The 121,662-nt window shown below is 31.6% G+C and overlaps 4 protein-coding genes across 5 annotated transcripts; 1 reads left to right on the forward strand and 3 right to left on the reverse strand.

Moving 5' to 3' along the window:
* Positions 1–6,696: 6,696 nt before the first annotated feature.
* Positions 6,697–7,197, reverse strand: LOC124360302 (solute carrier family 35 member E2B-like). The gene is made up of 2 exons (XM_046813807.1): positions 7,000–7,197; positions 6,697–6,763 (listed from the first exon to the last, which is right to left on the reverse strand). Exons 1-2 carry the CDS (start codon positions 7,180–7,182, stop codon positions 6,716–6,718), a joined length of 231 nt encoding a protein of 76 aa, XP_046669763.1. The 5' UTR covers positions 7,183–7,197; the 3' UTR covers positions 6,697–6,715.
* Positions 7,198–18,877: 11,680 nt separating this feature from the next.
* LOC124360303 (zinc finger MYND domain-containing protein 11-like) lies at positions 18,878–80,456 on the reverse strand. Of its 2 annotated transcripts, XM_046813808.1 has the most exons (16): positions 80,175–80,456; positions 71,508–71,571; positions 50,163–50,314; positions 49,602–49,726; positions 49,260–49,421; positions 46,837–46,926; positions 45,594–45,760; positions 43,092–43,207; positions 42,804–43,000; positions 39,841–39,957; positions 36,429–36,575; positions 32,961–33,201; positions 31,518–31,879; positions 25,364–25,501; positions 23,893–24,021; positions 18,878–19,266 (listed from the first exon to the last, which is right to left on the reverse strand). In XM_046813808.1, the coding sequence occupies exons 2-16, from the start codon at positions 71,516–71,518 to the stop codon at positions 19,144–19,146; spliced, it is 2,277 nt and encodes a 758-aa protein (XP_046669764.1). In that variant the 5' UTR covers positions 71,519–71,571; positions 80,175–80,456; the 3' UTR covers positions 18,878–19,143. The 2 variants fall into 2 exon arrangements, with proteins under 2 accessions (XP_046669764.1, XP_046669765.1); XM_046813809.1 differs by lacking the exon at positions 71,508–71,571 and having other exon boundaries at positions 80,175–80,455.
* Positions 80,457–89,773: 9,317 nt separating this feature from the next.
* Positions 89,774–113,952, reverse strand: LOC124360304 (protein DDI1 homolog 2-like). The gene is given in 8 exon segments (XM_046813810.1): positions 89,774–89,989; positions 90,943–91,049; positions 100,938–101,127; positions 101,774–102,006; positions 103,055–103,130; positions 103,132–103,310; positions 105,614–105,823; positions 113,535–113,952. Coding segments are annotated over 8 exon segments (1,347 nt in total). The 5' UTR covers positions 113,806–113,952; the 3' UTR covers positions 89,774–89,908.
* Positions 113,953–116,149: 2,197 nt separating this feature from the next.
* LOC124360305 (phosphate carrier protein, mitochondrial-like) lies at positions 116,150–117,793 on the forward strand. Its single transcript, XM_046813811.1, has one exon. It carries the CDS (start codon positions 116,242–116,244, stop codon positions 117,307–117,309), a length of 1,068 nt encoding a protein of 355 aa, XP_046669767.1. The 5' UTR covers positions 116,150–116,241; the 3' UTR covers positions 117,310–117,793.
* Positions 117,794–121,662: the final 3,869 nt, after the last annotated feature.

The raw sequence follows: 121,662 nt of genomic DNA on the forward strand, positions 1-121,662 counted from the left end.
AGTATTTTTATCTACCATCTGGAGATGGACGCCTCTCATCATTCAATTAATCTTTTATTATTTAATTGTATAGGAATTATTGTACTGCAACATTATGATGAATCAAAAAATTGAACAAGCCTCTTCTGAAGACACCTTATATACTCTAGATGGTGATCAGTTACCATTTAGTATATTGGAAATGACTCAATGCGTTTTAAATCACTAAAGCATTATTTCTCTGTTTATTTGTAAGATATCAGAATAAATATAGAACCATTGTGTTTATCACAAAATAGCCTATAATATGATTGACTTATTGCAACAGAAAATAGAATTTTTCGGACATTTTCCATTGTTCAGTTAAACTAGAAATCAGTAACACTAACGATCCAAGATCTGCAATCTGATCTCTTCCTCAGGGGGATAACCAACCTAACACAAAAACTACAATCTACATTAAAATAAACTAATTATAACAGAATGTTGTGAACACGCTTGTCAGGCATTACAGCAAACAGTGTCAACTCCATTAACACTCTATAAAACTTGCACTTAATATAAACCAAAAACTAATTATTGAAACCAAAACTGCAGAATACAGGTCACAATAGGTCTGCACTGACCAATCAACAACTGAAAACTAACCAGATGCCAATAGCATAAATAAAAACTTACTCCTATTAGGAATAAAACAAAACAAAATTAATTAAGAGTGGAAGGTCAATGTCAAAAGTCAGTGACAAGACAATTCCAGAGCACTCTTGCATTGCAGTACCCGCCTAGCTCACTAGAATTTGTATTATTTCCACACTGCTATGAAACCTAAATTAATAAAAAAAAGTGTGAACGTATCATGTGGCTAAATATTTTTAGTAAAAAACATTCTCACTCTATAAAAAATAAGTAAATGTTCTTTGGAACGAAACTTCTACTTTGGAGAGTGATTTAAAAAATCAGCATAGGAATAACATTTTAATTGTTAGTAATCATTCTGTAAAAGTGTGGGTTTAATATTTTTTATATGCTGTTTTGTGATTAGTTAACACCGTAAATATAGTTTGTAAACAATATATTTTTTTTAAATGTGAAAACTGAAAATGTTGAGATATGTTAGGTAATTTATAATGGATTGAATAAAATAAAACTAAATAATCTTAACAGTTATTTTTATCTTATAGCTAGTTAATGTAAGACAGCAACACCGCTTGCTTCTTGAACCATTTATTAAAATCAACTAACTCCTCTAGGTACATTTTTAAGCAATCCATAAAGACAGTGCCATTCTATGTTTTTCTATTTATGAACATGTACTGTAAGTCTAGAATAAGATTGATTAGTCAGTAACATTAGTAGTCTATAAAGATCTCTCCATTACTTTTTTGGCTAAATTTAATAAGGAAAATGGCATTTCATGTCTTTCTATGTATTTGCACTTTCTGTAAACATTAGTCAGTAAAATCAATAATATATAAATATAACTATAAAGATAGGAACTTAACCCTCTTGGTGGCAAAATCTGTAACTATGAAATACACTTATGACATTTATAATCTATGTCTTCTTATAAAACGTACAAGGTGTGTTCAAAAGGAACGTGAATTTTTAAGATTTGCAAGTTTGGAGAGTCCGATTCACAAAATATTTTTATTATGTTGGTACTCATGTGCCTGAAGCATAATAAAATTTCTAGCTGTATTCATTGTTTACTTTATCAGTGGCTGCCAAGGTTAGACATGTTTTATGAACTTGGCAATTTTTGTTTATTAAAAAATGGATTAATTTGTATGAAAAATGAAATAAAGTATAACAAAGTGTGGGAAATGTTAACAAAGACCTATGGTGAGTCTCCTATGAGTAAAACAGGGGTTTATGAGTAGTATAAACTCTGGCTTCAAGACCATCCATTCTACACAATAAATGAATTTTTAAACAGAACTTTCTAACCTGCTGTAACAAAATAAAATCTGACGATTGTACTGTTCTCTAAGAATATATTCAATAAAGAATATTTATTTATTTATAAACATTTCAAAGATGGCTGTGAAGACATTGAAGAAGATGAATGCCATGGACGCCCCAGCACATCAACAACTGATGAAAACGTGAAAAAAGTGGAAGGAATGGTTATTAACAATCGCCGTATTATAAACAGAGAAGTCGCTGATGATGTTGGCGTATCAATAATTAGCTCATGCCATTAAAATTGTTCGACTGTTTTTGTTATGAAACGTATGGCTGCAAAATTGTTGAATTTTGAACAAAAACAACGGCAAATGGAAGTTGCTCAGTATTCACTAAATCAAGACAATGATGATATAGAATTACTGAAATGTGTTATAACAGGTGACGAAACATGGGCTTACAGATGATGTCAAAACTAGGCTTAATGATCCCATTGGAGGCATTCTGGATTGCGAAGACAGAAAGGCTCGACAAGTGCAATAGAACGTGAAGGTTATGTTCACTGTGTTCTTTGATTTTATTAGTATAGTGCATTGTGAATTCTTGCCACGGGGCCAAATGGTCAATATGGAGTACTATTCTGCAAGTTTAATGCCGTTTGCGTGAAGCAATCTGAAAAGATCCGGGTTTGTGGCAAAACAATTTATAGCTTTTTCACTATGACAATGAACCTGCTCACATTGTTTTATTTATTTGTAAATGTTTTCCAAAAAATAGTACTGTAACGAAGCCCCAGCCAGCCTGCATAATCTCCAGACATGGCTCCATGTGACTTTATTATTTCCAAAATTACAGAAAACCTTTAAGGGCTGCTGTTTTAACAAGTATAGATGACATTAAAAGTGCATCACTGAAATAGCTAAAGGCTATCTCAAAGATCGAGTTTGAGAAGCCTTTTGCGGATTGGAAGAAGTGCTGGCACAAGTCCATAATATCTAATGGGGACTATTTTGAAGGTGACAACATTAATATAGATGAATAAAGGAATGTTTTTTGGAACAATTAAAATTCACGTTACTTTTTGAACATAACTTGTGTATGTCAAAAACTAATAGTTGTAAATATAGTAACACAAAGAACTGTTTTTTTGTTGTTTTCATTTACTACATGGAAAACATGAAACTTAGCATACATTTTACTATAATAGATTTTACAATTAAATATTTTTTAAATGTTGAATAACTTAGAGAGTTTTACAGCATAGTGAACTTTCAATATTTAAATACTAGATTACTGGACAAGAAGCTTCCCTCATTCTACTAAACTACAGTGATATATTGTTGATCAACACATTAACTGCAACACAAGTGTTGATTTTATAATAAATTACCTCATTATTTAAAGTCAGAAAATGTTTTATCAACTTTCAAATCAAAATTAAAATATTTTCTCATTGACAAGGCTCTTTATAGTTTTAACGAATTTTAAATACAGAACATGTCAAATTATATAGTTAATAATAATACTTTAGATGTATAAATGTATAAGTGCTATTGATGACACCATTCAGTGTACAATGTTTTTGATTTGATTAGATTTGAAGTCTTAGGGGATGATGTATGATGAGAATACTCAAGATCACACAAGATACAACTGAATGCACAAACTGTAATATCTATACTTGTTTTTAGTAATTTCCACTAGAAAAAAAATATTTGAAATAATCTTTAAGTTACTGAATCTAAATCTAAATCTCCACTATTTGTGATTTTAATGCATATTAAAATGCATAAGTTTTTAATACAAAAATTTGTTTTTTTTTCTTACTCCTAGGGACCATTTTTATGTTAAACTTGTAGAGCAACAGTTCATGATGTTCCAAGACCTCATTGCTCATTGAAAGGCTGATTGTTCCTAATTTGTTAATCAAATTGTAATTACTAATTTATTTACATCTCTGTTTCTGATGAAGAAGTTTTTATCTAACTTCAAGAAAATACTTTTAGAATTAAAACATTAACATGAACAATGATATACAAACAGAGTTGAAACAGCTTCAATATTCTATTTGAAGATATGAGAGAGCTTGAGAAATATTCTCAGAGAAACAGAAACAGATGGACATGGCAATTGTGATTATGAGAAGAAGATATTTGGGAAAAAACAGAGGTGTGGCTACTACATTTATCAAAGAAGTTATATGGGTTAAGTTGATCATTGAGAAAGCAGAGTTTTAGATTGACTGGGGCATATGTGGAAAAAAGCAAGAGTTTGGGGTAAATATTGTTGCCTGGAAAGAGAGCCTGGATCAAGCAGCTGAAAAGAATATAAGAGGTTCACAAATAGTGGTACAAACCAAATTGTACCATAAAATAAGTTATTGTTCGTCTGTAGTACGGGCCATTATAATTAATCTGAGAAGTATAATTATTTTGGCAGTTGTAAGATATATAGAGTAATATTCACCAGATTTTGGGCAAACCAGGAAAAGTTTTTAATTTTAAGGAATAATGACATTCTTTTTAGGTTACCACAGTAGCGTAATTTGGAACTTATTTAATTTTTTAACTAATTCATGTTCACAACCAAAACATTGTGACATAACCTCAGATAACTTCTGATGTGGTTAGTGATGAAGGGCATCAATCCACCAAGAGCATATGCAGACTAAACACAAGTGATAATTATTACTAACAAACATTAAATGTCAATGAAATCCAACTGCTGATGACTGCCATGATATTAGTGTACAGTCGAGTAACTCGCTTAAAAAATAGAATTTTATTATGATATTACATTTAATCACAAATTGATAAGTTAAACTATGGTAATAATAGTAGTACATTGTAATACAAATGCAATTTCTAAGTTTCTAATCTAATCTTGTACTAAACAATGTAATGGATTATTTACTGTAATCTTACTGTGGCATATTACGTTATTTAAAGTTGATTTAGTGATACCATTAAAGTAGTTTTTCTTAACCCTTCCCACACCGTAGACGGATATATTAGAATGGTAGACTTTGACCAAAGTGCCAAATACAGTTATATCCAATATTATAGATTATGTCTCTTGGAATGTTTTTTAGTTCACAAAAGGCATTTGCAATGCATGGTGCATGCTCCATGCTTATCCTGGTTGCTAAGGAAGTATTTATAAACGACCTTCACTCTACAGCAGGGGAAGGGGAGCGCTCTTTGTCTAACTTCGACCATCTGCTTTTCAGTTGTGCGTCTCCTACAGAGCCATAACCAAACATATCCATGGCTTGTATAACTGCTTTCTCGGTTGTCATGAGTGCGCATATACTACATATATCGTTATTATTCTTCATTATGCGGTAGTGTTGTGATTAGTTTGAAATATTTATCTTGTTTTATAGTAAAATGCAATTAAACTTTTCAGTTTAATTACATTTCACAATGAAATTAAAATTGATTTGAAATAAAGTTTTGCAAATAATACTTTTGTGTTTTAAAATGTTACAATTACTGATGTAATAAGATATTTTATACATTTCCATATATATTTTCCTTAAGTTGAATTATATTTGGGCCCTAGTAAAACTTTTATTGTAAAACAAATGCATCCAAAATGAACACCTAGTATATTAGAATCTATTAATACACAATCAAATAAATAACTTAATGCTGAACTAACTGGAAAGAACAAACATCTGTAATTTATATTATGCTATTCCACAATTGATTAACAATTTGAGATTCTAATGAGTGTTATATTATTATCTGGGTGCACTTAACAACAAAAGCCCGAGCTAACTGTTGATATGTTAACAAACTTTATTTCCTTGTAAACAAGTTAATTATGGAGATGGACATTGCCATGTTACTAAGTGGTGACCACATTCCTGCTAGGAGTAGCTCACCTGGCTTAAACAACCTACATTATCGTGTTTTCTGTATATTGTAATCACTCCTCAGCTAAACATATAATTTAACTAACAAAAAAGTATACATATTTATATTATAATAGCACTTAATAAATACAGATGCAAATATTTGTGTATAGCTAAAAGCAAATAGATGTTTTATATAACACATTTTATTATTTTTATGTCTTTTATTTTTGTGTTTAATCCTTGGTACTTTTAAAATTAACTACATGGATAGCACGGAGTATTCTTCAGAGAAGAGTATTGTTAATTAGTGCTATAAGGAGGTTGATATTAACATCACCTGTTCTGTCTAATACTATAGTGTTAACATTTATTTTGAGACACCATTTTATATATTGATTGATTGAACCTTTGAAAACTTGATTTATGCTATATTTTTGAGATCATGTCTGTGTGTAAAAAACAAACTTTTATGTATCTACCTAAACACTTCTGAAGCAATTAATTGTAAAAAAACAAAACAATAAGATAGTAATGTACATCATTCAACTACATAAATATACTACACAAGTACATTATCTAGTATGTAATGGTTTTTCTAATTTTACTGTACTCTATTAGTTTTCTTTATACAGAGATATAAATTTTCATTACAATCTATTAGTATCTTGAAAAATCTTTGACACACTAATATTTTAAGCCCTTAAAAGGATGAATAAATACAGTTAATCTTCTTAAAACATCTGTATATATAATTAACTGAATTTGGAACAGAATAAAAATTAAAATATTTACATTTTACGAATATATCAAAATATTTTCCCTTATAAACATAGAAGAAAAACATATAACTTCCATGTGATTGAAAGTTAGGTACTGTATTGGTGTAAGGTAAACATGACAATTGACGGAACTGGTTGGCAATGGGTTCACAGCCTCTTGTATGGTCGATGGCAAAAACTCAAGGCAGGGTTAAATGGAACGGGTTTTCATTGTGCTTGGAAGACCACTGTGCTCTTTCTATAAAAAACAAAATTTAGTTAAAAGACACTATGATGAAACTCTTAGTGAATATGTACATAAACTACATGATAACTAGATAACTGTTAATGTTGTTTTAAAATAAATTGCACAAAAGAGTCACCTCTCAGTACTAAATACTTAGATGCTAGATACCTAGCTCTAAGTATTCTATTGAAATAATTTTCAATTTGTTCAATTACCATACTTAAAACAGAAAACCAAAAGGAACATACTTTGATCAGTTTGCTGTACATCTGCAAGTCAATTTGCTGAGCCTTGTTGTAGAGCAAAACACCCACAATGACGACACAAGTGCCGAGTCCACTCAGTACCGTCACATCATTGCCAAACATCAGCACCGATAGCCAGATCAGGAATGCTCTTTTAGTTGTGTTGGCAACACTGTAATCAATCATTAATAATCACACATAACAGAAGAATTTCTTTACACATATTATGTGTTTTAAAAAGATAGTGAGTAATTTTTGTGTTATTTATCTTATTCGAGTAAGTGTTAGCATACTAACTCAGGGTTTAAAAATTAAACTTTTATAGATCATTAACCTTATTATCATTACAGTATGGATAATCATAATACATGTTCATAATTGGGTAAACATTTAATTTACTGAAACCACCCCAATTACATAATGGATTAAATATATTTAATTTATCTCTACACTCGAAAGCATAAAACATTTTCCAAACTACTTGATGATATTAGAGTTGAGAGTGCAGTAGTTCAGTAATGGAATACATAGTTATGAGTATGACTAATACACGAGATGGTAGTTGATGCTGTACTGACTACAGAACACTTGGCTTGGATAAGCTATTGGGTGTAGATAGCACTGAACAACATATCATAGGAAGCACAGTACATAAATGTAACAACAAAATTAAATGTACAACATTAAAAAGCACTGTTGTTTGTGATTTCTAACCTCATAAAATATGTAGTTTTATTGAGAAGGACAAGCAGGTTAAAGAGGACAATCCATTGGCCTACTTCGCCAAACTTGAAAATTGAAACTTAAAAAGAGTTGAAACATTGAAATGAATAACCATTTTCCCATATTTGGATGTCATTCTATATTGTGTTATACTATAATAATAAAGACTGCATAATTCGAGTCTTGGCTAATTAGAATGTTATTGGTCCCTTAAACTTTGATTTATGTAAGTTCCGTAGTATTTTATATGGATTCAAAAAAATTTAATTTTCTTTTAAGAGTTTATAAAAATAAGAAACAAAGCTAATAAGAGTTATTAAATTACAATTATAAGGTTGGAACATCTGCCATTTTTGTACTGGATCAACCTTCTTAAGTGCTGTTTGTGGTATTAATCTCTGCTAGAAAAACCCGTTTAAAATGATAACATGTACATCTTGACCTATGCTTATGTTTGATATTTTTATCAAACTCCTTGTGGACCATCCTCAATTGAAGTGAAGAGTCACTAACTACACTAAAAATTTCTTATGTCTAGTATGCGATTCCAAAGTTTAATTTTTCCCAACTTGAGCCAATAAAAGAACACAAAGCCATTTGCAACAGAACCTACATTGTAACTTTTTTAAACTTTTTAAAAAACCAGTTCATATCTGAAAGGATGAACATTTTGAGGTAGAATTTGCAGTATTGTGTCCTCTTAATAGAGGCTTTTATTTCATGTATTACTTGACCTATGCCCTCATTTAAGATTTCATTGTGACTCCTTTGGCCCATCACCGTAAACTGAAAAACTGATATTACTTCAAAAGGTAGATTTGTATGTGTAGTAATAATGTACCAAGTGTTTTTGTTTTATCTGTAATGGTTCAGAAAATATTAAGCTGGTGCGGGAGTTAATTAACACCCCTTTATAGGAGTTCAAGCTATGAGGAAAAATATTTAAAAAAAACACAACTCCTTGTGTGAGATCAGTTCGTAGCTTTAACCAGCTAGTTGGACTCCTGTAATGCTGATGGAACAGACGTTCACTGACCTCACTATCCCCACCTTTCCTATCATAATATTTCCCACTTGCCTGAGATGGTAATAATACTTGTTGTTTACCAGTCAAATTTACAATATCCTAGTATCTCAGTTACGATTTCATTTACTAGACTTTTTCTTTACCTGTAACAAATGCTTTGAAAGATCTGTGATTACGAAACTTTGATTTTCCCTAATCTAACGATTGATTTCATTGATGAGGCCATCAGTAACCACAAACGGTTGGCAATTTGCTGTTCGTTGTCGATATTAATTCATTTTTCACAATGCACATTTATATTTCTTTGCATACAAAGAATTTGAGTTTGGAACTGATTGAAATAAAACAACCATGAATTTGGACACTCAAAATGTAAGAACTACTTGTAACTGTGTGTGCTCGAGCTAGCTTTGTTTTGGTTTTGATATGTTAAATCATAAACAACCAATATACTTGTTTTAAACAAAAATATTCATATCACTATACTAGATACAGGCTCACATTAAGCTTCTTTTATAAGATTTAACTTCACACCATACAGAATTGGTTAACTCTAAAAGGGCTACAAGTCGCTATCTTGATGCATTAGGGCGCTGCCAATGCAATAATTGAGTAAGCTATGTGCACACCCAAGACATTGTCAGGATGGTTGTGTAGTCAATTTAAAATATAAATTCTAACAATCTAATTTTACATTATTTTCATGGTAACAAAAATTAATTATTCATTCAAAATTTTAATGTTAATATGCCACAAAACTTAGCTCAATTTAAAGAGGTTTTTATACTGTCTGTCACCCCAATTTACTTTAATTAGCAGTGCCCAAATTCTACGAAGATAAATGTGCCGTGTTTGAATGCTGTGGCCCAAGCTGACCAGATACCAGCTGAGTCCAAATTCTACATAGATAAATCTGCCCATTTTTGACTGCTGTGCCCAAGCTGAACAGATACCAGCAGAGTCCAAATTCTACGTAGATAAATCTGGAGTGTTTGACTACTGTGCCCAAGCTGACCGGATACCAGCAGAGTCCAAAGTCTACGTAGATAAATGTGCTGTGTTTGACTGCTGTGCCCAAGCTGACCAGATACCAGCTGAGTCCAAATTCTACATAGATAAATCTGCCCATGTTTGACTGCTGTGCCCAAGCTGAACAGATACCAGCAGAGTCCAAATTCTACGTAGATAAATCTGGAGTGTTTCACTACTATGCCCAAGCTGACTGGATACCAGCAGAGTCCAAATTCTACGTAGATAAATCTGCCCATGTTTGACTGCTGTGCCCAAGCTGAACAGATACCAGCTGAGTCCAAATTCTACATAGATAAATCTACCCATGTTTGACTGCTGTGCCCAAGCTGAACAGATACCAGCAGAGTCCAAATTCTACGTAGATAAATCTGGAGTGTTTGACTACTGTTGCCCAAGCTGACTGGATACCAGCAGAGTCCAAATTCTACGTAGATAAATCTGCCCATGTTTGACTGCTGTGCCCAAGCTGAACAGATACCAGCAGAGTCCAAATTCTACTAAGAAAAATATACAGTATTACCTGCTGTGCCCAAGCTGAACAGATACCAGCAGAGTCCAAATTCTACGTAGATAAATCTGGAGTGTTTGACTACTGTGCCCAAGCTGACCAGATACCAGTAGAGTCCAAATTCTACATAGATAAATCTGCCCATGTTTGACTGCAGTGCCAAGCTGACCAGATACCAGTACTGTCGAAATTCCCCGTAAATAAATGTCTCAGTTTTGTCTCCTAAACTCAAGCTAAGTGATAATCTACTGCCTATTGTGCCTCCAGTTATTACATATTCTTTATGGTTAGACTCTTTAAATTGTACGTGGAGTAGTCTTAGTCTTATAAGGAACATAAGATTAAGGGGTGGCGGGGAGTTGACATCAAAGAACTATGTCCAATTGTTATTTATTTTATATTTTAATAAAGGACTTCTGTACTTTACATAATTACGCTTACTTTTTAATAAATGAATTTATTGCCTAAAGAGGAAATTCTGTGATAGTCTAAGAACACTAAGTCTTCTTGACACTCAAAAAAGCTGATAATTAAATATTTCATGTCTAAGGCCTAGCAATTTTTTAATCCACAGGAAGATTAATGGTTCTAATTATAAATTACTGTGTTAAGAAATTGTAGAATAAATCAATAACACATTTAATAACCATTTTTAAACATATTATCGTGTAAACATGCAAATACATCTAAATAGGATAGAATATTCGGTCGTGTGTCGATCTCTAAATTAAGCATAAAACAGGAGAGATGGATTTAAAAATTATAATAATTTGATATTTGAGTTTTTGAAACACATGGATTTGATATAATGGCCAGTAATAGATTATTGGTAACAATTTTACACCACAACTAAAATAGTCCTACAATTTTCTTAGTTTTTATTTTGATAAAGAGCTCTAAATACTTTCATAGTAAACTGAAAAATTTAATTGGTGACAGAATTTTCATATCTTGCTTTTAACCATTTATGAAGTTGTTTTTATTAGTTAATGGTTGAATGTAATAAAACATACCAGTTAACTGTATCAAAGCTGGTAAATATTTATTGCCATTGATCCACTATGACAATAAAACTTATAAAACACCTTATATAAAGTAAATGTGTAACAGTAACAAAATTTAAACATACAAAAACTGTTCAAATCAAGCAATTAAAAATTTATATTATATTTTTTATAAATTTAGGAGAAAAGCACTAGATAGCACAGGATATAAGCCAATGAATACTTAAAAAAAGGCTTTTTCTGTTGTATTAATGGCTCAGGGAAAGGGTGCTCCTGAGCGTCTCCAGTATTTGAAACAGCCGGTTGTGGGATCTCTCACATGTGACAAAATGTACTTCTATAGCATTATAGTATCCATGTTAGCTCTTTTAATATAGACCACCGATAATTGGACAAAATTAAATTTTTTGTAATAAAACTATTTTTTAAATGTTCCTGAGGTGTTAAGAAACCGAGCAAGAAGAATGTAGTATTGTAATAGTAATTCAAACAGTCTGAAGTATATTAGCTTTAGAAAAGACGTGAGGTGAGACGATGAAGGTAGGGATGCACATACAGTACATAGCTAATATGAGACGCCCTAAATCAATTATTGTTACACACTTCCAGATAATAGCCAGTGTAATTATATTGAAGATCAACAAATTTAACTTTTTTTTATTATGGACATTTCCATTGACATCCTTGGTTGGTAATAACATTAAAAATTAACCACTTATGAACCATTAATAGATCCTGAAACACATAGTAAAGAATTTGTAATAATTTTTTTTTTTTTTTTTTAGCTTGTAAGAAATGTGTTAAATAAAATAATGCCTACTTTCAGATAGTTATTTATGGCTTGGCTAATAACAAGTATAATGTTAAATATGAAGGAAACAAGGATTTTTTCTGGACCATTTGCCATCCGTTTCAGTTTTGGAAAACAAATGAAAATCAGTAACACTACGTTTCGAGATCTGCGCAATCATGGAATCTCTTCTTCAGGTAATATAACGCTAAGCCCCAATTACATAAATTACAAAACTAGGTTCTAAAATAAACACAAATCATTACCAAAGACGCTTGTGGGCAACACATTAAAGTCAGGAATTCACAACACACCATGTTTGGTTTGTAAATTCACTAACTCTCAAAAATCATGCACTTAATAATAAATCTAATAACATAACCTACTAATCATTAAAACTGAACTACAGAAATACAGGTCACAATACGTCTGTAATTCATCTAACCAACCTCCTGACCGACTGTGCACACATGAGAGCACTAGCCACATGGCCTAATATGTCCACGGCAGACAAAAACAAGACTGGCGGAAATAAAACAAGGAGAAGGGCGGACAGGAATGGGCCCTTTTTTTCGAAGTTTCAACAGTAAAATAACTTTTTTTAACCCAAAATAATATTACTAATTGGCATCCATAATAATTTAGGCACTTTAAGTAGAAGTAGAGACTGTGAATTAGGTTTACAAGGAATGGACATTTTTTTATGAAAGTTAATAACTTACAAGAAGCCGAGTTTGTATCTAAGTTTTGTAATACGTAAAGTTTTAATTGGCGTGTGTTGAAATTATAGGTTGCGTTTTATTTACTAAAACTGCTTCTTCGATGTGGCACTAAACCTGAAATAACAGCCAGTGGTAAATCTTTTTTAATATTCTTATCCTTTTAACATTTTGTTGTTGAAAATAAATATGTACCTAAAACAACTCGGTTGTTTATAATTCATATTTACATTATAACTGATTTTCAGGTATATCAGAGTTAAATTACATTATACTCTCGGACAGCATCTCAGGTGCTAGCCTTGGAGTAGCGGTGTTCTTTACTATAAAAAAAAATACTAGTAGCTTTTAAGAAGATTAAAATCATTTTTTAAAACCATACCTAGTGCGTTAAGAAGAAAGTTACCCAGTAGTAGACGGGTTGGTTTAAAATCATTTCAAACAATTCTGTGATTACTTTAAGAAACAAACCCTTATATACACATTGTTTACCATTTCAATCATTTAAATAAAATATAAATCAACTGATGTCAAAAATTAATTTACATCCTATGAACGTAACACAGGACTATATGTGAGTCCATAAGAACATAAGCCTGTGATACTCTGGAAAGTGGAAAGAAGACTCCGTTCATAATATATAAAGTGCTAGTTCGAGTGAGTGGTGGTAGAGTCGGCGACATCTGCTAGATCTACTAGCAGGACAGAAGCAGGTGATACAGTAACAACCACTGACGCCATGCGTGGTGTAGAACTGGGAGCTGTGCTTGGCCTACAAAATTTTTCATCTGAGTATTGAATAATGGAATATAAATTATTGGTGATCACATAAGTCTCCAGTTTGAAGAATCTGATGTGTGCTTAGTAAGTGAACCAGCACTTGTTTATCTTATTAAACCAATAACAAAGTTTAATCTTGTAAAAAAATGAAGGTTTATACTAGTGATATTTTCCCGTAAGGATGAACCACTAACTAAAAAAAGTTGTGTTTCTATGTATACATATTAGGCTTATGAGTGCTGCAAATACAAGAATTGAGCATATTCGCATTTTCTAGCCAATACCATTTAATCAAAGTGTTAAGTAAAAACTGACATTACCCTATAAATGATATACAATCCTTCATCTCCCGTAAACTCTTTTCTAATAATATAATTCTAAAGACCGGTTTATATTGGATTGTATTTAAATACTAAAGTGGGGAGTGAACCATCAATCCTTCATAACTAACACCAACATTTTTTTAAACCGAATGCACATAAGTTTGGATAATTCCAAAATTTTTAGCTATTATTACACACTGAAAAAAAAACAAAAACATAAATATTTTGAGTGATGATAAGAATTTCCAGAGTACATTTTAAGCATTGCTCGTCACTCCAATGTACACATCCAAAGAAAAAACGCAAAATGCTGATATTTAAGGTGTTTCCAATTGACATGAGTGCTCGCAGTGGAATCAGACGAGGGTAGAGGATCATGATTCTTAAAAAAATAAGAAATTCAAGAACAGGCCATTCATGGAGAAAATTTTAGGGACAAAGAAAATTGTGTGCCATAGTAAGTAAATCGAAAGATTGGGTTCCTCTGGAACTAGAGTCTACCAGATTGTAAAATCAGTGGCCTAATGGACTTGGAATTCTGAGAAACTAAAGGATCTGAGACTGAAAACATTTGATGAAGCTGATACCACCCCCCCCCCCCCCCACCCCCCCCCCCCCCCACCCCCCCCCCCCCCCACCCCCCCCCCCCCCCACCCCCCCCCCCCCCCACCCCCCCCCCCCCCCACCAACTGAAAGAAATAATGTCAATATGTCATACAGACTATAACATTTTATGTGGTGATTTCATAATTTCATAATGATGTGAAATAAAATATAAATAGAGTTACACCTTATACACAAATAAAACATTTTCACTAAAACTCTGATGGCAAACCCTTTGAGTTCCCTAGCAACGAATATGACAACAGTATAAGTGCCAGTGTGTAACATGTTAACAATTTGTAATTTGATAATATTAAATATTATACTAAATTATTTTGGTAATCTAACCATATCACATATTCAATAGGTTGCAAACTATCAATATATACCAGGAGCTAGGTATTTCTTTTTCTTTGGTCTATGAATCGTTAACAATACTTTTTCTAATAGATAGTGTAATGTGAATAGTATAAACTATTTTCAATGGAGTGAGAAAAATTAATTGTAAGGTTATTTTATGATACCATTTTTCAAAACCCTTGCATTTTGGTTGCAGTAGAATATTACTTTTTATTTTGCTTTAGAAAACCTTATGATATATGCAGTTGGGTTAATTTTGTATGGCCTTCTATATTTATGATATTATAGAGGAATCTTTTATAATTATTTTAATTACACCAAATATTGGTTCACACTTCATTTTTATAAGTAAAAAAAATTATTACTAAACACATTTTTTCGAATAATAATAGAATATTTACAAAAAACAAAAAGAATTACGAAAATTTGTTTGATAGTTGTTGAACATTAGCTTTTTTCAATTACTTGTAAGTTTACAGAATAAGGTCCAGCACTGTATGGGAAATATTCTTTAAAAATGGCTGAAGCGCTCAAAGGGTTCATTAAAATAACAAAGGTATTTAAGAGGCTTAGCTTTGTATTATGAAAATATACAAAATAACAGTATGAAAGTTTATACAAAACCTGATAAAACTAACATTTAACTTAAGATTAAATTGTATATAATTTAAAACTTCTTTATTGAGAACCTAAAGTAAATAATATTAATATCTTCTCAAAATTAGCAATAGCTTTTTAAGCACCATCTTTAAATTTCACATTGGTAGTTTCTAAATTAAAATAAACTCTATGATTCTTAATAACAGTACAGAATAAATTTTAATACAATAAATTAAATGTGAAAAATATATATAACTAAAAAATAAACTATATTTACCCAATCCAAATAAATGACGAATTTAATAAAAAATATTCCTAAGAGTCAGTTCAGTTTTATTCATTATATTGCTACTCATCCGATTACTACTTTCAGTCTTTGTTTTCATTTTTACTTATTCCAAAAGTTATAAGACAATACATTTTAAATTTAAAATACGAATAAAATCTCTCTTCTATAAAGTCACATATTCAAAGGTATGTGGTCACTAAATGTATTTTTGTCCTCCTAACACTGAATCCTGCTTATGACTACAAAAACATGTTTTTAGGATTCTAGAAATACTTGACTTTATGCTCATCGTTAAGTAGCTAAACTAAAAACATTTTCAATTATTTATGTGACATTTTTAGGAAATGTTCACCTAAGTATCACAGTGGAGAAATAAATTTAACATTTAATAATGAGAAAAACAATTTTCATTACTTATTAAAATATCTCTTTCTATTCAATCAAAAGAAATGTAGATTTCATGTTAGGCTGGCCTTTGTAAATATAAAACTAAAAATGCATTAATAGTTGTGAAGGTTAACAATTTAAAAGAACAGGAATTTTCTACAGTAAAGTTAGTATTGCCATTTCAGAATGTTCCTTTATAGTTAGCTTAAAAATATGTTCCTTTATAGTTAGCTTAAAAATTGTAGTGATCTTCAGAATTATTGTCACAATATTTCTATAAACAACTGTTTTATATATATATATATATATATATATATATATATATATATATATATTTTTTTAGTTTATTTTAATGTGTAATGTTATCAAAATATCAAACAATATATGATTTTGCATTTAGATTAACTTTCTGAGTGGCTAGGTCGGGAATATTTTATGATTAGTTAATTATTTCACAAACAACATACAATTGTATTTAGACAACTATAAAATACTGAGTGGATGTTAGTATGTGTTTAGAAAAGAAAAAAGCATTGATGATGTGTTGTTCGATATTAACAGGGATTTGAACGTTATTAAAAATAAAATAACAGAGCAATGCTTAAAAAAGCTTTTGACTCTGTGGACTGTAATATTTTATTGAAAAATTAGAAACCATAGGAACACGTGGCATTGCACTAGTGTGGTTCCACAGCTGTTTGAGTTAAAGGCTTTAGTGTATATGGAGAGAATAGTGATCCTTAAACTTTCGATTATGGTGTAATTAAAGGGAGCACATTAGACCATATTTTATTTTAAATTTATATTAATAATATATCAACAGTAAAGTAACATTACAAATTTTTTTTACACTGATAACATCTTTTTGAGGGGAAAATGGTTGGAGGTTAGATATACATACAAAAACAACAAATGACATCATGATAGTAAAAAGTGGCCAAATCAAAACCAAAACGTCCTTTCTTTAAACAACAAAAAATCAAAATTTCCATCCATTTCTACAAATATTAATAATGATAAAAAATCAAATGAAAATACAAAACACTATTTTGGTCATAATAACAATTCCACTTGGAGATGCAAACAAATAGAGCAAATAAAATGTTATTTATATCTTGGTGTTCTTTTTAATACAACTTAAAATGGACTGATCACATAGCTTGGATACAAATTTGAAAATATTTACATCAATTCATAAGATTTAGTAATGCTTTAGACGAAAGGGAATTTAAAATAGCTTATTTTGCTTATGCCTAGTGTGTTGTTCTTTCCTTTGGAAATATTGCGAAGTAGGTACTCTCAAATCAATTCTGGAACTTTTATTAACGCCGGTTGTACATAAGGTGTCTTTAAGTCCATATAATAAACTTTTCCTGAGATATTACATTCATCACCTATCAGCTTCTCTCAATAACAATAGATAGAACTGTCAATAATTCATTAAAAAATTGTCTGTAAATGTTTTTCATTAACTATAAATACTTAATATATTATTCATTACATCCTCTTTACTTTTTTATATACTTTTTGCATTTATTATAGACAATTAAGTTGAATTACTGTATAATGATAACATATATATTATTTATTATAAATTATGACACCTTGCCTTACTAAAAAATTAAATGTATAAATTTTTATATAGTTAGTAAGAAACCAGATTTTATTGTTATAATTTTTTAAATTAAACTTGTCTTTGTTTCATATCCATTCAAAAATATTTAAGCATTGCATTTGTTTAATTTATATGATTTTTTTTATTCAATTACTTAACAATCAGACCAATGAGTTGAATTATCTAAAATCAATCTCTTAACCTGGTGTTACACCTGAGGAATAACGTAGATTTCAATACTCAAAATGTAGTGTTATGTTTTGTAACATATACTCGTAATAATGAAATGTCTAAAATCCTATTATCCTTTCATAACTAATAGAGTATCAAGCAGGCTAATTTATTGTTTTTAAAATACTTATTGACAGTATTCCACAGCTGTTAAATGGCATCACATGCTATTTTAAAAAGTCTTTAGATCTGAAATTTAATATTGCTTTTTGGTTAAATATGCATACACAAGGAGCTATTGTGTAAGAGCACTCAGACCTCATACTCTAGACAGCATTTTCCTAGTGCCTTCAAAACTAGGATATGATTTGGAAAAATTACTTGATTCTCTTATTGGTTGATACAGGCACATGCAGCTGGCTCTGCCTTCAACGGACTTTCATGGTGCTGCCGTTCAAGTAATGAGATTACTTTAGTTATGAACATAATCTATTTATATGTTTATTTCAACTGTTTATATTATATTTCGGGGAGTTGGGAGATTTACAACAGTTTTGAAGTGTTAAACTAAATATAGATTATTTGTACATGTTACCTAATAAATAAAGTCATGCTATCTACCATATATTATTTGAAGTAGTACAAGGCAAAACAGTACATTTTAACGAGCTGCCCTCGTTAGCTCCAGTTACAATGTGATGATCTATCTTGTTAGCGATGTGTTAATAATGAAAAGGAAACATTTCTGTCACGTGTGTTCAATTTTTGCACTCTGTAAATACTCGGAAGAAAATTTCCAGAACATTTCACTGAAATAATTAAAATTATATTTGAGCTAGCTATTTAAAAGAGTGTTAAGTTGATGAGATACTCTACAAACAATACATTCAACTTATTTTTTGAATTTTTTAAAGGTTAATTTTCAGTTTTAGTAGGACAAAATATAGAGATCTTGGTAAAAAATCTATTTAATAACAAAATATCCCTAAATAGTTTCCTATGATGTGGGATAATTATCAAAGCAATATGAATAAAAGTAAACTGTAAAAGAATTATATAAGGTTGGTTAAATTTTCAGATAGGAATTTTAAACTCACTGGAAATGTAATCCCCATAATTTCCTTTCTAAAAACCAAAGTCTTATTTATAGAGGGACGGCAAAACTTAAAAAGACAAACTTATCCAATCAATCTTGTTTAAGGAAAAGGCATTAATGTTAACGCTTGCGGCGACAAACTCTCTTGTGCTCTTTCTGCCAGTGAAGCTGTTGACAGTCTATGCTGCAGTACGCTGTGTTCCAGCAACAGTGGTAGATAGCCTCAGTCTCGCAGTTGTAACACTGCAATAGAAACAACAATTTAAATGGGAAAACTCAGTCAATAGCACCAAATAATCATAACAAACCTGAAGAACGATTACATCTTTAGATTGATCTAATGTATCAAATTGAGTTTGTATCAAATGTATCAGGAAAAAATGTTATTGACGTGACTGTATGTTGCAGTAAGCTTGTATCGAGTAGACTTGATGCTGGAGGCTTAAGTATTTGTTCAGGCTAGATTGAGTTTTTAGTGTGCCTCTATCAAATTATTCAGAATGCACTAAAAATGCAGAACACTATTTAACAGAGGTTCACCATAATATATATTTTTGTTCGACTGGGGTAATCGAGATCAGAGACAAAGAGCTTGATTCGTCAAGAGTTCAAAGATAAAATCATGATACAAATTGCAAGATTTAAAATGGCTATGAGAGAGTTCAGTCCTGTGCTGAACAAGTGTCAACATCGGAACTGACAATGTACAATGACTACCAGACAGTATTATTACAATTTCCCAACGCCCAAAGATAAAATCATGATACAAATTGCAAGATTTAAAATGGCCATGAGAGTGTAGTGTTCAGTCCTGTGCTGAACAAGTGTCAACATCGGAACTGACAATGTACAATGACTACCAGACAGTATTATTACAATTTCCCAACGCCCAAAGATAAAATCATGATACAAATTGCAAGATTTAAAATGGCTATGAGAGTGTAGTGTTCAGTCCTGTGCTGAACAAGTGTCAACATCGGAACTGACAATGTACAATGACTACCAGTAGTACGGTGTAATTAGACCTAAACCTCAACATCCAAAGTAAAAGTTTTCCTCCAACACCAAATTGCTCTACATAGTCCCCTTATTCTATGGTAAAAAGTTACACCATTTTGAGCGTCGGGTTTGAGGGTGAGGGGGGGGAATTTGAAAAATCACTAGTTTTTTTAGTTTTTCGTAAATATTTCAAAAACTAAGCGGTTTATCCTAAACATTGTTATATACAAAAATGTTCTACGTTAAATTTTAAATAAGAATGGTCCTTTTCATAATCACTCTAAATTGTATGGTTCAAGAGTTACAGACGGTGTAAATGTTAACTTTTTCGTAATTTTGATAATTTAAAAAAAAATTAAGCTTCGTAAAAGAATGTTGCTATTGGCCGGTGGCCGGTGGTATGTTAGTGATAAGCCCTTGAAGGAACGACAACCTCACCACCTTATCAAGGGGCACTCTTTTTTAAGGGAAAAGAGGCTTCCACAGGCCTAGGCCATATAAACATGTGGTACGGAGAAACCCACCCTGAACTTTCTACGAACATTGCAACATAAATTCACTTCTTAAGCATAAATATCTTTCAAATTTGGAATGTTCAATGTCTTTATTAACTTCACTCATCCTCCAGCACATTATCCTCCTCCTCTAGCTCGTCGTCTAAGATGTTATTATTGTCCATGTTATCACATGCTTGGCCTGAGCAATTGCTGCATATGCTAGTGCAGTTTAGACCACTCCTTCTGCATTCACAATTACGAACGCATTCATCTTTGCAAGTACACATTATAAGGGACAGTAATTCCTGGGGGGCTGCAGGACGTGCTGTTGTAATTGGTGTCAGGTGGTCGCCAATCTTCTTCCAACCCCACTCGAGTGGATCCTTATCTTCATTCAGCCACTGTTGTACCTGGTGGTAGGTCCTAAATGAATGCAGTCTGGACGCTCCTGAAGTGGGGGGTAGTGCATCCAACTAGACTGGTAGCGGAGACAATCTAGATCTTCAGTGTTCTTGGCTCCAAACATTGCAAGTAGTAATTTCCTGCATCAGCCACTGCACTGGGGTCGGCTTTGGGGTTGTTGAAGACCAGAAGTTTTTCACGAAGAACGTTGTTGGCTTGAACTTTCCTATAAGGTGCAATTTTTCCCTTCTTATAGACAGCATACACAGTGTCACATCCTGTGAAGGCGTATGTAACCAGAAGTACATCTTTCATATCCCCAATGCCTTGCTGAATGTCAGAAATAATGTACACTTTTTCCTGGTGATTTCCTTTTTTAGGTATGACCATTTTCAGTTTATTCCCTGAAGGTGCGTGGACAGTCAACAGTACTAATAAGTCCGTGTCATCACCAATAACACACGTTTGAACATCTTTCTTCGCTTCATCAATAGCTGTTAATACTACTAATAGGTCAGCATCACCCGATGCTTGAAGAACTGTGCAACCACATTGTTGCAAGTGCGATGAAAGGAGGGTTATTAGACCCATCTTGTTTTTAGCACTAGCTAAAAATTCATTTTGATTTATGTTGACATGGATTGAGTCTTCTACTTTGACCACAATGTTGGAACGTGATCTTCATAGGTGTTCTTGATCCTTTGTGTTACTTCGTTCGTAACCATCAAAAACAACAGTCGCTTTTCCATAATGAGTACATACGTAATCACTATATTGCTCGCAAATCTGTTTAAATGTAGCAGGCTGTTGCCAGACAACACGATGTAGGAGGTGGCCTCCGTCAATTATATAGGACACTTTCACGGGGTCATCGATGTTTGATGATTCTTTTGAATCTGAAACCAAAACCGTCACCATTGATGATTTTTTTCCCCTTCGTCATCAAGCCAGATTCGTCAAACAGTGATGGAGGATATGCACAGAGTTCAAACTGAAAAATTTCCTCTAATCTCTCATCACTCCTTACTGTACACACCATCCGATGTAAGAGAGTGTTAGGATTTACACATACCATGTTGTTGTTAATTTTCACCGACTTCGTTATAGAGGCTAGAGACTTGACAGCAAACTTTCTTTTCATGTGTATTTCTTTAAATGTTTTGTTTTCAATAGCTTTGATGGATATGGCTCCTATTTCAAATGCTTTATCGCAGTTTACAGTTTCATCACCTATAACCCCTGTTGACAAGGAAGAGAGTTCAGGTGATTTAGAGAACGGATTATGTTCTTCAATCCAAGAAATGAAGGTTTGCAAGTCCTTACTGTTTCTTTTTTGCCTTGCATCTCGTAACTCCACGTGCTGCTCTAAAGAGAGGCTGCGAACACCTGCAAACTCTTCCATTGCTTCGCACACACCCGAGAACAAGTCGGCATGGAATTGATCCTAGTAGTTGTCGCTGTGATTCTTTTTCAACTTTTTCAACCTTCTATGGTGCCTCTTAGCCTCTTTTTGACTATAATACTGTAGTATATTATTACTCTTTAATTAAATCATTTACTTATTTCTATATAGCTTTATTTGGAAAAAAAAAACCTTAAAAATTATATCATTTTTATTTTTACACCGTCTGCAACTCATGAACCGTAAATTTTACAGGGAATATGCATAGGACATTTTTTGTTTAAAATTTCATGTAAAATATTTTTGTATATAACACTCTTTGTGCTAAACAGCTTAGTTTTCAACCAATTTCCAAAAAACTAAAAAAACTACTAAATTTCCTACTTTTTCTCCCCCTCCCCCCCCAAACCCGACGCTCAAAATGGTGTAACTTTTTACCAAACAATAAGAGGGTTATATAGAACAATTTGGAGTTGAAATAAAACTTTTACTTTGGATGTCAAGGTTAGGCCTTTTTTTAGGTTAATAACACCGTATTACAGACAGTGTTATTACAATTTCCCAACGCCCTACTGTAGGCAATGTTACAGCACCGACTTCATCCTAGCAGATTGTAGTTATTCTTGAAAGTGAATTCCTTCCTTAAAAGATACAACTATGGATAAAAAACTTTTACACTAATCGTTAAGGACCTTTAGGAATCTTACTCTACCAGGAGCTTTTAAAACCATGGAAAATCCATCTGCAAAAGTGTGTTGAAGCTATAGAGATGTACCCTAAAAGTTTTTGGGAAAATAATATAATCTAATAATCAATTTTTTTGTAACTTTTACTGATACTTTTATAAAAATCTTGTATGAGAAAATATATTATTTGTCAATTCCTGATTGGCCCAAACATCAGAACTCAAGAAGCGAGTACACCTTGATATAAAAAATTAAAGAAAAACGTAGGCACTTCATAATAAATTAAAAATTTAGTTTGAATTCCCATTTATTATGTAAAAGAGGACTAAAACCAGATCAATATATGATTGTTGAACAGATAATATAATATCAAAGAAGCATTTGAAGCCTTGCAATGTACATGTAAGACTTGTTATATATAAGCTATTAAGCTGCAGATCTACTGGAAGGAACTAGTGTTAATTATTTATTTATGAGTTCCTACTCATCAATTGATTTATATAATTTACAATTTACCAAGATAAAAATACAGTTCTTTCAATACTTTGGCCTTATCACTCTACATTAATTGGTATTATATTTTATAATCCTGAGCCACAGCCCAACCAGCATCAGTCACATACACCATTGTGAATCTTGACATACATTCAAGTCACAGTTCCTGCCACATGGCAATTAGTTTGCAACTGTTTTTTCTCTTTTTGTGCACTTTTTTGGAGGCAGTTGATGCAAATAAAAATGAACTGAGCATTCCAACTCTGAATTTCAAGGAACGCAATATATACTTGATTTATATTTGAACAAAATTTTGAATTATAATCCAAGTAGTCTTAAAAAACCTATTCCTAATTATATAAAAATGTTGAATACATTTTGTACATACCCACTGCTTTTTCTTTATCTCAGTCACATAAAGTTTATGTTTTTCTTGCAGATCCACAATTTCAGCAGCATGTTCTATTTTCAACCTTTCTATCTCCTTGCTTTTCTCTTCATGGACTTCTTCTCGTATCTGTTAACAATAATACAATCAACTGAAATAGTCAAGTGTGGATCAATGTTCAAATGAATTAATAATTAATTAACCCTTACACTGCCAAAAGGAGGATATATTGTTCATTATTTATCTTATAATGTTTACAAATAAGTCATTTCAATTCGGTCTGAATATTTGTCACGAAAACTTGAGTTCATGGGGATAGCTTGCTAGAAAATATCAAATCTTTTGGCCTACAGTGAAGTGATTTTAGATCTCATGTTAGTACCAAAAGCATTATTTCTATTTTAATTACTTTGGTTGTTAAACTTAATAATTTAGTTTCATTCTACATTTAAAATACAAATATTTGTAATTTTTGTGACATCTTAGGAACTAATTAGCATAGTTAAATCAGATTGGAAACCTTAAATTATGCATTAAAAGAGCTTTTTTAGTATTATGCTATTTATATTTAGACCTTAATTATTTATTTCTATTTAATAGTTGAAAATTAATTTCATCTGGTCACACAGAGAAATGCACATTTTAATAATTTTTTTCAATATTAAAAGATAACTAGATATCTAAGTTGAATCTGTTATAATCATTTACATCCCAGTAAACAGTTTATTTACTAAGTTTTATAAAAAATATAATTTTTTTATTGTATTTTGCTAAAAATAAAATTATTTCATATTAAATATCTCAAATGACAGGGTCTTACAAATATTAAACTTACACGGTTTTAAGTCTTTCAGAATCCAGCAAAAATAATTCTTAAATAGTAAACATAAACAGGTTGTTTGAGGATTCTCATAGGTGAAAATTTTAATTAATTATTACTGAAAACAGATATGTTCTTTAGAGACTTTTTACAGATGTATTCACAGAAACATGCTTAGTACCAAAAATTAGAGAAATATCAAAATATTTCTTGGTTCTTACCTTAATTGTTTAAGATCAGATAAAAATAACTAATGAAATGCTCTTTTTTGTTTTCGTACAGTTATTATATTTAACCTTACATCTGGTACCATAATAAAAGCACAAAATGGTCACCTGTTTTCAGCACTTTGCTAACCTTAAAAAATAACCAAAAATATATGCCTTGCCCAAATAAATCTTTTCTTTCAAGAACTTTGGATTATAAATTTAACGTGGGAAATAGTAAATGATAATTACAAAAAAATTGCATGAAATAAAAGAACATTTTTTGGCAATTGCATACTACATATTTAACTTAAAAAAAAAAACATAAAAAATGCAAATACAGTCATTACGACAGAAAGTTACATCACTATGATTTATGATTTATAATATTGATCTTGTATGCAGCTGAATTTATACAATAAAAAACCCATCAATGTCAACTTACCTTTGCTATTTCTTCTTCAGAAAGCTGATCAGAAGTTGATTTATTGATTTCTACTGCAGGCTGTTGTTTTGTTTGTACTCCAATACTGCGTACTTGTGGTTCTTGACAAGATGAACTTACTATTTCTTCTTCTTCTTTCTATTAAAAAATTAATCATATACAAGGGCTGTTTTTTTTCAACTTCCGATGTGGTATAAAAATAAAACTAGGGAGAGTAATTAAACACATTTATTATCAAAAGTTAGGTACATTATTAGTTACTTTTCAACATAATCGCCATTTAAATTGAGGCATTTTTCATGCCTGGGTACAAGCTTCTTAATACTTTCTTCATAGAAGTTTGCCGCCAGTGATTTGAGATGGGTTTTCACAGCGTCTCGCAGCGCGTCGTCTGTTCGGAAGCTCTACCCTCATAGCATCTTCTTCAGTTCCGGGAAAAGGTGATAGTCACTCGGCGCTAAGTCAGGACTATACGCCGGATGGTCAAAAACATCCCATTTAAAACCGTCAAGAAGACGCTTTGTCAAAGCAACACTGTGAGGACGGGCGTTGTGATGAATGAGCACCACTCCCGATGTGAGCATTCCTCTCCTTTTGTTCTGGATAGCTCTCCGCAAACGTTGTAACGTACCGCAGTATCCTTCCGCATTGATTGTGGTACCTGGCTCTAAAAACTCAACAAGCAATACACCTTTTTGATCCCAAAACACGGTGGCCATAATCTTTTTGTTGTTGAAAGTTTTTTGAATTTTTTGGGTTTGTTTGGAGAGTTTGAATGCATCCATTGTTGGGACTGTTTCGTTTCTGGGGTGTTGTACAGAACCCATGTCTCATCTCCTGTCACGATTTTGATCAAAAAATCTTCGCCATCAGCTTCATAACGGTTCAGAAAAAACGTTGCTCACGCCATTCGCCGAGCTTTGTGGTCATCAGACAACATCTTTGGCACCCATCGCACACAAAGTTTTTTGTAGCCTAACTTGTCAGTTACGATAGAGTATAGGGCTGACCTTGAAATCTCAGATTGCTTCGATTGCTTCTTACACTTTGGTCAACTCGATCAACGAGGTCTTCGTTTGCGACCGACTTTCGTCCTTGGCCCCCTTCATCATGAATGTCAACTCGTCCATCTTTAAATTTCCTACACCAATCACGCACTGCACTGTCACTCATAAAGCTTTCACCGTATACTCGTTCCATTCTACGGTGAATTTCTGCTGCAGATAACCCTTCAGCTTGCAAGAAACGAATGACACTTCTCAACTCACACTTGGCGGGAGATTCTATCATGGTAGCCATGTTTATGTGTCGCTAGATAAATTGGAAATGGCGTCGGCCGTCCGAAAATGAGTGAGGTTGTAGTGGGAGAGGTGCGCAGTCGTCTGCCGCGCATTGCTGGCCGATACCGTTCGCCCAGCCATCTAGCTGCACGATCGGAAGTTGAAAAAAAAAACAGCCCTCGTATAATGTCATCATCATAATTAATCATATAAAAATGTCCACACTGTTTAGAGATTATTTCTAACACTAGAAAAACACAGTCTTTAAAAACTATTAGCAAAATAGGTGTAAAAATTGTAAGAATATTTACGCATTATGTCTGTTTAAGTGGGGGGATAAAATGCCTGACACCTGTACATCATCTCCCATGTTAGGTAAAGATAATAAATAAATGTACAGATTTAGGCTTCAAGTAAGTACTGACCAATTAGAGATTCCAGAATGACACAATTAGTAACATAAGAGAAATTGCTCCCACGGCAGTAAGCTGCATTTTTTGGGAATTTTATAATATTTTTGTGATTAACATTAGTAGTTTGGGAGCTTGTCTTATCTCAGATCATACATTTCTTCACAGTACCATGACATTGTTCGTCTTTTGCTCACTTTGTTTTTTAAATAATTAAAATTTTGCTGTCCAAATCCAGTTAGGTAATATTACCAAAATTAAACATTTCACTTATTGAATACAATCACTCACTTATAATAAATTCACGTTCCTTTTTGAATGTTGTTCCTTTATTAAGGCCGGGACACACATACCCGCATTGCGCCCGAAACATGTGTCAGCCGTCATAAGGTGAAAGAATTGCAGTGCAATTTTTAACCTGCAAGTCCACACATGTCCGCACCGACACCAGACCATCATGGCCGCACCGAGAAATTTGAATTTTTACGGGCATGGTGTGGTCTAAAAGCGGCATCAGTCATGAATATAGGGAGAGACATTTATTAACCCTATAAGTGGCAAGCGCCGTCTGAGACGTATGATTCACGCCGCCACGAAGTGGCAAGCGCCGTCACAGCTGTCGCTTCACATTTAAGGCTGTTGCTCCACAACCATCCATTATTTTTAGGCCTAGTTTGAACTATCGTATTCTCCATGAAATTTTCTATATATATATCATATAGTATAGTGTGTATTCATGTTACTAATGTTTGCTGGCCTAAATTAATCCAACAGTTTTCGTTTGACCTGGCGGCAGACGAGAGAACAGCTGTCTACTCATCTCGTCACTGTTTTGTTTGGCGACTTTGCGTACTGTTATTGTCAGTATATTATTGTTTATCGCGTGCTTGTGTTACCAGTAAATGTTTAGGTTATTCGTTCGTCATGGAAAATGTTGGGGTACTTTGGGATTATACCGACCACACCAGTATGAGGAACACAAACATATAAATTTATAGAAAAAAACATTATAGAACAAAAAAGCAACTCTTCAATTTCAAAATTACAACGATTATTAATTGTTAATGGGTTTCCTATGACGCCCAGAATGCAGCAATATCAAGGATGAGTGAGTGTAGTGGATTTCCGCCTTCAGCCGCAACTGCCGACCGCCACGAATATTTTAGATTTAGGCAACTAGTAATGATCTTGTAAAAAACGAATGGTCCCCTCTTCGTTCCTGGGTAAATCCCAAATTCTCATAGTATCACCCATCACTAATCTATTACACACACAGTAAAACACGAAAGTACAAGAATGCGGTGCACCAGCTGAACGGACGGCGAGATTCTGTAATCACATTATCTACTAGACCGCTCGACTTTGACCTCTGTCTGAGGATGGGGAGGGGTTTGCGATAAGACAATTTCTGTTTTATATTTACGAAATATACTGTGCTATGACAAACTAAGCCACTATTATAGGCCCTACACTACTGGGAGGAAAAGACAAGCCCCTTCTAGTGACTCGGAGTAAAAAAAAAACAAACAAAAAAACAGTTTGTACATAGATTTAGTTTTTCCCATCTAACTTTTTTTTCTTGTAAATAGAAACAAATTCATAGGAAGTAATTTGTTTAGAATAAAATTGTGTATATTCTGTGAATATGACATTATTTTGTAGCTCGAGTAGTTTCAAAGTGACGGACAGTAGAACTTAAAAATGATGATTTTTTCTAAAAGAAAATCTTTACACATCTACAATGATATTCATCTGAAAATAAAAATAAGGAACCAAATATCATATTTATTCTTATTCTATAGTTCATAAGGAAAACAAAATATATAATGATGCTAGGTTATCACTTAGACAATATTTTCTAAAAATAAGTTTAACGATCACAGCAATTTACCCGAAAACGGCCTGCCACTGAGAACACAAATGACCGCCACTTAAAGGGTTAAAGAAGTGAGAGACAGGTTTTTTACAGTAAATTAGTAATGATTTCTTACTGCGCTAAAATTACTAAAAAACACATTACCCGCATCACGTCCGACCTTTAGATACATTCTTTTATTAAATATAACATTTTTTTATTTATATGCTTAAAAAACTGCTTGCAGCAATTTGCTCACACACAAACTCCTATGTAGTGTAAATGATATGTTACATTAAATTGTATAGTCAGTATTTGTAACATCTTTTACAGGCAAAGTTTTGTATAAAGATTATTTTAATTCATTTATTCTGAGTGACAAGTTATTCGAACTAATCAGAGGATATTTTTTAGAAGATTTCTCATTGAAGGATAATCACAAATAATCAAAAAGTGAGAGTGAGCAGATTGCAATTGTGTGCTCTCTTGCATCCAAGAAGTGGATGCGATCCACCACGTGTTAACCCTTAAGACCTCACACTGATTTAAAATGTGAGAACTTACAAACAGAAGTTACTTCCAGGTTTTAAATTGAATGACAATACACACTTTAAAACTAATATAGCTCTACAAAAAATAAAAAATTTTTGGGACTAGCTCCTTGGCAGTGGGCGAATCTAGAACCACCATCTTGAGGTAAATATATTCTTATGCTCAGACCACACCAAGTTGTAATAAGAGCGTCAATGATTGTTTCTTTTGCAAAAAAAAACTACAAAACCGAATGAAATAAATTATCAACTTTATGACATTTATGGGAATAGGTAAAGCCTAAGGCAATGGTGAGTTGATTTAAAGAATGGCCGCGCAAAATGTTCATGTCAGGAATTGCACTGGTTGGCTTAGCTTAGTTACTGAAGACTTGTTGGCGAAAACCAAAGAAAAAATTCTTAAAAATTGCCATTTATGATCAGTCAACTTTCAGAACATTTTCCCCCAATTGTCATGAAGATTAAAATGTTAGTAAAATTGTTGAGAGGAGCTTAGCTACCACAAATTTTGTGCCAGCAGGGTTCAAAAAATCTTACAGAAGACAGTAAATTATTAAGACTTACTGGATCACTGAATCTCCTAGAAGACTACTATAAACATTATAATGACTACCACATCTTTCCAGCGATGTTGGCCTGATTCAGCTCTTTGATATTGATACCGAATTTTACGCCAGCGTTAACCAGTGGTTGAGATCACAGGTTAAGTGGTTGAGGATCGGATGTCTTCAAAATTTTAATAAAAAAAGACTTGTGTCACATAGGGATTATATTGAAAAATAGGCCAAGAATATATCTTTCAAATGTATACAAAAGTTTGCTCTTTCACTTTGGTAATTTTGTATTTCCAAACTTCTGTTACTTAAGGAACAGCCCCTTGTATTATTTATATAACAGTAGCAACAAACATTATTTTGGCCATGTAGAACATAAAGAAGTTTATTTTTAACATTATTGAAATAAGAATTTGTCAATGTTAACAAATTTACAAAAGCAGTTGTTTTTTTTATGACATATAATATTAAAGTAATAAGTAATCCTTGTATTAGGTATTACTTTTATTTTCCCATGACAATACTAAACATACGATTATCAGACAATACTAAACATAAGATTATCAGAAAATAATAACAATAATAACTGCTATTAAAAAACCAAAAATAAACTCCAATTAAAAGATAGCACAAAGTAAAGAAGAATTAACAAATAAATGTTAAACAAATATTTGCCTTCACACAAAGAAGTAGACAGTGGTATAGGTGCAAAAATGTTATTCTAAGAGAGAGGCAATTGGAGTAAGGACAGGATCAGCACTGCCAAACTACACAAGACATAAATAACTACAAGTAAATCTGTGCCCAGAACATAATTGTCGTGTGAGTTGTGGAATTTCAATAGAGTTATGATACGATGATTACCGATTTCTTGGTTATTTTTACTAAATTCCGAAACCTGGTTCTGGGTTCCACAGATTTTCAGAGCTAACAAAGAACTAGTGACATTTTAATCCTAAAATAGATATTGTTTGATCTATTTGACAACACTAAAGTGAATATGAAATACAAACCAATAGGTTATATTACTACATATGTATTGGTCTTTAGTAAAATAAAATGTGTTGAAAAACTATTTAACGTTAACAGATATTAAAATAATATCACTAGCTAAAAATGTACACTTTAAATATAGAAATTATATTAAAAAAATAATTTATTAGGAATGTTTGAGTAAACCATTGTTCAATGACTTTTTAAAATTGAAGTCATCCAGAAAGGTCAGGTGAGATTATAAAGTATCAATGAAGAAATAATTAAGTTCTCAGTTATTTAACTAACAGCAATTCCAATCTTGATTGGGTATCAAACTCTTGAATCAGTGTTAAATAAATTCAAGCAGTTGGATTATTGTGATATAAATGTTATAAATTGTTTGTGCTCCACAAACAATTAATATTAATAGTGCACCAATGGTTTCAGGCATATTTACCAACACAATAAAGAGAAAATTGATACTTTTTAAACATACCTCATTGATAATAAGCAGTGTTTATGTACATACCTTACTCAATGAAGTTGGAAGACTTGTGGAAGATATCTCAACATTTTCTTCTACAGGAGAAGAATCTGATTCAACCTTTTCATAATCATCTGATTTTTCTTCCTTAAATTTGTTTTTAAGGGCTTCTTCATCCCTTTTCTTTTTCTGTTCTTCAAACTCTTTTTCCATTTTTCTTTGCATTTCTATAAGTTTTTCTTTTAACATAAATGCTCTGCTTTTGGATCCAGGTGGTCGACCTCGTTTCCCTTTAATTCTCAAAGGTGGGGCATCTTTTTCATCGGTTTCTTGTATTAGTGGCACTTTATTTTTCCCTAGTTTCTTGGAATTTGTAGATCCAGGAGGTCTTCCACGCCCCCTTTTACCTGTATAAAAACTTAAAATGAATGAAGAATTCATACAAGTACATTAAATAGTAGAAACCACTACTCAGAAAGGGGTTTTAGAATTTGCTATGGTTTCAAAATATAAATCTACAAATAAAGGTATTTATATGATTCAGAACATTTTTTATAAGAAATTTTTCCTTGCCTGTTTTTATTTTTCTCACTTTACCTACACTAGTTTTTATTTCCTTAACCTCACTGACATGATAATCTGTGTTTAATGAATACAATTACCATGTGTAATTTTGTCACTACCACAGTTTGATGGGTATTAATAAAAATAAATATCCACATAGAGCAAAAAATAAATAAAAGCAAGACTAATTGATCTGTATTTGTCTTATGTCCAACCAACTGACATCAGATATAAATTTCAAATCTTAGCTTTTCTATAGTCCAAGTAGTATATCTCAGCCTATCTAGACAACAGTTATTCTCTGAATACATTCAATTGATTAGGAATGCCATAAAAATATATTGTAATTAAAGCTAATACCTCAAAACTGTCAAATAACTTAATATTTCCAGAGTAGCTGAACTACAAGTGGAACATTATATAAACAGTTCAGAAATACTTCTGTAATTTTTAAACTGTTTTCCAGTATAGACAATCAAAATTACATTTTAACAATTTCAATTAGGAATTTGTTTTAACACAGTTATATGATATTTCAAATTAATCCATTTTTTTAAGAAATGAACAAAATAAAAATGTTAATAAAAAATAGGTGAACTATTTGTTATATACAAACCACAAAGTACTAAATTATATGTTTCAAAATCAACTAAAAAATGTAACTCTGCTTATTGGTACAACCCACTTTCATGCACAAAGGTTTTCTTTACTTGGTAAACAATATCTTACAAAGATATTTATATAAAATGTGCAGATGTATTAATGACTGAGCATTATATAATAGACTAACTATACAAAAAGAGATAAAAATAATTACAATAATAATTATTTGAAATGTTACAATAAAGTAACAACAGTTATTTTTGTTTATTTTATTAACTATTTAATAGTTTAAAAAAATGTATAATCAAGTAACAACACTACCTTTTGGTCCCCTCAGTGATGGCAAGGTAATATTCTTGCTAGGAACTTTCTTTAATTTCTTTTTTGTTGGAATGACCTCTTCTTCTTTCGGCTGCTGTACAGCTGATTCTTGCTTTAGTCGTTTTAATAAAGGAGCTTCTTCTTCATCCTCTGACAGATCTGATATATCAGAATCTTCTACAACCCTTTCTCTCTCCTTGGCAGCTTCGTCAGCTGCTGCTTGTGAGGCATCTTCTATATCCTGCAACACAGGTGAATGTAACTAAATGTTACAATAATCACTTATGTTTTGTTTACGTTGTAATTTCCTTTAATAGTCTTGTAAAATTTACTGACAAAGATTATCTTGTGCAATTTCTATTATTGCAATCAATTACTGCTGCTTAAATATTGTCCCAGGCATGTTGCAGTTTAAACACATTTATTCTTGAATCGCATTCATAAACTCCTTGTTTCAGGGAGTCACCTGTATATTGGAAAACAAAGGGGAAGGGGATTCAAGCTTTATCAAACGCACATGAACCCCTAATGGCTTATTGATTCAGATTCAGATTCAGATTCCTTTATTTGTCATTACACATTACAGAATGCAGGACATGTGTCAACAACAACAACAATAAATTAATAAGTTACAACAATTAATAACATTCAATAATTAAGAAAGTTTATGTCATAAATACTCTTGAACACTGAATAGACATTCATCCAATAAAATAAGCTTAATACAATTCTTAAATTTATTTACAGGCAGCACCTTAAGATGTTGTGGTAAACTATTGTACATTTTAATCCCTTGGTAGACAAAACTCTTTTGAGTGAGAGTATAAAAACACCTCTTTGTCACCAAATGTTGCCTGTATTTTGTGTTGTGTTCATGTACTGAGGTGTAATCCTCAAGAGTAGACGAATTATTTCTTATATACATTAAAACAGACAATACATAAATAGATGGCAGTGAAAGAATTCTTGATTTTATGAAGAGAGGTTTACAATGTGTTCTAGTTGATACCCCACATATTAATCTGATGGACCTTTTTTGCAACACAAAAAGTCTCTGAGCTCCATGATAATTGCCCCAGAGGGAAGTGTCAAAGGACAATAGGCTGTGAAAGTATGCATAATAAACACATAATAAGGTATCTGTGCCTACACTATCTTTCAGTATCCTAAGTACAAATATACCCTTGCTAACACGAGTAGATAAGATGTTTATGTGATTTTCCCATTTTAAATTAGATTGAATATTAATTCCAAGAAATTTTAAACTACTGGTAACATTAAAGTGACTTAAACTAACAGGTAAGTCAACAACCTTCTCCATGTTAATACAAAGCTTGTTAGCAACGCACCAATCATTTATTACTCTTGTTTGCTGGCTTAAGACTGATCTCATGACTTTAAGGCTCTTTTTTTAACATACACACCCAAAATCATCAGCAAACAGGTAACTACTAGCACCAACAGAACTTAAATTAAAAGGCAGGTAATTTATGTACAAAATAAACAGTGTCGGACCCAGAATTGAGCCCTGTGGTACGCCATGTTTAACATTTAAAGACGGAGAAAATGAACCATTTAGAAACACTGATAGATATCTATTTGTTAAGTAGGATCTAAAAAACTAACTAACTTATCAACTAGAATGCTATGTACAACAGTATCAAAAGCTTTAGACATGTCAAATAATCTAAAGATTGAGCAGTCTTTATTTTCAACTCCATTTAGACAATCATTTATTAATGTTTGAACTGCATCAATGGTACTACGTTTCGCTCTGAAGCCAAACTGTTTAGCAGATAACAGACAGTTTCCTTCTACATATTTTACAAGTTGAGTATGCACTAAGGATTCCAGTATTTTAGACACTGCTGGCACAATAGAGATAGGCCTGTAATTTTTTGGTTCATCTTTGGCACCTTTTTTATGAACAGGAATAACCTTGTTTTGTTTTAAAATATCAAGAAAGACACCCTGACTTATAGACTCATTAAACAAATAAGCTAAGACTACACTAATGTATTTAGCAGCTATCTTAAGAATAGGAGCATTTATTCCATATATATCAAAACATGTATTGTTGCTTAGGCTGCAAATCGCTGTGTACACACTTTCCACAGTGAATTCCTCCGAAGAGAAACTAAAATCATTGTTTTGATTTGAACTAACAGCTCTCAAATACAGATGATAATCACTATTGCCAGGTGGTATATTAATACTAATATTATCAACAGATTCGATAAAAAACTCATTAAAATTTACAGAAGTTAGCCCATTTGGTTCTAATAAAGGCTTTCTATTTACATTAAGTGTTTGATTCACTACATTCCATGCAGCTTTTGTCTTATTTTTAGAGTTATCAATAAGATTACTGTTATAATTAAATTTAGCTTTTCTTATTTCAGATTTATACATTTTTTTCATCTGGTTGTACTTTCCCCTTATAGTCTTGCAGCCAGTGGAACAGCTAGTCATTGAAAATACAGTCTATCCAACTCTTGTTTTAGTTCAATAAGGCCCACATGGTACCATTTACAGCATACACTTTTCTTTTTATTCAAAATATATTTAAGTGGAATAGAAGTATTTAATGCCAATAAAAATAGATAAAAAATATTTTAAATTACTATTTACATCATATTTGGAGCAGTAAACACTAATTCAATTTATTTGGTTAATAAGATTTACAAAATGGACTAATTTAAAACTATTTACAGGTCTAATAATATTACTATGTTTATTGTAATCAATTACTGCTGCTTATATACTGTCCCAGGCATGTTGCAGTTTAAACACATTTATTCTTGAATCACATTCATAAACTCCTTGTTTCAGGGAGTCACCTGTATATTGGAAAACAAAGGGGAAGGGGATTCAAGTTTTATCGAACGCACATTAACCCCTAATGGCTTATTAAAAATTACAAAAATGAATACAGAAGTGCTTATTATTTTGATTACATTTTTGAAATTTATTGGTGAACTTTAATTAAAAAACAAATTATAATCTGTAAAGTTGTAAATAAAATTTGCACACAAAAATTACCTTTTTATTATTTTTGTTGAATTTGATATAGTTGTTTTAAGTTAATCAAAAATTGAGGTACAACACTTTTTTACACATTATAGGGCCTATAAATTATTTACTCATATTTACACACACTTGTTTGTGAATGTTAGTTTTAATAGTCAAAGGTGTTCAGTCATAAGTTGGCAATGAATTAATCCTGCAAAAGCCATTAAAAGGTTGACAGTAAAATCAAATTTCATAAAGACTTTTATATTTGGTGATATCAATGAAACTGTCCGTTGGGAAAGAAATATACAAAAACAATCCTACAAAGATGACAGGATGTCTTTCTCACATTCATTCAACAGATGGTTTTGTGAATTACTTTTATACGGTTTAGTGAGGAGAAAGGAATTTGATATTGGAAAGTTGCTAAAATATAGATTTTCAACACCAACTCACTTGAATAGACTCATTGTCACTGGAGTCACTGGAGCTGTCTTGAGAAGGTGTGGTGAAGTTGTTTGTTGCCAATCTTAATTTTTCTAATAAATCTTGATGTCGTTTAAGTTCTTCACAGGCTTTGTTCCAAGAAGAAGTTCTTTTAACCTATACAATAATTATTAGTTTCAAAACATTTAACGATATTCATTTTTTAGATGAATTAAGTCAAGAGTATCTGTAATTAGTTCTCATACATTACACAGCAAATAAATTTAGTCAAATAATAAAAACTAATAATTCAAAAATAATACATTTTGATATAACAAATTCCCCAACTTGACAAATTTGTTTGAGTCCCTTAAAATGTATATAATACGACTTGTATTATTTATACCCTTAAAATATCCCTGTATTATAAGTAACTTTATTCATAACATGGATATAAAACATTTTTATGATTGAGAAAAGTTCATAAAAACTTCTATATTACAAATATAATCTGTATAAAATCTTTACATAACAAAAGTTATATCTCAATAACAAATTTCCCACACTCAAACTCCATTCTAAATAAGTTGTTCAAAAACTTTATGGAGACAGAAAACAATAACATCTGCTTCACACTCAATCAGCATAGTTGTCACTAACAAAGAAATCTCTTACACTGCGATTCAAGTGTAAAATGTTACATGTTGTTGAAGAAAAGTCAAATGAGAAAATATTTAAAATTGGTAAGAAATGTAACATAACTCCCTCTAAATCATTTTACTTTTGACAAACTTTTGGAACTGTATATGTGTAACTCATAAGAGTTTAAAGTAATTTGCGGAAATTGAGAGCGGGTCAGGGGGATTGTGAAGACAGGGAGAGATGGAGGCAGCTGGTTGGCGAGGCCAAATACCACCTAGGGTATCCATGGCCATGGGAGTAAGTAAGAGTAAGTAAGTATACGAGGGGGTACCCAAAAGTAACCGGAATTGTATTGCTGGCAGCCGGCAGCGTGTATCACACATTCCTGCCGCTAGGCGTTTGTCGTGCAACCCATTGCGAGCTCAGTGACTCCAATTCCGTTGTCCTAGTGCTTTCTGTTCGTTCGTAGTGACTGTTTTCGCTAACCCTGTTTTGTTCTTGTTTCGTTTTTTGTCATGGCAAGTTTAAGTGAACAACGTGCAGCTGTGAAATTTTGTTTTTTACTTGGTAAAAATGCTGCAGAAACTATTTTAATGTTGAATACAGCTTACAAAGATGATGCTATGGGGAAAACTCAGGTCTACGAGTGGTTCGCTCGATTTAAAAATGGCGACATGTCGATTGAAGACAAACCTCGTTCTGGACGTCCATCAACCTCTCGAACGGACGAAAATGTTGAGAAAATTCGTGAACTTGTGCTCACCGACCGTCGACAGACAATTGAGGAACTATCACAGAGTAGTGGGTTAACTTGGAGCTCGGTTCAGTGAATTTTAACAGGAGATTTAGGATTGAAAAGGGTTGCTGCCAAATTTGTTCCTCAACTTCTGACTGACCATCAAAAGGCACATCGAGTTCAAACTTGCCGCCTTCTGAAAGAACATCTCGAAAATGATCCCGATTTTCTGGAAAAGGTAATTACTGGTGATGAGTCATGCTATGGTTATGACCCAGAAACGAAGCAACAGTCAAGCCAATGGAAGTCGCCATCTTCACCTCGTCCAAAAAAATGTCGGCAAGTCAAATCAAACATCAAAACCATGTTGATTTGCTTTTTTGATGCTAAAGGCATTGTTCATTCTGAGTTTGTTCTTCCAGGTCAGACTGTCAACCAAACATTTTATTTAGAGATTTTAAGAAGATTGCGCAACAGTGTTCGCCAGAAAAGACCCGATTTGTGGCAGACTGGAGACTGGTTCTTCCACCACGACAACGCACCGGCACACACAGCCATCTCAGTTAGGCAGTTTTTAGCCAAAAACGGCATGGTTCCGCTGCCCCACGCACCTTACTCGCCTAACCTTGCTACATGCGACTTTTTTTTATTTCCACACATGAAAAGAGGCTTGAAAGGTCAACGATTTGACAGCGTTGAAGAGGTTAAGAAGAAAATGAAGCTCGAGCTTGCAGCCATTTCTAAAGATGACTACAAAAAATGTTTTGATCAATGGAAATACCGTTGGGACAAGTGTATTAGTTGTAATGGAGATTATTTTGAAGGAGATAAGGTCGTATTGTAAAAGATTTGATAATATATAATTTTTATAAAATAATTCCGGTTTTTTTTTTGGGTACCCCCTCGTATGTGTAACTCATAAGAGTTTAAAGTAATTTGTTAGAAGTTAAGTTCTGTGATATTTGTTACATATAGATACTCTTTAAAATGGACTTTAAAAACCTTATTTATTTCAATAAGCAAGTTATTTCAAATTGTTATTACTACACTAATTGTTGTTGTGGTAACACTAAGTGCTAACTTCTGTAGTCCTACTAAATGTTTGCAATTCTTTCTCTTATAAATACGTTAATACTGTTTTAAAAAGATTTTTTGTGTTCTGTTCAAGTTTTACAATAATATAAGTGCTAATTTTAATTTATTTCCAAGATTATATCTAACTGTGAAAAAGTATTTGTAATGAGTATGTAACTAGTGTACTTAAATTTATTAATTAATTTTTTGTAGTAGTATTTGTACTACTACAAAAACACCCACAAGTCTTATTTATAAAGGTATTTCCATACTCTTTATTTTATTTACGCAGAAATGCATTGTGTGCTATCTAGTGAATTTAGAAGAAATCATATTGAGTTGGATCTTCAATATTCTTCACCAAGTCAAAAAAACAACAAAAATGAAAAAGAACATAACAAAACAATAGTTTTTCTTATTTTTAAGGTAACTGTATAAAAATTCACCTGTTACCCACAATAATTTTCATATTGAAAAATGATTCTCACATAAGTTTTTAAATTTAAAGAAATATGAATAAAAAGTCGAAAAGGTGAGGTATTCGTAGATAACAACCCTTATCACCAGATCCAAGCCTCCCATTAAGTTGGCCACATTTGTGATCAAACCCCCTAAAATTTTTATATTTTACTGACAAGTATTATCTCAAAGTACGTTTGTTATCCGCATCAGTGAAGGGCAACACAAAAGGTCCACTCTGATGGGCGAGGCATTACTATCAACCCATCTAAATTCAACAAATATGAAATGATTTTTTGGTTTTTAAGAAACTCAATTGTTTTAAGTTGTTTTTAAGCCTATTCATTTTCTAAGCATTCCCTTTTCGTAAAGGAACTATTAATTGAGTGTGCTGATAGTAATGCCTACTACCATCAACAAGGGGGCAGCACCTAAACCCTGTGTTAACGGCAATGAACAAAAAACATCCCTAAAGATAGTATGATCTTTTGATAATGAAATAATTAAGCGCACTAGCTATTCACCACTTACCTGTAAAGAATTAATGTTGATAGATATTGGCCTTATGTATGCTTTTTCTACAGCAGCCCTTTGATGCAGACCACCAAAGAAACGCACATCATAGAGATCTCCATTTATCTTTATAACCTGAAATGTTTTCATACAACTATTAACTGATCATCAGACTCCACTATTAAAACATATTGATTAGTTATTTTAAAATATTTTATACCAATAAGCATTTAAAATTTATTGATCTAATTTTGAGTTGTCACTCTAAGATGTTACTTTGAAAAATCTATAACAAAAAGACATGTTTGAAATATCCTCCAACAGGCAGTTGGAGGAGTCCTCTTTCTTTTTCCTTGAATTGTTTCCTTTTAGCTATAAATAGGTATATCAATCACCCTGGCATTGCTTACATGATATTATACATTTATTTGATTACAAAAGTTAGGTTTTAATTATTTCTATCTTACATGTACCTTATATTGTGAATTAAAATTTGAGGAAATCAATTATTATTATCATTATCATATGTGATAGACATATTCTGAATATATTGTATGGATATATTTTACAGAAACCTTGTAATTAATTTAATTTAATTGAAAAAACTCTCAGTTAAAATATTTTAACTGTACAAAATTATTAGGGTTTATTAAAACCTAGTAAAATAGCACAAACCACTCAAATAACAGCTTTACAGTTATGTATAAACTCCTTAATCCTTTCCCACTCAAAACACTTAAACCAACTTCCGAAAATCAATGCTATTGTAGATCAAACAACTACTTTACAAAGTTCACCTGATAAGTGCTGGTATATAGTGGTGATATACTGAATTGATATACAGCACATGGTCAGCTGCCAAGAAAAAATTGTTCTACCTTGTATGTAATTTTTTTATGTTATTTAAAATGTATATAGTCATCAATAGAATTGAAAACTTAGCAGGTAAAGTTTGTACAGTAATGGCAGAATTGAAAGAGATTTAGTTGATAAATTTTATCTAGTAAATGTATATGTCAGTGCTTGGTTATTTTGACAATATAGCTCTAAGTGAACACAGTAGAAGTAAGTGAGAATGGCAGTGAATCAAACAGCAGTGAACCTGCAATTAAACAACAGACAGCCTAGCACCACCACTCTCTCTGGTCTTGTAAAGAAACAAGTACGGAAATCAGAAATTCTTTATTGATCATCTTTAAGACTAAAAGTAGCGTCAATTAATGAAAATTTACGTAGTTATGAATATAAAAGTTTGTGTTGGTCTTGGTTACGTTGCCTGTCTCCACAGGTAAAATTCTTCCACTGAGAAGATAGTTCTTTGCAAGAGCTAGTTCTTTATTGCTGCCTTCATTTTCAAGTGACTGTCTCGATTTTTCTTGATTTCTCCTAGCAGAGCATTAAAGAGTTTCTTTCTGAAATATGTTGATTGATATAATAGGTCAGGCATATTGTCTGCTTACTCGCATGACGGCATATAAAAATGCACAGACACACCTCAGAAAAACTGTATTAATACACCAACTAACACTTGGCATACACAACACACACAACCGTGTTGATTTAATTTTCACTTCACTGCAAACTTAATTGTATTTTAATGCAACCTGTGCCGGTTTTCAATTCTATACATCATAAAAGTGGGTTTCGAACATATTTGTTATCAATTAGTAAAATCAAGTAATTTGAGAATTGTGGAATGTCAATCTAACATATGCTGTAAATAAATAAATCATTTGATATGTCAATATTGTTAACTTCTTTTCAGACATAAATTTATATATCTTAATTAATTTATATTCCATTTATTCTGAACTGAGTAAAGAACTAAAAAAATACAGGAAGTCAAATGGGTACTCTGGTATCATGGTACTCAAGCCAGTAACACAGTGGCAGGTAAAACTTTCTTTATGTCAAACCTACACAATGAATCATTTCTACGAGCAAAAATAGTCTTCTTTATTATATAAATATATATATATATATATACAAATTTATCATTAAATATATATCATCTGTCTGTTTCTATGGTCCCAGTAGACACGAAAGGAAACAGAAGTCTTGAGCTAAGGCAGGTTTTTGTCATATAAGGTTATTGTCGTCTGGTAGATGGTACAGTCAAATATTATTATTTATCACACGCTTTTGGAATAGTCCTCATATAAAATAAGGCATTCTTTCACACAGTAAACTGGTGATAAAATATTGTCTTTTTGGCACAGAAATATAGAAACACTAATATTTAAGAGTTTGTTAGAACAATCTAACTCTCAATTTTAAAAGACATCTTCCAAAGAAAATCTGAAATAAGAAGAACTGAGGGAAATATCTACAGCATTTTACTAAACCAATCTGGTTCAGATTATCTGAAAGTATGATACTATGCATCAGCATTGTGTAAGGACATATTTTGTGTAAAACAGTTATTTCTACAATCCTATCTGTTTAAATTCAAGTCCAATATACCACAATAGATATCTATGGTGATAGATTTCGATATTATAGAGATGACTTAAAAATCTACATGATTTTTTATTGCAACTGTTCATTACAATCTGGTTAAACAACTTTCTATCAACCAACATCAATTTGTGAATGTTAAGTTTAGCTCCAGTTTACCTTCCGCTTAGTGCACATTATGTGTAGAAAACTCGGTTGATCCGTCATGCTTTGGGATTATGTCTAAAACATCGTAATGCACTTACCTGATGAGACAATGAGAACACCTCTTCACCTAGATTACATTCAATTTTGTAATCTATGTGTCTCTGATGTTGAAACCATGCAAAGAGTTTGATTTGAACTTCTTTGTAACCAACTGTTTTTAATTTCTTCAGACTGCAGGAATCAAGTCTGTGACAGTGTCAGACTTCAGATGTTACATTAAGCAGAAAATGAAACTAGAGCTAAACTCAAGATTCACATCAATTTGTCTTATATACTTAGTTGTATTTTTATTTATTTAAAATAAAATACTAGATTACCTTGGCCGGCCAATAAGGATATCCTTTTTGCTTAGCATAAACCAACATATGAGGAGGGCGGCAGGGTTTGCAGAACCAATGCTTGTTGTTCTTCCCGTACGAGACCTTGTAACAGTCACGACACTGACGAATCTCCTGTAGATCACATGTGCAATAACGCAACATCAGACGAGCATGATCAGCTACGGTGCTATGAACTGCACAACAAATTTGTATCCATCATTATATTAATAATCAACCGTCTCACGTTTGTCACAAAACATTAAGTATAAAAACAGTGACACATACCTCCATGGTATATGACAACATTGTGAACTATTGTCTGAGCATCAGCTTTGAACTCTTCCAGGTGCTCATATTTTCCCGCCTGAGCCTTTGCTTCCATCATTTGTAAGTCCATTGGTCTGAAAATAAAATATATTCAGGTATCCATGGAAGGTAATTCCCCTGTTAAATTCTGGTGGATTACTTTTAAACATGTTTACTTTTTAGTATAACAATGGAACAAAATGAATCCCTAATAATACATAATTTCCTGATTCAGAACCCGAATGAGAAAGAATGAAGAACCAGTTAAGAAAAAATAGTAAATATAACTTGGAAACAAAAAGGTAACAGGATGAATCCATAAATTTGGAGTTAATTACTATGTATTAGACAGGTCATTGAATTCTTTTCTTGTGGGCATTCAAATTTTAGTTAGGATTGGTGCTTGGAAAGTAGAATTTAAATTCTGTAACTGGGAATTTTATAACAAACGGAGTGTCCATAAATTACTCTATAAAACTTCACCATACAATTAGCAGATCAAAATAAATTGAAAATGTCATATAAACTATAGTCCTATCTTGCATAATTTATTATCTATCTGCGTGTTTGCATTGTTAGAAAACATTGTATCTTGCAATCAAATTAAGGTATTAAATTTGAAATTTTCAGCCTGATTAAGCTTTTGAAAAAGTTTTAGAAAATATCATTTCAGGTTTCAAAATGGTGGGCATACATCATTTTCAAACCGTAATAATTTAAGTACAAGAGATTTTATGAATACTTAAAAAAAGTAAATCTGGATTACTTTTAGATGAATATTATAATAGATATATAATTACTCACCTTTCAATCCTTGTTTTAGTGTTGCTATATTGGTTTTGATTTAAATTAATCATTTTGTCACAAGGCATATAGAAGACTTGTGTTATATTCCATACCCATTATAAAACATCCAAAGCATTAAAGAGCAATTTAACTTTAAGTTATAAAGCTTTTTATCATATTGCAAGATCTTATTATATTATGAAACTGATAAACCTGTTGTAAGGTGTTTAAATTTTAATCTATTAAAATGTCTTTAGGCTCAGGGAAGACTTATTATTATTAATTCTTTAGTTCATAGCACTCCCCATTTTTTATAAAACATTAAATATATTTAATATAATATATTTTATTTCGTCTTTATTATATAAAGTCAGTATTACACAATGTGTTTACAGATTGTTTTTCTATTTGGAGAAATACAAATCCAAGAAAGCCAAGAGATATAAAATTTGATGCAGATTTTTTAAACATAAAAATTAATTTGATACAGATAACTATTCTGAAGTTATGTACAACAATAGTAAAAAAGTGTTTCTAATATCAAAATTGTTTATAATTATAATTATTAATAATAATTATATTATTAGGTATATAATAATTTAACCCTTACAGTGCCAGAGTCTCATGAAGATTGTAATGTAGTTGACATTATCACATTTAGATAGTGTCAAGTAGCGAGAGATGTTGACACTCAAGGTGTTAAGAACCATAATATAAACTATTAAGGCGTGCACATAGGCTTGAAATGAATGTGAAAGTAAATAATAATTACTAAAAAAAACCCACAACGTGCAAGGAAATAAAAGATACGAGTAATGACAAAACAGCAAGATCTGGCTGCTAACGTCACAGAATAGTTGTTAATATAATTAAAAAGAAAATTACAGAACATTTTGGAACAAAATCTGATGATATCTAAATGACACAATGAGACTTTATACAACACATTAAAAATGAGAATGAGATTGAGAGAACTCAAACAGATAATGTGCTTAGTAACAAAATCAGATTTATATTAATGAACTGACAGTTATTTTTTTCTAATAACAAACAAGGATTAAGCTTAACATTGTTGTTCATTTTTTTTTAATTACTAAAAAGCCTTGGCAAATGATAAAGTAAACTATTTTATGAGAATGGTTCAATCGAATGGTTCGGTGGAATGGAATTATCCACCCCCTCCCTCCTTAATCCATTATTCCTGCGTCACTGCCTGTTTACATTCAGTAGTCTACTTAACTATGGATAAAAAGTTCTTGTTTACATTTAAACAACTATCGTAAAGCACCTAATAAATACACAGAAGAATAAATAATAAATACACAGAAAGAACTAATAAATACACAGACATCAATACTACTTATAGTACATAATTTTGGTGGACGTACTCATTTTAATTTTTCTAAATGATTTTCCATTTATATCAGAGAATAATAACAATAAATGAATCACTTCATATGTGTCAGTTTATATATATATATATATATATAGGCCTATAAGTTTCATTGTTATAATCTATGTATAAGATAAACTTCACATTCATACAAATACATCCTCAAACGTGTATGGGATTAAAACTGAGTAGACATGAACAAGACTGAATAGCTTTTTGTTATGTGCAAAATGAACTTTAACTGATCTTTGAGAATGAAATATTCTTAACAAATAAATTAATCTTTCTGTATAAAATCTTACCTGTATAGTAAATAATTCTGACGCCATGTATCTTTGTCATCGTTCACCCACTTGATGACACTAGGCAGTTCAGAACTTGGCCTGCGTATGCTGCCTTGTCTATCGTATATAAATGGTGTACCTGATGCATTACACAGCACATGACGCTCCGTGAGAGACATCGGTAGCTATAAACCACATGCAATTTCCAATCACTTTTAAAACATCATATGAATTAAACTAAACGTTTTATGGTATTCTTAGATAGAATTAACTAGCTAAACTTACATAAATGTACTATATTATATTCTAAACCACACAGGACACAATACCTCACTAATATAAGAGAATGAGCATTTTCCTGCAGAGTGAAAACTTGAAATTTAGACAAAGAAGATTTTAAATCTGGATTGAATTCACTGAACATTTTCCTACTTGGCCCACTTCTTGATTTTATAGGCACTTTGTCCCATAAGAATGTCCAATGAAAAGTGAATGGAGGATGTTTTAATGGATATATTTAACTAAATATTTTTACATATTTACTGAGTAAAATAATAACAATACTTATTTCTATATTCTATAATCAATGTATGTCAAAATGTACAGATTGAAATCTTTGTTAAATAAATCTTTCCCTAATACTATATTTTTGCTATCTGTAATACTCCTCTACTTAAAATATATTGGTTGAATACAATTTTTTTTTTTTTAATTTTTATCCATACATAAGTATTTTCTTAACAAGATACAAGCATTAACACCTTTACTGCTTGTCTACACTGAGTGAGACAAACTACTCTCAAAGTGCTTCTTCATCATAAGGCTTCTGTTGCAGTCAACATGTTAAGGTATTCAAATTAATATACCTTTAAAGACTACTAAACAAATTTATTTTGTATAAATAATGGCTTTCTTGTTTTTTCTACATATTAGTTCGATTAAATGTAAACTTTTTTAAGAAACTGAGAGAGTTGTGCTGCCCTGTCCTGTTAGTGCAAATGACTAAACAGTAATATCATTACTAAGAATTGAGTGAATTTAGATTTGGTAAATTAAATCAAAGATATCAGTTGTTTAACCTGGTCTGGCTAGTAAAACAGACATAACCTTGAAAATGTACAAAAATTAATGTTACCTATATTATACATTGTTTAATTTTTAAAACCCACTTGCTTAAAACCAACTAATTTAGACTCCTAAATATCAAAGATTATGTTTTTATAGTTTTCTGAATAAAGTTTACTTACTGAAAACAACTTACCCTTAACTTCAATCTCTTTAAAGTAAGCCTAAGCAATCTATTCAGTTGACTTTTCTTGATCTCAAAATTATCCTCTTTGGCGTTGATCATCTGTAACAAGAATATTTGTTTAAACCTTTAGGTACTAACATCCGCATATTCGGACGTGTAAAGAAACGCAGAGAAATACAAACATCCTGTTATGCAGAAATGGTTGAAACTGTTGAAAAAATACTAACGTCCGGATTTCAGAACATTGCAAATATTATTTTAGTATATTTTATTTTTCAAATTAATTCATTGTATTTACTATACATTTCTACTATAAACATATACTACATAAAGGGTGATTCAGCTAACAGTTTACAATTTTAAGTTAGCAGCACTGTTCTCTTATGAAAAAGGAATAGCTGTTGTTTTGCAATTGGCCATTTTTGTTTAATAACATTTGCTGGATTAGAGCGTTATTTGTTGAAGAACGTGTTTTAATTGTAATAACCTCTTTCAATAGTGGCAAGGAGTTTATTAACACGATTCGAGCACAGCAAAATGATTGTGGTAACTATAACCGTTCATTTTGTGCGGCAATTAAAATTAAACTGATTGACAAATTTAATGAACGGGTTTAGTCTTAGATGTTCACAGAGCAGTAGGTCCTTGGGGTGGTAGATCAGTGACAAGTATTGCCACAACAAGCACAAGTGTTTGAGAAAATCCACCAACCTCAATTCATCATTGTCCACAGCAATTAGCCATTTCCTACGATACAATGCAGCACATTTTGACTAAGCAAAACTATTCTATTCTATTCAGTCACTTTTTATTATCTCTAAATTTTTCCCTTTGATGTTAATCATATGCAACAGTAAAAACATTCTTTATTGCCTTAAAGTTTTCTTTACTTACATACATTTATGATTTTTATGACCCACATCTGTGTGACTAGACTTATTGGAAAGGTTTATATCCAATACATTTATTAATGAATTGTTAGTAATTAATTTACCCGATCAATTTCATCTCTCATACAGATATTCTGTCACAGAAACCAACAGGAATTTTGGTGACCTATTTAGAACTGGGTTTATAAAGAATATGCTGTCTAATAGACAACATAAAAAGTGGATCTATATTTTACTGTGTATGTCATCAATAGTGTGTGTAACAGAGATAGAGATATTGTTTAAAATCAAAGTGCTTTGTGATTTGCTATACAATTACTTCACAATAATGTGTTTTGTATGTTTTTGTGTAATATCATGGTAAATAATATTTTAATAGTTTTCAACTCTTTGTTTGAAAAAAGTTTGAAACTGTAGTATCTAGTTTTTATTTGGGTTGTAAAGAATTCATTACAATCTATATTATGTTATGGTGGTTATGACAGCTATTAAGTGTTTTATGTACTGTAGTTATTTTTTAACAATTGAATTAAGGAATTATGTTTATGTAGTGTGTTCAGGAAAAAGAATGATTTTGTAAAAGCTTGTAAAAGTAGTGTTTGATTTGGAAAAAGTATCATAGGTGGGTATATTTTTGTATTAAATAGGTCCCTTGTAGGAGAGTTAAAGACCATACTGGGTTAGAAGTGTTTTTCATCAGCATAGATTACTTCTTCAATGCCACAAAACGATCAAAATTAGATAAAACCTTAAGCCTATGGTTTTGACAAATTTTAGCTCTGATTCTTTCTGATTAAATTAAACCTTAATCATTTAACTGAGGAGAATCAGTAAAATTGATGGCCATGAGATCAAGCTAAGTGAGAGCACTGAGTCTGAGTTGGCAGATCCGGATCATGTGTTGAGATGAACAATTTTTGTCATTACTACCCATGTTGTGCTGTTCCAAGTCCCCTTGACGCTTCTTAAGTTTCTGAGAGAGATTACTCTAGATAGAATGAGCAAAAGTATAGATTTCCCTGAACAAATTTGAGTTTTAACTAAAGTAAAATTTATTTAATGTTAAATGATTTAAAAACATATTTAGTGTAGAAAAAATTAAAAAACTGTTAGTTGGATTCATTTTGATTAAAGCCCTCATCTGAAAAAGAAATACACACAATAATATGGTGTAATTCATCTATGAAGATATAAGCTGCATTCACTTTTTCAATTAAACTATAATTAAAACACATTTGTACAAAATTCCTGAAATAATCCAAATTTATATTGACTTATTACTAAATACCAAATTGTAAAACTTAAAACAAACACCACCATGGAAATTTGCTATAAGAATCCAATAATTATTATTCCTTTATATCTATTTTTCCATATTACATAGTTTATAATTATACATATGTTTAGAATTAGGCTAAATAGAACCACGTGCCTTATTCATATCACCTGTTTAATTTCAATTTATTTTGTTTTCGTTAAATTTAATACTAATGGTTCCTAAAATGTTCACAAGGAATGTTTAAATTCTTGTTTATGGCCCACCTTACACACGTTGCAGACAAACTTGTGCTTGACATCCGTCTCCGGCAACTCCTCCTTGGCAATACAAGCGAGGTGGTACACCCGGTGACAGGTATTACAAGAGATCACGTCTCCACCTCGGTGACACTCGAAGCAGTACCAGTCATGGCTATCCTTCTCCACCTACCACAGCCATCATCAGTGTTTAGTGTTCAATTTGCTTATACCTCTCATACAGAAGGCAACTAACTGTCTATATAACACTGATAAAACGCACTACTACTTTAAAAATACAAAACAATTTACCATATCTTTAAATTTTAAATATACAATAACAAAAAATATTATCTATAATTCCATTACCTCATCACCAGGTAATTTGTAGCTTTCAGTCTCAACACCAATTTTGGATCCCTTAAAACCGACATGTTTTGTCATTTGCAATAAACCATCTCTGACACAGTAGTTCAACTGACGAGTGACTTCCTCTGAAAATTTTAGGTAAGTTAGTAATTTTGCAGTACTTAAATACATAATTGAAATTAATATAAGCCAATACATAACCTTAGTACTGTTGTCGGACACTTCACCAATAAGTAAACATTTTAAAACTGATATTGTAACAGAGTAAAGATTATGTTAAATCAAGAATCTTATTCTCCTACCATAGATCTTACTGTAAAAAAGATTATTACCACAATAAACTACACTGCATCTTTATGTTCATGATAGATGACAACACACGACAACTAGCGACTGCTGTTTACTAATGACTGCCAAAAAAAGGTAAACCCATATTGAATATAATTTGAGAACATTTATTTTATACAAATACACTCATAAAATTAATCTTTATTGAAAACTTTGTCACATATAGAGCTAATAAAGAAATAATTATAAACCACTAGTAGAGGAACATCTTACCTAGACCAACATTATGAACTTTATTCATGTACTTGGAAATTCGGTCTATGTCTGCAACCTGTCGTTGATATTTAATGGTCTTGATTGCATCCCAGAGTTGCTGTGTCATCTGCGGACAAGACACTCTCCGACGGGACATTGCGTAGAACAACCTGTAAACACATTTTTATAATGTAAAGTGTGTCTTACAGGCAAAATGTAGAACACTTTAATTTTGCTAAATAGCTCTATTTATATTTTGTTTCAATATGTCTTTCCACAATGTTCAGTTTTAGAGATAATAACATAAAATTGAATTTTTTACACAATAAAACAAATAATTGTACAAATATAACGAGACAGTTCATATTTTAAATATATAGCTTGATAGTTTCTTTGATAAACCATTTTTAACACATGCTAAACAAATTATGTCGGTTCTTTGTCTTCTTTGCTGGCGGTGGCTTTGACATATAAGCCAAAGTCAGCAGACGGCATTAGAGACCAATAATATTATAGGTCTCTGATAGTACTTTTACTCCTTTTTAAGTGGTCTGTGAGAAATTGAGAAAAATTATAAATTTAGGTATAGGTGAAACTGCATATATTTTTGAATACTTTTATGAGACAAGATACAAAAAAAACAAAAGTTTAGAAAGCTTTAAAATTAGGCAAATACAACCATAGACCTCACTAGAAGGATAATGTAGAAGGCTGATCGAATGATTAAAAGACGGACCAGTAACCCACACTCTATCTTGAATTGGTACATGTTAAGTTATATTAATAGAAAGACACTATCGCTGCTGTCTACAAATTGCAAGGTAGTAACATAAAACAATAATTTTGCGGGTTGCAATATCAACATTTACAGACATTATTAGCAAGAGAGGTTAAACTATGTAAGTTTATTTCATCTTTTACAATTATAGTTAATAGATTAAACAACTGACAAGTAAAAATACAGAATGTATCATTTTCTCAGGTGAAGTTAGGGGCTAAGAAGCCCTTTCTAACACATAACGGTGCCAACGGCTTAAATGTGACTTCCGAGCCACACCACCAATGGCGGGTTAAGTAGGCTGCTTGCAAGGACAGAATTACTCAGCGGTCACCCATTTAAGCAGCAGCCATACTCGACAGTGCTGATTCAGTTATCATGCACTTAACCCTGGAAGAACTGACAAACTTATAATTTACAACTCATTTTTCCCACCGTGAGTACGGACCGTTGCATATTACAACTTGGGTGTTATTGTGGAATAAATAGTTTTGTAACTCTTAATTGCTATTGTTAATGGTCATGGGTCATTATGCAATAATAAATGCCTTGTATAAAATAAAAAATCTTATCAATAGGGTTGTGTTTAGTAGTAAACATAAAAAAAAAATGCAAAATGGGTGTTTTGGGTCTGGTACAAATATACGAAAATCACTGATCCTGTCAGCTTCTACCCAAGCCAACCACTATTAAATTAAGGTGAGAGGCCTCCCACCGGCTTTACAACAGACCAGTGAGTTTCATAAGTGTACATCAAAGCATAAAACTCCCTAACGTCAGGCTAGGGAATCAAACCTGCAACTCCAAGGCTAACTCCCGCGTTTAAGAGTAGCGCCTTCCTGACTTGCTGTCTTGAATGTGCAGATAGCTCGCTTAAGATACCCACTGTTGCTGTTCTCAAGTCAACTGGATTCCATAACAGTTCTAGGGTTTTGCCACTGGCAAACTGATATTCATACTGATAGACAAAACCGCTTATAACAAACTAAATATTTTATATCTCTATATCACCTAATATTTCTACAACAACTAAATTCTTTTCTTACATACTCTGTTCATGAAATAAGTTTTTAGTATTCCATCTCAAATAATATATACTACTTTTTTACATGATTGTCCAATTATTATATTTTGCATATCAATGACTTCATATCATCACGACTTTGGGAATTATATGTAGTTAACAGTATGCAAGCTAAATTTCAGGCTCTAAATTTATATGCAGTTTAATTTTTATAATTTGAATGATTAAACCATAGTGCTCAACACCTTTGTACATATATGAATTTCAAAGGAAGAATATTCAATATAAAAAAGTTACAGGAATAAAGCAAATTGTAAAACATTACAATATAAGTAAAAGATCATAAAATCAAATATATAAATTTAAATTTGCAATTTAGAAACAATAAAGGACATCCCTCAATATAACAGTCATTGATTTTGTGAAAAACAAAATCTGTACCTAATAACCTGATTGTATGGTGATAGTAAAATTAGAGAGTATACTAGTGGAAAGTAGGAACCTTTCCAAATGTTGTAGTTGCCAAACCAAAAACATGAAAGTCTATTCATCCAAACATACAAGAGACCTAATACTTTCAAATATGCTTCGATGGAGCTGTATATCCCATCTAGCAATAAATACATTCCTTGATTGGTTTTTTTTTATATTAGGACAGCTCTCAAAAAAACAATTTATGGCAACAATTAATTTTTTAACTATCAAAAATCTCCATTGAACGCTCTTTAAACAATAATGAACTATCACTTGAGTGGCTGGAAAAATTTCATTTCTGTCTGTCTGTATGATATCTTAAAAAAAAAGTGACCTATACACATGAAATTGTGCATAAAGCATTATTTTTAAATGGGCAACATCGAGTTCAATGTTAAATAAATGAATTTGTAAACAAACCGAGTTTAATCATACAACATTTTAATATGTGACATAGAATGTGTGTGGCTAGTCTTCAAATTTTGCAAAGGGCCTCAGCATCTGTTACACAAAACATAGTATATTCAACTTCTACCTTATAATCAAACAACAGTAATAAATGCAGAATGCAGAGTTCTCATGATAATACAACATAATTATTTTGTATCTTTATCTACTGAAATCATCAATATATCCATTAGAAACAAATGCCAAAAATAAACTATTAAAGACTTTCACTATCTTACAACTCATTGTTAATTCAATATTTTAATTATTGTTATTTTTACAAATATATTTATATCATCTCTGTAAAGTATATGCTTGGCACTGTTACACTATATGGTTGTAAGCTGACAATGTTTCTTAATGTTTGCATTTAGTAATGATTACAACTATAATTAATTGACTTACTTTTATTTTGTAAGTTGTGCAAATATATTGTAACAGTTTGAAATAACTTTAATGGAAGTTTTAATAAATTAAAACATTACAAATATGGAGGCTGAATACAGTTTATTCAGGTTATTCTTATTAAAAAGTCATTTTATATAAATAATTTAGTTATTTTATAATCCTGTACACAGATAAAAAAAATATTATCTTTATTACTTATAATTTATCTTGATGGGTTATTATTAATATTTTTATAATTTACTGAAAGTCAATGATATTTGAAAAATTAAAAATTTACAGGTTTTTTAAAACTTTATAATTTTTTATCAAAATGGGCTGAAATTTTTCAGAGAGCTACATTTAAAGCAAGTCATTAAAAAAATAACACAAAGGCAAAATGAAACATTTTCACTTTGTAAACAAAACAAATATTGTCTCACATATTATCAGTCCATAATAAAACAGCGAAAATACAATTAAGCAGTTAAAAACATCTGAGCCACAATACCTTGTTTAATTTCAAATATTAGTAAATGTAGATTTAGTATACATTGTGCCTTTTAAATTTTAATTTGTAAACTAAATAAATCAAGTTATCCATTAATCAAACAACATTAATTTTTAAATGTGGTAAAAATTGTTACAAATATATATATATAAAGGATATGAATAGTGTCCAGTAGTTGAAACCCTTGATCACTCATGTGCCACTTACCCTTAATTATTCAATAACATAAAAAGTATGTATTTTTCTACGTTTACCGTAATGCAAATATAGGTGAGATAAGTGTATGAGGGTATAGGGGTATTAATCAGCCCACATAACTAACGCGATGCAGAGAGTGACCATATGGAACAGTTTGTGTCCACTGTTATACCTGTGATGTTTGTGTCACTGTCAACTGTTCACAAGTAATGCATATTATTAATGTTATATTATCATACTTATTTAAGTCAGGCAATATTGTTGCTCTTGTAGACATTACGTTTGTTTATATTATGTTGAGATGTTATCAATATTTTTAAAACACACTGAACTTTTCATCAAATCTACAGTAGTTTAATTAATAGTTTGCCTGTATATTTTTCCACTACAGTACTGCATTAAATAACAAGCTTATGTTTGATAAAAATAACATGGAGCTTGATATATATATTGCCATTTCACCTACATCAATTGTATCTGGTTTAGCAACAATTATGTTTCTACTAATTTATAACAGGAAAGAGAAAGCTTGTGGTCTATTTGTTGTTGCTTTTTCTGATGCAGTTATGAGTTTGCTTTCTGCAGCAGCAATGTTCATGAAAATGCTGAGAACAACTAGTACTTGCGATTCAATGAATATTATAATACAATACAGTACTATAATTTTACCTTTTATAAATGGTTTAATGTCAATGGTGTCATGGAATTATCAATGCTGGTACAAATTTAAAGCTGCCAAGAACATAAGAGTAAAATACAAGAAAAGGTTCTTGAGTGTAATGCCTCAATATTTAGTTCCAAGCTTACTTCTCATATATCTGTTATCGCTAACTCCACAGAAATATAAAACTGATCTGGGTGACAATAAATCTACTTGTTCACAAAGTGTAATGCTATCTTACAATTACAGAGAAAAATGTGAAAATTATAACAAATTTTATGATACAAACCAGTTACTGAACGAGTTCCTGAAAGATTTGAACAAATCGAGGACAGAACTACTTTTGTCTGAAAACCACTTGAACCTTTTAAATGACACAGAAGAAATTGTACAAAAGGTATATCAGTTGGTGAGGGATAAACTTACTGATATTGACAGTATCCGTGGTAGTGGTCTGAAAAGAATGCCAAGGAAAAGCAAACACCACTTTAGTAACTTTTCGACAAATGCACTAAATGCTGTTACTGACCCAACTTTTTCTTCACTAACAGATTCAAATATATATGAGATTAAACCAACTCAAACAAAACAAATGAACACCACAAATCAGGAAAATGAAAGTCCAGGTATTGAGTATATAGTGGAAGAACCATCCTGCCAGCAAAAATCCTGCTTAAAAATAACAAAATTTAATAATACCGATACAACAATCAGAAATAATACCCAAGACACAAAAACATTACCAACAGAATTAAAAAATTTAACACTGATTTCCTTATATTCTTATCTGAATTGGACTGAAAATTTATACGATACCCTAGATGAAGAATTTTTAAATATTACAACAGAACGCTTTCAGAATTTTAATGTATCACAGAGTATTCCAGTACACCAAAAGAATATAACTGGATTTTATACAGATATAATTACAAAAGGCAATGAAACTTTTATAATATCTATGACAGCAAACAACAGGGACTATGAGTGTTTTATGGCTTGCTCTATACCAAGCGAAGATGAGAAGATATTTTTGATGCTGCTATTGGTGATCTGTTATTTACTACCCACTTATGGCTCAATGATACTGTACAACAAGGCAGCTAACCAGGCAGTGTTACCAACCCTTGGACAAGACTCGCTGCTCAGGTCTACACGGTGGGGGATGGCACTACCTTTGCTACTCGTCTCACCTGGGTTCCTCAGCCTGTTTTTAGACACTATGCTGTGCACATCTAGCGTCGGTCGGTTAACTCCAATATTGAACATGACAATGCAGGTAAATATTTGATATAGTATATTATCAATATTAAAAACATACAATCAATTTTCTTTTTGTATATATTACTATATAAGTAATGTTTTCATCATTCCATAATATGTAAAATGTATATTTTACTTTATATCATACTAATTCAGTAACAGTCCATTTATCAATTATTTTGAGATGCCTTCAAAATTATTAATAGAGAGCTAATAAAAGTAATATTCTTGAAAAAAAATCATCATTGTTTTATGAGATTGATTTATGAGAATAAGAGGTCTGTTTACATGAAAGTTTTAACTTTCAAAGATTTAATAGTAACACCAGTACAACACCTGTCAAAAATATTTACTTACTTTCCCCAATCATCTAAATTTGTACATAAGTACCAACATAATTTTAAAAAATATTGACAATCGGACTCTCTAAACTCACGAAATATAAAAAATTCCCTTTACTTTTTGAACACACCTTGTATTGTATAGAAATGGTAAACTATGTCCATTACCACTTTTTACTTGCTGCAATAGAATTCTAGATTACAAACGTCATATAAATCTATATTTAAGTAAATAATATTTGATTTTGGACAATTTATTTACCATCTTGATATTTTGAAAAATTTGAACATACAGATCACAGTAAATTGTATAATAAATAGTATTTCAATTAACAATGTGCTCTGTATTAATTTGGGTATTTTTAAATTGTAGACATTTCCTTTGGTAAAGAACATATTCAATATCCTGGCACTCAAGTCCTATATTCGGAAGGAGAGAAGCAGCAAAGTCTACCCAATACCTCCAGAAGTCAGCACTAATGAAGCAATCACAGAAGTTGGTGAGAATATTGTCAACATCTAATTTAAAATACAACCTCATTAACATAATAAAAATGCATAAATAACACTGATATATTAGTTTATACCTCCCAGAAAAACCACATTCTCTAAAATAATTATGTTACTACACTTTCCTTTAGTCTTAAAAGAAGTGTTTCTTGTGTAATTTTATGCAGATCAACGGCTGTTAGGATAAAACTAGATTTGTTTATGTGAGTTTGAAGTAAAAATACTGAGAGCAGCAATTCATCATGAGGAAAACAATACACTGGCAAAGTAGAAATTACTATTTAAGCAGGTTCAGTAAAATTCATTATTACTTAATATGCTTACAACTTAAAGTGACATCACAACACCCAAACAAATATTATTTGCATAGTTTTCTAATGCTGGAAAAATTAAAATTAAATAGTACACATTATATGTGTTTGAAATGTAACGTAAGATGTTTGGTACAAGAAATAAAATAGTAAGAAAAATTATTTTTATAGCTAAGTAGATTAACACCCATAATCTACTTTTCAAAATTAATAGTTGACACCATTGTTGGTTTTTTTTTATAGTGAATAACTAGCTCTTAAATTTTTTTCACAAAATCTATCATAAGTGAAGACCAATTAACCAATTTCATTTTATAACATCATCACCGTATTCAGTCTTGACCTAGCAAGGGCCAAAAATGACTTCATGAACAGAGACAGGTCACAGTCAGAAGATAAAGGATTAGGTTTTGTACATTGGATGCTGGGACTGCTCACAGCAATATTTGATCTTGGTGATATTTGCAATGCGTGGATGGATATCATATAAAACATAATATATCCCATGTTTCAGCAATCACTTCTACAACCATACCATAATGATCACATTTTAATTGTACATCTCACATATTTTAAGATGAATGCTAGTTGACAAACAAATCAAATCCAATCAGATGTTTCTCTAATAGCATCCTTGTAGAACCAGAGGGACATGGAAGACAATGTACAATGGCAATCTGCAATTCCAACATACCTCAGAAGAAATTTAGTACAAAGTGAAATTTTTAATACAGAACTCCTTTTATTAACCAAAACCATTCTGAATGATGTTTTCAAACCATGCCTTTTATTAACCATTTGGACACATTACATCCGATTGGTCGGATTGCAGAAGTTCAGGCTAACACCGCCAAACAATTGATCAACCGTTTAGGAAATAATTATTTAAACTTTATTTACAAGCTTTACTTTTACTTCACACTTACTACAAAAAATTTCTTGTCAATCTTTTTTTTTTAAATAAATTTCTTATAAATTTTGTAATAAATATAAAAAGTAACCTCTTTATCAATTAAAAATTCTCCGATAATACAAACTTTTATGTACAGGTTTTATTTATATCTAAAGTGATTGTTTTATGTGAATTTCTCGTTTTGTAGTAATGATTGTATAGTTTACTAAATACATTATATACATAATGCAATTTTAATTTACACTAATCGATATGCAATCTAAAACCTATAAAATTAAAAATAAATTATTTAATTTACATAAAAACTAAGTGCAGTACAGAGCAAAAATGTAAAGCATTGTAAAAGTGTATAAATGGGCCTTGGTGGTTTTGGTTAGTACACAGTCTCTCGGGAACTGGCGTCCAAAGGGTTAAAGAATATTATAGCTTGATCAGATTTTTACAACTTTTTATGGATTACCACTGGTTTTATTTGATTATGTAGTATTGAATTAATCAAATCAAATTAATCAAATGAGCCCTAAATCTTGTAATTATATAGGATATTTATTGAACATGAGAAACTAATTATATATAGCTACAAAACATGACATATATCAAAATGTTTTTACTTCTTAAATGTATTTATATAATGTATAACGACAATTGGTGATTTAGTTAGTAATTAAACTGCACTTAAAACAGTTGAGATACAATTATTTATTCTTTGTATAATATTTAATAGTAACATAAATATACAGAGTTGCAAAATATTCTATATTGTGATATAACCTTAAGTTAAGTGTTACAATTAAGAATCAAATTAATTCTGCAGAATTTGTTATATTAAAACACAGTTTATTAGATTAGTTTAGTTTTAATCAGTACTAATTTCTAATCTAAAGTCAGTACTAATTTATCATACTATACTGTATTTATTAAATTAAAACTAACATTTTCAGCTCTATGAGTATTTAAAAATTGTAAGGTCAATATAGTTGAATAACATCTTTAAATTTACTTTTAAGAGTATGTCTATTAATTTAGAAGGGTTACAATCACAGAGTAATAAGGTATATAACAGAGTGCTTCGCGCCATACGGAAAATTGACTCGGCCAGTGCGGCGACGACAGGCGGTGGTGGCAGCTCGCGGACCTTCCTCGCTCGAGCCCTGTGTTGCCACTTCGTGCGCGCTCTGTACTGTAGTAGAGAAAGAATCTGAGGGTCGGTTTCGGCCCGGCACGTTACGTTACTGTTACAGAAGTCAGAAGTCTGCATGCTTTATTCATGAACTTTAAGTACAGAATTTGCGTCATAAATTAATAAAAAACAACATATACTATCAATAACAATAGTAAATAGAATGGTGAAAAATGTTTCTTCTAGAGGATCAAAATTCCTTGTGATTGTCGCCATCCGTAAAAAAAAACTCAGTCATGGAGTTAAAATGGGTGGTCAAGGAAGCCAGTTCTTCAGCAAGTGACGAAACTGTTGAATGCTTGCAGTCTTCAGCTTCTGAGGAAGGACATTCCCACATTCTGGCACCTGCATAGCTGGGTTTCTTCTCAGTCATTGTGCGATGGGTGGTGTGTAGGAAGGCTGTAATTGGCTGACTGTCTTGTGCTGTACTCATGAATCTGAGCTGCGGGTTTTCTTATGGGGCTTAATGATTTTAGATGTTGAGTATGTTACAACTTCCAAGATATACAGATTTACTACAGTCAGGATTTTTAGGTCTTTGTATTTGCTTCTGCAAGTTTCTCTTGACTGGAGATCTCCAAGTATTCTTATAGCACGTTTTTTGGAGCAAGAGCACTCGTTCTAGATTACCCCTTGTAGTGGTGCTCCCCATACTTCAATACCATAGCGTAAATGGGGCACGAACAGGCTGTAATAGGCCCCCCGATCTTGGCTGTAGTTTATCCACGGTCACAGATGTTTATTAATCCTGCGAATTACAAAAGGCTTACACTTAGCTTGTTGCACAGGAGATCCGATGTGGGGGGTCCAGGAGAGGCTTTCATCAATTGTTACTCCCAAGTATTTTGGCAACAGTAACTTCTTCAAGGTCAGGTAACTTGCCATACAGCCTCTCTGTGCTTGCCTAAAATAAGTTGCTTAGTTTTTGTCTCATTTACAACGAGGTCGTACTCCTATGGGCAATACTGAATTGCCATGTTAAGAGCAATATAAGAGGTCACTTCAAGATGAATATTTTGGATTATTGTTGCCCAAAAGCAATACAGTGTCATCTGCATACATTAGTGATCTGCAATAGTCTTTTAGATATCTTGGAAAGTCATTGGTAAATAAAATGAAAAGTACTGGACCCAGTACAGACCCTTGAGGTACTCCCCGTGTGATGCTTTTTGGTTCAGATTTGATTTGTTTGCATAATCAACCCCTTGCTATTATGCATAAGTTCAACCATTTGGCACCGCCCTGTCAGGTAACTGTGTGAAAAAAAAAACTCAGTTTTTTTTTATAGGCAGTAGTCCCTGTTACACCTATCGCACTAAGCTTAGCCATGAGGTGTTCGTGGGTGAGGCAATCGAAAGCCTTGCTATAAATCTAGTAGAATAGCAGTGGTGGTGTTGCCATCTTCAAGTTCATCAATAAGGAATTCTACCAGACAGATTAGGGCGAGGTGGTTGTTGACTTGCCTTTCAGAAATCCATGTTGCTGGGTTGTAAGGAGTTCATTTGTCGTTACAATGGTCTATGAGTCTGGTTAGTGTCAGTTTTTTCAATTATTTTAGAGAATGTTACGTTACGTTACTACTCAGCAAGCGTTTGCTTCCTGCCTGTTTTGTTCTGCAGTTATATGCACCTATTAAACTTGCTTTAAAACAAAACTAAAATTGCGCTAACTAAGTGAGTAGTAAATTCTAATTAATTTTATTAAAAACGGGAAATTACATACAGGAGCAGTAATGAAAGAACAAAACATAAAATTCAACAAAGAGATTTACAGTGTTTGATGTCAGTAACTGTGTTTTAGAACAATTATTTCACAAATAATAAAATGTCCTTCATAAAATTGTACATTCACAATACTATTTGTATTTCCTATAAAAATACAATGTTTTAGAATTATTGTCAGCAGATTTATCATGTATGCCCTTTTCACGAGAATACGATTATTTAATAAATAATGTATACATTAATGTTTAGTAAGCATTTAACAGTTTAAAAATGTGGTATTTTAAGTCATGTAAGACTATAAACATCTATTTAGAGGAAATTACGTAATTTCACCAACAAATAACTTAACATCAAATCGAACATAGTTAGAATAAAAAATACACAAAGGAATCCAAAGCAAGATGTAAATACAGCTATCAAATAACAAAATTTCAATAATAACAACGATTGCAACATTGAAAACAAAAAGAAATATAATACAATGTGATCTGTTAAATGTTACTTTTAAGATTCAGTGTCTACTTTAAACCGATGAATCGTTGCACAAATTTCTATTGATGGTCGATAAAAAAATAATATCCTATTATAGTAAACTTTAAAAAACAGCCAAATAAATTATTGTAAAACCAAATTGTGGAATCTGAGTAAAACATCAAAACAAGATTCAGGTGTAACAAAAATGCACTAAAACAGTTCAGAGTTCGCGTTACAGGTCTCAAAATATAAATATTAAATTTACTATAAAAATATGTTAGGAACCGCTCCACTTGCCAGGTATCCACCTTCTTTCCCTAGAACCCGGTTTTAAACGGTTTGACCGATGACTTAACAATTTAATTTAGAAGTGTAAATAAAGAAATGTTAATTTTCTGATATCAGCTCACTTTAAATAACTGTCCAGCTATCTGGATTCTTAAGTTTATGGACATAAGATTTTTCCCTGACTTTTTTATAATTCTTTTACATTTCCCCTGACTTTTCACCTGCTTTGGAACACTTCCCTGACTTTCCAGGTCTGTGGGATTCTTGTAGTGGTCCAAAAGTTCGGTTTAAGTAATAACTACTAATTGATGGGGGGGGTGAAGAGGTTACGTTTGCGGAAAATACTCGTATTTATGGAAACTTTTTTTCTTGTGAGACATGAACTAAAATTTACAACATATAACCCTTTTTTATCCCTACGTTTACAATAATACCCTGTTTAGAATTACGCCGTTTTTGAACAATTTAAAATATCAAATACTGCTTATTTAATGGTTTGCCTCTTAAGTAGAAATAGTGTTGAAACTGGAAAACTATGCGATGACATTAACGCTCTAAATATTTGGAAAATAGATGTGCGTTTACTCAAAAACATTACAAACTAATATTCTTAAAAACTAACACATACCAAGCAAAAATATATTACTAGTTACTTCCAAATTCTGAACATGCTGTATTTTAATTTATACATGTTTTAACACTTTAAGATTGTCTAGAGCACTCTTTTCGTAGAATGATCTGACCACTTGCACTGCTTATGAACTAAAATTTGAAAAAATGAATTCATCACAAAGTCACTATGCTGACATGCACTGCACATTATAGAGTCAAATGAAACCACTTTGTCTGTTATGTTTACTAGTCATCTTCGAACAATATTTAACTTATGAGCCGATTTAGGGTATTTCATCTTAAAAACCTTAAATGCAGCATCAACAACGAGCATAAGGCTATCGGATGGTACCAACAGTCCACTTGTTTCATCAATTTTTATTTGTAGGTAAAGGGATTTGTTGAGAATCATGAGTTCCACTAGTAATATAGACCTCTAATCATAAAGACTGAAGCCTGACGTACCCATTGCTGGTTTTCTTTTTCATTTCCTCCTATATCTTCGAAATCCTTCTATCAAATCATATCTGTGGAGAATATTCCAGTCCTTTTTATTGACATTTCGTCAAACATGAGAACGCAGGCTTTCTCCATATTACATGGTAGAGGCTTATGTTTTAATTTTTTGATATTAAACTTTTGTTAAGGCCAGTCACGGAACATCTCAATTACTCGAAAGCCACTTCCTTACAGTGGAAATGCCTGAAGAAACGATATTTTTTTAATAAATATCTGTACGTTGAAGGTACTCTTTAAAGAAATAGTGAGCTGAGGAAAATTTTCTTTCGTCTTTCGTCCAGGGTTGCCTTTTTCTTTTTAAACTGCATGTTTCACAGCACTGCTGCAAAAAATCTTTACTTTTTAAATTCTTTTTTCCTTCTTTCTTCAAATTGTTCTATTTTTTTTTTTTAATATTCATTAATTTTCTTTTCAACCGAGAAATAGTGAGGATCTCTTGGTAGCCAAGTCTATATCCTTAGATTTCAATTTACGCTCAAGAGTTGTCTTATAATTAGTTCCAAATAACGATCTTTTGGCTTTTATAAAATTGCTGCGATGTAATGGTGACGCGTTTTGAACCCAATGTCCGTCCGAATTAATGAACAACCAAATACCGTTAACCACGTTTATACCAAACAATGGAATGTAAATTGTGTGCTGTAGTAAGATAGTTGCATAGCCGTAATTAATTACCATAAGACCCGACCATACTTTTTTGGTTTTCTTTTCTTCCTCCTAATCGAGCAAAATCCTGTTTCCAGTTGGAGGTAACATTTTAAATTTATGACTTTCCTACATCAGGTTATGATTCGACATCGACCGACAAAAATTAATATTCCGGATGCTAACTTCATTTGGCTAGTAAAAGAACATATAGTAAGGCCAAATCAACAACTGACAGTCAAATTAATGAAAAAAATAAACTTGACCAAAATTTGTCTAGAAGATTTCTTGAAAAATAATATAACTGTGAAATTCAAACGTCAAATAACAGAATTTTTTTAACACTTGCGTATCTTCTCCAGTTACAACTTTCTGTTTTAGTAAATGCTATGTTATACTACACGGAAGTCATAATACCATTTAATAAAAAATAGTAACATATACTAAAACATACCTCTTACTTACTAATACTAACACGCACTCTTATATTGAATTTACATTATGAAGTTGAAATAATAAAAAGTAATTAATAACGATAACACTTGTAGTGAATATTGTGTATACCTCGTTTGTTATACAGGGTGTCCCATTAAAGAATCGGAGAAACTGTCAGGAAACTTTGTTCTTACAGTGAAAATAACGGAAAAAGTTCATATACACATAGGTCCAGAAACGCTTAGTTTAGCGAGCTATACAGGTGAAGATTTCGCCCAGATCTCCAGTGCCTCACCGTTAAAAGGGAGCCCTATTAAATTATTTTGGCGTTACCCAGGACGTAAAATTTAATTGTATATTATGCAAATTGAACTAAAAAATTGAATAAAATTGTACCACAGACCTCTAGCTGCAGTAATACACATTTTAAGATATCTGAAAGAAATACGCAAAATTCGGTGTCCAAAAACAAGTTTCATTTAGGTTTCAAGTAGATTAACTTTGTTAAATGTGTAACAAACACGTAAAATTCTTTAACAAAACTTGTAAAGAATTAATTTCTTAAGATAATGATGTAAAATAAGCCAGTAAAAATTGTACGTAAATGTTAAGAAAATAAATTTTTAATTAAATAAATAACGTACGAAGAATAAACAAAATCGGTTACACTTTTTGTCTCTGTTTTTGGACACCGAATTTTGCGTATTTCTTCAGATATCTTAAAAATTACTGCAGCTAGAGGTCTGGTACCAATTTTATTCAATTTTTCAGTTCAATTTGCATAATATACATTAAATTTTACGTCCTGGGTAACGCCCAAAATAATTTAATAGGGCTCCCTTTTAACAGTGGCACTGAAATCTGGGCGAAATCTTTCACCCTGTATAGCTCGCTAACTAAGCGTTTCTGGACCTATGTGTATATGAACTTTTTCCGTTATTTTCACCGTAAGAACAAGTCCTGACAGTTTCTCCGTTTCTTCATGGGACACCCGTATATACAGTGTCAGATTCTTCTCGCATTGAATTAATAAATAATACATTTTCTCGTTACTGATTTTTTAATCTCAGTATATATCAATGGCATATTTAATGTTTAGGTCAGTGCTCCAAAAGCTGTAACTAATCCAGGACTACTTAAGAAAAGCAATGCAGTCTTAACTTTGTACCTACGATGCTATAATTTCTAATTAATGGTTTAATTCACAGAAAATACAGTACTATTGTTTGAGACCATTCATTATTTCTGTATAAATCTTAGAGTTGCCAATTTAGAAATAACCAATACTGTAATGGGTCCGTCAGTTTATCGAATGTTGTGCATTATAACTCTATGCGGCTTCTCTCATTACATTTATGCCAAGGAACTTTAATTTGAAAGGCTGTTACTGATATTTCAGTTGCTTATCCGAAGGCACAGTGAGCTGAGCGCGACAGATTGGGACACAGGGATACTGGCCCGCTTCATCGCTCCCCCCTCCCACCCACTCCACACCCGCCGCGCCGCTCGTCGGGGGCACGATATGGCAACGCCCGCTGGGACACAAGCTCACGTCGCGCTCTAAAGCGGACAGTTCACAAAACAGCCCAAAAGTTGTTAACACATGAAAGCATGGGCGCGAGCACTCTGTATATACACCTTATTACTCTGTGGTTACAATTATAACTAACTAGCTTTGACCTGAGGCTACATGATTTCATAGGTTTTGCACCTGTCTACTGTTTTGCACGGATCGATTTTAGGTCCTTTATTATTCCTGTGCTACCTAAAAGGTTTACCTGGAGTAGTACAGGATATCAACAATAAGGTCTGTCTTTATGCAGATGATACTAATGTAATCATAAATGCAAAAACTGAAGAATTAGTTGAATTTTCATCGTACATTGGCCTATCATTAATAAAAGACTTTTTAAACAGTAAAAACCTTCTTTTAAACTCATCTAAATCTAGTTTTGTTTCCTTTTCAACAAAACAAACAAGGAATAAAATTTTTCCTACAGTATTTGTGGACAATGAAATATTGGAGCAGGTGGAGGAAACAAAATTTCTAGGCTTGACTATAGACGAAAACTTAGCCTGGGAAGAACATGTTAATCTTGTAATTCGTAAAACGTCTAGCGGTCTTTACGCTTTAAGGAGACTAGCCCATTCATGTAATATTGAAACTTTAAAAAATTTATATTATGCTTTAATCCATTCACATATTTCCTACGGAATTTGCATTTATGGATCAACAACAAAAAGAAATATGGACCAACTTTTAATGCAACAAAAAAGGGCACTAAGAATCATGTTTAATTTGAAGCAAACAGACTCTGTTAAACATTTGTTTTCAGAACTTAATATATTTACAGTTTACAGTTTGTACATTTACGAGTCAGTTAAATTTGTATTTATCAATAAAAGAATTGCAATAGGTAATACATCCCATAGGTATAACACTAGGTCACATAGATTGGTTGAACCTCATAAATTATTATTTTTTGAAAAAAAAAACCCACTTTTAAAGGAAATAAATTTTTTGAATATTTACCCCAAATCATAAAAAAAGAGCAAAACCCTAATACCTTTTTAAGTTTGTTGAAAAAATTCTTAGCACATGCTGCTTTTTACTCTATAGAAGAGTTTATTTCTCACAACAATTAAAATGTCAGCAATAAAATATGTTAGTTTGGTGGTTATAAAAAATTTTAATTAAGTATAAATGAGTGTGTAATGGCATTGTTCTGTCTTTAGATTGTTTACAATTCTGTATTGTAATGATAGTGTACTACTAAGAAAAAAAAAATATATATATAGAAATAAGATAAAATATGACACTATTCTTGTACTTACTGTGCAAATATGAATAAAGATGATTGATTGATTGATTGATTGATTGATTGATTGACCTATATGACCCAATGCTAGTTCGAGTGAATTATATATTGGATCCCAATGTTGAGTTTTCCTTGTTGCCACATTCAAGAAAATACATCAAAAAGTTTATATTTATGCTCATTGTAATTTACTTTGTTTTTGGTATGATTTGTTCCATACTTGATTTTTCCAGGAAAAAAAAATATATATACTTAATACGTGATAACAATGTACAGTTTAAAGTACATTAACAATGACACTAAGCATTTGTTTCTTTATAAACTGAAAAATATTGTTAATATTTTAAAACAAATAAATAGAGCTGGAATTGGTAAATTAGTTAAAAAGCACAGTCCAGCAAACTTTATCTAGCATAGTTCTTGGCAACTCTTCAAAGAAAGTTTTCGGAGATAAATTCTAACCAACTTATGTAAGGTAGATGAGTATTTACCTAATCACTGAAATCTAAAACTGTGTTAAAAATATTTGCTATTCCTTAGAGAATGTACTCTTTATAAATATAAACAAATTGAAAATAATAAACAACGTTTATAGAGAACGGTTGATTACATTAACATGCTCTTTTAATTAATATTTCACAACTTTAGAGACTGATATGGGATTTTTTGCTACTTTAACACCTGGGGGGCGTAGTCCGGAGGGATTTTTTAAATAAGAATAGGCCTATATTCATCCCAGGAACTGTAAGTGTCCATGTAAAATTTCAGTACAATTGGTTGAATAGTCTACACGTGGAAGCAAAACAAACAAACAAATGTACTTTCATATTTATTAAGACTATTTATAATTTTTTTCAAGCACTGGTGAACATATCTATTTTATATTGGCTGGATGTCCCTGGTACCTCAGTGGTTACCCCTAAACGTGGTAATGCTGAACTTCCACAGTGGCAGGCCTGTTTCCTAGACTTTGCAAGATGTTTAAAAACAATCGTATAAAATACAAGGATTGTACTTACCCTATCGTGTTATATACTGATTTCTTCATAAAGAGTTGCAACTGTTTGCTATGACAAAATATTATGGGTTTCTTGAAGTTTGATTGGACTTGTTATGTGTAAACATAAAAACTTACTTAATACCCGAACTAAAAGTTCCAGTTTCAACTCTTTGTCAAATATAGTAAAGATGTTTTAATCAACAATTCACTACACGAAAGTTGCCATACACGTGTGTAATCGTGCCAGATGGTTCAGTGCCTGGTAATGATCACAATAATCAACTGTTATAAAATATTAAAAAGTAAACATACTGCCTTAATAATAACAATCAATCATATGTGATCAATAATAGGCACCGAACCATGTGGCACTATTGCCACAGTACCCCTCTGGGCCAAGTCAATTATTATGATCATTGCCAGGCACCAAACCATGTGATACTACTGCCACACATGGTTCCCTAAAAGGAAGCTTGAAAATAAATTGGAAAACTACTACAAAAAATAAAAAAATTAATCAAAAATATAAAAATTGTGAGCGCCCCCTTTTTTTAACAGTGATCAAGTTACTAAACAAGGTTTAGAAATTCCAAATGAAAATTTTTTGAAGATAAGCAATTTTTATACAATAATAACACAATTTGCCCCAATATTTTATGAATAATTTATGATTTCATACTGATACGCATTTTAATTTTTTTTTTTTACTGTATATAATTCATACAGAAGGTTGCAATATATTATAATGATAATGAACTCACACGCGCGCGCACACACACACACACACACACACACATGTATAATGAACACAACATGTATATGTAAGTGTTTGTAACAAGGTACTTTGAAAAAATCCTCATATTGTGTAAATATGTGAAATTTTTAGAAAAAAACATTTTTCACTAAGAGTGATTACAGCTACTCTAAAAATCATCATAAATTACCAATAAAATATTTTGTTTTCGAAGATTAAGTATTTATTTTAGATAAACTAAACAATTTTACTCTAGAAATGTATCAATTTTATATTTTTACTGATTATCAAATTTGAAATTTAATTTTTGATGAGGAAAGAGAGATAGGGTTAGACATGCTTCTTTGTACTAGTGCTGATACCAGGCTCAAATATGTACAATTTACCGTTTGCTGTATCTAACAAATATTCATCAACAGTAATATAATAGTTTTCTTATGTTTTCACTCATGATAAAAGAACAATAATGTCACTATAAAAAGTATAACTCTAAAATCTATTCACAGAAAAATTTTGTCCTGATATTTACAGCAGTTACTGAAAACTTTCACTACTGCCAACTTGTATAAAAAAAAAAAAAAATAACTACAAGTAATCTTTCTTGGTACTCATCAGCTTTTGATTTATTTAGGCCTCATAAGCAATGGCCTAAGAACAAAAATGAATGGGCACAGGCAAGAAGTCAAAGTAAGCTACAGAGACAAACCCTAACAAGATAAGTCCCTCCCTCCACTCCCGTCAGCAAGCTAAAAGTTTCCAAGATACATAATACAGTACTCATACATTATTAACAGTTACACAGTGATAAGTGTTCAGAAAAAGTGAATAAGTAAATTTGCACCCCTGCTTCCCACAGTGACTCTGCAACCCAAAGTGAACAGACGACTAGAATGCTCTCTACTGGTTGAGAAAGATTGCAGTGCATCGGAAATTTCTAAATTATGTGAAAAATTGTACTTCTATGTGTTATTTTAATCAGTGGACCCTACAAGATAGTTTTCAACACAAGCCTGCTGTTTTTCCTATTGACTAATATAGTGTGAAGTTTTTATAAATTATAAACTTGAAACATAATCAGTGTATCTTTCCGCATTTATTGATGTTTAATAGCGTGTATTTAGTTACAAATAACTAGCGTAAATATCCCTTTTATAAAACCCTTGTAAAAAAAGATCTTGAAAGGTTCTTTGCCACTGGGGAAACATTATTAAAAAACCCTAAAGGGGTCTTTTTCCACGATTCAAGAGTTAATATTTATTTCAGCTTATCGTATGGGTATTTATAATGAAAAATAGTTTTCACCCTTGCCTACAAAATGTTTTTCCACAGCTGTTTGGACCTCATCATCTGTATTAAATCTCCTCCCACGAGGTCAGATCTCAACTTAAAAAATAGATAGAAGTCTATGAGAGCCAGGTCTGGACTATACAGTGGATTAGTTGTTCATTAGAGCAGCAAACAGACTCCCCTTTTTCTGAGTGGCTGAAAGAACTTTAGGCACCCATCTTGCACTTACCTGACTCATACGCAAATGTTCTTTGGTGATCCTCAATACATTTGTTATTGAAAGTCCCAAGCTTTTCTATTTATGTAGTCTTCACATGCTTATCAGACAGTATTTCTGGCAACTGGAATATGGGTCATCATCCAGACTTCTCTCCCTAACTTGAACATTTCTGATTATTATTTTACTGTAGAATATGAGAGGGAGGAGGTCTGTTAGTAGACTCCATTTAAACACTCTTTCAATTTTTAGTAAGGCTCTCTTTACACAAGAACTTAATTACCACATCTTGAGTATCTTTACACAGGGCGTGATACGAAGTATACAAACATGAGCGCATTTATCCAGACCGGTCCTAGACAGCGGTATAATTAGGGCAGGCCAGACCTAGTTATAATCAGTTTGGTGTTGAATATTTATTTAACAAAACTTTAATAACAGAAACTCTTTCCCTTCCCCAATGAAAGAACAGTTTTTTCATGAAATGGTCAATTATAATAGTCTCTTTTTATATCGTAACCTACCCCTGATTATTTTTTAGGCATAAGACACCAATCAGTGGCAATGTAACTTCTGAACCACTACAGCAACTGGGTAGGAAGACTGCTTGCAAGGACATGATTTCCCAGTGGTGGCCTCTAAGGAGCAATAACGCTAACAATTCCTTGATTCAGTTTATTTTGTGATAAACCTTATACCCACTAGACAAGGTCATTCGCTAAAAATGTAAAATAAAACGTGCAATAACTACTATGTATGTTTTTAAATTACTGTTTTATTGAAAATAAGAAAACCTTTTAGATTTGCAAAATACGTTTTTCCAAAGCATGAAAAATTGCTATTAATTAACCGAAATAACATTTTCTATGATATAATTAACAATGAGCAATCTACAGGTTATATATAGGAATGCTAACACCTGCCACCTTGATGACATCACTATGATAGGGTAGTTTAGGTGACATTTTGTAACCTGGATTTAAAACCATAAATTATGATATCATTATCATACGAGTATATGATATCATCAACAAATTACTTCCGACATGTTCACTGTAATCAAATTTCACAACACATTCTAGCAAGATGCTGTATTTTTATTCATTCAAATACTTATATATTTGACTATATGTTTATGAGAGGAATCAATTAATTATAAAACTGTGTTTCTGTGTTTATTTCATCTGGAAGTAGAAATACTTCAGTTGTACCTAACTTATATAATGTCTGTCTGATCCTTTAGTTAAATTTCTGTTCTAAAATTAAATAAAAATGTAGTCTGTATTTATTAATAAAATAATCAAGAGACAAATAATTTGTCTCTTGATTATTTTATCTGATTGTCTCATAATTATTATGAGACAATCAGAATGGGGCTACACTACCAAGCATTATATTTGATCCCCCTTCCTATGAGATTTTTAGTTTTAATCTGATGACGATGCAATGGCAATGAAAATGCTTTTACGCCAGTCTAATATCTGTAACTACCAATGCCAGCCAATTCATAAAAAGTTACAAAACTAAAAAGATGAATAATAAAAATGTGAATGAAAACTGCAGTCTATAAGCAGCATGCATTTCTACATGCACTCACTTTTTATTCATCTTGGAAGTTTTAACACTCAGCTTGAATCTTGTTCCTTCATACAACAAGTTGTCTGCAACAAGACATTTACTATTACTACTAAGCATAAATATTATAGCTGTCATGCTGAGTTGAGAAATTTTAACAAGGCATATTTTAGGTTTTGTCACCAACCTTGTGAATTTAAAATCGAAGACCAATAACATTAATTACTATCAAAGATAGAATATTATTCAAAGGCTGGATAAATTATATTGGTTATCGATTCCTAGGTTAATATTGCTATCATCCCTATTCTAATTAACAAATAGCAAATTGAAGTGGTAAATGTGTGTTTAAATTATGCAAATTTAATCTGACATGTCATATCTGACTGTGGGAATTGATGTAAATAAAAGTATCCATATATTCATAATTTTTATTAATTAATACCACTAATACCACATATAAGTTCAATTTTATATTTATTATTTTTTCTGTACATTGAATATTTTGAACACAAAATTCATAAACATATCCATGTAAAATAATTTTTAAACACTGAAATTTTAGGTAGGCACCTACCATTATTTTTTTATTAAAGTTTAAAAACGACTTAAATTTTAAAACTCTTCAGCATAAAATTTTCTTACTTATTGTTTGAGAGTAGTGTTTTCAAACAGCATTTAAACACGTTCAACTTTAATGGTAGAATTATCCATTTGCAATAATTGAGTTGAAAAGGTAAACTTTGGGAAGTCTTTAATAAGTGTTTGCGCCACAATAGGTGTTTTATTCATATATTCTTATAGACGCAAGAAAGTGGTTCAATTTTAAGATGTATTGTGATGAATGTTAGTAGTCTTTGAATATATCCAGACCATTAGTTTTATTTCCTGATATTTCTAATGTTGTATACTCTCTCTAAAAAGCTGTAAGCTCTGGGGTTAGCTTCGTCTAAGTCCTACAATTAAACACTTTATTTTATAAAAATGGTACACTATGCTCAATAAAACCTCTTGTGACAAAAAAAATAATAATAAGAGGTAATTAGGTAATAATAATAACATGGTAATTAACCATAATTTGAGCACAACCATTTTTAACAATGCATTTTTAGATCCAACATTCTTTTTGTTCTGAAATATAATATGAATTATACCTTAATAAATATGCCAAATATTTTGTCTTGCAATATTTTATATTAAATATAACTTGCCATGGTAAAAAAACTTGTGTAATCCATTTTTTACTTTGTATTAATGTCAGGTATATAAACAAATAGTACTTGTACAATCACTTTATACAAAGCTTTAACAATGAGCACCTCATCAAATATTTTATAATTTATCTCACTAAATACATAAAATATAGCATTTTTTACTAATTGTTTTATAAAATGGAAGTTATCATATGATTACTAGTAAAAGTCTCTTGCCATCATTCACATTAGTTCAGCCATTTTTAAACCTAATGAACCACTGAAACACTCTACCTTCAGTAATCACGTTGCTCCCATAAACATCACAGATAAATCTTAATTGGTTTTTTGTGCTTAGAAAAAAAAAGTGTATTACTGACCACACTTCACAACTCGCAGGATTTTCAATTACGTCACACATTTTAAACTGCTATTATAAAACAACAAGGAGCTTCAGTAACCACTCACTAACACAGCTGGACAGCTGAATACAGACAGACAGAAAACTAAAAGTTTTAGGACATACCTTCATATGAATTTTTTTGCTCATTTTATGTGTAGAAAAAAATCCCAAAATATTAGAACTACTATTTGTAATTTTTTTTAAACCCTTGTGCAAAACTCCAAAATGGTCTGTTGCAACAGAATAAAATGACCACCACTTGTAGGTTTGTTTAATATATTTAACATGCCCAAACACCAGCACTTACAAATGATTTTTGTGTGTGTTTGTATTAATTTTGTATTTAGTTTTTAAGTGTTCCTAAGATATACTTTTGAAGTTGAGAGCTATTACATTTATAATGGTTAAATGTAGCCTATAATAGACATTGTTATTAAAAGACAAGTTGTATATTTCTTATTTCTTAATCGTTAAAACGGCAACTAATTTTTCTCTACCTACAATACATAATAGAAATACTAAAAAAATACTGTACGTAAAATTTAATCTGTTTACTTATGTAAAGCTATATTAATAAAACCAATTGAAAAAATTAACACGTACAATATAAACAAAGTGAAAATACATGCGTAGCAGTATGCTACATAGCGATTAAGAGAATATATAAAAAGTAAGAGATTAATTTTATCAAAATACGAAATCTTAAAAGAATTAAACACAAGATTGGTTTCTTTAAATATCTAAAAGATTTTTAAAAAAATAATCCAGGATCATTGCACAAAAATATTAACAATAAAAGAAAATTACAAAATACAATATTATAACATAACAAGAAACTTCCTTGTGTAAAGAATATTAATATCAAATACGGTTAGCATTAATAATTAACAAATTATTAAAACTTCTAAATTAAGAAAAATTATGAATTTAAAGCAGTATTTCCTTTACAAACATAAAACACAATACGGAGACCTGAATTATATTTTGGAACATAAAAAAATACTGTCAAGAAGAATAATAATCTAAATAAGAAAGAACTATCAAGAATTTAAAAAATATAGACTTTACAAGAAAATTAGAAACCGTTTGAAGCTGCATTGATATGTAAGAAACACTGAGTTCGATGATGGTGCATGTTACTCCATGGGATTTTGCTGAGCACTATCAAATATTTTTACATTGATCATGTGGGTGACCATGATGGTAATGAGACAATAGCAGAATAAGTACATTTGTAAACAAACAGCATAATTATGTAACATGAAACTTTTTTATTTATAGAGAAAAAAGTAAAAATTCACATAGACAAGAATGAGTTCTAAAATGGTGCCTGTTCAACCATGGAATGTGGCCAAATGTCATTGGAACCTATCACTCAGTTGGCTGACATAAGTTCTCTTGTCTACCGGAGGGATATAAAAATTTCTATTCTGTATGACTGTCTGTCTATCTACCTGTCCACAGAAAACCTCTATAATGGGATGACTTATAGATTTGAAATTTTGCATGCATCTCAGCAAAGACAGTTACACGACACATGGTGTGACATACTCTTACCTTGTAATATTTGAAATAAAAGAGAACCAAGGTTAGAATCTTGTGGAACTCTGGAGACACTTAGGTAGGCGATGGTAAGATTTTTTTATTGACTATTGAGAAATTCTGGTGTCTACTTTTGGATAAAATTGAATAAGCCAAACAAAACTGTTAGAAAAGTTGAAACATTTTTCTAGTTGAATTTCATTGTTAACTTAAAAAAAAAAACTATGGAAAAATCTACATACACTACATCTAACTTACATCCCTAGTTCAATTCTGAAGAATATATGAAGAAAATCCCATTAAATATGAAACTACAGAGAATAGATATAAAAACCTAACTGTTGTGGAAACATCCTACATTTAACAGGATTTCTGTGGCTGAAGAAAATGGAATTTGAAATGGATAAATTCAAAAGATGCCATAATGGGTCAGCCAAATTTAAAAAAATGTAATTCGTGCATTGCTTTTCTTATTTCAGATATACTAAAAAGTGTCACTTAATCTCACTAGAAGACTTTGGTACCCGGTTGACTTAAAAAATGTGAAGCCGTGCGATTTGTTACCATGGGAACATACATTTCAGTATACAACATTATAACATTTTAAAACAAATCACTTAACTTATCACAACATACTCTTAAGCACTTATTACTACTATATCATAAGATAAATCACCATACACAATATATTTACCTGAAAAAACCACAGTACTTATGTACCAGTAATTCCAAAAATAAATAGCGTTAGGTTAAAAAAAAAATTAAAACATGAAGATGAGGAAATCCTTCATTACACTTAGTCCTAAAAGTACCTTTGTGCTGCTTCTGGAGTGACAGGATATTCAGGATGAGTAAGGTTGGGAGTAGGAGCTGCTTCCTATCGAGATTTCATGAGTGATAGCGGCCACTCTCTCAGTCATGTTACCTCAGAAGATGGAGAGGCTTAGCTATGGTCCAGCCATTAAGGGAGCCCCACCCACTCACCCATTGGTTTTTGCTATTTACACAGTATAGATTCTACTGGCAGGTATAAACCAACAAAAAGTGAACGTTTCTGGGGTTAGAGAGTTAGTTACAAAGTATGGATGTACAATCCAATTATTACTGATTATCAGCATCTGTCATTGACCTCACAATTAACATAAAGATTTGTGTGTTGGATTACTTAGGTATTTCCAATGGTATAGCTATTTTCAATACATAGTTGGCTGATAACATGATCAATGGAATATTCACTGATCAGCTGCACTAGAATCTTCACTGTTCTCTAGAAACCCAAACCCTGATTTCTGAGTTCGAGTCTCTGGGGACCAAGTACTTTTTGGTGTGCGTGCATGTGTGTGTGCGTGTGTGCGTGCGTGCGCGCGCTTGTGCTATGTATTAATTCTTAAGGTACAAGTATTTTTCTCGTATTAATCATTTAACCAGCCCAGAAGTACTATTTTCTCACTCCTTAAAGGTAAATAGGTATTTACTTTAACAATTTCACATTATTTTTTGTTTTATGAAAAGGAAAAGTAAATTAAAACAGAAACATAAAACATTCACATTTTGGAAAGGCAGAGAAATTTTTTTCTTTAATAAGCCCATCAGTCCGGGCTGTTGCAAAAAAATACAAAACATGCCTTGAGATAGTATAGATCAGTAAAATATAAAAATCTCTTTTGGCTCATCATGAATGCTTAAGAGAACTAAACATCACAAACTCAGCTAATTATATATATATATATATATATATATATATATATAATTTCAATAAACATTGAATCGCAAAAAGTACTTGCTCCGCCGGGAGTCGAACCCGGATCTCTCACTTTCCGGGTGAATGTGCTACCATTACACCACAGAGCGCTTACTTTTTCCGATTCAATTATTTTGTATTTGGCCGTATCTGTCACATATGTGTTTAAATAAGCAAACTAACATATGATCAGAAGACCAAATACCTGTCAAACGACTTTTATTTACATTAAATTGTATAAATGGCAATTGCCTTATTTAATTTCAATAAACATTGAATCGCAAAAAGTACTTGCTCCGCCGGGAGTCGAACCCGGATCTCACACCACATATCTATATATATATAAAAATGAAACTGTTCGTGTGTAACAGCATCACTCACAAACGGCTGGACGGATTCGCCTAATTTTTTTTTTAATTTGTTCGTCTTGATCTGTAGAAGGTTATAGGATACTTTTTATCCCTTTCCCGATTCAGGATTCCGCCCCACTGGTTACAGAAATACCCGTAAGAAATGCATTGCAGCAAACATATGTTATTAAGTGAAAGAGTCTTTTCAAATTTTTAATCAGCTGTTCTTTGTAAACATATATAATGCGACAAAAAATATATTTATATATAAATTTCTTTACACTTATAGTTTTAAAGCATAGAGTAAGCTTAAGAGAAACGACAAATTTTGTTTAAACTGTTTCTGCAATCATAATATATAAAAATGAATGTTTGTGTGTTTGTCCTTTATAGACTCAGAAACTATTGGACCGATCACTATGAAAATTTGTATTTTTCTATGTAGAAGGTTTATACGCAATGCCCATTGATGTAACTAACCACCAGGCTGTACTGCAAGATATAAAAGTTATCAAAGCGCCTGCACATTATAAACTGCAATTACAACACAGTAGTTACGTATATTAAAATATCCAAACACTATTTGAAGGCAAAGAAATATACGGGCAAAGCTTAAGAGACGCGTGCGAAGCCGCGGGAAACAGCTAGAGTATATATATATATATATGACTTGTAGCAAATGGACAATGCCAAGTATACAGGGGAAAAAGACCATAACAAACTAAAAAGAAAACATTGTATTTTATGCACAGTTCTGTTACAGTAAACAGTGCACTTCTGCATACTTTGAAGTGCACTCATAAAAAACTGACAGAAAAACATAACTCACTAACACTATACAAAGAGAGAGAGAACAGTGTCTATATTTATAAATTAACAACACAATAAAATTTTATCAATCAAGAAAGGTAAAAAATAAACTATGAAAAAGATGTGCAAAGAGCTTGCATGATGGCAAACAAGACCAAAATTATAGAAAAATTATGATGAATAAACTTAGGCTGCAGTATAGTAGAGGCCACCACTGCAATCGTATCAGGGTACCAAATTATCAATGAAAATACTTAAACTATCAAATACATCAACATTTTAATTACAGTTATTTACAATTAATGTTTATATAAGCTCTTTTTAATGTATTAAATAACAATACTGTTTCAAATTAATTCAAAACAAAAAAATCTGTTTTGTTTTGTTACATTTTATCGATACACATAACGTAGATAGTTTTTTATTCATAAATAAATTATTAATATTTTAGATTTAAAACAGCTAAATTATATGATATAATTTAAAGTATCTATAACGTAGTTTGTGTCAACATTTTTGTTTCTATAGTTTAGAAAATCAAATATGATTCTATTGTGGTGGTGTCCTCTTATTGTACTGCAGCCCAAACTTAAGAGGAAGAAACCGAGTCAAAATTATGAACAACAGATGAGAGTAACGAAAAGATCTTAAATTACTCTTAAGTTAAATGCAGATGGTACAGGTTTACGCTAACCACTCAAATTCCCTAACTTACCAATTATTTGTGTAAATATTGACAACCCTGTTATTCACGTCACCAAGAAACCCTCATTCCCCTGATCCCCTAGATCAATAGGAAAATTTGAGATATAAAATAAATTTCATATATGGTGTGTTAATTCTTTTAATCCAATATATGGTTTATCAGCACCTAAAAATCCTTAGAAATGAAAAAAAAAACAAATTATGTTTAGAATTTGTTTAAGAAATTGTTACAAATGTTTTAGAAATTTTTTAGATAATACGGATGAATTAAGGGGTAGGGTACGATAAGCGGACCCGGCTTTTTATATCGAAGAATGTAGTCTTCGATAACTAATATTCGCATTTCAAATCCTAGACTATCAAAAAGTATCTATAGTCCTCAATAACAATCATATGTTTTATATTAAAATATGAATGTAATATTTACAGTGATCAAACAAGTTATTATAACAAAAATTAGGAAAACTGATGTCTACCATATTTGCTTCTCTCACAGTTACAGTTGTTTCTTTCCCACAATGGGGTTTTCGGTACAAGTCCAACATGTCTATGCCACAAAAACAATATATTTTATTTATGTTTTATCATCTTTCAAAGCAATGTCGTGTAGTTTTCTAAAATAGACTGCCATTTTTAATAATTAAAATTATTTATGTAAAATTGAAATATTACCCTACGTGTATTATTGTAGTGTTTACAGCTGTTGATATAGACTATTTAAGTTAATAATTCAAAATAATTAATCAGTATCGATTGATTATATCGATGGTTATGATTAAGTAATATCGTTTGCCAATTTCGATATAAAAAAACCGGGCCCGGTTTTCGTACCCTACCCGAATTAAGTTTAAATAGGCTAGTATCCTTCAGGTAAAAATACTAATAAGAAGCTCTGAGGCTTACCGGTATTAAGATTTATATTTTTCATCAAGCCTCTAGTTTGGCCTTTGGTATTATTGTGAAATTATTTAATGATATAGTTCCTGTATATTTTTTAAACGTTCTTTTTTCATTTTCCAATTGAGGCTCCTACATTTATTTTGCTTCTGAGGTAAGTTAGCTTATTTTTTATAAGATTCATATTTCTTTGTTGATTAGACTAGCCTAGTTGTTTACTACAAAGAAAGATTAATGAGTTTTTAACAAATTTAAACTGTGTTAATATAACAATAAACACTAATGAAACGAAGTTGTAATAACAAAAACAGAATTTGGTTTTATAACCTTAAAAGTCTTTAAGTTTTCAGCCTATTTTAATCTACTCAGACTACAGTATATGAAAAGAGTTTTAATGTAACTTACAATTAATTAATTAAACCTACATTAAATGTAGCCTATATTTTAATATGAAAATCTAAGTGCCTAAATATTTATTTAGGTAGTTTATATACTATTTTTTAACTTAAACATAGCTTAGTTATTCTGTTAAATGATTACTGTACAACATATAAACTGTGTTTATATAATCAATATAGTGAAAGCTTCACATGTAAAGAAATACTCATTATAATATTCTCCTACTCAACAGAGTAGCCTACAATACATATTGACTCAGTACGATATCTAAACTGTTCCTACTCTAGCCCATCTTTAACTCATGCTGTCAAAGCTGAATCTCTAAATTAGCCAATGACTATTTGATGCATATAATTTATTCTACTTATACAACAACATTATTTTGATTTTAAAATCAACTAAAATAATTACTGTTTGCCTGTTTACTTCTAAACCTCATTAGTGATTGTAGTTTGTCTTATTACTATCTTAGGTTTACTTTTTGCCAACAAAACAGTTATAGGGTTATTGAATTGAAGCACATTAACAACAAATTTTAATACATGAAAGTAGCTTATTTCATCAGTTTCCACAAGATACACATACAAAAGAATCACAGAATAATCCAGAATAGAGATAAACACAAATAAATGTCAAACTCAAAACTTACATGGTTACTGGTGTTTAGATATGTTTGGTTTTATTCTCGGTGAACTTGTTGAACTTATTTACTTGAATAGTCTGGCACATTATCAACTATTAAAGCCATTATGAAACCGAATAATGCATTAATTTTTCGAACATATAAATTCACTCACACAAAACACAATCTTAACATAGACAAAACAAAACAAAAGATACAACACACCGATCACAACATTTCCTACTTTCCCTCATTAATCCTTTCACTGTTTTATTTTTGTTGTGACAAGACGGATTCGTACAGTGCAAAAGAGTTGATTCAACGCCGTGGTCCATACCATCAAGAGGATCGACACTCATTAGATCTTATTTTATAGCCTTCCTATTTAACTCTTATGTTTTAATAAATTATAACAACATTTTAATTCGATTGTTTATTTTTGAAAATTTATGATTATCCAAAACAGAACCAATTTTTGTTTAATTATGTGATATAGCGTAATATACATAAAAACGAATAATAGGAACAATGTACGTAATATGTTTTAGAACGTTGTGACTATGGTTATATTTGTGTCTTCTCTCATTTGTTTTATAACTTGTGTTTATCATAATAATCTATTCAGTAAACTATGAACAATATGTAAATATGATACATTAGAAAAGCAATGGTTGACTAGCGTTCAAAGATCTTAACCAACGTAAAGAACTTCAAAGCGACCACTTAAGTCAAGGAAATCGTTCCTATTAAATCTATATGCATGCCCACTATTGTCCAGTAAATTTAAAGCAAGATGGTTTTGATGTCCTTCAAGCTTAGTTATGTAGCGTACACTAATTGATATTCCCTCTTATTGAATTTGCAGGGTATATGTGAATTACCGCGTAAGGAACCACGGAGCTTGCAGTACATAGGCTTGTAAACTTTGAATTATTTTCAGATTCCATAAATATAGGTACAGTGCGCTGCAATTGAATCCAATATGTCCAGATAGGTTTCAAAACAACTGTGTATAGAAACAATTTATGTTCAAGAGATAGATGTGATTTCATTCCAAACATCCAAAACATTTTCGAAAACTTTGTATTTAGCGGCAGTCGTTTGTTCCAAGTGTAAGTTCGCCATGTTAATCGCCTTTTGAGATGGATTTTCAAATATTTCACATCATTTTCTTGAATTAGTTGATTGTTGTTGAGGGAAAATGTGAACAATTTCCCATGTTAAGAGTAATCCCACGCAGTTTTTGTAAGACATTTACAACTAAGTTTTCCTTTATTAATTATACTTTTTACTCTAATAACAGAAGTAAAGGTACAACGCAGACCGAAGTAGATCCAAATATGGGCCCATTTACCATGAGGTTTTACACCACGATAAGAATTGCGTGATCCGGCCTGTATACGCTATAGATAAAGGTCATACGTTGACGTCGTCGACTTGACACTACATATTTACTGCTACCACAAATGCGATTCAACCGTTATAAATTATTCGCCGGGAAGGGTTGTTGCTCTGGTTAAAAATATAACAATATCGAAAAGGTTTATTTATTAAATGTTATTATTAAAAGTAAAGTTAGTATTGTGGGTGGCACAATAAACGTTGTTTATTTATATTCTAGATTTTACACTTTCACAAATCCCCAACATAATTATTTAGTAAAGAAGCATGTGTTCACCTAGTAAAAATACAAGAAATTTCAATGGCAGGATCCGCTGCTTCTCTATAGATACTATAGAATATATTACAACAGCTATACTCTCTAGGTGCAAAACTACTCATTATGTAAGATTTCAATAATATTGCTTTAGTTACTGCAAATTCAAAGAGAACCAAACTACATTTATATGACTAACTTTCTTTTTGTGGCGGAACTGTACAAGGATTTGGAAAACTTGTAAAGTAAAGGCAAATGAAAGTGAATATTTTAAAGATAGATAATCTGGCTTCACTCTCATTAGCTTAAATTTTAAAAATAACCAAATTATGCAATCTTTAGACTACCAAAAACAATGTTGGAGGTGTATGGTTTAATAGTGCAGAGAAGGCTGAAATCATTAATGACTTGCTGATACATTTCAGGTACATCATATATTTTTGTCAATCTTCCTGTAGGTAAATGTGGAACTAGACCCAGTAAGTATGATAACAGCAAAGATTACTGTTAATATAGGAGTTGTAGTAACATAACAAGAAAAGAAAATACCTTGGTATTGATAGTTTTCGGTTAGAGATAAAAGCATTGCTGGAGAGCAGCAGAACAAGGATTATCAGTATTGATGTTCATTGAATCATAACAGTAGGGGACTTTATTCGTTAATATAAAAAAGGCTCGATGTTTTCAGTCGGCTTGGTGTAAGTTGTTGACACGGTTTTGTAATCATATTCCTTACTTCTTGAATAGTTCCGGGAAAGTGATTGATTAAATTTGTATTGCAATGACTGGCACAATTTTTTATTAACTCTAAGGGTTCTGTTCATCTTATGGTATTGTAAGAAAAAAGTGTAAAGTAGACTAGTTCAGTATTCTTCGACCCCTTCACAGTTTTTTTTATGTAATACTACTTTCATAGCGATTACGTAAAAGTGTGCTTCTGACGTAATATTTCGAATCATTATATTGTTCGTTTTATTCTGTTGTCTGCCGTACTATTGAGAAAGGATTTCCATGACAACCGAATGACACGAAAGTAGCGTTTTCCACTAGATATCAGCACTTCCTTGACCTCTTGTTATTGGTGTTTGCACCTTGGTGACCTCGCTTCGCTGTAGTTACACAGTGCAAACAGCTGTCACCTGCCCTGGAGTATTCTATGATTTTATTTGTAGTATTTCCATGGAAATAACTGACATACAAATAGACGATTGATTTTGTTTGTGGGATGATAGCATGGGATAATGAATTTATAAACTCTACAAATGCAGCAAAAAATTCAGAAAAACAACAAATTTAGGTACAACTCTTGTTAAGAGGGAAACCATTAATTGCTAATAAATAAATCTTTATTGACAAAAGCGTTCCACGTAATAGCTCAGCTATGTAACAGATGACATTGTCAATAATAGGCTACAATACTCTTGTGTAAGGAAATAACATATCCAAAAGGCTAACTAAGTAAGGATAGCCCACATCAATAATCAGGTTATCATGGAAAAACAGTTGTCAAGACAAAAAAATTATGGTTGCCTGTAAAGTCGGTTTTACGGGCGAAGATTTTACGTGACAACGTCTTTTTCTCGGTAGAATATTTATTGATATGAATATTATTAAATTGCACAATAGGAACAAGGAATTGAATGAAAATAAGAATTGCACAAATTTTAACTATAGAAATATACTAGCTGTTTCCCGCGGCTTCGCACGCTTTTCGTAAGTTTTGCCCGCGTATGAGCATTTCTGGTTGAAGTAAATTATATTTCCAACCCCGATGTAGATTTTACCTTGATGTCACGATCAAGAAAATATGTCAAAAATGTATTGTACATGCATAATGTATTTTATTACAAAGTGGTCTACCACTCAACCTTTAAGTTCAACCAAAAATTTAGTTTAGACAATTATACATCATAACTTAGCGCCTTCAAATAGTGTTTCACTGTTTTATATACGTATCTATCTCGTAATTGCAGGTTATAATGTGCAGGCGCTTTGAAAACTTTTCTTCATTTTATTCGTTTATATTCACGACATAAGCGAATAATTCAGATAATAACTATCCTATCTTCTAAGTTAGACTAAATTACGGATACATGTGAAATTTGATTGAAATTGGTTCAGTCGTTTTGGAGTTTATTGGCAACATACATCGTGACTCAAGATTTTTATATATATAAGATATATATATATATATATATATATATATATATAATTTTCATATACATCAATATATTTTACTATAAATTACTTTCAACTCGTAAGCTTTTACTTTTACATACTACATTATTTGAGTATACATAGATTGAATATATATATATATATATATATATAATATATATATATATATTACATATAATATATGTTTACAAAGAACAGCTGATTAAAAATTTGAAAAGACTCTTTCACTTAATAACTTATGTTTGCTGCAATGCATTTCTTACGGGTATTTCTGTAACCAGTGGGGCGGAATCCTGAATCGGGAAAGGGATAAAAAGTATCCTATAACCTTCTACAGATCAAGACGAACAAATTAAAAAAAAAAATTAGGCGAATCCGTCCAGCCGTTTGTGAGTGATGCTGTTACACACGAACAGTTTCATTTTTATATATATATATATAGATTTTGTTTACTAAAACATTGTACATAATTTGAAATTAATTAAAATTTGTTATTGTAAATGGTAAAGTTGAATAAAACATTTACTAAAATTGGAATTTGAAATTCTTGCTAAACACAGTTAAATTCTAACTCCGCGCGTGGTGATTGGTCGGTTTAGTTCGTTTGTTTGGTCGCACTGTTATGACAGGTTAGAGGTTATAATTTGTTATTTTAAATGTTTGACTAGCAATACGCGCTGTTTCTTCTCAATCGACTGAATTACGATTGATTGCAGAGTGATTTAAACTAATAATTTACTTAACACTATCAACATTTGTCAATAGTATGACATAACCTATAAACTCAGTTTCTCAACTTTTGTGTCAATCTAACAATTAATCAATCAATCATAGTTTACGATAATGAAATATCAGTGTACAATTATTTACCTTTATTGTTGTAAATGACGAATCTAAGCACTCCACATTTTCACGAATAAACATAGTTATCTGCTTTATCCCGTGCGGCGGACCCACAGTTATCTGCTTTATCCCGTGCGGCGGACCCACTGGACGGGCATCGTAACGTTACCGGGAGTTACACTTTTTCATGAGTGACTCCGAGTCGCAACCTAATTTAAGACGTTGTCACGTCAAAAACTATATATACATACCTCCTCAACATTATAAAACAGCAATTCCATGTGTAAAGTTTTTAAAATTTTCATTTATAAACTGTTACTTGATAGTATGTTTTTAAATTAACAGATATGTTGTGTTGTCTCTGAATGCACTTGAATAATGCTTAAATCTTAAAGGTTATTTATTGAAAAATATTGTTCCCCATGTAGGATGACATCTTTTTCACCACTTTCAGATGATAATTGGGGTATTAAAAATCAGTTTTATACCTAGTGTTATGATTTACGTTTTTACTACAAAGGTTGACATTAAACTGCACTGTTCATAGGGTTTTGAAAATTGTTAGACTTGGTACAGTCAAAAGCTTATATTCATTAAAGCCCGACAAGAAGTCTTCTAAGATTCTTACAAATCTTTTCTGAATTTTAAAAATTATATCTATTTCTGTAGAAAACCCTCAGAAAAAATAAGCTTAGTAAATGATTAAATGTGATAATACATTTATAGTGTCTCATAATAAGCATTTGAAAGCATGCCGAGTTTAAAATAGTTTCAATGCACTTAGTCCAATTTAATTGCAAGTCAAGTGCTATGCCCAAAAATTTAGTGTTGTTACTAATTGATAATATCTGATCTCCAAATTCTAAATCACTAAAAAAATTATTTCTTAATTGAGGAGTACATTGTCAACAGTTTTTTCTGGGTTTAGTTTCAGTCTATTTGTTTCAAATCATTCCCATAATTCATTTATGGTTTTACTGACTTTTAAAAACCTTCAATTTGTCGTCATTCTTATATTTAACCCATTGGGGAACTTGCCCGAGCGTCACTTGTGCTCTTTCTAGATGCTAATGATTACGTATTTCTTTGATTTTCCGCTAGATCGTAGTTTTGTGCCCTCGTACAATCTTACAGGCAATTATTCTGTTTTGATTCTTTATGTTTGCACACTTACAGCTTCTTTTGTTAATGTTTACATTTTGACATATGCTCAATTTTCGTCACTTCAATGTTCTGCTTACATTAATGTAACGTGTTCTCAATGTTTAGTGTTTACCTGTTTATAGTTGTTGAAAGAGTTTTTAGTTCTTCCGCTACCTCATGGAACAAGACAATTTGCTTACCTCAGAAGTAGGCAGATACTTGGACAGTGATTGAGATATCAAAGATACTCAGATTGACACAAAAGTTAATTATAAAAAGTAAATGAATGGTCATTATATGTAATGTGAATATTTTATTTTAATTATCATTTTAATAAAAACAATTGAATGTAAAAACCCGTTTTATCTCATCTCCCAGACAATTCAGAAGCTTGACATAAAATAATCAAAAAGTGAAAAAATGTAAGTGAAATTTGATTGTTTTGTTATTATGCTTTGTAATTACGTAATCCAATGAAAACTGGTTTTCCATGAAAAAACCTTTACTTCTTTTGAATAAAAAATTATTGAAACAGGTAAACAAAAAAGTAATAGAATATTGACAGTTACTTTTGATTTTGTGTTTTCCTTACTAAACAATTTGTAAATATAAATTAAAAAAAAATAAATACAAAATTATTTGAAGAAAGCAAGTAACACAATTGTAGAGCAACCAAATAGACTAAAAAATCCTGAAAAACTGACTAATTTTGTATCCAAACTCATTATATTAATATTTTAGTACATGCATTTTTGCCAAAATCAAGTTAAAATTTCAGTCCTAGAGAGGCTAAGTTAACGGCTTCTTCAATGGGTTAACAATTGCAGTCATATCATCTGCATAAACTATAAGACTGTTTGAGGGAGACTGTTGTATGTTTGCAGGGAGAAATTTTTCATAAAATTAACTGGAGCTCCAACCCATCCTGCTGACTTTTTATTTTGTAAGGATTTAATTACTTTGAGTATATTATTGTTCTATTATAATCTTTACTATAATGTTATATTATAGCTTAAGATTTACAAGCACAATTACTTAGAACAAAACAACAAATTTCCCCTAATATGATTTAAAGTGTGTAGTTACAGGACCTACATTACTATTTTGAAATACACAATGATTCTCCAATATTGTTGAACTTATTCTATTCTAGCCTAGTGATATCCTCATGAGTTTTGACTGTTTCTATTTTTTTTTTTAATACTGAATGTCTATTCTAAGACATAACTGCATTTAAATCTGATACATTTGATGAGATTAGATCTAAATTATTTTTTATCTCCAACCCTTAATTTTCAAGTTAATTTTATTGTGAAATTCAATTGTTAAATCTTGTGATTCTTTAGATCACATTATAATTGTATCATTTGTAGAGACATTGTTTAACACAATTCTGAAAATACTTAGACGTCAACAGTAGATTTAAAATTTTATATTTGAGTAATTTTTTTATCAAAGCATGTGTTCTATCTTGGATTAAATTAATGTTTGGCCAGCATAATAATACTTTTAGGTTTTTTTGTTGTTTACATTTGACTTTTTGAAACTCATTTTGTTGAAAACGTTTAAATAAAAATGTTGGTTTATTTTCCTTTACGTCTTACTTTATTTTGTTGTGCTTTTTAAGTTAAATTATAGCACATGTTATAAGTGATTATATAAGCTTAGTGAAGATTTTTCATCAAGATGTTAGAAGAAGTGCAAGAAGACCATAACAGAAATCTGAAAAATCTAATGAAAAGGCTTGATAAAGAAAATATGAGGCTCAACAAAGAAAAAAAAATCAAACTGTGCAAATCTGACATCACGTTCTATGGAGACATACTAACTGAAGAGGGAGTTAAACCGGATCATTCAAAGGTATTTGCAATTTATTCAAAACATGCCAGAAATAAAAGAGGATTTTTGGTATGGTTACCTATCTTTCCAGGTACACTAGGAATTTGTCTACTTTAAGTGAACTGTTGAAGAAGCTGATTCATCAAAATTATCCTTTTCTTTGGAGAAACGAGCATTCCGTATGTTTTCATATTATCAGATATCAACAGCAGCTCTCCTCAAATCTATGACCTGACCAGACCATTAACAATCCAAACAGATGCTTTGTCTTTAGCCCTTGGTTGTTTGTTCTTCTAGATAAGGGACCAATCGCATAGGCATCAAAAACTTTAACAACCACACAAAGAAATTATGCTCAGCTCAAGAAAGAGAAGTTTGGCTAAAAACAGAACCCGATAAGTAGAAACACACAATGAGAATGTGGTTAAAAGAGATCTCGCTGTTGGTGAAAAGATTTGGTACAAGAAGCTTGAAAACGACTCATGAAAAAAGGGTAGTGGTCAATAGTGAAGAAAATCGTTCATGTGAAGTGGAGGATGGTGAAAATGGAGCTGTGTACGTCAGGAATGAGAGATTCATGAAACCTGTGTTCCAGAACCAGCTATATCAACTGAAGCCAGATTAGATGACAGTGAGTTTAGTATCAGATAAGAAAAACCCCAGATAGCAGTTGCTCTTCGCAGATGAATTGATGATTATGTAATGTATAGGGTGAACTAAGTGTCTCAACAATAATTGAAAACGGAATAATGTAAGTAAACCCACTACATTGATCAGCTGATCAGAGTTTGGTCTGCAAAATAATCATTTTAGTTTCGTTGTTTACATTTGACTTTTTGAAAATCATTCTGTTAGAAACTTTTGAATAAAAATGTTTGGTTATTTTTCCATTATGTTTTACTTTATATTACTTTTTAAAGTTAAATTAAAATAGTTTGTTAAAAAGAAATGTATACAGATAGACAAAAAAATTCAGAAAATACCTTCACAGGACATTTTTCAACATTTTGGTATGTTTAATTATTTACTAATTATTTTACCAATGTATTTTTTACTTTTTTTAATGGTGTTTAGTGATGTCATTTCCACTTTCCACAATCCAGCCAGGTCCCTCCGAGCTGTGAAGACCAAAATAAATCTCCCAGAAAAGAATGCATACAACAAAAATTGACAGTGTGCTTCATTGTCTGGGAACCCATTCCACAGTCACAATAGGGATCAAGACTCATTCAATCATTGTCTGGATTTCCATGCTTTGCATTTGCCCATTCAGTTTGAAATTGGTTAAAAAGGACTCATTCTAATGAACCTTTTGAGATCAACTGGGAAGCTGTACTCTCCGATGAGTGCTTTCTTTTAAAGGTAGGAGCAATGTTTCACAGTACTGTAATGATCACTTTTGTATATGCATTATTTAGGCACGTAGGAACACAATATTCAGCAGCTAAAGAAACAAGAGACAAAGTAGTACACAGAACTTATGCTTTGGCTCCCATTCAAGCCAGCAAGATGGTGTGTAATATTGACTCTTATTTTTATTTTTGCTGATGATGTTTGAAAGTGGATTTTAAAAATGAGAAATCAATCTAAGGTAACTACAAAATACTGATGTGTTTTTCTTTAACACCATCTAAAAGCATATTGAGTTTATTATTAGTCAGTTTATTGTTCAGTTGAAAACAGGCCACTTGTGTCTTCATATGATTCGAACTAACTTTCACATTCTAAAATAGTCTTTGAGGACATATTATTAATCATCCATGATTGTTACTTCTGCCTGGTGTATATCCTGAAAAGCAATATTGTCTCCAAAACAATATAAGAACACAATAATTTCCAAATAAACAACAGTGAAAAGTAATTTTCGAAAAAAGAACAGAAGGTACATATCAATGAGGTACATAACAGCTATGAAGATACTCAGAATTAACTAGTGAGTAACAGGAGAGTATTTTTAAGCCACATATAAAAACTTATAAACACTTTTATTAAAATGACAGCAATAAAACAATGTAACTGGTTAAATTCAACTAACAAAATCTAATTGCTTGTACAATTCAAATCAGTGAAAAATTGTGGATAACGTTGAGCGTGCACCACTTCAAAACTTGAGTGACTTTGCAAATAGTGCGGCAGTGGCTTGCTTTTTGTCACCATTAAAGCGACGTAGCTCTGCAATCACCTGCAATCAATTTAATATAAATAAATATGATGAACATTTATATTGAGTATTTAATTTTTAATGAAACATAAAACAAATCCTAACTGCTTGGAAAGAATTCTCCCAATGACAAATTTTTTAAAATGTACTTAGAATTTATCTTTAAAAATTAAGAAATTACATAAAAAGAGTGAACAAGATTTGATCAATTCAAATGGGAAAAAATAACAGTGTAGTTAAATCTCAGCTTAGCTAAGAAAAACTTTTAAGATGAAAATCAATAGTCACCTTTTTTATAAATTTTTAGATCTAACATAATACAATAGAAACAGAATGCAATGTTTTCATAACTATCTTATTTTTTCAACCTGACTTTTATTCAATTATTATTATTTTGATTTCACACAAATTCCTAAAGAAACTCTTATGAAGAAAAACAAATAAATAATGAATCCTTTTAACCCAACCTAAATGTATTATTTTATGATCTTGTGTTTTTACTTATGAAAATAACAGATCTTACTGTAAATATAATATACATCAAGGTATTTAATATAAAGATAGAAGATGTCACAAAATAAAATATTATATTAATTTAATATTGCCAAAAGGCAGATGAACAAAGAGTAAAATGTCCTATTACATCTTGATTGAGACGTTTTAATAAATACTATATTTACATTTAAAAATTATAGCTTTTGTTTAATTTCTATGTATAAATAATATTGTACAATTTTATAATACTATTATTAATAATATATATTATTATTACAAACTGTAACATTAAATGTATTAATACAATGGGGAAAAAAATTGTAATCATATTATTTAACACTAAAAATCTAATAATTAATATGTCCAAATTTTAAGTTTTACAATAAGTACATAACTTGGTAAATATCAGTATCAATTCTGGATCACTGAAGTTATTTAAAGTTTTTTACTAAAAATTAATATTTAAAAAGTAAACATACCTGTTCTCTTGTAAATCCAAGATTCACAAGTTCTTTTACCTCCGGCTCTCCAAATCTGTCTGACTCCAGGACGGATGTTGATGGATTCAACTGACTTGTACTTGCACCTACAAAGGATTTTAACATTACAGGAAATGAAAAATTGATCTGACTCAAATATCACAGCTATACTCAATGCTGCCCATGCGCTGACTCTGAGAATGCAAGTAATGTGATCTTCGACATTTTGCTAAATTGATTTTTACACCATAGTTAATTTCAATTATGTAGTATAACATTTGAGAATTTCAAAGTAAAGTATACACAGTGTTTCCAAACTCTCACTACAAATTTTGGGATATTGTCCCTTGAACCAAGAGAAACCAAAAATTAAATGCATTCAATAGTCTGGGTAGATTACTTTTCGTTTACTGTCTATCTGTCTAGACGTGTATTTTTTAATAACGAACTTTAACACAACCACATTAATTTAACCATCTTTATAAACCTTTTATGTGGATCTATCAGTAAAAGCAGTTTGGTAGAATCTCTAAATTAAATTTTAAGACAGCCATTTAAATTTTTTAAACTAAAGTATTCAGAAATTGTTAATTTTACAAAAGTAACAATTTGGAATAAAAGTTTAAAAAAATCAAATGATGAATGTATGTTGAAATCAGATAATAAATAAGTGAATTTTTGCAACTTTAATCTGATTGAGTATGTCCAATAGTTTCCTCACAATAGGTAACAGATCATCAACAATGAAACAGTGTAAACATACATTTTTACCTCGAGGTGAAAGCACAATAATTTATCTACTGCTTTTTTCCCCATTACTGCTACTGATAGCTATAACTTGTTCGTGACAAAAGGGGTGTGGTATTTATTGGATTTTGAAACATAATTTTTATATCAACATTAATAAAATTTTATTTTCTGAGTTTAACTCAAGTACTAGTGAAGCTACTTGCGCTTGTTGCTGTAGCCCACTTTTCAATTTAGATGTATAAAAAGCATTGTTATCACAATGTCTTTAGTACCAATAGAAAGAGGAGATTCCAATTTATCTCCAATAGATAAATACATATATATATATTACAGGTTGGTGATTGTTGAAACTCAATACGTGTTCTAGCCATCTGTGTCGCTAAGACTTTCTGCGTAGTACATGTCTAATCTATTTTTCTAGGTTCATGAAATCTTTTTGTCCTTATGTGTTATATTATAGTTCCTAAAGTGCAAATTAATCAACGCATACTCAAACATTTCATTTTAATTTTACCATTTATGAATTGCCTAATATTGGAAGGTTAGTTAGTATCAGCTGGTACAAGAATGGAAAGCGGCATAAAGTTTTTTATAAAATTTCTTACTTTCAACACTCAAAGGAAATTAAAAAAATTTCTAACAAAATCCAAAATAGGAAGTTTGTGTACACTTAAATTAGAAATAACATCATATGCAGTATATTTCAGTTAAAGTAAAATTGATTTATGGCAATTTTTCTTTGTGAGTTTATTTGCATACTCACAACTGTGTATTACATTGTATTTGTAACAGTGGTTGTAAAATTCAAATAAGAATTTTTTTGTACACTACTAGGAAATAATACTATTTTATCCCAAAACATATTTTAAAAATGTATTAACACAGAACAATTTTCCATGAAACTGCAAGCTTTGTAAATAATTACTGAATCTAGCGAAAATGTATCCTTAAACTTTGTTTTTATAGTACTTTAGGATACTGATTCCCCATCTACAACACTTTGGTTAAAAGAAAATGCAAAAAATTTAAAATACTTTAAAATACTGGGTGATAACAAAATATGTAAATGCCCATATATTAAATAAATTTTGTTCACAAAAAAGTTATAACCTGTAACATAAAAATAAATTATGAAAACATTTTATGACTTTTTTAGATCTAATATGTTAAATCATAACGTTGTGAAAGAGTACATATTATACTTATTTATTGATATTACACAACAAAATAAACGTATACAAAGAGTTTATGCAAAACATTACACAATCAAGGTTTGGCAGACAAATAAAAACTATTGTAAAGTATAAGTGATTATAAAAAAAATTTTAGGATTTTTTGAAAACTAATATTATGTTAGACCACAATCTTATGAAGAATTACATGTAATTCTCAATATAATGGCATTTTGTGGGCTCCAACCTCTAGGTTGAAAGATGGATTTCATAAGTTTGAATACTCTTTACTACAACGGTCATTAAATATCATCTACAGACACAAATTATAATGCAATATATAGATTAGAATCTCTTGAATTGATTGGTACTAATATCACTGTGATATAGTGTAAAATAACAACACAATTAAATAATTATACCTTTGCCACAGTACAGCAATAAAAATGTGAACACATCTCAGCTCCACAATCTAGGGTTAAATTGCTTTTACTTGCAGGTTTTGTATTGTTAATTTTTTGTTAGATAGTGATAATATAAATACTTTTCCTTTTAAGTTTACTACACACATACAGTATCATAAAAAACCCCAACATCTTATTATAACTGATTTTTTAGTTATATATCAATCAAAGCAAATTTTGGACATTTACATTTTTATTTGCAATGTTTTTAATCTTTCATGCTATTTATTACATTTTATATTTAAAGTGACCTGTAAAGTACAGCAGTTACATGAAAATAAATATGGCAAAAACTTTTATTTAATGTTATTTCCAAATTTTTTGGAAAAACTTTGTTGGTTTTCACACAGAAACATTGGCTTATATACATTAAAGAATGGTTGGAATTAAATTGTATTGCTTTTATCAGTGATGTGGAATTAGATGATTGAGCAAGTTTCAATAATAAATTCATTTTAACTATAACCTAAACATTTGTGCTCCAATTTATATGCATAAAAAACCAATTACATAGAAACTGATATGATGAAATATAACTACAACATTTTCAAATCTGTGGCTTAATAAACATACACTAAAAATAAATTTAATGCTTGATTCCAGTAAATTTCCAGGAACTTTTTATTATTGAGAAAAAATCAATTATACTTATAATTATAATGCACACAAATTTATATAATAAAAAAACAATATATAATTTTTCTTCCATTAAACCACAATATTGATTTACGAAAACAAAATTTCACTTTTTTCTGGAATCTGAAACAATAAGGACACATAAAATTAACTATTAAATTTAGGATCAAGGATTTATTACTCACTACTTCAAACTACAATCTTAGGCTGCTAGTAGCCATGGAGAACTAGTGGTACAACTTGTACCACCGTTGTGACAAATAGTTGACTAGCAAACTTTAGCCTGGTCAATTATTACTATTGATATCATCTCAGTTAGAAACAGCACTGTGTAGTACGGAGCTATTGCTTCCTGTCTTATTAATGAAAAAAAAGTCATAAGTTTCAGAAACACTTATGTTAGTCCTAGGCTTCGCATATGACTATATTTTACACAACATTTTATGACCTTTTTGCTGATAAAAATAAATTTTTAATTACTTCAGGATGTCAGAACTTACTTCATTTGAATAGTTAGTTACCTCCCTGCATAGATGGCTATATTTACAATTGCAAGTTTTCCGTTTTAACCGTACCACAATTAGTTTCTATAAAAATGAAAAAAACATGATTAAATTTATACAAAATGGCACAGTGTAAAGTTACAACTGTGAGCTTGTTAAAAATAGCTTCGTCGTAATTCTTTTTACAGTGAAACCCCGAAAATCAACTATAGAAATAAAGAACATAAGCTACCAATTTGTAAAGATTAAACTGTTTTATCTCGAGTGTCATTGTGTTTTCTTGATTGGATATCACTATTAGATCTTATGTATACTTTAATATCTTCATAGCGAAATCGTGAATTAATAGCGACTGGAACAGGATCATTTTCACAATATTGTTGTTTACAATACTGACCTTCAAGATGTTTTTTCAGATGAAGAAACAAATGCTAGTCTCTGGGCACTAAATTGAGGCTGTTTGGGGGGTTATCAAATTGTTTCTAGCAATATGCTGTGATGAGATCTTGAGTTTGTTTTGCTACATATGGACGGATATTTCCATACAGCAAAACATGTTGCTTAATAAAAATGTCATAGAGACACTTCTTGAAACTTGAAAAGTCTCCTGATAATAAAAAAAATATGAAACGTTTTATTTATTTTCAGTTTATTATTCACTTTCTGCACCATATCTTTGGTAATTCATTGAGGGTGGTTTACTCCTTGTCTCATTATGACTGTTCTTTTGGGCAGCTTTTAAAGCTCTTACCCATTTAAAAGCCTTTCCATCACTCATAATATTTTGTTCTTATACTTTACAATTCTGACAGAGAATTTCAAGTCCTTACATGGCTTTTGTACCAAAAAAAACAGATAACAGCACATACATCACAATTGATGATTTTCAATTGATGGGGGCATTTGCAATATGCATTAACAGATAGCAAAACGACTGAATTTTGCCATATTTGTACATGTGGCTTTTGCTAACAGATAAAGATAGACAATGTTCAAACACAGGACACCAACCGCAGTGCTGCAGCAGTGAAATTTCCAAACGGAACTTAAAATTGGCAAGTAACAACAAGTACACAGACCAAGAACAGGAATAAACTTTTTTCACAGTTTTCAATTCCATCATATGCTCTAGTCTACTGCACATTCAAAAACCAAAATTGTTGTACAACCAGTTGTGTCTGGCTAATATGCTGCACATACAGCAATGCCCGTCAATCCAGCTGAGACATGAACAGCTGCACAGAAGCTGTTGCACAGTCGTTGTACAACCAGTTGTGTCTGGCTAATATGCTGCACATACAGCAATGCCCGTCAATCCAGCTGAGACATGAACAGCTGCACAGAAGCTGTTGCACAGTCGTTGTACAACCAGTTGTGTCTGGCTAATAAGCTGCACATACAGCAATGCCCATTAATCCAGTTGAGACATGAACAGCTGCACAGAAGCTGTTGCACAGTCGTTGTACAACCAGTTGTGTCTGGCTAATATGCTGCACATACAGCAATGTCCATCAATACAGCTGAGACATGAACAGCTGCACAGAAGCTGTTGCACAGTCGTTGTACAACCAGTTGTGTCTGGCTAATATGCTGCACATACAGCAATGCCCATCAATACAGCTGAGACATGAACAGCTGCACAGAAGCTGTTGCACAGTCGTTGTACAACTAATTTTAATTGTATTTTTGTTATCAATTCCCAAATTCAAATCAGTTTCCAATTCGATTCAATACATGCACCACCACCATCTACCAGTAGTACAATGGGTTGTACCAGTAGTTGTTCACGGCTAATAGAGACTTACACATTATACTATTAATAACTGAATACAAAAGTGATTCTGCTGATAGCTTTTTTAATTTATACTTATACACATTAGAAGCCCTCTTTCTTGACATTTATAAACAAAATAAAACACGTGGAATTAAAAAAACTACCAAAACAGACATCAATGACACCTGAAACTATAATTTGTTCCAGTTTCATTTATTTAACAACTTACAAAATGGAGGATCTACATTTAAAAATTTACACTTCAATACATTTAATTAAGAAAAGTTCATCTGTTATTGAAAATTCATGATCATTACTTGGCTATAAACTAGTTACTTGTGTGAAAGTTCATTGTATATGTGCGATACGAATAAACTGTTATTCGTTGCATAACGATTTGCCTGCATAGCATATCTCAGCTGTTGATAATCGTGGACCACTCTAGGTTAATTTGTATCACAACATTATTGCCAATGTGGCAAGTCAGTAGAATTGGTCGCCACAAAACAAATAACTGGTTACTAACTCTGCACGCAAGTTTGATTGAATTCATACTAGGCAATAGACTATTTGTAATGGAGAAAGGTTTTTCTTTATCAATTGATCTGAAATGTAGAAGTTTTACCAACTGGTTACGCATTCTGCACCCACACAATAACTTTCACCACAGTTAACCACGAATAACCAGTTTCTCATGGCAAGATATAAGTTTTTTCAATCTTTTAGAAATATTAAATTTCTCCCACTGTAGACTAGTGTAGTCTCGGGTTCAAATCTCGGGTAGATCACAAAGGATTACTGTACTAGAAATAGTACAGAGAAATAGCAATTGAAGTACGAAGCTGGTATAGCTAAATATCTCAGGCTTAATAGAGAATAAATCTTAGTAACTAGCAGTGCAACTGCTTCCAGTGTGATGGCTGTTGCCATAATGTACAATTAATTACCACAGATAAATATGCACCCATGTTATTACATTTAACACTAAACTTTTATAAAATAAGAACAATTTCAACATAATTTATTAGATCTTCTTAATTGCTGTCACGTGGTGTTCTTATTAGATGTGTTGACTTGTGTATCTACCTTTCACTAACCCCCTAGCATAGGTCCTTGGACCACCCCTTGGGAACCACTGCTCTACAAACATATTTTTGTCAGAGTTTTACACCTGTCTTTTGGAAAATCTGATTTACTCAATAGAAGATTTTTTACAAGTGACATTAGTTTTTAAATTCTTGTTTCACTCCGTAGTAATATATTTTCATATTTATAATACTGCCATACATGTAACAATGATTTATTTATATTGTCTGTTTAATTATGCAATATACTTATTTGCATATTTTTTAATTCTACGCATGAATTAGATTAGTATTTTTATTTAATATGACTTGGCAACAAATGCTCAATGTACTTTGTCACTCTTTTGTAAAGTTTTATGACAATAAGTTGGAATTTAAATAAAGTAAAATGTATGCACAAAATATTGTACTTATTAATTTTTATTAGCATTTTGGTCCAATTTTGATCAATGTTTAAATTTTATTTAAAAAAATGTATATATTTTAAAAATAATTTTAAAATTTGAAAAAAGATGCACCTACTTCATCAGTAATACTGCCTAATGGAAATTTTATAAACATAGTTGTTAGTTTTTTTATAATTTAATTAATGCTGTTGTTATTGTCAGATTTAATAAATGTTAAGATTTAAAGATACACCACATTGTGTTTCACAACTGGGCTGGGAATTATTTACACACTACTTGAATCCAATTGTTTGTTATGAAGAAATATATCATTTTTGGAATTAAAATATACAACAATTATAATATTAAAACCTAATATTATTGAAACAAATATAAATTTACCATGCCAGTTATCATAAAAAATTACATATCAGAAAAAACTGTTAAAACAATATGTTTAGTCTAAATATATTATTTTGGAAAAGTACTTACTCTTTACTTTGCCACTTCTTGAAATAAGTAAATGAGGACAAAGGAAGTCAATACAATCACATTTTTGAGAGAAGTATGAGTAGTTGGTTGAGTGATAGTTCTGTGATCTTTACAATATAAAAAAATCATGTTGATAGTTTGCACAATACACCACGTAATGACACAACTATTTTTAATTATTTGGTCTCTCTTTAAAAACTTAAACTTAAAATTTCCACATCCCATTATCGAGATAATAAGTATTTTTACTGCGTTTGTCATTAATTTTGTTTAATGTTAAGTCACTCATATGTTCTTATAAAAATAAGATATTTTCATTCGTTTGTTCAAGTGATCAACATATTATTTATTTAGGAAATTCATAAAATAGCGAAGAGAAAAGGAAAAGTGAAGGAAACAAACCATAGCGTAAAATGATGTAGTTCACACTGTGGATGGGAAGACTGGGATCATGTGACAACACTCGTTTATACTGTGCGCCAGGCCTTGCAACACACACCACTATAGTTTACTCTGTGCTGCTTACAATAACATCTACAATAGCTATACCTACTTCTTGGCTAGTCAAGTACAAATTATTTATCCAAAATGCTTTGTATAAACCACATTCTTGCATCATTAACTGAGAGTTTTGTTACAACAAATTTTTAATTGTTTATCAAAATCTCATTTTTCCTCTTGATACTAAAGAATAACTTTTAATATATTTTGTTTTTAGGCTTCAGACATACTCAAAATTGTCAACTTCTTGTGCAGACTTTAAAATAGCCAGCTTAATGACAATTTCAATAATTAAAGCAAAATGTCTAGGAAATGTTCATTAAAGTATCTAAAGTGAAGAAGTTTATTTAAAACTTAAGAAACAAAAAAAAAACTTAACATTGGAATCAACTACCAAAAATGTATTTATATTATTCTGGACTGTGAGACAAATTATAGTATTTTTTCCAAACCAAATCATTGAAACATAACAGGAAACAGTAACATGTTCAGCCAAATTATTAATTGCTAGTTTTGGTCAACTATGCCAAAGGGTTATCCTTTGTGCTCAGATGACAAGATTGATGGCCACAGCCATTCCTTTGTCAGATCAGTTATATTTTAGTTATTTGCCGTGCTTAGATTATTTCTTCTTTTTACCAAATACCTCAAACAGCTGGTCAATCACTTTTTTGTAGTATTCTGTGTTGTTATAATAATACAGAAACCGGAATGGCCAAGTGCTCAAAAGACATTTCTTAAAAGACCGTCCTGAGTGCAAAGCATAAAACGATAATGAATTAATGCAGTTAAAACAATAACATCTTTACCACATACAATTTACAAATAACAAGGCATTTTTCTACAAATATTTAGAAAGACTGTAATGGGGTAAAGCAGGCTAAACACTTTGGTTATCTAATCTATGGAAATATCATATAAATAAAGTTTTATATTTTAAAACACTGCAAAGTTTTCATTTGTTACTTATGTGACTATGATTAGCAACGATAACTACCTATGTACAAAGTTATACGGAATTACATTTCATTTATTAAACAATTTGTGGGTTATATTATGGTTATATTTAGTACTTATACTCATTTATGTGGATGCAGTGTCCGTTTAACTGACAAATTAAGTTTAAATATTTTGGTGTTATTTATTGTACTTATGTGAATCCATTTGAACTATTCAAGTTATTTACTATCAATATTGATTGATACCTTACAATATTATGTCTTTAGAATTTGAAGGCAATATTTATTGTATTAAGATTTCATTAAGTTTAAATTGTTTAGAAGTTTTAAATTAAGTTTTTCTCATAAAACTCACTTAATTACTTTAAATCATTCTAAAACTGTATTAAGTTCAATTGCAAGAGCGTAACACACTCCCAACAAATGTAACTTTTACGCATTAAAATAGAAGTAAACAGTTGCTACTTTAACAAGGATTTGTGCCATTGTCCCTAAATATAAATTTCATAAAATTTGACCTAAATATGAATATTGAGTTAGTAACTGAGCAGTTACAGATTTCAGTCACCTCAGGAGGTGGAGAAAAAGGCACAAAGCCTAGTTGGTTAACAATACAATATCAAACACATGTTATTTAAGTTAACACTTCCTGTAATGCTTACAATTAGAACAACTTGTACTGCCCTTGCGTGTGCCAAATTCGAAATATACTGTACAGTGAGTCAACTAATTACAGGCTGAACACCATTAATATAACTAAATGCCTTAAGTTGAGTTTTTAAGCTCTATATATATATAGTATATACACATATTGTGTGTGTGTGTGTGTGTGTGTTGTTTAATGATGATATACTTCCGTTGTGACAGCACATTCAACAACATTAAATTTAGCAAACAAAAAATAATACTATCATCAAAATTGAAAATTTATTTCATATAATGAGAAATTTGTACATGTAAATATATACAACTGAAATATATCATCATTAAACAATACCACTTTTGAAGAACTTGCAGATGAGACCAAAATAAGGAGATGAAAGAGTATGTATGTTGAAATAAAAATGGACCCAGAATAAAGCCTTGTAGCTCTCCACTTGGCACGTGAATCCTTTGAAGTGATATTTTATTTAATGATTGTAATGAGTATTTTGCATTAAATCAGTCGGCATAGTTATTATCATTTAAAAGGCCATACATAATATTCCACAAATGTTCAGTTTACACAAAAGAATGGCGTTATTAACACATTAGTATGCTGTAGTCAGATTACCTGAGGGGTTTGTCTGGCGACTGGCTAGAATTGCTTTCTGTATGTCTTTGTCTTCTATGGTCTCCATGACTTCATCATCAGCATTGGAGGTGAGGCGTGCACAATCTGGCAGATCCCGTTCACTCAAGAAATGGGTTTCAGTCCCTGTTGTTCCAATACGAAGTACATTCTTTTTTAGATCTATACAACACTAAAACAGATACGAGTCTTAAAATTTGATATGAACATTAACTAGTTGCTAAGGTATTTAATATAAATTAATTCGCTAAGTGGCAGGAGTAAAAACTGCTCAGAGACAGGATACGTATTGGTGGAATGTGAGCACTTTGTCAAATCTAATTATAAAATATAATTTTTTTACTTATATATATATAATGTATGTGTGTACTCAAATTGAAGGGCACATTGACTGATGGTAAAAAATTATCATAATGAAAACTTCTTGCGATCAAATCATTGAATGGTTATGAAAAGTTTATCAGGCTTATGACGAGAAAAGTTTACTAAAAACTGCAGATTGGTATGTCTTGAAGACTTTTGATCCAGGATCACAAATAACAATTGAGTGTAGGTTGTTTGAAGCCAGTTACATCACGACTTTAATCCCATAATGACAAGGCTGAAAATCTCAAGATAAAAATAAATTGTGTTAGCAATGTTTTAACACGGTGGGAAACCAAAAGATAGTCATGATGTTACTGGCTTGTAAAAAAGTTGTCTAAGGTAAAATAAATAAACTTAAAAAACTCTTTATGGATAGATAATACACAGCAACTTTACATACTATTAATGTACACAGGAAAATGTGTTTGTTACGTAAAAGTACATATTATTACCTGATGCCGTTTAAGCATATCGAGTCCCAGAAGCATATCCATAGGCTGTTCTTCTAATACAGAGAATGATGTAGTCAAGTAGTCATTTTCAATGGCTACTTGAACCATATGAATTCGGCCAATAATTCGCTGAACTCCCACTCCCTTGGCAATCCCTGCCCATCGTGTATCAACCAGCCGCATGATGTTGACCCTCTCAGCACATGCAGCTGACATTATCGTAGTTTGTGCACCTACACAAGACCAATATAAATCTCACAAAATATAACTAAATGTGATCAAAAATTTTAAGCATAATAAAGTGTGTAAAAGATCTAAATTTGTTATTTCTGAGTTAAATTTGTGACTGGTCTTTAAGTACAATGATGGGGAAACAAAAGCATATGTGCATAATCTTTATTAAAGATTCGTTGGATTCAAGATTTAGGACTCGGCTTCAGCCCATCACTACATACTAGTACATAGTATAGTAGTGTTCTTTTAATTTTAACAACAATATAGGCTTACTAACTACTTTATAGTCCGATTTTTATAGATCTGTGTTACCAATTTCAGGGATCCTAATTTGTATGGAGGATGTACCGTCGTGCACGCTCCAACTTAAAAATAATTGTATGTTAAGTAATGATATCTGGGCCATTACAAACTTTTTACTATTATAAGTACGTTATTTTACAATGTTATTTTAGAATATTTCTGGCTGAAAATGTACCAATTGCTACTTCAGTAACTATTTAAATTTTCTCCATAAATTTATTGCCTGCATAGTCATAATGAATAAAAACATCTAAACAAGACAACTTTCACCTGAACTGAAACCACAAGGTTATAGTCTCCCTTGAATACATGCACATTATGTGTATAGACTGTATATTTGTGACCTTGGGTTCCTTCTGAGTTTTATATTGTTATTATAAAAAACAGAGTAAAAATGTTAATTGTAACCATTTTTTAATATTTTTCACAAACCCATATGTTTTTTACAAAGCCAAAACATTTCTTGTACATGCCCAAAAAATAATATTCCAGTTTATTTTTACAATATTTTTGGGTCTCACTAAAAAAATAACGTTTAAAATTCTCAGAAAACTAGACTAATTCTTTGATGTTCATTTTTGTCTATGGAAGGGTTGTGAAGGAAATAGGAGTTTTCAGACATTTGCCAATGTCACCTGATTTTTTTTCCGTATCACTAAACGATGGAAAATGTCTGAAAAACACATGTTTCCTTCAGTACACTAATATTAATATAAAATAAAAAACCACTAACAAATTACTTACCAGAATCAATAAATGCCTTGACTGGATATCCATTAACTTTACAATTAATGTAAAGCATAACCACAGTTCCAAATGTTTTCAGGATTGTATTCCATAGCTGCCTCCATGTTTGCTTCAATATTCTTTTGCTTTATTTCTTCTGCTATGAGTCTTTGGGCCTCAGTATCAAAAGGATGAGCATTCATCATCCTCAATCTTTGCTCCTGTCTTCTTTCACGCTCTTTCATTTGTTCCCTCATAACATTAGCGAACACTTCTAAAATCCAACCAAAGTCACAATGTATATATTTTTAAAATACTATCACAAAAGAACAGACTACATTTTTAGACAAAATAATTGTTACAAAATATCAAAACTTAAATACACAACTATATAAAACACTACATAACTATTTTAATTAAATTATGTACGAACATAAACTAAAGAAACAAAAATATAACAATAATACGAGGGCTGTTTTTTTTTTTCAACTTCCGATCGTGCCGCTAGATGGTTGGGCGAGCAGTATCGGCCAGCAATGCGCGGCAGTCGACTGCGCACCTCTCCCACTACAACCTCACTCATTTTCGGACGCCCGACGCCATTTCCAATTTATCTAGCAACACATAAACATGGCTACCATGATAGAATCTCCCGCCAAGTGTGAGTTGAGAAGTGTCATTCGTTTCTTGCAAGCTGAAGGGTTATCTGCAGCAGAAATTCACCGTAGAATGGAACGAGTATACGGTGAAAGCTTTATGAGTGACAGTGCAGTGCGTGATTGGTGTAGGAAATTTAAAGATGGACGAGTTGACATTCATAATGAAGGGGGCCAAGGACGAAAGTCGGTCGCAAACGAAGACCTCGTTGATCGAGTTGACCAAAGTGTAAGAAGCAATCGAAGGTTTACGATTACGGAGCTATCCAATCAGTTTCCTGAGATTTCAAGGTCAGCTCTACACTCTATCGTAACTGACAAGTTAGGCTACAAAACACTTTGTGGGCGATGGGTGCCGAAGATGTTGTCTGATGACCACACAGCTCGGCGAATGGCGTCACCAACGTCTTTTCTGAACCGTTATGAAGCTGATGGCGAAGATTTTTTTATCAAAACCGTGACAGGAGATGAGAAATGGGTTCTGTACAACACCCCAGAAACGAAACAGCAGTCCCAACAATGGATGCATTCAAACTCTCCAAACAAACCCAAAAAATTCAAAAAAACTTTCAACAACAAAAAGATTATGGCCACCGTGTTTTGGGATCAAAAAGATGTATTGCTTGTTGAGTTTTTTAGAGTCAGGTACCACAATCAATGCGGAAGGATACTGCGGTACGTTACAACGTTTGCGGAGAGCTATCCAGAACAAAAGGAGAGGAATGCTCACATCGGGAGTAGTGCTCATTCGTGACAACGCCCGTCCTCAATGGGATGTTTTTGACCATCCGGCGTATAGTCCTGACTTAGCACCGAGTAACTATCACCTTTTCCCGGAACTGAAGAAGATGCTAGGAGGGCAGAGCTTCCGAACAGACGACGCGCTGCGAGACGCCGTGAAAACCCATCTCAAATCACTGACGGCAAACTTCTATGAAGAAGGTATTAAGAAACTTGTACCCAGGTATGAAAAATGCCTCAATTTAAATGGTGATTATGTTGAAAAGTAACTAATAATGTACCTAACTTTTGATAATAAATTTATTTAATTACTCTCCCTAGTTTTATTTTTATACCACATCGGAAGTTGAAAAAAAAAACAGCCCTCGTAAAAACATTATTTTTTGCTGGTAAACATTTTTAACGAAAAAGGAAGATAATTAAACAGCTTTGACTAATACAAATTAGAACATTAAAAAAAAACTTTTACATTAGCATAAGATTTGGAAAAGAACAAATATGAAAAGGAAAACTATAAAAAAAGATTTATAAACCAGAAATATACAACTTTAAATTAATCAGAACTGAATCCAGAGTTTTACAAACTCAAGAGGTCCTTCCATTAACACAATGTTAATATTTATATACCATTTTTATACCACTGAATACCAAAATACCATGTTCTAAGAGGTTATTTGGCAATCTCATAATAATACCTTCAGTAATCCAAAAACTTCTATAATCTATCTTACCAAAAAGAGCCCTGGCAGTTTTCGCATGAACCACAATAAAATGTCCAGCACTGAAGAGTTAAAAGGCAAACAAATACAATGGACAACTAGGAGTTGTTCCTATTTCATCTAGATATTGACACATGTTTACTGCATGAATAATTAATTATGTTGTTCTTTGAAAGTAAGACCAAATAGATCCACACTGGCAAGCTTCCGAGTCTGAAACGACTATTCGACAACAGCTAATAAATTCAAACATTTAAATATTACACTTTATATAAAAACATCGTATGAATATATATTCTGGAACAATCAAACAGATAACCTCTGTATATAATTAATTGTTCAGTATTCTAGGTCTGAACTAATAATGCTTTTTTATTTTCCAAACCGAAAATGCTCAGGTGTATTTATTTATATTATTTTTGATATTTTCTATATAAATGTAAAGGATAATCAAAACTAACCAAGTCTACCAGTTGCTAATGCATCAGCAAGTCGAGGATTATTTTGCTTCAACAGTGCAAGTTGATCTGGATTAGCCATGAACAAGTCTCGGACATAAGCTGGGTCATCCATCCTTGGAGTAATGCCGGCCGGTCCAGCCCGGCCACTCGTGGGAGACATGGCAGCTCCAGGAACTTGGATGCTGCTGAAGTCAAGACCTGTCAGAGGACCTGCATCAAAGTACATGTTAGTGATGTGTCACTTAACAAACAACAGTATTTCATTACATCAGCCTTCCTCCATCTAGTACAGTTACAAGAGAAAGAGGTACAAGAGAAAGAGCCTTCAAACCCCAACTCCAAAAAAAAGTAAGTCTTATTTTACCAGGTGAAGTTGGGACTAGGAAGCTCTCTCTAATAACTCTTAGGAAGCTCTCGCTTCACAAGCTGGGAGCCACCAAAAGATTTTCGTGCCATAAAAATAATTAATATTAAATCACATTTTAGTGTATCACTTTTCACAATAAAACTTTTATAAGATGATTCATTTAAAAGTATGATTTGTAACCATCCAAATCTCTTTTAGTTTCCTACCATTTCTGTCAAATTATCTAACAAAAATATCTAAGTATTTTTTATTAGAACACAATTACAGCACATTTAATACTCAGGTTATCTTTAATATCCTAAATTTGATGATGAACCAATAAGCAAAATATTAATATATGAAGATTAATATAACAAATATATATAGTGAAACCTTGGTCAAAGCTTAAGTAGACTATTTTACATACTATTTACTGTGATCTACTTCAAGACGTAAATACAAAATTAGTTTTATGTGCTGATGACACCGCAGCAATAATAATCAAGGAAGAGAACTTACATGTGATATAAAACTATTAGTCAAACAAACTATAGTTAAATTAGAAGAGAGGTTTGGAATTAATTAAATGGTTCTGAATACTAAAAAAACAAATATTGTTCACTTTAAAAACAGACATGACAGAGAACACATGTTTACAGTTACCATAGATAAACAAATAAATAATTGCAAAGCTATGAAACTATTAGGAGTTTGTTTTGATGAACACATGACATGGACAGAACATATAAAAAGCTTATGTAAAAAACTGAATACGATTTGTATCATCAATGTGAGCTGAGTTACACATATCTTAAGTTTTAAAACAAAAATGAACCACAATAAGGATATTTTACTCAATTGCATTGTGGGGTTCTGTAGAACTAGCAGCCTAAGTTTTAAAATTCCAAAAAAGATTATAAGAATAATGACATTTTCTGGAGAAGAAGTTCTTGCCCAGAAGATTGAGGAGTCTCACTGTCCCATATGCGTACATGTATAAAGTGTATTAAGTCAAGTTCATGATAGTTTAAACTAATATTCTACAGAAAAGACTATTCACCACCACAATACCAGAAATAATGATTTGCTAATACTATATCACATACAAACCACAGCAATATTTGAAAAGTGTTTATTATATGGGTATTAACCTTTATAATAAATTGCCTAATAATCATAACCTTACAATAAACATCTAATCTAACAAATATTGTAAGTTGAGTTCTTAGATGGATTAAAAATCCTTTTGGTCGAAAAGGCCTATTATAAGGTATCTGAATTTCTAAGATTTCAATATCAAAAATTAAAAACAAATGACCAAAATGTAATAATCTAGTTACAGTATTTAGATCCAGTATTTTCTCTTAAACAATATTTAATATCAATGTATAATCTCCATTTTGCTATTACTTTTTACCAATTGACTGAGTGGTTGTTGGAAAGATTGCAAATGTTGTTTTATTGCTACTGATTTTATAGTTTTATTTGTTAACTGTATTAATAATCTTTCTGTGTTTAATATGTTAATGTCTAATTAATAATGTTTAATGTCAATAGTATTAGTTAATATTACGTAGTAGTAACAATATTTATTATTGTTCTATTTATGACTATGTCATCTGTCTCAACCTCTTGCCATCAGTGTGGGTAGACTTCGAAAGAGCCCCACATTTTTACAAAAAAGAAATACATTCCTCGAGATAAAAACAAAATTCAAGCTCAGATCACATAGACCCTCATAAAGATTATCTTCAACTTTGGTGCTACTATGAACATATTTATGATAAGCTAATCTAAACCTACTTATATAATCTAATAACAGATAAGGACAGAGTGGCCTTCTTCTTGCTGGCATCGCTTCCTTTAAGGAGGTAGATAACAAGAACCGGTCCATAATGACATGTTTTTTTTTTTTAGGTCCTCAGTAAGAAAAACTTCAAAAGTTAGTGGCCTCCTTATAATACCAAAGTACCATATGAAGTCTGTCTTTTTTTAATACTGCCCGTCTGTCTGTTTGGCCATCTGTGCAATTACTTTTGATAGAAATGTCGTAGAGACTTGAAACTTTGAACATAGATTCCTCTTGGTCCAAGGAAGAATGCTATTGATTTTGGGAACAAGAGGTCCAAGAGCAGTCTTTCTGACTTTGTGATAACTCTTGATAGAAAAATCTTAGAGACTTCAAAATTGGTATATAAATTTTTATAGTTGAATGAAAAAACCTATTGATTTTGGGGTAAAACACAAAAAAGAAGTCTGGCCGTATGTGTGATAACTCATTCATTCTGTCAGGTCCTTTATACTAGTTTATACGTTTAGAGTTCATCATTATAAAACTCATTAGTTTGTATTCTTGTCTCAGCTACTAATGGAAAATACCCCTAGAGTTTTCCAAAGCAACCATAAGGATTTCTCTGGATGACAAAGCTGCTTTGACCACTATTCGATCAGGTAGATCATCCAAATCTACCACGTGCAAAATAAGACTTCCCATCATTCCTTACCTATTTTTATCATTTCTCCCATTCTTTTCTTTTATATTGCTGGCAATATTCAATATAAAATTAGTGGCAAGATTTTAAATCTTATTACAATAACTAATCAGTGGGACCCTCTCTGATGTTGTAATCTGGTGTTAAATAACTTGGTAATTATGGAACAATTCCATTTTTTTATTCTTGGTTTACTACTATCAAACTCTTGTAGAATACTTTTGTACACTCAAGGAAATTTCTGATTAACCTTGATCTTGAATACAGTTACATTAACAAGGGAGGATGGCTCATTGCAACTGAGAGGGAAAATTTCGACGATGCTGACCAATAATTTGTGAGGCACAGTACTACTGAATGCCTTACAATGACAATGGAGTTTATTAATAAGCATATCTACCTAGATGTGAAAAGAATCAGGAAATTACTCTTGGAGTGCTGGAAGGAAATCAATACTGTAAGCATGGTTTGTGATGAAGTCACTGTCCATTGTTAGTTTATACGCTCGCTTACAGACTATTCACAACTTTTACATTACAAACCATGGCTTTTATTATTTAAACGATTTTACATTACAAACCATGGCTTTTATTATTTAAACGAATATTTTAAGTCACATGCACACTTTTAATAATGGATATTGCAGAATAAACATAAATTGCAAATAAGTACAATTTATTTCTTTTAGGCTTTCATAATATGTTAGCAATAATAGTTCATTTAATGTTATTAATTCTGATATAACTGATTACTAACAAAAATGTAGAGATAGAAATTATGATGGCTCTAAAATTTCCTACTAGGAAAATTTAATTATACTGGACATAAATTTAGTTTTTGTAAATGTTGAGTCTGAAACGGCCTGAAATTAGGTAATTTCTGTGCTGTGTGTTATTATCATGATTTCAATCTGAAAAAGGATTTTATTTTGATAAACTAACATGGCCGAATGAAAAATGAGAAGGGAGGAGGCCAAGGTAAGGATACCACTAGATCGGAAACGCTCTATACAGCTCTCATCTAATCTCATTCCCCATATGAACCTCAACGCTCTCTTTTGACGAGTGAATACTCTATTAAAGTTAATGACACTAGAAAATCCCCAAAATATTATTCCGTACCTTAGCTTTGACTCAAATAAGCTTAAGTAACCCAGTTTAAGCACCCAGCAGGGATCACTTCTGGCTGGTTTATACCTACCAGTTGAACCCACCACTGGGCACAGCAAAAACCGATGTGCCACTTTAATCTGGGCAACCTTATGGATGTCCAGTAGCGGCACATCACTAACTGCAAATGTTGAGATTCTGGGATTCATGGGCAATTCGATAGGTCTAGCCTATTGTGGAGGATGGCTGTTGGAGTTGGTGGGGTTTGTTCCCTTACCTCAGAGGCTCTTGTTAACCTCAACAAGGGTGTGCCACCCCCTGCCTACTTTGACTGAAGAGGCTGGTTCACAGCTGGCCTCCCTTCTTCCGGGATGACTGAGATGTAGTGCCCTAATTCTTCCTCATGGATCTCGATAGAAGGCGGCCCCTACTCCCTAACCTTACCCATCCTGAATATCCTATCACTCCGGAAGCAGTGCAAAGGTCCTTACAGGACTAAGTGCAATTTATAAGCTTCTTGTCCTAAGAGAACAAAAAAACCCAGTTTAAGAACTTGTTCTGAGATAAATGTAGAAAGGCACCTCAGGGAAAATGTAGCTGAATTTAGCTGCAAATGTCCCAGCACTGTGTGGCACCGAAGAATCCCACCTTGTTTAAGGAGAATTTCCCTTGTTTTAAAGAATTCATAACTTCCTTAAAGCAATACAGTAAACCCTCTATAATCCAGCACTGCACCAGTTCGGCACTCCAATAATCCGGTGAATTTTGATGGGTGTGGAGTGGGGGATTCAAGTTGAGACATTACTTAAGACTGTGTAAACAAATAACATACAATCGCTCAGTTGTCTCGTGCTTTACCCGTTGTTCACGGTAACAGTACCAGTGTTATCCGTGTTATTGCTACTGTGCTTAGTGATGTAGTTTGTGCTTAATTTATATTTCAAGACAGCAAGTGAAAAATGTCTCAGTGTAAACAAAAACATAAAATCTTATCTCTGTTTCAGAAGAATGAGATTTTAATAGACTTGATAAAGACGATAAGCTTGCTAACCCTGTAAATGAATATGATATCGGTCACGCAGTGATACATGACATACGGAAGAAAAGTGAAAATATTGTTTTTTTTACAAAAGCAGTGACAATGTGAAAAGCGCCAGGAAACATTGAAAAAGGGCAAATTTCCTCAGGTTGAGAATAGCCTATACGCTTGGTTTCTTCAAGAACAAAACAAGTGCACACCAATTTCAGATTCTTCAAGAAAAGGCAATCTGTTTTGTTTGTATAGATGATCAGTTTAATAGGGAAGAAAAGCTTGGAGGTCCTGGAAAAGAGAAGAAAAGAGTGGTGGTGGAAATTGATGAGTGTAAAATTGGAAAACGTAAAAATAACAAAGGGAGGTTGGTAGAAGGAACCTGGATTCTAAGTTTAATAGAAACTATACCAGAAGAACAAAAACGTGAGGGTAGATATAGGATAGAGATTTGTCCTGAAAACAAACGAGATGCTAAAACTCTCATTCCTCTCGTACTAAAACACGTGCAGCCTAGAACAACTATAGTTACAGATATGTGGAAAGCATATTTTGGATTAAGTGATTGTGGTTTTGTCCATTTTACTGTCAACCATAGTGAAAAATATTTAAACCCAGCAACTGGTGCCAACACTCAGACAGTTGAAAGAGCCGTAAAACGTAGTCTAAGAAGTGGTATCCCAGCTGACCTTCTCGCAGATCACCTCTGTGAATATTTATATAGAAAAGAGGTACAATTTTTTGCAGAGGACGCATTCAACCATTTCTTAAAAGCTGTAAAAAATTGCTACCCAGGCGAAGACATGTAGATAGTTCGACAAATTTCTGTTTCCTATTCTAATTATTGTTATGTTGTAATTTATTTTCTATTCCCAATGTTTGTTATCATTTCTTAATTATTTATGGTTTTGCCGTTTGATTGTTCTCGTTCTGATTAATTTTGTCAAAGTAATGAGTTTCCCTAATTTTCGTTATATTCATTTATTATTTGTGATATCATTAAATTCACAGTTTAATTAAACATATGATTGTTATTACTTTTATATCGATTGATAGTCTATGATTCGATATGCGAATATTAGGTATCGATGATTATATTCTTCGATATAAAAAAACCGGGTCCGCTTATCGTACCCCACCCGGCATCAGTACCTACAGAAATACCATTTCAGATTGGCTAAAGTAATCATATTACGATGCTCAAATATAGTTTAAATAAAGTTTTGTTATTTTATATAATCTGAAACAAATACATTTCTTTTACTTATAAAAGTATTGCTTCACTTTAATACAATTTTAAAAGCCGTTAATTGTACTGTGCAGTAGGCTAATAAGGTTAGAAATCATGAAAGAAAATTCTTGGGAATGAACTTTAGACTTAACAAATTAATGTGTTACATGGCATCATTTGGATTTCTGATGATTTGTTGTTGTTTGTTAGGTGGCAAGCATTGGTTTTCCGACGATCATATACTATTCAATTCAATTCAATTCATAAAACTTTATTCAACAAAACATAAAGCTAACTATGCTCAACTATTCTAATTTTAATCATCATTTAATATTCATAAATGCTTAATCCAAATATAACATGTACCAATGAAAAAAAACGAGACTGAAATTTCATATTCATTATAAAATAACATAATTGTCCATTCTGTTTTTGTCTACGAATAGTAAATGGAAAAGTACAAAAATTTGTAAAAATCACCCTTAACAGCGTTTGACCAGTTGCATTGACAAAATTAAGTAACTTTGAACAATTCCATATATGCATTATTTTTTTAAGAAACTTTTAAGTTGCAACAATGAAAATTCCATTTATGGAGCAGTTATAGTCCATTATGGGCATTTATAGTCTATGGTCAATTATGTGGTTTTATGTAGGAATTATAGTTTCCATATGTAACAGATTTTTGAAATCAAGTCTTTAATAGAGAAATCACAAACAAAAGTTTTGTAAGTTGGAAAACTGACTGACATTATTAATTTGTACATAGGATATAAAACAGTTTTTATAAATGTCATTTAAATACAAAACGAATGCCCAAGATCTGCTTTCTCGCTTGACTAGTTTTGTACCTAATTATTGTCAGCATCATGATAACTCTTTCTCAGAGAACTCGCGACTCAGTTGTTCAATGTTTGGTGCGCTTGTTGATGTTGTGAAAGAACAGTAAACATCACTTTCTTTTATATTATAATGCGTAATTTGATTGTAAAATCATATTGTTTAATATATATTTACAAAGATAATATTGATCATTATTACAACGTGGCCTATCTTCCTTGAATTTAATTTTTTATTAATTATAATTCAATCATGTTGCATAAAATATCTTGTAATTAGCATATTATCTTAATTTAGGCTCATGGGCTCAAAAATCTGAATGTTACAAAGTTTTTTATACATATGCTAATTTATTTAGGCCTATCTTTAAAAAAAAATAAAAATGAGCTCTTAATTATAAAAAATAAATTGTGACAATTTCTCTAAAACCTTTTGTTTTTGTCTAAAACCGTCTGGAACTTTTCGCATAGCCTAGTCACACTAAATATAGTAACTCAGCACTTTTCATCACAGATTTTTTTCACACCTAAGGCTAAAAGGGTGAATTAGAAAAATGTTTGACTATTTCTTATGGCCTTCTGATTTTGACATTAAAAAACAAAATGTTTTTTCGCTTAACAGTGATTAGCCTATTAAAAATAATTAACACAAAAATGATTTTTTTTACAGGATTCTTTAAAATCTATGGAATATACAAATTAGGCTACAAAAATATAAACACTGAGGTTTCAGCATATTATGTGCAATCTTTAAACAATTTAGTACACAGAGGCAAAAATCGGCCTGCCACCCAAGGAAATTCTGACTGCCACTTAAGAGGGTTAATCTTTAAATTAAAATTTATTTTAACTAGACAAATATCAGACAGCCTACCTTGATCAGGAGCATTAAAACTCATGGGGCGATTGTTATGAGATCCTGAAGCAATGTGCTGGAGAACAACAACATCACCATCTTTTACTCCATGGTTCTTCATTGACTTTTTATTATCTATTAGGGGTCTACCATTATGAACTATTGAAATTTCTGGAGCAGGAAACCCAGATTCTAACTCACAAAAAGCTTTGAAATTTTCTAATTCTAGATCTTCTCCAACATCAAGAACAAATAAATCGCCAGAAAGAGTAGTAACTGTCACTTTCATTTTCTTTTGATGCACAGAAATAATAAGATCCAAAGTCCATTTAAAACTATGTCAATGAGACTAAAATAAACAATAATATAACGCAAATGGGTTTCTCTTAACCTATTTCAGCTCTGGTTTAGATAACATTAGGTATTTCGTTTGAGTGGTGGGATTCGACGTCAACAAGAAGAAGAAAGACGAATGACAAATCATACACATAGAGGACGGAAGATTAGGACTAATGTACAAATGGATTCATTGTTGGTTAATCAAAGATTAAGTACATTTAACTACATAGTTAGAGATGCAAACTTATACTATAGCCTGAATAAAGGGATCTGAAGGTTAAATAGTAGAAAAAGAGACAAATAATATGCCAATGATGCAAACCTGTTTTTCCTTATATAAAAAAATAAGTATTAAAAAACTTTACCAATAGTTACACAGCTATTGAGCATTTAAACTGAGGAATAATACTTATAAATTAACTCGTACCTAAGTTTGAATCTTCTGTGGGTGATACAAAATATTTGACGTTAATGTTGTCACAGCAGTGATTTCATGTAGGCATTATGAATACTCTCAGGTTCAATTAACTAATGCTTATTAATTCAGACTGAGAAACACATTACATTTCAAGACATTGTAAAAACACGGCGCTGAATATACAAAGACAATCAAAATAGGTATTAATATCCGGAGTTTCTTTAATTTTATTACTATAACGATTATACGAGAATAATGCTAAGGCCACGCTAGGCAATCTGGATCCTGAACTTAGTCGCCTGAGTGAGTGATTAAAAAAAAGCGATAAAACGAATAGAGGAAGCCACGCGAGGCTACCCATGGCCTAAGACAGCAAATCGAACAAATTTGGAAGCGTTTTCTAGTAATGTGTTAATTTAAATTAGATAAGTCGTGAACAATATAAAACAGATATTGCAGCTTTTCTTCTGAAATTCTGAAAATATCACATCGAAGAGTAGTAATTATTTATTTCAAAACCAAGTCATTCAATCAATTTGTATCATAATTATTTACTGTGCGTCAGCGAATGGAAAAGTCTCGAGAGCTGGAACAGTTTCATATCTCTCTATCGTCCACAACAGGGAGGAAAAATAAAACATTTTATTCTTTCTTCCCTGGTCCACACGATATCTAAAAAAAACTGGCAAATGGATTTAAAATTTTGCACGAAGCTTCGTTTCTAAAAAAAAAAAACATATCTTGGTTAAAAAAAGAAAAGAGAATCAAGTCAGTAATGCATTCATTACTTTGCTATATTGAAACAAACGACAAAGCGTCAAGCCCTGCCGAAAGAACAATCATACTATTTATATTTATAATTGAAAACCCTCTTAGTTTACTTCTTTGTAAGTACAGAAAACATACTTCTTTCCTTTTTTTTAATTCGTGTATATAGAGACAATCAGGAACAAATCTTGAGCATGATAACAAATTTATTAGTGGCATCCATGGAGCTTTAAATAAATTATGTTAGGTCAAATGACTACATGTATGTAAATGGCCCTACATATACGAAAACAAAATCTAGTGCTGTGCTGTCTCACCTATAGAGAGATTCCCCTTTCAGCTACTGCTTCATGAAAACAACATACTCTAAAAGTTTGGACTATTGAAATACAGAGATTTCCTAGTTCTGACGAATGCTTTTGATTATCTAATATTCACCTAAAATTATTTCAAAATACGGTGTTGTGATACTGTAATGATTGTCGATACTGGAGGATTCTGCTCTTTTAATATTCCTAAAAATTGATATATTTGAGTTTTTATTTTGAAACTACAGATAAATCACAAACTTATTCCGTAAACGTATACCGTTATATACTTATATTTTGGCTGCTATGTTGCTATCTTTTAATATCTCAGTAAATAAACTTATTTTCTAAACTAACATTTAAAGTTTTCTTTCCGGATATCATTCCGAAATTCATGTTGATGTGTGGTAGATAAATTGAAATACAGACATTTAAGTAAGTTGCGTATTATATTTACAAAACAATTTAGGAAAATATGAATCCAGAAGTTAAAATATTATTTTTAATTTTCAATTTTTGACTTACAAATTAGTGATTGAAAATATTACCTTCAAATGTTCTAGTGATGTAAAACAGTTTTTTGACTAACCAAATATGTTTATTTTATGTGAAATAGTTAAAATAAAGTATTTTTTAACGTCTAAAGTATAGTTGTATATTTACGAAAAACATTTCAATAGTATAATATATTACACATTCAAATATGTTATATTATCTTTCAGAGTATTATTCGCAATAACGTATTTCAATGCTGCTTGTGGCACTACTGTTGTAGCTTAATTTCTATTACCACATGATCGCAATTTCTTCCTTTCGGTAGTTGGTGCCCTTGAAGTACGGTGTGAAAATTTTAAGATCTGTATTTATTAATTTTTAAGGAAAAGTGTCCAGTATGTGGTCGTCAGTTTTAGAAATGGCGAAAAACAGTCCTTTTCGATCCCCTTTTACATATGTGCAGTGCGAGCCTAAAGTTTTTGAAAAACCATTAGTTCCAGGAAGAACCATCGCTGCTGCTTCTGCTGTTGAGGGTGATAGCTGTGAATTTGGGTCGCCTAAATATTTAGCATTATGTGGATTGGGTGGTATCCTATCTTGTGGTCTTACCCATACCATGGTTGTGCCCTTGGATTTGGTTAAATGTAGGCTTCAAGTTGATCCTGGCAAGTACAAATCAGTAATGAATGGATTCAAGGTGACTGTTGCTGAAGAAGGTGTAAAGGCCCTTGCAAAAGGTTGGGCACCAACATTTTTTGGGTACTCTGCTCAAGGATTATGTAAGTTTGGTTTCTATGAATACTTTAAGATATTATATACTGATATGTTGGGAGAAGAAAATGCTTTCCTGTGGCGAACTTCGCTTTATCTCGCTGCCTCAGCATCAGCAGAATTTTTCGCTGATATAGCTCTCAGTCCCATGGAAGCAATCAAAGTAAAAATTCAAACTACTCCAGGATTCGCAAATACTCTCCGAGAAGCAGCACCTAAGATGTACAAGGAAGAAGGAACTTCTGCATTTTATAAAAGTTTGGTACCTCTGTGGATGAGGCAAATACCCTACACAATGATGAAGTTTGCTTGCTTTGAAAGAACTGTGGAGCTTCTCTACAAACATGTTGTTCCTAAACCACGTTCGGAATGCTCCAAACCTGAGCAGCTTGTTGTAACGTTTGCTGCTGGTTACATTGCTGGAGTCTTCTGTGCTATAGTTTCTCACCCAGCGGATACAGTGGTATCAAAGTTGAATCAAGAAAAAGGATCTACTGCATTGGATGTTGCAAGAAAACTGGGATTTGCTGCAATGTGGAAAGGACTAGCTCCGAGGATTGTCATGATTGGAACTCTGACCGCTCTGCAATGGTTCATCTACGACTTCGTGAAAGTTGCCCTCAGATTACCAAGACCACCACCACCAGAGATGCCTGAATCCCTGAAAAAGAAACTAGCTGCCCAAGAAAAATAGACGTAATTGTAATCAGTGTATTTATGATAGGTTACCTTGCCTACTTTCATCTTACAAATTATTGCTGTCAAAATGATTGAATGTAGCTCCTTTACGAAAGCAATAACTACTGATATCATTATTTTAATAGGCTTTGTTTTATATCACGTTTTAAAATTAAGTTTGCAAAGTTGCATTTACTATAGCTGTGGCATTTATTTTGATGAATGAAAATTTATATTTTTTAATTCGTTTTGAGTGACATTAATCATTCCAGGAACTAAGTTAGTACTGTACAATATTATAATTAAAAATTATAAAATTCCATATCAAGTATTTTAGTATGTGATATGTTTGAAGTTTAATAATTTATAATGTCCATTAATTTATTTAATATCATTCCATTGCCCTACACTTAATGCAAACCATTTGACCTGAGTAGGCCTAAGCTATTGAATACTGAATTATACATATTAAAATAGAATAAAACAGATATAAACCTTAATTTTGTTTAGTTTAATTTCCTTTTTAATTATTTGTGGTAGCCTAATTGTATTCAAATAAATTTCAGTGTGCATTTTTAGTAATATTTGAATCCAGGTAAACTTAAGAAATCCAGGAAGTTCTTTTCGTCTAATTTAGATTCACACTTAATTTTTCCAGTAATGGGCATGGAGCAGAGATATAAATTGATCCAAGAAATACATTAAATATATTTAATATGTTTTATATTTAATATGTTATAAATATATTGTATAGTATGGTGGCAAAACCTCGGCACTTGACACCCAGTGGCCGGCGTTATTTGCAGTAGCAAATGGTGCTATGGCATAAGACAATCTTTGGCTTGTTTACAATTTACTCGCTGCAGTTATTTATAACACTAATTGCTTTTATAAAACATATTTTTGTACATTATTTATGCACATAAAAAATAAATGAATCTGAACTAATAAATAGGACACCAAAATATTTAATTCGCATTTATTTGAAGCTCTGAATTGTTTACTTCACATGATCAATCTCCATTTACAAACACAACAGAATATTTAATTCTACCAAATGTTTAATTGAATGTATTACCATAAGCAAAGCACCAAACTTAACAATGATTATTCCAACTTATTGTCACAGAAATGTCAAGAACTTCAATGGTTATTCTTAAACACAGAACAGAGGACATTGTGTGTGCATTTTGGCCTCTGGTCTGCTGAGTAGTATACCCACACACACAATATGATTTTTGTCCCAGACTGATCATGATTTTTTTAATTATTTGGATGGCGGTTTGGAGGCTATTTTGCAAACATTATTGTTTAGGTCTATATTGGAACAATAATTTTACTGTTTAAACAAACATAAGTTTTGCATATATTTTCAGCTTTGAATACGTAGAGTGTAACTTGACTTGATTATGGTGCTGTTCTACTCTGATTTAGATGTGGTATTGGTCTGGCGCCCCTTCACTGTAGAACATAACTTTTAGATGTTATGTTCCTATAAAAGTTATTTATTGGTGTAAAACTACGTAGCCTAATATAATTAACATCAGAGTGCCTGATCAGACCAGATCATCAAACTTTTCTGCTAGGGACCGTATTCTACTCGTCCTATGAATTCCTTAGCATTGGGGTAGGGTACGATAAGCAGACCCGGTTTTTTACATCGAAGAATATAGTCATCGATACCTAATATTCGCATCTCAAATCCTAGACTATCAATCGATATAAAAGTACCTATAGCCCTTAATAACGATCATATGTTTTAAATTAAAATATGAATTTAATATTTACAGTGATCAAACAAATTATCATAACCAAACTTAGGAAAACTGAAGACGACCATATTTACTCCTCTTACAGTTACAGTTGTTTCTTTCCCACAAATTTCACATAATGGGTTTTTCGGTACGAGTCCAACATGTTGAAGCCACGAAAAAGCAACGTCATGTAGTTTTCTAAAATTGACTGCCATTTTTAATAATCTGAATTACTTATGTAAAATTTAAATATTATCCTATGTGTATTATTTTAGAGTGTTTACAGCTGTTTATATAGATGATTTAAGGCTAGTTGCATACACACCGATTTTGGACGACCGATTTTTTACCGGCCGTCCAAATTCCAATAATGAACTGAATGAGGATAGTTGCACACACACCGATTTTTGACGGTCGGTAAAAATTCGAAGCGATGGTTTCAAGATAATCTTTAATAAATTCAGGTATACACGCTTTCTTCATATCTAACCAGATGGCTTGGCATACTTCTTTTATTATTTTCCTTGCAGTGGAAATCCCAACTCTGAAGGAATAATGTAGGTCGGTAAAGGTGCACCCGCTCGCTAGATACCTGAAAAAATAGTTCAGTAGGAGTATGGTGATTTATGAATATTTTTAAAACAAAAAACTATTATACCGTTGCATTTGGACATTAACCTGGACTTTGGTGATTTTCAACCAAATGAAACGGATTTGTTCATGAAGATGGCGGAGCGAGAGCTGTAAGGACGATCGGTAAATAATCGGTGCGTGTGCCAGCATGTGTTTAGTCACGTTCGCCACTGTTGTCACCGGCAACGGCGGTACGCAGTGGCCGTGGCCGGCTGCTCACTGGCATTTTACCGGCGCCGATCAGCTGTCGGCGTGTGTGCCAGGTTCCGTTCCCTCATTCAGTTCACTATTGGAATTTGGACGGCCGGTAAAAAATCGGTCGTCCAAAATCGGTGTGTGTGCAACTAGCCTAAGTTAATAGTTCAAAATAATGCATCAGTACTGATTGATTATATCGATGGTTATGATTAAGTAATATCGTTTGCCAATTTCGATATAAAAAACTGGGTCCGTTTATCGTATCCTACCCGCATAATACATAATAACAATATATAACACAAGTTAATAGTTGAATAACTGTATAAAATAATTAAAAACAGGAAGATGGAAGTTTTGTTTTAAAAACAGTAATTTTTAAATTGAAAATGCCTATGGCGATAAGTGCGGGCTTTGGTGGTGCCATCCTGCACTTCTGGCTAAAAAGGAAAAACTTCCCTTAATATGGTATTTACATTCAAGCTCAGTTCACGTGAGCATTCATAAATGATAACTTTAACTTTTTGTATTTATAATATAAACATATTATGTTTATATCTACTTTAGCCTAATGAAACATAATACATAGGGATAGAGTGGCCTTTAGATAATACCAAAGTACCTAAAAATTTGTATTTTTCCAGGAAAAGGGGTATGTAAAAAAAGCTATATTATAATAATGGATATTTTCCAAGCTCTCGGGTTAAAAACACTACTTTAGTAAACATAACACCTAATTTTAAAAAGAAACTTTTAAGAAATAAGTACAGCTTATGACAAAATTATTAAGTAGATTGTAATATGCTTTATTCACTTATAATTGGTTTTGTGTTAGCGAAGTGTGTGACTTGTGGGGCTGGACAAATTTAATTTCTGTCTCTGTTAACTGTGATATTTTGAAAACGAACTGACGTGTATACTAGATATTATGCATGAAGTTTCATTTCTATATGAGGAACACTGAGTTTGATAATGGTTTATGTCGCTCCATGGTATTTGGTTGAGCGTTAGCGAGTATATTTATATTGATTGTATGTTTTATTGTTAAACAGGATGGCAACGAGAAAATAGTAGAATAAATAAACCTAGTATACTCATTAGAGATTATAACATGAGATATATTAACACATGTAGACTGGAACTAAAAAATAATAGAATGGAAAGTGAATATTAAAAGTCAGTGACAAGATTTGATTACAGAGCACTCTTGCTTGTACTCTGCCTAGCTTACCGGAACGTTGATTATTTTTAAACACTCCCATGAATGAACAAAAATGTAAATGTACTATGTGGTAAAATATCTCAAGAAAGACTTCATCTATAAACTTTAAATTTTGCATGAAACCTTAGTGAAGCCTGTTATGCGTCACATGGTGTGGTGTACTCTTACCTTGTATTATATAAAATTATGTAGTGGGCAAAATATAATTTTTATCAAGTTAGATTAAAAAATAATCTTAAAGTTTTGACAAAAATAACTTTAACTGGTTTATGAGCTCTTAAGAGTTTGGAGATGGACAGGGGTCATTACTATCAGAGGAATCATAACTTGGGGTAGGGGTAATAACTTTTAACCTGAGTACATTCCCTTCTTTAGAAAATCCTAGTTTAGATATTAAAGGGCTTAAAGGACCATTATTAGTATCTTTTTTATATTAATCACCAGAAGATCACTAAAATATTAATCTGAATCACTGTCTACATTTAATTCTCTCTCCATACTTGACCATAAATTGTTCCAATCAATCAAAATAACAAACATATTCACAACTTATGGTCGTTTATAT

Source organism: Homalodisca vitripennis, chromosome 4 (assembly GCF_021130785.1).
Source record: "Homalodisca vitripennis isolate AUS2020 chromosome 4, UT_GWSS_2.1, whole genome shotgun sequence".
Classification (NCBI taxonomy): Eukaryota; Metazoa; Arthropoda; class Insecta; order Hemiptera; family Cicadellidae; genus Homalodisca; species Homalodisca vitripennis.

Coding starts and splice junctions, on each gene's coding strand:
- LOC124360303 (XM_046813808.1), bottom strand. Junction 25,502..31,517: donor TTCCAACTTCATTGAGTAAG/GTATGTACATAA, acceptor ATTTTTTAATAG/AAAGAAGAAGAAGAAATAGT. Junction 19,267..23,892: donor AGATAAAGAAAAAGCAGTGG/GTATGTACAAAA, acceptor TTTCTATTGCAG/TGTTACAACTGCGAGACTGA.
- LOC124360305 (XM_046813811.1), top strand. CDS start 116,242: ATGTGGTCGTCAGTTTTAGAAATGGCGAAAAACAGTCCTTTTCGATCC.
- LOC124360302 (XM_046813807.1), bottom strand. CDS start 7,182: ATGATTGATTACAGTGTTGCCAACACAACTAAAAGAGCATTCCTGATC. Junction 6,764..6,999: donor TGTACAGCAAACTGATCAAA/GTATGTTCCTTT, acceptor TGTTTTTTATAG/AAAGAGCACAGTGGTCTTCC.